At 46.1% G+C, this 144,179-nt stretch overlaps 1 long non-coding RNA gene across 1 annotated transcript; it reads left to right on the top strand.

Moving 5' to 3' along the window:
* The first annotated feature begins 55,546 nt into the window (after positions 1-55,546).
* Positions 55,547-116,831, top strand: LOC144761944 (uncharacterized). Its single transcript, XR_013595968.1, has 4 exons — positions 55,547-56,388; positions 59,812-59,878; positions 100,213-100,331; positions 116,281-116,831. It is a non-coding gene; the product is annotated as an uncharacterized LOC144761944 (long non-coding RNA).
* Positions 116,832-144,179: the final 27,348 nt, after the last annotated feature.

Here is a 144,179-nt window from a genome sequence, read left to right as displayed (position 1 = left end):
CTTGATGGCATTCCCCAGTACCAGCCCAATCCTTGTTTGGCCAACTGGAAGTCTTTGTTCCTTTGAAGGAGACTCTATGGCCTCCAACGTTCCCCTCAAAACCTCCTTACTTCATTTGTGTTGGGCCCCCCCGTGGGCCTGTGTTTCTGTCTGGCAGTGGTGGAAGGAACCAATCTTCCCCGGCACTCGATGCGGTCCTTCGCCCCTCCTCCCCTGCTCAAGTCCGCTCCTTCTCATTGGAGCTTAGGCAGAGAAAGGGGTTTCACAAGCGGAGAAGCGCCAGTGCTCGCTTCCCGCCCGCTTCCTTGGGGATATCCCGTCAGCCGATCCGCGACGTATCCCCCGCAGCGGTACTACCGCGCATGTGCGGGAGACTAGCGGACCAAGACCGGAGTCTGCCCCGGCCGCCTACCGCTGGTAGTGGCTCTCCCGCGGGCCTGCTCGCTCCTAGGCCCCTCCTGACAGGGAGAACTGAATCCGCCTAGGGCATGCGCAAAGGCGCCCGACTTCCGCACAGCCAGTCCCTTTTCCTCAGGTCAGTGGCGCCGCCTCACCAACGCGGCCGGTGCCCCAGGGATCCTGATCACGGCTGAATCGGCGCTGTCACTAGGATTCCGACACCCCTCTCCTTCCTCTGACTCACGAGTGGAAAAGGTGATTCGCCGACTGCACGACCGGTAAGGGACCTCAGGGTCACAAGGGCAGTAACCTACTTTAACCCCCAAGGAGATGGGTAATAGAGATGAATCTCCTCACGTATAAGCTCCCAGTTCTCTATCCTTATCAGGGACCTACTATCTCTCTGTACTGGACAGGGGCTGGTGATAGGGGGGCACTCAGTTCCGTTCTCACAGCAGGGACCTTCGCAGTTCCACAGTCCACTGGCATTAACCCCTTCACCTAACTGTCCAGGGTCAGCAGGACGAAACTAACTCGGCTAGGACAACAGGAATGGGGGGGTTGGTGAACCCAGACAGAGGGCAACCCTTGTAGAGCAGTCCACCCTTCAGGACCCTACCCCTTCCAGACCTCAGCCTTCACTCTAGCTGTTCCTCACTAGCAAGACAAAATGGCTGTCCAGCATTCCGCCTTTTATAGGCTGACCCTCAGAGGTCCAGAAGGGACCAGAAGGTTCTGGAATACCCTATTCTATCCTATGGGACAGGTTCCAGGTATGTCAGTTATGACAGTTGGTAGCCACCATTTTGTGACTCCCAGGAAATTCCTGTAAGGAAAGGCCTCTAGGCCTGAGGTGAAAAATTATGAGGGCGAAAGAGCACCTATCCCCTAGACCAACACCTTGAAAAATGTAGTGGACACAAAAATAAATAAAGGCATAAGGGGCAAAAAGGGGACAAAATAAATAATAAATTGGAGGGACTACGCAAAAAGTCAGACAGGTCTAACAGAAGGTATAACTAGCGCTACTCGGGAGAATGGCAGCAGCTGATCGCAAATGTAAATGGAACGAACTGACGTTCGCGTGCTCGGACGAACAGCTGCTGCCAATCTCCGTGGAGATCAGCTTGCTCGAGCTTCACGGCTGTAGTAATGTAAATGATGATCAGGTCACGTAGGTTCTTGTAGAAAGATGTATTTATTAATTAAGTTGACATGAGGTGGTAGTTCAAGATAGTAAGAGTAATTCCAAGTTAAATCCCCACCAGGAGCTGTCATCAGTCAGCTCAATCCTCATCTCCCAACTGACTCTAGCATCAGAGCATAACATTCCAAACAGTCATCCTGTGTGGTAACATTCCATTTGATGACATAGGTAAAACAACTAGAAAGCCAACACTACATATCTTCCTCTTTTATACATTTTGCAATTGCAACCAAAAGTTAAGATGTGAACAAAAATGTGCTAAATCGGCAGGAATATGAGGAGGAAAGGCCCTTGACAACGTGATGACGAAGTGCCGCCATTGCCAAGGAGCCCTCCTCTAACGCGGTTCGTTACGCGTCTTGAGAGAGACACCGCAGCTCTAACGCGATCCGCGTCTGTTTTTAAGTGTGAGGGGCACCGCAGCTGAAGCGGATAGGAGACCGAAGATCGGGTAAGGAGTCCCGAGCATTCAGGGCAATTCGCGGTGGTAAAAGAAGGTTAGGCAGAATAAAAATAGAATGAGGGCACCTGAAAATAGGCAATAAAGCGAAGTCGCATTGCACAAAGGAAGTCAACAGGGCGATAATAATGTAGACTATGCCTATTGAAGAGAAATAGGAAGGGTTTTAGGAGTTCCGATAGTAAGAAGAGAAGGGGAGGTCAGATCTTAGTAAATTGAAGATCAGGGTGGAAGTAGGGAGAGGGGAAGTGGGGGGGAGTCCACCAACAGTGGAGTAAAAAGATATTGATAAAGTAAGAGAGAGATAATGAGCAAGTAAACAAGGTTGAACTTATCTGCTCTGATCCGCATTTAGAAGAGGCGTATTGTTGATGGCTCATGCCTATTGTATGTTCCTAGTGTTCTATTATGGAGCCCTTTACTTTGTGATGTATGCGGCTGCTTGAAAACTGCATTAAAAGTATTGACCATAATGTAGCTTCCGTTTTTGTAATGAACTCACTTAGAGGCTGTTGACTGTAACACTATGAAATGTTGTACTTACCAGCCGAATGAAGATTATGTGCTTTCACAGGATAGTTTAAAGTAGGTACTTCTTTTCAAGAATCTGTGAAAGCTCTTAACCGTCCACGTCTGGGTAGAAGTGAAGTCAAGTGTCCCTCTTCAACCAGATTCCATTTTTTATACCAAGAAGTAGAGACCAACTGAACTTGTGGTGTTGCTTAACAAGGGTGTTAAATGGGAAAAAGCCAAGTGATTTAATGTTGTCTCCAATTTAACCAAAACCTATTATTCTTCTCTTGGTAATTGGCATGGCTACAATTTGATGCTCATAGACTTATTTTACTACAGGCTCAAGTGCAGCTATTATTAGTCTACTTGAGAAATGTATACTTTTGCGATTGACAGTTATTATAGTGTTAGTGGCCCGGTCAAAATTTCGAAGAAACATCATGTAAGTTGTAGTTGGTGCCATTGACCCTTAGATTTCTAGAAACCACAGTTGAGAGGGAGAATTTTCAAATGGGACTGACTGTGGAGAAACTTCAAGCCCTAGTGTCAAATGATGCTTTGCATATATTTAGGAATATTGACATTAAAGAAGCATGGAAGATGGCATTCCACATCCTATAAACTTTGTTCTAATCTTGCTCTATTGCATCAGCTTAATTTCCACATTAAAAGCCTGGCTCTGATTTTGGATGCCACTAAGGATTTGAATCGCTTGAGTGGAAATATCTCTTTAATATTCTACAATAAATTGGATTCAGTAGCAACTTCATCAGTTAGATAGAATTGTTATACGCCAACCCCACTGCTTGTTTAAGGGAAAATGACCTATTATCAGCCTGCTTCAATATAACTAGAGCAAAAAGACAGGGATGCCCACGTTTACCTATATTCTTTGTGATTGATGTGGAGGCTGTACCTGCTAGACTGCTAGGCAGTATCATGCAGAGAGAGGCCTCAGCTAAATGTCCAGTTGATTGGTCACCTCGCTGTTTGCTTATGAGGTTACTCTGTTAGAGACCCTGCCATAAAGGTAGCATCACTAATTCAGGAATTCATCCACTTTGACTACCTCACTAGCATATTTATAAATTGGTTCAAGTGAATTACAGTCTGACTGACAGGCATCATAACCAAATGTCCCCCCTTTGACTATCCTCCCTTGGTATTCAGTAATCACCCCATTTATATTTTCATAGCAACACATTGCTACTATTTTTGCATTTAAGTCTTCCCCGACAATTATCACTGCACCTTAATAAACCTTTCACATGGAGATCTAATAATATAAATGAATTGATTCACATATATTTTAATACATTCACATATTGTATGGAGGCCGGTCTATCTGATTCAAATTTAATTCAAAACATTTATACTTCAGTACAGTTTTCCCGAACATCGTCATCCCTCCCACATGTCTACCTATGATCCCAGTGGTAGCAAGTATTGAAAAGCCAATAAATTCTTGTTGAGATGGGGCAGGCTTAGACAACAGACCCCCTGGAACATGAAAATACTCTTCTGCAACTCTTCGTCGCTTTGTGTTTGTCACTGTTTAAAACCAAAAATGTTCAAGGAGATAACTGACATCTTACTCACCCGTCAATAACAACTCATGGATTCTTGAACATATTTTGTTTCCTAATCGTGCTGCTAGCCCTTCATTTCATCTAGTTCTTAAGTAGGCATCAATCTGATATAAATATTAATCTAGATTTGCCTTAGTCAATGGGATTACAATCTTTATTAAATCGAACCCACTCTTCAGTGCCAAACTACAAATCAATTTAAAATTCTTACTGGGCAAACTGAAAAAGCTCTCTGCGGGCACTCATGGACTGCTTTATCTCTCAGCCGCTCCCCTGAACTCTGTTATTTTGGTCTCCCGGAGCATTCAACTCGGAATTTCATGCTTCTTTATCGTTGGACAACTGCCTCATGCTTTGTCCTTAAAAATCACAGGAAAACAAGACTCAGTTTATTATGAGAATATTCAACGCTTTATTTAAGATTTCTGGTATCTGAGCAGTCCCGACAACGTAGATTCACCGCCTGGTTGGCCTAGACTCGCCAATCCCAGGCCTATGACTCCACCTAGAGGATGGGTGCACCAATACAAACTCACTCGCTGCTATTCTTAAATGCTTTTTCCTTGGCTTCTTCCATTTATCCTTATTGTTCAGACTCATCCATCAGCTTAATCATCCTGTTTTGATCTCTCACGTTGACAAACTTCTTTTGTTTGGCGTTCCATTTTTCGCCAGGCCCCATGGACTCTTGACACAAATTTACCTTCACGCCCTGAAGAAGGTGATACCCCAGCATGGGGGTGGTAACACCGAAACACGCGTTGGCGTGTTTGTTTGAACTTTCTGGTTCCTTCACATCCGTCTTATTGTTTGATTTATGCAAAACAAATTTATGCTGATGTGATTAACTTCTCCAATTTTCTATATAAATTACATTGTAACATTTGATGCAAATGTTTAGAATTTTTGGATTGTACACCAGCAACCCAATTGCTTTATGAAAGGAAAAAAACTTTTATTTTGCTTCTGCATAGGGACATTGTATCATAACCAGTTGTAACCTTTGATGAATGTTCAGTGTGTTTTTCACAGTATGAATGGGTTTATTTGAGTGTGAGAAAGTATGAATGATTAGTATGAAAGGTAGTCCATGGGAATTTTTCACCATTAAGGGCCAGGGTTATTGTTGTATATATTTTCTGATATACATGTATTTAAATAACAGTAAAACAAAACTAAAATGTTGTTTAAACAATTGACTTATTTTTTCATGTTTGAGCTCATGGTATAGCAGGAGTGGTATATTTATTCAAACTTAAATGCATTCTTTGAAATAGATAGGTAGAGCAGACTGTTTCTTGGTGAACTGAAAAATCCCACTTACTGCATATAAATGCAACATATTTAGGGGCCGATTAGGATGGCGGACGGACTTGCGTCCGTCCGCCACCCTTGAGGAGGAGGGAACGTCCGCAGGGGCTGCGGCGTTCCCTCCGTGCTGATTAGGATGTGACCGCCAGGGTGGCGGTCACATCCTCTATATTTAACATTGCGGCGGGTGCAGCTTCAAGCTGCACCCGCCGCAATGTTAAAAAAGCATGTTTTACATTTACATGCACAAAGCGGCCGGCACCGCACGGTGCCTGCTGCTTTGTGCACGCAAATGCAGGGGGGTACCATAGGTACCCCCCATGTGCACCCCCCACCCCCCATTCACCCAGGGGGCCCGCAACGGGCCCCCAAAGTGAATGTCCGTATGCTTTTCCATGGCGGAAAAGCCGCCGTGGAAAAGCATGTATTCACGAACATCCTAATATGGCGGACGGTGTCTCATAGACACCGCCTGCCATGTTATAGCTTTTCCGCCACGGTCGGAAGCCGACCGCGGCGGAAAAGCGGCGGACGGTATTCCAGACCCACCAGCCATCCTAATTTGGCGGTGGGTCTTTGGAGGCTCCGCAGCGGTTTTCCGCATCCTCCAGGCCGGCGGACACTTCCGCCGGCCCGGAGGATGCGGAAAAACCGCCATCCTAATCGGCCCCTAAATGTCCTTTGTTGCGATGTCTTTCAATTTTATTTATTTATTTATTTTGAAAGTTTTATAGAGCGCAAACAAGACCATTGCGGATATCAGAGCGCTTTACAACAAAATGAGGTTACTTATGCCAAAGTAGATAGTTATCCAATACATACAGTACATCAATCTGGTATATAAAACTGCTTGTGCAAGGCACGCAAAGTAGATGCTAGCGAGTAAGGTCCTGTTGAGTTAAGGCCAAGGCAACTATAATGACTAGGTAGTCGAATGGAGATATCATATGACAGATGTCAAAGGAGGAATAATATAGTGACAAGGTAGTCGAATGGACATTTTTCATAGGGGGAATACTGGTGAGGGTTAGAAAGAACATCAGAGATTCATAAGTCTATGTTCCTGTGAATTTAGCCATGAACGAACAGACCCCCAACTGAACTGGAAGATGATAAAATTCTTGATGCTTTACGAAAAGATACTACTGAGCAAGGCAAAATACGACTTCCCATGATCCACAGACAAAATAATTGTCACATATACGCTTGAAATATAGGAATTATTGTTTGTACGGTCTAGTATACCCTGTATCTAAGCAATTTACTGTCTAGATTTTAATAATACAAATGCACTTTATACCGAGAACAGATGTGATAGCAATTTGTACACTATACATTTATATGAGAAAGTAACACGTTCCATTTTTGTTTGTTTTAAAAGACAACAAATTTGTCCTAAAATAATTTTAAATGTCCTAGGAAATTAATTCTTTTTTGGAATATTATGGTTTATAGTAACATACACAATAAAGTATTTTATCTATGTCATCTGACACCTACTCTTCTGAATTCTTTAACTCCCATACCGAATGAAGATCAGATCTTCTAGTTTTCCTTCTTATGGATGGGGCCTCCTCCTATTCCGCTGACATTCTTGAAATGTCAGTAACCTCCATAATGTCATTCCCTTCAGTTTCTAGTCTTTCTACAATTTTCTTTGTCAGACTTCAGAGTCAGAATCCCCAAAGGAATCTGCAGTTCCTAATCACAGGGGGTCTCAATTGAGGCAGCTGAAATGTAAGAAGAACACAGAAGTACCCTTGGGCAGTAGAAAAAATCAGAACCCTCAGAGGCGCCAATTTCTAAGCTACTCAAGAGTTAACTCTTGCCTCAATGCTTGGAACCAAAGTATTAAACAAAGAAGGGTTGAAATACATCAATTTGATTACCAAACCAGATTGCCTTTAATCCAATTCTATATTAAAATGTGTAGCAATCTAAAGCTGGCCTATGAAAATGGTTTGCTCAAAGAAAGTTAGCTGGGAGCTAGCATTTTCTGCTAGCCTTGGCTGTTTGATGATGAATTATTCTATATTATGTATATTACTGCTCTCTAAAGGTCAGGCTAAGATGAGTTTTATGGAGTTTAAAGGAATCATTTCCTCCAGAAGGCAGGCACCTGTTGCTATTTTTAAGTTGCACTAACTTTCCATGATGTCTGTGAGGAGTATAGTTTATGTGTGCCATTTGCCATTGGAAATAGAAAGGAACCACACGTTTTATTACATTTTTTCAGTGTTAATGAAGGGTGGTAAAAACAGATGGCTAATGTTAGCATTTGCAGTGATCTTTAATGACCAAGATATGGTCATTGTTATTATCTCCTAAATCTATGTTGAAGTCTTTGAATATAATTTAATGTAAGTCCAACTCAAACAAAAGGCATTCAGTGTACAGATTTGTGTCACGTGCATTCACACATACATGGATTAACCAAGCCTACCACAATTTTGTGACCACTCTCACTCCAGATATGTGTGATGATTACTCCAGAAATAGCAAGGAAGTGCAGCTATGCACTCCGCTACATATGAAAAGAACTAAAAGACGACATTACTGACAGACCCCCTATACAATTGTAATTTACAACACAGCACAACTGATGACACGTACTGCCAATGCTATTCATGTAAAACAACAATAAATAACTCATACATCAAAGAACAAGTAAATATTAAACTTTACATGTGAAAACAATGCAAATATCAATTTAAATACAGTATAAACATCTAATTATGTTTTAATTGACTATGGTTTAAGATGACCAACATTTTGTTACAACTGCCACAGGTTTTGGTTTCATATGAAAAGTGCACTTTCCCAACCAAGCACCCTTTTTTGCTGTTCTGTGGTTTACACAAAATAATGCTTCATTTAGGAAAGAATATGCATCCAAGTAATCCAGCGCTGAAGCACAGGATGGCAAACAGGTCCACGGCCACAATGTACTTCCCCAGTGTGGTCAGATATGCTGGGACAAAGGAGATTCACTCACTGACAAACACCAGCATACTGAAGATGATCAGTTTGGCCTTGTTGAAGCTTGCAGGCAGATTCCTTGAGAGTAAGGCCACTGTAAAGCTGACTATGGCCAGGAGGCCCAAGTATCCCAGCATACAGTAGATCCAAATGTCCTTTTCTCCTTATAGGACTTCAGGTTGAGCTCTGGAAATGGAGGCGAATCGACCAGCCAAACAATTTAAATGTTGACCTGAATCACAGAACAGAAGAGAACTATACAGTCAGGCATCTTTGATCCCAGCCACGTCCTGGCAGATCTGTTTGGATTTATTGCCTTGACGGCAATGACAGCATTTATAGTTTTCCCCAAAACTGAGGAGATTCGGATTGCAAAAAGTATCCCAAAGAGAGTCTATCTGAGCATGCAGGTGAGCTTCCCAGGACTGCAGATGAATATAAAGGAGTAGAGGAAGCAAATCATGAGGGAGACGAGCAGCAGGTAACTGAGTCTACGGTTGTGGGCTTTCACAATAGGAGTGTCTTGATAACTGATTAAAAGGAACAGCACACATTTAGGGGTCGATTATGTTGGCGGTGAATCCGCATCCTCCGGGCCGGTGGAAGCCACCGCCGGCCCGGAGGATGCAGATTCACCGCCGCGGACATTGCAAACACCCACCGCGACATTCGGATGCGGTGAGATCAGCGGTGCGCGGCAAGTCCGTCCGCCGCTGATCCGCGGTGTATGCACGCAAATATGGTGGCGGTGTCTGCAAGACACCGACAGCCATATTAGGTTGCAGGCGGAAACATGCTTTTCCACGGCGGCTTTTGTTGGGGGGGTACCTATGGTAGCCCCCTGCTTTGGCATGCACAAGGTGGCAAGCACCACGCGGTGCCTGCCAAGTTGTGCACGCCAAAGTGAAACATGCATATTTTCCATTGAGGCGTGTGCTGCTCAAAGCAGCACCCGCCGCAATGTAAAATATACGGGATGTGACCGCCAGGGTGGCGGTCACATCCTAATTGCTACGGAGGTACCGCCGCTGCCCCTGCGGTCGGTCCCTCCACCTCAAGGGTGGCGGACGGACGCAATTCTGTCCGCCATCCTAATCGACCACATAGTGAGGAAAAACAGGAAGGCACCGCAGGTGGGAAGAATAACACCCATGGGCTCTTCAAGCAAGAGGAACTCAGTCACTTTTTGGGTTCACTGATCATGTTTTATATTAGACCATTGATCATCGGGGCATTTCCTGCAATTATCAGTAACTGAAAAAGAATGGATATGAAGCCATATTTTGTGTTAAACTGTAAATCATAACACACTTCTCTGAAACTAGAAATAATTTAATCCAATCAAGATGAGTTTTGTACCAACAGTTACTTAATAGTCAATCAATTTGTGCCTAATTCGTTTATTTTATGATTTAGGGAGAATTAGGTTTAACATGGGAAACTCATTTTTAACAGTCACAAGGATGTTCTTGATATTAACCCTTTCGGTGCTGATGGCGGCTCCCGGCCATCATGAGTTACTGTGGGCATGTGCTAATGACGGCCGGGAGCCGTCATGACCACGCCCGCGATCGGAATGTGCCGCACAGGCACGGAATTCCGGCCGCGGCCAGGGGGTTAAATATTAAGTTGAAACAGTGAGTAAAGGAGTAGACGTTTGGAGCTAAAATGAGTGAAATATTATTTTTTAAATTCTCAATTGTGCCAGTTAGGAAGGATCCCTCAAATCTGCTTATTGGAAGATTAGGAAGAATGCTCAATTGGGAATGCACCATTCAGACTGAATTTGGCCTTCTTAGTCAATTCCTAGCAAGACAGACCACCTTATTTGGCAAGAACTAGCAAGCGGGCCCTGAGATTTGGTCAATCTCTACTACCTGGAAAAAGGCCTAGACACGTTACAGGGCAGTGAAGCATGGAATCTGCATGTTACCCACAGAGTGCTCAAAAAAGCTTTAACAATCATTGCACAGGAGTTGAGCATATTGGAGGATGTAAACTCAGCAGCAGAAGCCCAGCCCCACCTGAATGGTGATACAAACCTATAATGAGAAAGGAAAACAGCCACATCTGGAATCAAATAGTTCAAAATATTAATCGCAAGTTAATGGCATTCTGGCTTGGGGGCTGCCAATGTTGGATTTTATTCCGAAAGGGCAAAAACAGCAAATCTTGCTCTATTGCATCAGCTAAATTTCCACATTAAAAGCCTGGCTCTGATTTTGGATGCCGCTAAGGATTTGAATCGCTTGAGTGGAAATATCTCTTTAATATTCTACAATAAATTGGATTCAGTAGCAACTTCATCAGATTCGATAGAATTGTTATACGCAAACCCCATTGCTTGTATAAGGGAAAATGACCTATTATCAGCCTGCTTCAATATAACTAGAGCGAAAAGACAGGGATGCCCACTTTTACCTATATTCTTTGTGATTTTAGTGGAGGCTGTACCTGCTAGACTGCTAGGCAGTATCATGCAGAGAGAGCCCTCAGCTAAATGTCCAGTTGATTTGTCACCTCGCTGTTTGCTTACTCTGTTATAGACCCTGGATTAAAGGTAGCATCACTAATTCAGGAATTCATCCACTTTGACTACCTCACTAGCATATTTATAAATTGGTCCAAGTGAATTACAGTCTGACTGACAGGCATCATAACCGAATGTCCCCCCTTTGAATATCCTCCCTTGGTATTCAGTAATCACCTCATTTATATTTTCATAGCAACACATAGCTACTATTTTTGCATTTAAGTGTTCCCCGACAATTATCACTGCACCTTAATAAACCTTTCACATGGAGATCTAATAATATAATGAATTGATTCACATATATTTTAATACATTCACATATTTTATGGAGGCAGGTCTATCTGATTCAAATTTAATTCAAAACATTTATACTTCAGTACAGTTTTCCCGAACATCGTCATCCCTCCCACATGTCTACCTATGATCCCAGGGGTAGCAAGTATTGAAAAGCCAATAAATCCTTGTTGAGATGGGGGAGGCTTAGACAACAGACCCCCTGGAACATGAAAATACTCTTCTGCAACTCTTCGTCTCTTTGTGTTTTCACTGTTTAAAACCAAAAATGTTCAAGGAGATAACTGACATCTTACTCACCCGTCAATAACAACTCGTGAGTTCTTAAACATATTTTGTTTTCTATTCGTGCTGCTAGCCCCTCATTTCATCTAGTTCTTAAGTAGGCATCAATCTGATATAAATATTAATCTAGATTTGCCTTAGTCAATGGGATTACAATCTTTATTAAATCGAACCCACTCTTCAGTGCCAAACTACAAATCAATTTAAAATTCTTACTGGGCAAACTGAAAAAGCACTCTGCGGGCACTCGCGGACTGCCTTACCTGTCAGCCTCTCCCCTGAACTCTGTTACCTTGGTCTCCCGGAGCATTCAACTCGGAATTTCATGCTTTTTTATCGTTGGACAACTGCCTCATGCTTTGTCCTTAAAAATCACAGGAAAACAAGACTCATTTTATTATGAGAATATTCAACGCTTTATTTAAGATTTCTGGCATTTGAGCAGTCCCGACAATGTAGATTCACCGCCTGGTTGGCCTAGACACGCCCATCCCAGGCCTATGACTCCACCTAGTGGATGGGTGCACTAATACAAACTCACTCGCTGCTATTCTTAAATGCTTTTTCCTTGGCTTCTTCCATTTATCCTTATTGTTCAGACTCATCCATCAGCTTAATCATCCTGTTTTGATCTCCCACGTTGACAAACTTCTTTTGTTTGGTTTTCCATTTTTCGCCAGGCCCCATGGACTCTTGACACGAATTTACCTTCACGCCCTGAAGAAGGTGATACCCCGGCATGGGGGTGGTAACACCGAAACGCGTGTTGGCGTGTTTGTTTGAACTTTCTGGTTCCTTCACATGCGTCTTATTGTTTGATTTATGCAGAACAAATTTATGCTAATGTGATTAACTTCTCCAATTTTTTATATAAAGTTACATTGTAACATTTGATGCAAATGTTTATAATTTTTGGATTGTACACCAGCAACCCAATTGCTTTATGAAAGGAAAAAAACTGTTTTATTTTGCTTCTGCATAGGGACATTGTATCATAACCAGTTGTAACCTTTGATGAATGTTCAGTGTGTTTTTCACAGTATGAATGGGTTTATTTGAGTGTGAGAAAGTATGAATGATTTGTATGAAAGGTAGTCCATGGGAATTTTTCACCATTAAGGGCCAGGGTTATTGTTGTATATATTTTCTGATATAAAGACATGATTCATGCACTTTTTTGTTATCTTTAAATAACAGCAAAACAAAAATAAAATGTTGTTTAAATAATTGACTTTCATGTTTGAGCACATGGTATAGCAGGAGTGGTATATTTATTCAACAACTTAAATGCGTTCTTTGAAATAGATAGGTAGAGCAGACTGTTTCTTGATGAACTGAAAAATCCCACTTTCTGCATATAAATGCAACATACTTAATGTCCTTTGTTGCGATGTCTTTCAATTTTATTTATTTATTTATTTTGAAAGTTTTATAAAGCGCAAACAAGACCATTGCGGATATCAGAGCGCTTTACAACAAAGTGAGGTTACTTATTCCAAAGTAGGTAGTTATCCAATACATACAGTACATCAATCTGGTATATAAAACAGCTCGTGCAAGGCGCGCAAAGTAGATGCTAGCGAGTAAGGTCTTGTTGAGTCAAGGCCAAGGCAACTACAATGACTAGGTAGTCGAGTGGAGATGTCATATGACAGATGTCAAAGGAGGAATAATATAGTGACTAGGTAGTCGAATGGACATTTGTCATAGGAGGAATACTGGTGAGGGTAAGAAAGAACATCAGAGATTCATAAGTCTATGTTCCTGTGAATTTAGCCGTGATCGAACAGACCCCCAACTGAACTGTAAGATGATGAAATTCTTGATGCTTAACGAAAAGGTACTACTGAGCAAGGCAAAATACGACTTCCCATGATCCACAGACAAAATAATTGTCACTTATGCGCTTGAACATTATGAATTATTGTTCGTACGGTCTAGTATACCCTGTATCTAAGCAATTTACTGTCTAGATTTTAATTATACTAATGCACTTTATACCGAACAGATGTGATAGCAATTTGTACACTATACATTTATATGAGAAAGTAACACGTACCATTTTTGTTTGTTTTAAAAGACAACAAATTTGTCCTGAAATAATTTTAAATGTCCTAGGAAATTATTTCTTTTTTGGAATATTATTATGGTTTATAGTAACATACACAATAAAGTATTTTATCTATGTCATCTGACTCCTACTCTTCTGAATTCTTTAACTCCCATGCCGAATGAAGATCAGATCTTCTGGTTTTCCTTCTTATAGATGGGGCCTCCTCCCATTCCGCTGACATTCTTGAAATGTCTGTAACCTCCATAATGTCATTTCCTTCAGTTTCTAGTCCTTCTACAATTTTCTTTGTCAGACTTCAGAGTCAGAATCCCCAAAGGAATCTGTAAGGTCTCAATTGAGGCAGCTGAAATGTAAGAAGAACACAGAAGTACCCTTGGGCAGTAGAAAAAATCAGAACCCTCAGAGGCGCCAATTTCTAAGCTACTCAAGAGTTAACTCTTGCCTCAATGCTTGGAACCAAAGTATTAAACAAAGAAGGGTTGAAATACATCAATTTGATTACCAAACCAGATTGCCTTTAATGCAATTCTATTAAAAAATGTGTAGCAATCTAAAGCTGGCCTACGCAAATGGTTTGCTCAACGAAAGTTAGCTGGGAGCTAGCATTTTCTGCTAGCCTTGGCTGTTTGATGATGAATTATTCTATATTGTGTATATTACTGCTCTCTAAAGGTCAGGCTAAGATGAGTTTTATGAAGTTTAAAGGAATCATTTCCGCCAGAAGGCAGGCGCCTGTTGCTATTTTTAAGTTGCACTAACTTTCCATGATGTCTGTGAGGAGTATAGTTTATGTGTGCCATTTGCCATTGGAAATAGAAAGGAACCACAAGTTTTATTATATTTTTCCAGTGTGAATGAAGGGTGGTAATAACAGATGGCTAATGTTAGCATTTGCAGTGATCTTTAATGACCAAGATATGGTCATTGTTATTATCTCCTAAATCTATGTTGAAGTCTTTGAATATAATTTAATGTAAGTCCAACTCAAACAAAAGGCATTCAGTGTACAGATTTGTGTCACGTGCATTCACACATACATGGATTAACCAAGCCTACCACAATTTTGTGACCACTCTCACTCCAGATATGTGTGATGATTACTCCAGAAATAGCAAGGAAGTGCAGCTATGCACTCCGCTACATATGAAAAGAACTAAAAGACGACATTACTGACAGACCCCCTATACAATTGTAATTTACAACACAGCACAACTGATGACACGTACTGCCAATGCTATTCATGTAAAACAACAATAAATAACTCGTACATCAATGAACAAGTAAATATTAAACTTTACATGTGAAAACGATGCAACTATCAATTTAAATACAGTATAAACATCTAATTATGTTTTTAATTGACTATGGTTTAAGATGACCAACATTTTGTTACAACTGCCACAGGTTTTGGTTTCATATGAAAAGTGCACTTTCCCAACCAAGCACTCTTTTTTGCTGTTCTGTGGTTTACACAAAATAATGCTGCATTTAGGAAAGACTATGCATCCAAGTAATCCAGCGCTGAAGCACAGGATGGCAAACACCTCCACGGCCACAATGTACTTCCCCAGTGTGGTCAGATATGCTGGGACAAAGGAGATTCACTCACTGACAAACACCAGCATACTGAAGATGATCAGTTTGGCCTTGTTGAAGCTTGCAGGCAGATTCCTTGAGAGTAAGGCCACTGTAAAGCTGACTATGGCCAGGAGGCCCAAGTATCCCAGCATACAGTAGATCCAAAGGTCCTTTTCTCCTTATAGGACTTCAGGTTGAGCTCTGGAAATGGAGGCGAATCGACCAGCCAAACAATTTAAATGTTGACCTGAATCACAGACAGAAGAGAACTATAAAGTCAGGCATCTTTGAGCCCAGCCACGTCCTGGCAGATCTGTTTGGATTTATTACCTTGACGGCAATGACAGCATTTATAGTTTTCCCCCAAACTGAGGAGATTCGCATTGCCAAAAGTATCCCAAAGAGAGTCTATCTGAGCATGCAGGTGAGCTTCCCAGGACTGCAGATGAATATAAAGGAGTAGAGGAAGCAAATCATGAGGGAGACGAGCAGCAGGTAACTGAGTCTACGGTTGTGGGCTTTCACAATAGGAGTGTCTTGATAACTGATTAAAAGGAACAGCACACATTTAGGGGTCGATTATGTTGGCGGTGAATCCGCATCCTCCGGGCCAGTGGAAGCCACCGTCGGCCCTGAGTATGCAGATTCACCGCCGCGGACTTGGCATGCACAAGGTGGCAGGCACCACGCTGTGCCTGCCAAGTTGTGCATGCCAAAGTGAAACATGCATATTTTCCATTGAGGCGGGTGCTGCTCAAAGCAGCACCCGCCGCAATGTAAAATATACGGGATGTGACCGCCAGGGTGGCGGTTACATCCTAATTGCTACGGAGGGACCGCCGCTGCCCCTGCGGTCGGTCCCTCCACCTCGTGGGTGGCGGACGGACGCAATTCTGTCCGCCATCCTAATCGACCACATAGTGAGGAAAAACAGGAAGGCACCGCAGGTGGGAAGAATAACACCCATGGGCTCTTCAAGCAAGAGGAACTCAGTCACTTTTTGGGTTCACTGATCATGTTTTATATTAGACCATTGATCATAGGGGCATTTCCTGCAATTATCAGTAACTGAAAAAGAATGGATATGAAGCCATATTTTGTGTTAAACTGTAAATCATAACACACTTCTCTGAAACTAGAAATAATTTAATCCAATCAAGATGAGTTTTGTACCAACAGTTACTTAAATAGTCAATCAATTTGTGCCTAATTCGTTTATTTTATGATTTAGGGAGAATTAGGTTTAACATGGGAAACTCATTTTTAACAGTCCCAAGGATGCTCTTGATATTAACCCCTTCGGTGCTGATGACGGCTCCCGGCCATCATGAGTTACGGTGGGCGTGTGCTGATGACGGCCGGGAGCCGTCATGACCACGCCCGCGATCGGAATGTGCCGCACAGGCGCGGAATTCCGGCCGCGGCCAGGGGGTTAAATATTACGTTGAAACAGTGAGTAAAGGAGTAGACGTTTGGAGCTAAAATGAGTGATATAATATTTTGTAAATTCTCAATTGTGCCAGTTATTTTATTTATTTATTTATTTTATATTCTTGTAAAGCGCCAGACTAGACCCCCGAAGGGGTATCTCCGCGCTATTGCTGTAACAAGAAGGGTTCCAAATAAATTGAATGTCCAGCCTAAGGGGAAACTACAGGGCATTATTAGTAGGGTACAGGTAAGTTTTTAAAGTTTTCCGGAAGGTCAAGTGGCTGGAAAGAGATCTTAATTCCGGGGGCAGCGAGTTCCAGAGTATTGGTCCGGCATAAGCTAATGCACGGCCACCTTGTCTAGTCTTTTTTACTCTGGGTACTTGCAGTAGCTGCTGATAACTGGAGCGCAAAAGGCGTCCGGGAACGTAGGGCTGAAAAATAGTGGTCATATGTTTTGGACCCTCCCCTGTCAAGCTCTTATGAATAGTACACAGTGTTTTAAACTGGACTCGCTTCCTCACAGGGAGCCAGTGGAGTCTCATCAGCAGGGGGTGTGAGGGTGTCCTTGGGGGGGCGTTCAGGATAATCCTTGCAGCTGTATTTTGGATTACCTGCAATTTACTGAGTTGTTCTTCGTTTGCTCCAAGGAGCAAACCATTGCAGTAATCAATCCTGCTGATGACAAGAGCCTGTACAAGCGTCTTTCTATGATGATCCGGTATGTAGGGGAAAACACGCCTTAACATACCAATTGCCCGGAAGCAGTTACCAGCGACTTGGTTAACATGGCCCTTGAAAGTGAGCTGCTGATCGAAGAGTACTCCCAGGTTCCTGACTGAACTCTTGGGAGTAGGGACAGGGCCCAGCTCTAGTGGCCACCAATCGGGTGCCCAGTGTGTCGCCGCTTGTCCGAAACACATGACCTCCGTCTTCCCTACATTACACTGCAGGCAGTTAGATGACATCCACTCTGCAATGGCTCTCATGCCATCTGCAAAAGATCTTTTTATTGCAGGTGTAAGATGTTTAAAGGGAAAAAGGAGTTGAGTGTCGTCGGCATACGACACAGGGGTGAAGCCGAAAGATCTTGCTAAGTTGGCTAGGGGGGCCACATACACATTGAAGAGTGTAGGACTCAAGCACGAGCCTTGCGGCACTCCCTTATTGAGCTCCCTAAGGGTGGATTTGTGGGAGCCCAGCCTAACTTCTTGATGACGGTCAGTCAAAAAGCTCTTCATCCATGCCAGAGCCACTCCTTCTACTCCCACCTCGCCTAGGCGGTTGAGGAGCACCGTGTGAGACACCGTATCAAAAGCGGCGGAGAGGTCCAACAGCACCAGAATCATTGAGCTGCCATCATCCAGTGCCATTTTGATGTTGTTGGTCACTGTCTGAAGAGCTGATTCTGTGCTGTGGTTTGGCCTGAACCCTGATTGAGAATGGTCCAGGCCATCCGTCGCCTCAAGATGTTGAGAAAGATAGGTGTTCACGTGCCTCTCCGTAACCTTGCCCAGGTAAGGTAGGAGAGAGATGGGTCGTAAATTGGAGAGGTCTGTCCATGGAGAAGATGCCTTTTTTCTAATCGGGTTCACCACCGCCTTTTTCCAGTCTGCTGGAACCTGACCTTTTGTTAGAGAAATATTCACCAGTTCTAATATGGAGGGACCCATGAGAGAGATCATGGGGCCGATCATCTTGGCGGGAATAAGGTCATTTGGGGACCCTGATTTGATTTGGCCGCAAAGGGAGAGAAGCTCTGTGTTAGAAATTGAGGGAAAGGCTGTTAGAGGTGTTTTATTGTTGTTTGTTGTCGGGGTCAGAGGATTACTATTGATAGTTTTATTCATAGCGCTGTTAGCTGCCACTATTTTTCCATATATGTTATTTATTTTATCCTCAAAAAAAGTCGATACTTCATCACATAAATCTTGTGAGAAGTCCTCTGAGCTCTCACACGCGGTCGGTTTAATAAAATTCTGAAGAATATTAAAAAGTTCCTTAGAACAATTGCCTGCTTGTGATATCTGTTGCGTGATATGCTGTTTTCTGGCAAGTTTAATGTTTTTATAGTACTTTGATTGAGCGTTTAAAAAAGCTGTTCTGTTACTCTCAGTTTTCCTTTTTCTCCACGCTTTCTCAACTCGCCTACAGTTTTGTTTTTCTGCTCTCAGTTCGGAGGTATACCAGCTATCTTGTTTAGATAAAGGATACTGCTTATGCTTTTTCAAGGGGGCTACAATGTCAAGGGCTAGCTTTATAGAGGTGTTGAGTTTAGCTAGAGCCGTATCGGCTGTGTCTGTTATCATAATTTCCGGATCTTTCCAAAGTTCCTGGATTTTATTAATAGTGACTTTGTGCCATTTTCGCCGCCAGATGGAGGGAAGAGAAACGCGCTTTGCAGTACTTGGAGGTGTTACTAATAAAAATTCTAATATTGAGTGGTCTGTCCATGTCATTTCTTTTGCTGGAGAGCAGATAACTTTAGCACAGTTGGTAAAAAGTAAATCCAGCATATGTCCTCCTCTGTGAGTGGGACCTTGGTTTTGTAATTCTAGACCTAAATTAGAAAGGTCGGTAATCAAGTCAGAGGATTCGGAGAGCATGGGCAAGTCTGCATGTACGTTAAAATCACCCAGAAGAAGAAAGTCTTGTTTGGATTTAATATGAGGGGCTAAAATTTCCTGCAGAGTAAGTGCAAATTTAGGGTTCGGTCCCGGAGGTCGATAGACCAGAGCACCTTTCCAGGTGATGTGGTTGGTAAGTGTGAATTTAAAAATCATTGTTTCTAGCTGTGGGTGCATGTGTTGCTCGCTAATAATCACTTTTATACAATCTTTATATATAATAGCCAGACCCCCTCCAGTTTTGATGTCTCTATCTACATGTTTGATTTTATACCCAGAGGGAATCCCCATGGCAATAGCCGTGACAGTGTGGGGTTTTAGCCATGTTTCAACAAGGAAACAAATATCTGGCTGCATAGTGTGAATCAAATCCCAAACCTCGTGCTGATGCTTGGGTAGAGATCGCACATTAAGTAGAAAGCTCTTAAGGCCCGGTACGGGGGATTTAGAGTCTGAGGGAGGAGTGCCCTTTTTAGAGAGATGCCAACATTGTAAGCATGAAAAGGCTCCCTCAACACAATGCCATGGTATTTTGGTGCTACATGGCACCTGTGGTCTGAGGCTTAGTAGCACTTGGCGAGAGTACATAATTCGCCGCAGGTCCTTACCGGTGGAAGATTGTGGCACAGTATCATGGTCCATCGCCCCTCGCCCCGTCCTGTCGCGGACGGGCGCAGACGGGCTTTTCTTCGGCGCTTCTTAGGCGCGCTCGAAGGCGCCCCCTGCGCGCAACCGCTGCGCGCTTCCTGGAAGGGCGTGGCTAAATAGCCCGGAGTGAGGTAGCCACTAGAGCGCTAACCTCTACTCCGGGACTACCGGAAGTGCTGCTGCCTGGCTCTGCCTGTCCGCCCTCCGCTCAACGGCACTGGTTGCCGAGTCGGACCGAGGCGGGCAGGCGATGGTATCGAGCCCAGGTAAAGCGGGGGAGAGAAGCGGGTATTTGGGACAAGTAAGTCTGTCCTATCTAAGTTAAAAATGCTATTATAAAAATTGCGCTAAAAATTATGGTCCGCTGGAAGTTGTAATCCTCGCAGCCCTCGCTAGCACAGCAGTTGATTTAGAACACCCACAGGCACAGCAGCGGGTCTGGGAGACACTGCCACCGTCTCCCTACCGCGCAGGACCGAGGGAGGATCCCTCAAATCTGCTTATTGGATGATTAGGAAGAATGCTCAATTGGGAATGCACCATTCAGACTGAATTTGGCCTTCTTAGTCAATTCCTAGCAAGACAGACCACCTTATCTGGCAAGAACTAGCAAGCGGGCCCTGAGATTTGGTCCATCTCTACTACCTGGAAAAAGGCCTAGACACGTTACAGGGCAGTGAAGCATGGAATCTGCATGTTACCCACAGAGTGCTCAAAAAAGCATTAACAATCAGTGCATAGGAGTTGAGCATATTGGAGGATGTAAACTCAGCAGCAGAAGCCCAGCCCCACCTGAATGGTGATACAAACCTATAATGAGAAAGGAAAACAGCCACATCTGGAAGCAAATAATTCAAAATATTAATCGCAAGTTAATGGTATTTTGGCTTGGGGGCTGCCAATGTTGGATTTTATTCAGAAAGGGCAAAAACAGCCCACAGATCTCACATGCAGTCTATGCAAAAAAGGAAACCGAGCATGTATACACGTTTTATGTCTGTGTACCGGGCTCTTTGAGGCTCGCAGGCAGTTATTATGTAAATCATTAAAAAATGTGAAGTAGTGGATGTGCAGTAAGGCCATGAAAGAGCCCCTGAATTTGGAAAAACACAGCCTTGAACAGTAGACTGGTTATTCTCTATATATTCCTGAATATAAGCTCCGTATATGCCATAGCACTAAGGAAGAAAGAGCTACCTCGCCTAGTTTGGAAAAAATGTACCCCATACCTCATGTATGCACTTTATATATATTTGAATGGTCCCTTCACAAGAATGTGTTACCTGCATGAACTTTAGTGACTATGGCAGTCCCACCTATGCACCCTTTAAACATTGTAGAATGAACTTTACCAATCATTCTTTTTTAAAGCTTTGCAATAATTTCAATAGACTTTTTTGCACTGATTTTAATCATGCAATAATTAAACAAATACATTATTATTATTCAGTGGCATAGATAGACCTACTGCTACCCGGGGCTGTCTCTAACTTTGCCGCCCGGTGCAGGTAAGTAGGGGGGTAAAGGTGGCGGGCACGGACGACTTGTTGCGGGGGAGTTGGGTGGTGGCTGATGGACGACTTGTTCTCAGGGGCGGTGGATGGTGGTAGTCGACAGACACAACTTGCTCACCTCTGCCTCCCCAAAAAGCGTGCCCCCCAGCTATGCCGCTGTTATTATTAAAAGTCATATTCATAGTAGTAGTACCAATAGTAGTAGTATTATAGTATTATCATTATTAATATTATGACATACACCTCAACTATCTCATGCATTGATCACAGTGTACTATACTATACTATACTAAGGTTTGGTAAAGCGCAACAACTGCCCCGGCAAAGAGGCGTCCCGGCGCTGAGAAGAGTCACAGAAACCTACCAAGAGGGGGGAAAGGGGAGAGAAGAACTAACCAGAGGGGAACAAGAGGGTTTTGATAGCTTTCCGGAAGGTAGCAAGGCTTTCTAGGGAACGGATGTTGGGGGGCAGAGCATTCCAAAGCTTAGGTCCTAAGACCCTAAAGGAGCGACCTCCAATGCGGCAAAGCTTTATGCGGGGAACGCTCAAGAGATATTGGTTAGAGGAGCGCCGGTCACGACCAGGGACATAGGGAATGAGGAGATTTTGAAGGAGAGTAGGACTTCCCAGTTTGAAAATTTTGAAGATCATGATGAGGGCTTTGAATTGAATTCTGGAATCAACGGGCAGCCAGTGAAGCTTGCGGATGGTGGCTCTGGCTGAGCATCTGCGGGGAAGGCCGACCAAAGCTCTTGCCGCCGCATTTTGCACGCGTTGGAGTCTAGCAATTTCTCCTTTGTTTGCGCCTAGGAGGAGGACATTCGCGTAGTCCAAGCGAGAAAGGATAGTTGCCTGGACGATCAGCTGGCGGACCTTCGGGTCAAAAAAGCCAAGTATAGAGCTGAGACTTCTTAATAGGCCTATACAAGTGGCAGCCACCTTCTTGGTGTGAGTTTGGTAGCTGGGTGAGGCGTCCATCCAGACTCCTAGATTTTTTACAAGGGACTTAGGGGGGGGAATGGAGCCGAGGGAAGACGGCCACCAGTGCTCATTCCAAAGGCTGGTGTTTTTGCCAAGGAGCAGCACCTCTGTTTTTCCCGCATTCAATTGCAGATAGTTATCCGTCATCCATTGCGCCACTGCTGCCAGGCCGTTTCTAAACCTGGAGGCCGCGATGGAGGGGCTTTCCGTGAGGGTGATGACCCTCTGGGTGTCGTCGGCATACGACACTAGCGTCAGCCCCCATTCTTTGGCCACCGCAGCAAGAGGCTGTACATAAAGGTTGAAGAGGGAAGGGCTCAACACTGAGCCCTGAGGGACTCCCTGTGCGATGGGGCGGGGTCTGGAAAGAAATGGGGGGGCTGACACCCGGAAAGATCTGTCTTCAAGGAAGGAGCGGAACCAGGACAGAGCTAGGCCAGATACTCCGGTCATCTCCAGACGTTTAAGAAGGATGTCGTGGGATACCGTGTCAAAGGCTGCGCTGAGGTCAAGAAGAATCAGCGCAGCACTCTGACCGGAATCTAAGATTGTCCGGAGATATTCCGAGGTGGCCAGTAGGGCAGACTCCATACTGTGGCCTGGTCTGAACCCATTTTGGGATGGGTCCAGGATGCCATTCAGGTCTACATGTTTGGAGAGGACGCCGTTAACGTGGGCCTCTGCAATTTTAGACATCCAAGGGAGCAGGGATATGGGTCGGAAGTTTTCCGGCTTAGATGGATCCAGGGTGGGTTTTTTGATTATGGGTGACCCCATGCCTGTTTCCAGGCTGCCGGAACAATAGCGGAGGAGAAGGAGAGGTTGAGAATGTCAGACATGGGAGGCAGGAAGAAATCAAACGAATCCATAAAATGGATAGGGCTCATAGGGTCCGCAGGGGAGCCTGATTTCACCTTTCTGCAAAGTTTGATTAGATCTTCAGAAGAGATATCAGGGATTTGTGTAAAAGGGGTGAAGTCGGAGGTGGAGTCGGTAGGTTTGATAGGGTAGAGGGGGGGGGTTGAGAGAAAGTTTTGTAGATATTTTGAACTTTCTCTATGAAGTATGTAGCGAGTTCCTCACATTGTTCATTGGATGCAATATTAGGGGAGGGTGACCTGGTACTCTGAAGTACTTGGACTAGTTTGAAGATAGTTTTTGCAGGGTTGGGACTCGCATTGATTCTGTCAGCATAAAAAGCTGCACGAGCCATGCGGATAGCTTTGTGATACGATTTTAGTTTCAATATATAGCTGGTTTTGTCCTTACAGTCAAAGTCTTTTCTCCACAGACGCTCTGCTCTTTTACATTCCTTGCGCATGGTTTTGAGGGTGTCATTGTACCAGGGGTTGGAGGGTGTGGTACGTCCTTTGGTCCATTTCGCTGGAATGAGAGTGTCAAGTCCACCCTTAATCCAGTCATTAAAAGCGTTATAGGTCGTATCAATGTCTTGGTTAGCTCCCCGATGGAATTTCCCTAGGGTGTTGTGGAAGTCAGCAGTGGATAATTTGTGCCATGGTCTTTTAAGGCGGCGGGTAGATTCGATTTTGTGCGCTCGTTCAAAGACCAGGATAGTTAGTTTAATGAGGTAGTGGTCCGTCCATCCCATTGGTATGGGCATCTCTGTAGTGGCCTCTTGAATGTTTGTAAGGACCGGGTCCAGAGTATGCCCGGCTAGATGGGTTGGAGCCTGAATAAGGGAATCGAGTTGTAGGGCAGAGAGATCAGCAAGGAGATTTCTAATAGTAGGGTCATCAAGTAAGTCAAAATGAAGGTTGAGGTCGCCCAAGATGGTAAAATTAGCAGATCTGGTCACAAGAGCGGTTACCATCTCAAGAAGGGCTTCGATAAACCTGGAAGCAGGGCCAGGTGGACGATAGATATAGAGGCCAGACAATGTGAAGTGTGGGCTAGTTGCAATTTTGAATCGGGCACATTCACAATCAGGAAGAACTTCTTTAGTAAATGAGCAAGTGAATTGCTTTTTATAAATTACCGCGATGCCACCGCCTCTCGTATCGCGGTTTATAGTTGACATGTGGTAGTCATCTGGGAGCGTGAGGTTGGGAATGGCGGACGCTCCATCCCGCAGCCAGGTTTCGCAGAGGAAGAGAATGTCAGGGTTCTCATCCAATATGAGGGAGTTAACCCCAAGATGGTGTTTGGTAAGCGACCTGACATTAAGTTGAAGAACCGTGAGGGGGAGGTGGTAGGAGCGTAACGTTTTTCTTGAATGCTACTTGGGCTTGCAGCGTTGAAGTGGCAGGAGTTGCATTGGAGGCTCGTGTGGCCAAAAATGCCTGTCATGTCAACACATCTCTGTCCAGGGTTTAAGGCAAGGAGGAGATCTCTATTGTATCGAAAGGGTACCCGAGGCAAAGTTTGACCAGGGGGACTGGCGAAAGGCGATGTCGTGGCGATGACGGGCGCAGACGGGCTTGCCTTAGGCACGCCCGCTGCGCCCGTCCGCTGCGCGTACGGTACAAGCACATTCTAAATAGGGAGTGCTGATGGCCGGGGGGCGTGGCCTCCGAGTGGGCGTGGCCTCGCGTCTCCCCGGCGGGAAAAGTTTGTTTAGGAAGTGTCCGCGACCAGCGTGAAATCGGCTGTGCGGCGTGCTAAAGGACAGAGTCCTGATGTAAACAAACAAGTAAGTGCTATTAAAATCAGCAGTAAGTGACAGATAATAATTTTTAAAATAGACAAACAGAGAGACTCCCGGCTTCCGCCTCAGGAGGGTTCGTACTTCTAGCTGCAGGCGCAGGGATCGGCGCTTTTAAGCAGAATGAAGGGGGCGTGGCCTCCGAGTGGGCGTGGCCTCGCATCTCCCCGGCGGGAAAAGTTTGTTTAGGCAGTGTCCGCGACCAGCGTGAAATCGGCTGTGCGGCGTGCTAAAGGACAGAGTCCTGATGTAAACAATGTTTCCAATGTGTCCAATGTTTATCTCTAAACCTAACTCATAGGATAACCATTTGGTACTATTTAAGTCTTATTTTTTTTTGCATATAGTTGTTGTACCTACACCCTACCCACAGTAGCCACAGTATTTTATACATTGGCTCGAGAGACGTCAACTCTGCCTTGCACATGGTTACCTGAGTGGGGAGGTCTAAGACCCTCTTCTCCCACCCTCTAATGCCAGTCATTATTACAGTGATCCATCCTTCGCATAAGAATATGTTGGTTTTATTCTCACCTATAAAGTGCATCTGCTAGGTTGTACAAAATGTAATATTTCATTTCATCATTAGGTGTTGAGTTGAGTTACTGTAGCTGTGAGAAGTTAGCCTGGCATATGATGTCCATTATTCTAGTGAGCACCTTGTACTAGTCTAAACGACCCTTATTGATGGTGGTTGTAAAGTCAATTATAGACAAGCTATCCTAGTGGTAGCATGGACCAGCAGTCTTAGGCTAAACTCCAAAGAGCATGTGAAGCTGTTTGTTTTACCAATTATAATCCCCTTGAATACCAAATGAAAGGACACCACACAAGGTATATATCAAATATATATGTATTTATTTCTAACACAACCCCTCTGCCCTCTTTATGAGGTCAGAGATCGAAGGACATCACAAGTTACTCAATTAGCATACTATAAGGTGCACAAATACAGTTTTGCCCTAGGGGCCTCACAAACCATATACTAAGTAAGTGGTATAAGAACCACTTCAGGAATAGTGAATAGGCCTAGAGCCTAGAGAATCGCTGGGGCTACACTAGTCAACCAAGGTTAGGAAGTAGGAGACCCACGGGAGACGTGTGCAGTGTCTAAACAAAGTCGCAAGTTACCATTGACTTAGAATAGAGAACATAAAAGTTACAAAGTTAAAGATTTAGGGAACTTCCGGAAGGACTACGACAAAACCACTTTAGACTAGGACACCTGGATAGTCAATACCCACGGGAGCAACGGAGTACTCGAGTTACCTCACCCAAGGAAGCCGGGTGCATAGGTGTCTTTTGGTGTCTGGTTTCGTCGATGTTTCCTATGGAGATCTGCGAAGAAGTGCTGCTGGCGACCAGGGGAAAAGTGTCCGGGTGGATCCAAGGGTTTATCTAGGAACTGAAGAACCTGAAAGCAGAGGGGACAGATTCTGGGTCACTAGCCAGTGACCAGGAAGGAACCAGGAAGGAACCAGACGATGTCGAGATTTCAGGTGAAGAGGTGAAGCTAGTCTCTGCAGCCACAAGGACCAGAAGGTGTCGGCGACGACCAGGAGCTGGATTCGAGCTGTCCCACGAAGGATCTGGTCGACTGCGGCGTCGGTATCAGGATTGGACCCAACAAGCCTTGGCAACCGCAACCCACGCTGGAAGTGAAGATTGGCTTTGAGTCAGACCAGCAAGGTCTGGGGAGCTTCTCCTTCGGAGGGAAGCTGGAGAAAGCCTGGAGCAACCAGGCCAGTGGTGTAAATTAAAAAAGAAGTCTTCAGAGGGCTAACTGGCCTGCGGGCTAGCAACCGGGAAGACGCGTCGAGCTGAAATGCAGGAGCAGGCCACACGCGGCACTCGTGGAGTGTGGAGGGCTGAGCTTTGGTGCAAATGGCGCTCGGGTCTGGGGCTTCTCATACCCCAATACACAACTGCAAGGGTACCTCGGGAGTCGAGCAGTTAGCAAAATGCAGGAAGTACAGGGTGTCCGGTCCCACGTCTCACGTGTCCGCCACGGGTCTCAGCTTTTCTGTGGATGTGGATCGGAGTCGGAGAAGTCTGGAAATCCAGTTCCTGAGTCGCTGAGTCTTCGGGTTCCGGCAGGAGCGTCGACAAAGCAAACCGGCAAGTTACTGGTGGTGCCTGTTTGCACAGGGTGCTCACTCCTTAACCACAAGGGAGATGTCTTCAGTCTTCTAGTCGATATAGAACGTTGAAGGTCCAAGAGTTCCGTTTCAGAGTTTCAGTCCAAGATAATCTAATGTCTCTAGACACAGCTCCTATCTTTATACTAATCTTAAGGCCTGGATTACCTTCTAGGTCCCTCCTATGGGTGGACCTGGGAAGGGGGTGGTTACACCCCTTTCCCTTTGTCCAGTTTCGCGCCAGAGCGAGGCTGGAGTGCCCAAGCAACTGGTTTGAACCGGGCGATGCATGGAGCACCTTGTGTGCCCCAGGCAGTGTCTGGAAAAGCATCTTTACATTCAACCCACCCTGCCCCAATACACTACAGGCTCCCTCGACAGGAAACCTATTGTCCAAGCCTCCCTTGCTGGAGTTTCCCCCAGCTGCAGGAGGTCAGACTCGTGTCTGTGGCAGCAGCATCCATTTTGTGATGCTGAGGCTCTGTTTAACTTTAACCGGGTAAAGCAATACCTACATGTCTTCTACTTCCTGAAGGTGGAATGCTGCCCCCGCCACCAGAACTGGCGGGGGTGGTATCCCAAAGTGTTTGACACCTTACATGACATGTTTTGATAAAGCCAAGCCAAAGTTAGCATTAACCGCGAGGATTATAATGCACTTAAGGGTATATGGTATGGCTATATCATAGAACAGCTATAAGGAGATAAATCGTAAATAAAATCGTAAATCATACGTTCTTATATAGCGCCTTTTCACCGTAAGGTCTCAAGGCGCTTGCTTTGGGAACCCGTCCTGGCCTTTCCCTGCGAGATTACCCCTACTGGGCATCCCCAAGGTGAAGACCAGGCATCCCATCGCGGTGGGGCCGTAGTGGAGATTAAGCAAGCTATTGCCCAGAGTTGCAGAGTGTGAACCCATGATTCGAGTAGGCACCGAGGTGAGAATTATCGAGTCCGTGGACATTTTGAGCGCAAGACCCTGCCGCGTTGGGGATTGAACCCTGGTCCCGGGTCTGACCTCTGAATCAGGGACTGCCTCCTCTAACCGGTGAGCCACACTTCTCCACAGATGGTTCTGAAAGCTGCAGAAGGGATCAGCTCTTGAAGTGAGTGCCAAACAAGTATGGCCTCAGCTTCTTCAGGGCCCAAACCTCAGCAAAGGTCTCCCTCTCAATAACTGACCAAAGTTTCTCTCTAGGGGTCAGCCTTCTGCTAATAAAAGCTATTGGCTGGTCTTGACCATCTTTATTCAGTTGTGAAAGAACAGCTCCTACTCCCAACTCAGAAGCATCTGTTTGAACAATGAATTTCTTGGAGTAGGCTGGACTTTGCAGAATAGGTGCAGTGCGCATGGCCTGCTTCAGGTCATCAAATGCCTTTTGACAGCTTACTGTCTACTGAACTTTCTTTGGCATTTTCTTTGAGGTCAAGTCATTAAGAGGAGTCACAATGGACCCATAGTTCTTAAAACACCACCTGCAGTACCCAGACCGGCCCAAGAAAGCTCTGACTGTGTCTGGGTGGTGGGAGGAGTCCAGTCCTTTATGGTCTGGATCTTGCTCTCCAATGGTTGAACCTGACCTCCACCTACCAGGTGGCCCAGGTATACAACCTTGCTCTGCCCTATCTGGCACTTAGTAGCCTTGATAGTTAGGCCTGCTTTTTGCAGGGCCTCCAAAACATTCTTCAGGTGGATCAGGTGATCTTCCCAAGTGGAGCTAAAGACAGCAATATCATCAAGATAAGCTGCACAGTAGTCATCCAGACCTGAGAGGACTTGGTTCACCAACCTTTGGAATGTGGCAGGTGCATTCTTCAGACCAAAGGGCATTACCACAAATTGAGAATGCTGTTTTGGCGTTTGCATCATCAGCTAGTCTGATCTGCCAGTAGCCAGCTGTCAAGTCAAATGTACTCAAAAAATTGGCAGAAGCCAATCTGTCAATGAGCTCATCTGCTCTTGGTATTGGGTGGGCATCTGTCCTAGTGACAGCATTGAGGCCTCTGTAATCCACGCAAAACCTCATCTCTCTCTTACCATCTTGGGTGTGAGGTTTAGGCACTAGGACTACAGGACTGGCCCAAGGGCTCTCTGGGGGCTCAATGACTCCCAACGCCAACATCTTTTGGACCTCTGTCCTGATACAGTCCCTGACATGATCAGGTTGCCTGTAGGTTTTACTCTTCACAGGCAGACTGTCACCGGTGTCCACCTCATGGGTGCACCAGCTAGTCTGACTTGGAGTCAGTGAAAACATATGTCTGTAGGTCTGCAGAACTTGTCTGCAGTCCCTCTGCTGCTGATCAGTGAGGCTGTCTGCCAAGACTACACCATCCACTGATCCATTATCAGGGTTCTGAAACACCAAGTCTGGGAGAGGGTCACTCTTTTCCTCCTGTCCTTCATCAGTAGCCATGAGCAAGCCCATGTCATCCCTGTCAACATATGGTTTCAATCTGTTGACAAGAAGCACCCTGTGGGGGCTCCTGGGAGTTCCAAGATCAACCAAATAGGTTACCTCTCCCTTCTGTTCAACAATAGTGTGGGGTCCAGACCATTTGTCTTGGAGTGCTGCTGGGGCCACTGGCTCCAACACCCACACTTTCTGCCCTGGCTGGTAAACAGTCAGCACAGCCTTTTGGTCATGCCAGGCTTTTTGGAGTTCCTGGCTAGCCTCAAGGTTTTTGGATGCCTTTTTCATAGCAAGCCGGGCTGAAGAAGGCTGAAATGCCAGAAACCGGTCCTCGGTCGCTTGTTTCCGGTCCAGGGAAGGCATGGCTTGGCAGTTCGGGCTGGACTGTTCCCATGAGGCACAGGGTCAGACTGATTTGCATATGGCCATGTCTGAACTGGGGTGGCAGAGTGGGCTAAAGAATGGTGATGGATTAAACCCAGATCAGTTGACTGGGGGTGAGTGCTTGTATTGTCAACGCTCCATCCATCATTTCCTTTGGTTTTTCTTCCTTTTTCATATACTCAACCATCCTGGAGCGGAGACCAAGTACATAAGCCACAATGTCTTGTTTAGGCTTTTTGAGAGGTAACTCCCATCCTTCGTTCACCAGACAAAGGGGTCCTCTTACAGGGTGCCGAAACAGAAGTTCAAAAGTGCTGTAGCCAACCCCCTTCTGTGGGACCTCTCTGTAAGCAAACAAAAGGCAGGGCAGAAGGATGTCCCATCTTCGCCTAAACTTTTCAGGTAAACCCTTGATCATGCCCTTTAAGGTCTTGTTAAATCTTTCAACTAGACCATTGCACTGTGGATTGTAGGGCGTGGTGAACTTGTAGTTCACTCCACACTCTTTCCACATAGCAGTCAAGTATCCAGACATAAAGTTTGCACCTCTGTCTGAGACAACCTCCTTCGGAAAACCCACTCTTGAGAAAACATCCAGGAGGGCTCTTGCCAGAACAGGTGCTGTTTTGGTCCTTAGGGTAATAGCTTCTGGGTATCTGGTGGCATGATCCACTACCACCAGAATAAACCTGTGCCCAGATGCTGTTTGGGGATCCATTGGACCAACAATGTCAATCCCAACTTTCTCAAAGGGAACCCCCACCACAGGTAGTGCTATTAGGGGGGCCTTTGTGGTGCCACCTGATTTGCCACTGGCTTGGCAGGTGACAATGGAGGGACAAAACTCCTTGGTATCTTCTGACATGTGGGGCCAGTGAAAGTGAGGGACAAGCCTATCCCAAGTCTTGTTCTGGCCCAGATGTCCTGCTAGGGGAATATCATGGGCTAAGGTAAGAAGGAAGCCCCTGAATGCCAAAGGTATGACCAACCTCCTGGAAGCACCAGGCTTGGGGTCTCTAGCCTCTGAATACAGGAGCCCTTCATCCCAATACATTATATGGGTACCTGTAGCATTCCCAGCAGCCTCAGCAGCAGCTTGCTGTCTGAGGGGTTCAAGAGAAGGGCAGTCCAACTGCGCCTGCCTCAGGTCTGCCCTTGAAGGTCCCCCTGTCCCAAGAAACTCAACCTGATTAAGCTCAAGCTCTTCTAGGATAGTTCCTTCCTGGGTTTCACAATCAGCTTCCTTGGAAGGCTGATCCTCATCCTGTGGCAAGGGGGAGGCACTGCCTTAACTCTACTGCTTCTCCTCCTGGTAGGCAACTGGTCCACATTTGAAGGATCCAGGGCCTGATCAGTGTTGCACTTTTTGGCCTGTGACCTGGTCACAGCAAGGACACGTGCGGATATACCTAACATCTCTGCATGAGCCCTATACTCCACTTCAGACCAGACTGAAGATTCTAGGTCATTGCCAAGCAAACATTCTACAGGGAGGTCTGAACTAACAACAACTCTTTTGAGGCCAGTTACCCCTCCCCAGGAGAAATTAACAATTGCCATACTACGGGTGGTCATGACATTGCTTGCATTGGTCACTAGGTAATTATCACCTAGTATGATCTGTCCAGGGTCCACAAAGCTGGGTGTCAATAGTGTGACACTAGCACATGTGTCCCTGTAGGCCTGAGCCACTTTGCTATTAATTAAAGGAGTCTGTCTGTACTTGCCCAAGTTACTGGGGCTCACAGTAGAGGACATAGTCATGTCCACATCACAGACAAGAACAGCTTGAGTTGGTATTCTGACTAGGCCAGAATTCATCTGAGTTCCCAGGGTTAACCCTACTACACCCTTCTGTTGAGAATCACCACTATTAGCTGGACTAGGGGGGACAGTTGCCTTAGGGGCAATGGTAGTTGGAGCTGCCTTCTTTTTTGGTATAATCACTGGTCCAGTGAGTATTAGCCTTACAAAAATTACACCCTGGTTTCTTTGGACCTTCTTTCTTTTTAGGTTGTTGGGGACCCCCCACCAGTAGAAGCTTTTTGGGGACCTTGAGAAGACTTCTGGTCTTTTGCTTTCTCCCCACCCTTTTGGTCCTGCTTCTTCTGATCACCACCTTGGTTCTGTACCTTATGATTCACCCTGGTTCTGACCCATTTCTCTGCCTTACCCAATCCATGGGGGGAGGTCAGATCAGAGTCAATCAGGTGTTGATGCAATAACTGGTTCTCTCATAATCAAATTATACAATCCTGTGTAATCATTGACCTTACTGCCCAGTAACCAGCCTTCCAGAGCCTTAGTGACACAATCTACAAAGTCAGTCCCGTGATGAGTCTGTGTCTTCTGGGTATCTCTGAACAGCAACCTGTACTGCTCAGTGGTTAAGCTAAACCCATCTATCAGAGCACTCCTCAGGACAGTGTAGTTGTCAGCATCCTTTTCATTAACGGTTAGGAGCTTATCTCTACCTTTGTCTGCAAAGGAGAGCCATAGAATTGCTGCCCACTGACTCTGGGGTACCTGCTGTACTTTGCAGGACCTCTCCAAAGCCGTAATCCACTTGTGGATGTCATCCCCTACCTGATAGGGGGGGCACAATTTTACTCAGGTTTCTATCGTCATGTGACCTTTCCTTATCTCTAGGAATTATGCTGCCACCAATGGACTCTAGTCCACAAAATGTTCTCTCTCTCTCAAGAGCCAGGGTCTCTTTGGCAAGGGCAATTTCTTGCCTCTTGAGCCTAAGCTTGGATTCCCTCATCCTGGCCTTATGCTCTCTTCTCTCAGGGGAAGACATTTTCCCTAGAGCTGAGGCATGGGACCCTATTGAGTCAGCAGAGTGGTTGGGATCACTGGAAAGTGATCTTCTCCTTCTGTGCCCATTGGTAGGCCTGCCTGTGGGTCTGGTTTAGATTCTTCCATTCTCAGTCTTAATCAGTCCTAAGTTAACCTGGTTCAGTTCTCTGACTTGCACCTGGCTAGTATCCACTACAGCATCAGGATCTCCCTGGTTGTCACCAGTGGGATCATCTACTGAGGGATGGTCCTCTTCTACATTACCTGATGGACCTGGGTTGGATGTTTTGTCTACATCATACTAAACTAGTATATCTATCAGGTGCTTAATAGTGGGACTTTGTCCTTGTCTCAGCTTTCTGGCTGTACATAAACTTCTCAACTCATGAAAAGTGAATGTGTCATATTTAGAAGGTGCCCTGGGAGGGTCAACTTCTTGCAGAGGCACACTAGTCTCTACAGTCAAGGACATTTTCTAGTGAGGTGTGGTGTGTGCACCTACTGTAGTAGGTTCTTATATATTTAAGAACATAAATATAAATAAGTTCCAGTAAATCTGCAAAGGTAAATTAATTAATGTAAGTTTATTCCGAAGAGAGGTCCCACGACTGCACAGGTCGAGATCTCAAGCAAGAATACACAACATAGCATGAGTTCCAGAACATCACAAGTCATGTAGAATATTTCAATCATAACATTCTTTAAAGAAAAACTAGTACATATATATACAGTATTTAACTAACATACTACACATCTCCCTTTTTTTAATGAAAAGAGAAGTCCAAAATACCATTAAAATTGAAAAGAAAATAATATAAAACACCATAACACATTAGTGCATAACATAGTCTTGAAAACGGGATGGTGCATGTCTAACTCGACCTGCTCTAGATAAACTGCACCCATCCCCCTTTCCATCGTGAGACATTACAGGTAATGAAGAGGAATGATGAGCAATTTCAGATGAATCACCACCAGCAAAAATAGAATTTGACACCTGTGAAGAATCTTGATGCCCATGAGAATTAGGCACATTAAAATTGTCACAGACACCAAGCCAATCAGAATCTGAAGAATTAGAAATACAAAAATCATGCTTATTCTTACGAATAATATCGGCTTGTTCAGGTGTAACTTTAATAAGAGCATTTTTGTTCCACCAACCTTTGTCTTTAAGGAAGGCAGCAGCACGTGAAACTTTTTGAACTTGCACAGGGTATGAACATTCGATTAAAACCCAATCACCCATAAATATTGGTTTTTCACAAACATGCATACGCTTGTCATAATTCTGTTTGTAATGTTCTTGGTTTTTCTTAACCTGATCAAAAACTTTATTCACATCCATGTGCAATTGAGAACTGTTATCTAATAACCATGCAGCACTAAGTTTAGAGTAGGTGTTCGACCCCTAAGTAAAATAAAAGGTGAAACACCTGTAGTGGTATGAGGTGTACAATTATAATTCCAAACTTTGTGACACAAAAATGCTGGAATATTCAAACCACTGGCACAAGCTGTTTGTACCGCTTCTTTAAGTAAACGATTGGCTCGCTCTACGACACCATTCGAAGATGGACTATACAGGGGAACAAGCGTGTGTTTGACATCGGATTTGTTAAAAAATATATCAACATCTTTAGCAACAAATTGAGACCCATTATCAGTTATAAATTCCTGTGGCGCACCTTCAAAATAGAACAACCTTTGTAAAAATAATATGACAGAAACAGCATCAGGATTCTTAACTAAAGCAAAATAGATCCACTTCGAAAAGTAGTCTATAGCTACAATTATATATTTCTTATCAGAACTGAAAACGGAAAAAGGACCAGCAAAATTAACCCCAACTTTCTTCCAAGCACTGCTAGGCCACTCCACAGGATTAAGAGGTAAATTGGAAGACTTCCAATGTTTGTCTGAACACAGACACTGGGCACACTGGTTGACAAAAGATTTAACCTGACCATCAATCCCTGGCCACCAATAGGTTTGCTTGATCTTATTAACTGTAGCAGTGGTACCAGGATGTCCCTGATGCGCTAATAAAATAATCCGATCCCTGATGCCCCTTGGAGGAACAAATGTATCTTGTCTTACCAAAATGTTATTCCAAAATGACAGTTCAGAAGCCACTTGTGCAAAATTTCTTTCTTCTACGGACAGATTCCTATCCTTGGGCCACCCTGAAACCAAATATTTTTTTACTTTCTGTAAACAATCATCTTGCTCAAAATTACAAATCCAATCTTCTTTAGTAATTTTGAAGTCTTGCACCACATCTTCAATAGCAAATACACATTCAATTTCAGAACTACACACATCATGAACAGGAAGTGGAATGCGTGACAAGCAATCAGCTCTTATATTCTTACCCCCAGGAAGATATTTGATCTCAAAATTAAATTCCTGAAGCCTGGCAAGCAACCTAACTAAGCGAGAGGATGCTTTGTTTGAAGAACTTTCACCCAACATATAAATTAGAGGTTTGTGATCAGTAAACAACTAAAACCTTGTTCCCCAAATATACATACAACATTTTTCAACAGACCAGGTACAGGCCAAAGCTTCACGCTCTATCGTACTGTAATTAGATTCAGCAGGAGACAACGTGCGCGAGGCAAATGCTATGGTACATTCCTCACCTTTGATCATCTGGCTGAGAACAGCTCCCAAACCCTTAGAGCTGGCATCAACGGTTATTATACTTTGAATACCATGAGTAAAGGGTTTATTCGCTGGAGCTGAGACAATCATATTTTTAATAAACTCAAAAGCAGTTTGAGTCTCAGAAGACCATAGAAATTTGACATGTTTTTTTAAGAATATTCCTAAGAGGTTGAACTACAAAAGCATAACCCCTAACAAACTGAGCATAGTACTCGCTTAATCCCAGAAACGCTCTCAACGAATCCTTGTCTGATGGACAAGGAGCATTCTTAATAGCATCCAACAATGAGCTCTTGGGTTTAATACCGACACTAGACAAATTATGACCCAAATAATCAACATTATTAGCTAAGAAGTTACACTTCTTAATATTGACTGTGAGACCCTGAGTCTGTAAGGTGCTTAAAACTTTCTCCACCAAAATATAATATTCGTCTAATGATTCAGAGTGGATCAAAATGTCGTCCTGAAAGGCTTGGATACCAGGACAATTGTCAAAAATGGTATCCATTAGCCTTTGAAAAATACTGGCCACGGAAGCAAGACCAAAGGGAAGTCTTTTGTACATGTATACACCAAGGGCCCGATGTAGGTCGGTCGGTAACGGCCGAAAATCGGTATTTTCGGCCGTTACCGATCGGTATCGAGCCATCGGGATGTAGCAGTCCGAAAACCGCCCAAATCTGTGATAATACCGATTCGGAAAAGTTATCGAATCGTTAGAATACCGATTCGGAAAATACACAGAATCGGTAAATATACCGATTCGTTAACAAACCGAATCGGTAAAAATAGGGATTCGGAAAAATCACCGATTCGGTAGAATACCGAATCGGAAAAAACACAGAATCGGAAAAAAATACCGATTCGTCAACAAACCGATTCGTTAAAAATACCGAATCGGTAAAGTCAGGGATTCGGTAAAATTACCGATTCGGTGTAAATCCGATTCTGTGTGAAAAACTGAAGATTGAGATGTAGGAAAGCTCTGAAATACCGAATTAGCTTCAAATTCGGTATTTAAGAGTCTGTAGTTACCATAGATTGGAATCAGGTGGTAACCAGGTGCAACCTATAAAAATGGACCCAAAATGCAATTCTTCTTGCACCATGGCGGCATTTTATGTCATTGCAAGACGGCTACGGCTACAGCAGGAAGGAGAGAGGGAATGGCTGAGACAGGAGCAGGTGTATAGACAGCGGATCACCCTGTTCATGCTGACAGATGCAGAGATCCTACAGTGGTACAGGCTGGACCCAGAGACCATCTTAGAGCTCATTAGGGACTTCAAACCCCTGTTGCAGCACACCACCCCAAGGGCACACGCAATCCCAGTGCACGTGCAGGTGCTATGCAGCCTACACCTGCTTGCGTCTGGCAGCTATCAAAGTGTAGTTGCTGTAGCAGGAGGGGTGACCCAGAGCTGCCTGTCAAGGTTCTTCCACAAGTTCCTTGACGCCATGATACAAAGGATGGACCAATACATTTCCTTCCCTGCAACCCATGCAGAACTGGTACAGACAAAAGCAGACTTCTACCAGATGGCAAGATTCCCCCACATCATTGGCTGCATAGATGGCACACACATTCCGATTTGCCCCCCTGCTGACACGGAATACGTATACCGCAATCGGAAGTCACGGCACACCATAAATGTGCAGGTGATTTGTAATGCTAAGTGCGTCATCACAGACCTGGTTGCAAAATTCCCAGGGAGTATCCACGACTCCTACGTCTTTCAAAGCAGCGGCATCCATGCACGGCTGACGGCAGGGGAATTTGGTGAAGGATACCTTCTAGGTGAGACACATTGACAGACCCCCATAACAAAAATAGCAGTGTGATGTACATGTATGCATGTGAGTAATGTTACCCCTTTTCCTTCTAGGCGACAGTGCATATGCCCTCCGCTCATTCATTCTCACCCCCTAAGGAGGTATAACCGTGCGCACAAAAGCACAAGGAATGTAGTAGAACGGACCTTCGGCATCTGGAAAAGCAGGTTCAGATGCTTGCACAAGAGCAGAGGTGCAAGGCAATATACCTCCATCACCTGCTGCAAGATGATTGCTGTGTGTGCAATGTTGCACAACCTTGCGGTCAAGAAGGGCACAGAGGTAGAGTTGTCTGACTACGAGGACCCTGACGATGACATTGCTGTGCCACCAACACAACCTGCTGGAGTGTCTACACCAAGTGATGGCAGGTTCAGACGTGAGGAGATAACAGACAACTATTTCTGAGTGAGTACAGATGCACAGACACGTAATGGATGTGAAGAAATGAAACTTTTAAAATGTTGGTACAACGTTACAGCACTGATGTGCAACAAATGAAATGATTAACTACAATGTGGGGACAGGAAATGGGCCGGGTTGCCTCACCCACACTGGCAGTGTCATTTCCTGCTGCGCTTTGCAGACCCACTGGGATGCGGCTCCCCCCCTTCTGCATGTCCGGCTGCCTCTGCGTAGCGCCTGGAGCTCCGGCGCGGCTCGGACACTGCGCTGGCCGGACTGCTGCGGCTGCTGCTGTCCCCAGCCTCGGCCACGTCCAGGGCAGGATTCACCACTGCGTTGGATATAATGAGTGTCTCCATTGCACTGGTGATGCAGGCCATGCCCCATGTCACCTCCGCAGTGTTTTGAGTGAGGCACTGTTCCATATTTGCCCCTCGGCGGCATAGCAGGGCTGTTGCTGCGGCAAGCCGGTTAATTGCCCGGTTTTGTACACGGGCATCCCTGCGCCTTGTGTGCTCATTCAGTTCCATCTTGGCACACAGCTGTGTTATGGCAGTTGTAATGCGACCCATTCCTGTTGCAATTTCCCGGTTACTTGCCACAAACTCAGCAAATCCCTTTGTCATTTCCACCATCTGCAGGTTATGTTCACGCAATTGCCGGTGGCAAGCGAGGATGGACTTGGCCTGCATCCGCTGGATTCGCACCATGCTCCCCTCAAGGCCTTGGAAGACGGTGCCCTCCCGTGATGGAATTGCAATGCTGGAAGTGCGTGGGCGGCGGCAATTGGTGCTGGTCTGCTGGGTGGCCTGCTGTGCCACAGGTGTCACAGGTGTGGGTGCTGGTGCCTGACCCGCAGCTCCCTCCATGATGGTCAATGGGGCCACAATACTCCTCCTGGCTGGAGCTGTGGCAGGTGCTGGCTGGGACCGTGTGGGTGAGTTCTCTGGTGAGAACTGCAATGGTGGGGATTGTGACAATTGGGGGGAGTGGGAAATTAGGAGGGCATGTCCTGAGTCATCCTCATTGGCCATGGCACTGCTGTCCTCCACCTCCTGCGAGTCATCCATGCTGCTTGGCCCTGCCACCGCACTGTCCGCTGTTGCTGGAGCTGACACTTGTGCAGCTGCTGCTCCACTACCTGATGGCGCCCCTAGGAATAAAGTAGCATTTGTCAACTGAGCGGAAATGTCTTACTGTCACTACAATAAATGCATTGCACATGTCATTTTCATTACTCTGATTCTTTCTTAAAGTGCATTGCAGTTTAATGTGCACTGTAAATTGTTCCTACATTAGCTGTCTACATTTCCCATCATGCATTGCTCATGTATTTTGCTAGGAGTACTAGACTGGGGTTTATCTGTACATTGGGGCCAATGGGGAGGTGTCTGGTAGGGTGTGTCATGCTGTGCATGCTTCTTACCTTTAGCTTTAGCTCTGGCTGAGCTGTCCATGTCCCCAACTCCAACCACACTCTCCGTCTCAATCGTTGTGGACACCAGTTCCTCCAGTTCAGTGAGGGGGGGCGCGGGGTTCCTGCCTCCACCGGTCAGTCCTGCCTGCTTGTGGAGCTCCGCCAATTTCCTCTTGGTGAGGCTCCGGATATCATAAAACCTCTTCTTGAGGTCATCCATGCTCCTGGGGGTCACACCAACAGCATTGACCCTCTCACTGATGGCACTCCACAGTTTCCTCTTTGTAGACTCAGGGACTGTGAGGGACAGCCTCCCATACAGCTGCCTGTGGACCCTCACCACCTCCTCCACCAATACTTGCAGCTCCATGCTGCTGAACTTCACCTTGCGCTTTCTCTCAGCCTTCTGGCTCTCAGAGCTGCTTGCCATTTCCACTGTGTTCACAGATCTCCAAACACTCTCTCTGCTGCTCACTCTCACTGCTCAGCTCTGGCTGCCTCTCCAGAATGTTCTGATGAGTTGCACCTGCCTGGGTTGCCACTCCCTGCTAGGGTGGGGGAGGGTGCTTCCACCTCATTGGCTGCTTTCATTAGTTTCACTTTTACTTGTTTGCCGATTCCATGTTTACCGAATCGGTATTTACCGAATCGGTATTTATACCGATTCGGGAAATACCGAATCGGTAAATACCAATTTGGTTTTGCCAATGCATTCCTATGGGCCTTTTGGGCCATACGGTTGTATTGCCATTACCGAATCGGTATCTACCGATTCGGTCAATACCGATTCGGTAAGCGTCGAAACACGATACCGAATGTTACCGAATCGGTATTTTACCGATTTTTTTCTCTACATCTCATTTTCCGATTTCAGAATACCGATTCGGTAAAAATCGGTATTTTAAAATCGGTAAATGACTTTTACCTACATCGGGCCCCAAATGGTGTAACAAAAGTGGTCAAATACTGTGATTTTTTAGCCAAAGGAATCTCGTGATATGCTGCACGTAAATCTATGGTAGAGAAAAATTTACTAGAGACAATATTAGCCAACATATCGTGAATCTTGGTTAATGGATGTGCATCAACAATTATATTGCGATTTAGTACTCTTAAATCTGCACACAAACTAATCTTGCCTGAATGTTTTCGTGCCACAACAGCTGCCGAAACCCATTCAGATGAATCCACAGGACAAATAATATCCTGAGCCACTAATTGTTCAATGTGCTTTTTGAGATCCTGACGTACCGAAAGTGGTACAGCCCTCACTTTCTGAATTACAGGAAAGACCTTATCTCTCAATTTGATTGTGTGCTCAAAATTTTTGACTAACCCAATTTCTTCCCGAAAAACATTTCTGTATTTATCAAAAATTTTAGACAAAATGGTATCTTGCGTGACATTCTCTTGAATAGCCAAAACAGGAAATTCACCTAACACTACTGGCTCGGGATGACCAGGTTTCAACAATATGCCTAAACTAGCCTGATCAATCCAACCCAAAATGTCTTTGCATTAAGAGCAGCATATACTTTAGTATGAATAATTCTGCCTTTAAAATTAATACTGTCCGAAAAATAACCACGCATAATAATGTCATAACCACCAAAAGCTTTGGGATTGATGGCTGTGGGACACAGCTGTGTATTATGCCACAAGCTAAAAAATGTAGTCTAATGCAAAATGGTAATTGGCGATCCTGAATCTGCCAAACTTACATACTAATATTTACAATTAACACATTACAAATAGGACCTTTAACTCTATGATCATCAAGGGCACTTATTTGAACAGATAAAAATGAAACATTAAGAGCCTCACATAACTCATCTTCAGTATATATCATATTAACTTTAGACTTATCCTTAGACGCATGACATACATTAAAGAAATTACCAATCATTTTGCAATTGGTACACCTTTTCGCTTGTGCAGGACATTTTGGATTGTTGCCGACATGAAATCTGGAGCCACATCTATAACAGAAAACGTTAGATTTACGTTCGAATGTTTTTTTATAACGAGAACTAACTGCATTAACATTGCAAGCATTATCACTATCATGTGAAATATTCGCAACAGTAGCAGGAGGTGTAATAAGTGTTGCCTCAGCTAATATTTTTGAAGAAGAAACTGAACATTCAATGCTCTTAGCAATAACCATTACTTCCTCTAAATTAGGATTTTTGCAAGTTAAAATCCGTTCTTGAATCTTTTTGTTGTAGCAATTGAACACAAGTTGATCACGAAGAGCAGTGTCAATATAAGATCCAAATTCGCATTTGGAGGCCAACACACGTAAAGTCACTAAATAATCCTCAATTGATTCTTCCTGTGACTGTTTTCTTTTGAAAAAAACATGACGTTCAACCATAACAGACTTTTCATCTTTATATTGCTTGCCCAAGCGTGCTAAAGCTTAGCTGTAAACATTCCAAGACTCATAATCTGTAGGATTTTTAACTATTGCTTAATGTTGTTGGCCAGCATCACCTAAATGATTGAATAGAATTGCTCTCTTCCTGGATGCTGAGTACTCAAGTGCATCAATTGCCTCTAAATAGTTGGTAAATACATGAAGCCATTTATGCCATGGAGTGGGTGGTTTGCCAGGTATGTTTAAAAATGCCGGTGGAGCAACAATACCATTATTTGAATTAGCCATGAAGTCAACAAAGAAAATAAATAGTCGTTATTTGTTGACACAAGAAATAAATCAAAATAAATAAATCTTACTTGCTGACAAAAACGATAAAATCCCACGACTGCACAGGTCGAGATCTCAAGCAAGAATACACAACATAGCATGAGTTCCAGAACATCACATGTCATGTAGAATATTTCAATCATAACATTCTTTAAAGAAACACTAGTACATATATATACAGTATTTAACTAACATACTACACCCACCTACACTAAAGGATATCTACTAGAACCTCTCTAGAGTTGTAGCCAGGGTGTGCTAAGCCCTTTGCTCTACAACAACTAAGTTCAGTAGAACTTAAAGTATTATAAGACTTGATTTATATGTACCTACTGGTACCTTAATGTGATCTTTTAAATGATATTACAAGATTATATGGTAAAACAAATTCAAGCTCTTATCCGATCTGCTGACTTAGAATGGAGAACGTAAAAGATACAAAGTTAAAGATTTAGGGCACTTCCGGATGGACTACGACAAAGCCACTTTAGACTAGGACACTTGTATAGTCAATACCCACAGGAGCACCGGAGTACTCGAGTTACCTCACCCAGGGAAGCTGGGTGCATAGGTGTCTTTTGGTGTCGGGTTTCGCTGATGTTTCCTATGGAGATCTGCGAAGAAGTGCTGCCAGGTGACCAGGGGAAAAGTGTCCGGGTGGATCCAAGGGTGGATCTAAGAACTGAAGAACCTGAAAGCACAGGGGACAGAGTCTGGGTCACTAGCCAGTGACCAGGAAGGAACCAGTCGATGTCGAGGAGATTTCAGGTGAAGAGGTGAAGCTTGTCTCTGCAGCCACGAGGACCAGGAGGTGTCGACGATAACCAGGAGCTGGATTTGAGCTGTCCTACGAAGGATCTAGTCGACTGCGGAGTCGGTATCCGGATTGGACCCAACAAGCCTTGGCAACCACAACCCAAGCAGGAAGTGAAGATTGACTTCGAGTCAGACCAGCAAGGTCTGGGGAGCTTCTCCTTTGGAGGGAAGCTGGAGCAAGCCTGGAGCAACCAGGCGAGTGGTGTAAATTCAAAAAGAAGTCTTCAGAGGGCTAACTAGCCAGCGGGCTAGCAACCGGGAAGACGCATCGAGCTGAAATGCAGGAGCAGGCCCCACGCGGCACTTGTGGAGTGTGGAGGGCTGAGCTTTGGTGCAAATGGCGCTCGGGTCTGGGGCTTCATATACCCCAATGCACAACTGCAAGGGTACCTCGGGAGTCAAGCAGTTAGCAAAATGCAGGAAGTCCAGGGTGTCCGGTCCCATGTCTCTCGTGTCCGCCACGGGTCTCAGCTTTGTTGTGGATGTGGATCAGAGTCGGAGAAGTCTGGAAGTCCAGTTCCTGAGTCGCTGAGTCTTCGGGTTCCGGCAGGAGCGTCGACAAAGCAAACCGGCAAGTTACTGGTGGTGCCTGTTTGCATAGGGTGGTCTTTCCTTGACCACAAGTGTGATGTCTTCAGTCTTCTAGTCGATATAGAACGTCAAAGGTCCAAGAGTTCCGTTTCAGAGTTTCAGTCCAGGATAATCTAATGTCTCTAGACATAGCTCCTATCTTTATACTAATTTTAGGGGCTGGATTACCTGCTAGGTCCCTCCTATGGGTGGACCTGGGAAGGGGGTGGTTACACCCCTTTCCCTTTGTCCAGTTTCGTGCCAGAGCGGGGTTGGAGTGCCCCAGCAACTGGTTTGAACCGGGCAATGCATGGAGCACCTTGTGTGCCCCAGGCAGTGTCTGGAAAAGCATCTTTCCATTCAACCCACCCTGCCCCAATACACTACAGGCTGTCTGGGGAGGTGCTAGCACCTCCCTCGACAGGAAACCTATTGTCCAAGCCTCCCTTGCTGGAGTTTCCCCCAGCTGCAGGAGGTCAGACTTGTGTCTGTGGCAGCAGCATCCATTTTGTGATGCTGAGGCTCTGTTTAACTTTAACCGGGTAAAGCAGAAACTACATGTCTTCTCCCTCTAGAACGGTGGAATGCTACCCCCGCTGCCAGAACTGGCAGGGGGTAGTATTCCAAAGTGTTTGGCACCTTACACGACATGTTTTGATAAAGCCAAACCAAAGTTAGCATTAACCGCAAGAATTATAGTGCACTTAAGGGTATATGATGTCTATATCATAGAACAGCTATAAGGAGATGGTTCCGAAAGCTGCAGAAGGGCTCAGCTCATGCTAGAGCACCCTCTCACATAAAACCATAGCAGTGGCTTATAGGTATATATGTGTCTATATAAGGGTAGATATAGGTATACTATATCTAAGTAAGGGGGAATTACACCACCTTACCCAAGCTGAGTGATCAGCCTGTGGTGTCAGTTTGGATGGCCAGCCAGGGGTGGCATAATACACACTGCAGCCCCTGGTAGGCTTTGGATGCACCTATGCCCTGGGTACCTAGGGTACACTATACAGGGGCTCCCAAAGGTGACCCAATACCCAATCATGTATGTATCTAAAGTACATGGTATCAATTTAGAGAGAGAACAGCTGAGCTGTGGGTCTGATTAGCAGGCCCACAGCCACACTAAAGTCGAAAAACCAGAGAATCACAGCAAAAAGTGGGGGTGACCATAGGAAGCAGACCCTACTCTCCTACAGTAGCCACTTCTTTAACATGTTTAGGTCTAGATAGATATAGGTCTCTGAAAGAACCCATGTCAAAACAAGAGGCACTATATGATGATATCATACACAGAGGGGTCTGACCAACCCCTGTCAGCTATTTCCTTGGTCAAATGTCCTCCCATAAGCTATTGCACACAATGTGTCAGTCACCCTTTGCATCCTTCTACAGGATTTATAGATGCTTGGCATGAGGGTGTGGTGTGAAAGTAGTTCCTCTCCAAAATTGCATCTCTATCTCACATTCACTTATTATTGCCTAGCAGTAAGGTGAGAAGAAAAATATGCACACATGCACAAACACATGTTAAAAGCATGCCGGCATTCGAGGAGCATGGCTTAACCAACAAGAGCACAGAGCTACTATGGAAATTTGTTCATCATTACATCACTGAAAATGGCGGTGCCAGACGTGCATTTGTGCTTTGTAAGGAGAGCTGAACTCACGCATTCCAGGGGGGCACACTATCCCAGGCAGCATCAAGGTCGGAGGAGGAGCCCTGCAACGATGATCACCTGCAGTTGGTGGCCCCTTAAGCACTATAAAGGCACCTCACGAGTACTGCGGCGCATGACACGTGCTTCGCATCAGGAAGTAACAGGGCAGAACCAACCCACTTGGCTCTTTAAATGATTGAGTGATCGCATTGCGATGTTGCTCCATTTTGTGAACCAGGTACTTTAAAACGTTAGTTGTGTGAACATACAGTGCCTTTTGGGCCTGCCCACACTTCTATCTGCTGATAAGTACTATATGTTTTTTCAAAAAGGGAGACTGAAAGACTTGGATCCGTCCTAGCACAGGTTTGTTTTGCACCAACTGTTAATGCAAAACCCTGTTTTTGCCAAAGTCCCTGCTTTGAGCTGACGGGGAACTACTGAGGAGGTGCTGTTTGTGTGTTTAGCCAATGCAGCCTCTGCCTGAGTGTGGAAGAAAATATTGGGGGTGTTTTTTGTCACGGTTATCATTGTGTACTGGGAGAACTGGATCTCTTTTCTACCACACGTGGTCATTGCAACCCAGTTATTCTCTGCAGTGGCAGACCAAGGCTTCTAAGTGTTCTGTACCCTTTGATTTGGCACAAGGTCCCTGCATACCTGGCGGCATTGATTGCAACTGATGACTTTTTGCATCCGGACATTTTTATTCTCCTTTTTCTTCTCCCCCTCCTCTTCCTCCTCCTTCTTAAAATGGGAAAAGGAAAGGCTGTGAACGGAGCATCAAGGGCTTCAAAACCCCCCAAATCTTTACTTTATCAATTCCAATCCCCATATTTGAGTAGCAAAAGCCCCAATCCCGGTTCAGTTGAGCCAGCAAATCATATTCCTAGAATGTTTGAAAAATCCCCTTCCTGTGTCCGCACTCCTCTTAGAGGGAAATGCCTGAGCTCCCCCTAGTCGTCAGTCCTGAGAAGTCCCCATCCGCTCAGGTTATGGATAAAATTGAGTGCCATAACCTCTATTCTTTCTTCAGAAGATGCCATGATGGAGAGGCACCAAGTTTGAAAGCCCAGTTTATTGATCTCAGATTTTACTAATGTTGCAGAGTTTGATGGGGGAAATTGGGGAGTTGAGGGATCAGGCCAAGCACTCCTTAAGGTAATAGAGAACCTCGATATGAGCATAGCAAGGGGCAGGTGAAGAGTTGATCTGAGGGGGAGGGAGGAATTGTGTGCTGCCTTCTTCCAAAATTGGGGAAGCTATTTCCTTGCATGCTACAGCTATCAGAGCTACTACAAACCAGCCGCTTTTGGTTAACCCTACCCTACCCCCCATGCTCCGCCTGTTCCTTGCCATTGTTCATGTAATAATGCGGGGAGGATGAGTCCTCAAGGCAGTTTTGCTAGGGCGGTTCTTCTGGAAAAGGCTGTAAATGTAGGCCCGGGATGGGGCAGGTGATTACTGGGTTTATGTGATTCCCCCTCATGACTCGAAGAATCTGTCTGCCAAGCTGTGGAGGGACGATCCATAATGGCATCTTTAACCCCAGAAAAGCTGCGGATTCTCTGGCCATTGTTTACCTCATGCAAGTCCCCAAACTGACAGCAGGAAACAGGGAAGACCATGATTTCTTAATTAACAAAGTCATCCAGTGGTTCCAAGAGGTCAGACATTGCTACTCGATTATCATGAGTGAAATAGTGCAGAAAAGGTTACCTCCCCCCATTAAACACATGATGGAGTGAGTGTCTCTTTTTTATATAGGGACCTGGTTGATGGTCTAATGACCACTGATTCCCAAACTATTTCTTGTGCAATTACTGGCATACAGATCAAATATCGCACCCTGAATACATCGCTAAGGCTGAGCAGCTGTGGAAATGTGGAGAAGGTAGGGGTTCCTGGGAGGGGGAATTGCAGGTTTTTCCCTTGCCTGAGCCCCGGGGAACCCTTACACAGTATCAAAGATACAAGTGTTCATGGGGAGACCCTGAATTTACCTGTAACCACATCTCTAGTATTACCTAGTTCCTTTAGAAGGGCCAAGGGTAACTACCCAGGGCCTGATCGTGAATGTTTGTCAACACAGGTGATCCACCAAGTGATCAACTCCCCCAATGTTAGAATAGAGGGGAATCATAATGGTGGTACCAATCAATAAATCTTTAAAGAAGCCAGTCTGCCCCATCTTGGAATGTAGCTGGGATATTCAAGCTGTTATCTGATGTGGGGCCTTTTTATTGAAACATTTGATATTAACTTGTTTCAGGAGATGTGGTGTTTAGCCCCTTTTTACAGGAGTGGGTATACAGCTTTTTGTGTAAATGCGACCAAGTCTGGCAGGGGCAGGCCTGCGGGAGGGCATGAATTTTGGGCTTAGACTGATCCCCAGTATAAAATCAATCTTGTGCCCATTGACCCCCCATATCATTTAGTAGTCAGGTTGGTGCTCCCCTCTGGTCTATCGCTACAGTCTAAAACAGGGCATAGAGCAAGCCCTTTTCGAACACTCATGGAATGACTTACTACTGGTGGAAGGAGATTTTAATTCCACTTTCGAATCATTGGCTGCCACCCCCTTGACTTAACTTATCATTGGGATAGTCAGTGGGGCATTCCGCAAATTGACCCTCCAATTGTGAGCTAATCATCTAAAGCTGCCCAATCATTGACACTAACTTTAAATTTCGATCTTAGAGCCCAAAATGGTAGATCCTCTTCTGATTGCCAGGGCAAGGCCTACAACAGGCACAGCTGCAGTAGTAGAATCAATTTACTTACTGGCTGATATATGTATGTATGTATGTATGTATGTTTGGATTTATATAGCGCTTATAACCCAGGGGTCTCTAAGCGCTTTGCCTTGGGAACCCGTCCTAGCTTTTCCCTGTGAGATAGCCCCTACAGGGCATCCCCAAGGTGAAAGCCAGGCATCCCGCCGCGGGGGGCCGTTGTGGAGATTAAGCAAGCTTAATGCCCAGAGTTGCAGAGTGTGAACCCATGATTAGGTCAGGCACCGAAGCGAGAATTATCGAGTCCGTGGACATTTGAGCTCGAGACCCTGCCGCGTCGGGAATTGAACCCTGGTCCCGGGTCTGACCTCTGCTTCTGCCTGCTCTAACCAGTGAGCCACACTTCTCCACTCCACTCTGGCCTGTTATCTTGTATATGGAAGTGGTGGATCAGGCAGACAGAGATCATAATGCTCTTTGCTTGACACTTCTGGATAAATCAGTCCCCAAACCTGTATGCTAAGGAAATAGGGAGCTTTCACATAAAAACAACTGGAAATGTATGAGGTGGGATTAGGTGGAAGGAAATCTGTAGCCCTAGATGGGGTAAAGCAAAGAGTAAACTTGGAAATTGAATTTTTATCCCAGCTTCCACTCAAGTGTAGGACTGAAGGACTTAAAATGAGTCATGAAATTTTATTTGTCAAGATAAGGTGGCAGTTAGGTAAAGATAGATGCAAGGGTAAGCCAGTGCCATCTCCTGATGCTTGGTTCAATGGAGCCTGCAGGTCAGCTTAAAGGGAGCTCCTTGTAGCAATTAAATCAAAAGTCCCAAACTGATAGCAAGGTGTAGGTCTCGCTGTCAGCGGGTATTGGCCTAGGCAAAAAGGGATTGAGAGTGTTCGATGTGGATGTCCTTGCATGAATCTTTGGCCACAAAAAAATAATAAGACCTTTTAGAGGACAGCTGCGGTCTGTGAGTATGGCCATAAAACTGCACTAGATTAATGTATTCAACCTCCGGAGTGGGTGGCTCATTTCAGCAAATTGTACACCAATAGGTGCGATATGGTTGGGGAAGGAATTGGGCTTTATGCAATTTCAGCACCCTTAAGTTTTCGCTAAATTAAACAGAAACCTAGTATGATTTCCAGAACTAGTAGAAAAGCAACTTTTTGGGAGTGGGTTGCTGTTGACAATGTGCTGCACTGGAAAGGAACGTATCATTAGCTTTCATTGATTTCAAACCATGTGTGTAGTTTGAGTACACAATTGATGAAATTGTTCTTGGCAAGGAAGCTGTATTTGCAATTTAGGTACGGATCTTTACCCATTTAAGCTTTCAGTCCCAAATGCTTAGGGTTGAGTGCTGCTGTCGATCTATGCCCAGTATGCAGAGGGGACTCGGAATCTTTAACCCATGTACTGTTCCTCTGCCCGTTTTTTCAACATCTCCAGACAAAGTGGATTGCCACTTTGCAGAAATGTGGGCACCAAAAAGCACACGGAGGGGCCTATATTACTGCAAACTGATACAAACAGAGTAGGGATCTTCGGCTTGTACATATATCCAATGGGCCTGTGGATAAGACGCACAAAATGTATACAAGGTAGCCACTGCTCTGACAGTTTACCAGTGAGCACTGGGCTCTAGCACTATTATGATGATGATTTCCAAGTACTGAGTATGGATGTGGAGCCTTTTCAAGGGACTTCTTGCATAAATGTATTAGCCATCCCAAACTGGATGTAAGAAGTTGTTCTTCATCGTAGTACTGAATTTTATTGCAAGTTGGTCAAATTATTTGCATTATATTGCATTTCGTCATTTTGATGTATTTAAGCATTGGTCATAGATTACACATATATAGCCTGCGCCCTTGAGTGGCATGCATGATCACTGTTATCGCTGATAGATTTTTACATTGTGCTGCTAATCTTCTTGTATTTTTTTTTTGTTTTCTTGTTCCTACCACATCTGCTGAAACTGTATTTTGATATCTTTTAAGGATTTTGATATCGTATTATCCAATTTGTATGTATTTTAAATGTTCTCTGTGATGTGCTTTTATGATCCTAGTGATCGATAATAAAGTTTTTGATTGATTGGTTTGTAGGATACGGCACTTATTTGGCATCTTACCAATTGCAGGACTCAGTATACATTAGTGATCACAAATAAATTAAATTGTAAACATGTTTATAGCAAATGAGAGCAACCCTTTTTCTAAGTAAACCTACTGACATTTTTAAATAACTATATTAAACAGCTAAATCATGCATGTCAATTTCATGAAAATAGGCAAGGTGGTACACTTTCACAAAAGTTGAATTTGAGGCTATGAAAACAGGTTATAGCCATATGGGACAGTTGTATCAATATCTTTTTTAGTCGCAAACGCTTCGAATCGCTAAAAATCAGCGTTTGCGTCTAAAAAATAGGAAAATGGTATGTATGTAAAAATTTGCATCGCAAAATAAGTAATCGCTATTTTTGCGATTACTTAGTTTGTGAGAATACCTTTTTTTGCGAATAATTTGGCGATTCCTTATTTTGCGTGGTTCTTCACTTGCGAAATTCGCAATCTAGAATTGGCAAAATAAGAAATCGCAAAGACATGTATGAAAAATTCGCAATTTGCGAAAACATGAAAATCGCAATTTAAGAAATCGTAATTAACACCAACTACATGCAGGTGGTAACCAGGTTGAAAGTATAAAAAGGAACCCACAATGCAATGTTAACTTTCAAAATGGCGGGACTTTACCTGATAGCCAGGAGGCTGCGTATCCAAGCCCTTGCACAGAGGAGACAGGAAAGGATGTATGACGTTACAACGCACACTTTTACAACGCATACCTTTACAACGCATTTTTTACACCGCAACATCCATTACAACGCACACCATTACAACGCATACCATTACAACGAATTTTTAAAAAATACCTTTACAACGCATTCCACTACAACGCATACTACATTTACAACGCATACCATTACAACGCATTACATTACATTGCTTATAAGGTAAGTGTTGGATAGTGTAGGGGTTAAAATTACTATTCTAACTCCAGGGGGTGCAACAGGAAGGTAAGTTTTGGATAGTGTAGGGGTTAAAATTACTATTCTAACTCCAGGGGGTGCAACAGTAGGGTAAGTGTTGGATGGTAAGTTTTACGTTGTGATAGTATGCGCTGTAATGACTGCGTTGTAATGGTATGCGTTGTAGTGATGTGCGTTGTAGTGTCATGCGTCATGGACAGACGCGGCGATTCAGGCTGCCAATGTGTTATTTACTCTCCGTGAAATTGACTAGCTGATTACTAGCTTTTAACGCGGCTCCTCCGCATTTACCTCTGTGCATGTTTTTAAAAATACTGTTTCTTTCATAATCGCTACTGGCAATTGTTGTGGTTCATTGTGAGTAATCTCACCTGTTTCCCTTCGCTCCAGACCCCGTTCCGCCCCGGCTGAGTGCCGTTTGCGCGGAGGGTCGATCTCTAGAGCGCCATTCCCCGCCTTCTTTTCTCCACTTCCGCCCTGCCGCACTCAGCGCTGGTTAGCGGTCTAGTGGTTTTGGACCATAGAGTATATATTGGGAGTCAACGCGGGACACAGTTGACAGACGCGGCGATTCAGGCTGCCAATGTGTTATTTACTCTCCGTGAAATTGACTAGCTGATTACTAGCTTTTAACGCGGCTCCTCCGCATTTACCTCTGTGCATGTTTTTAAAAATACTGTTTCTTTCATAATCGCTACTGGCAATTGTTGTGGTTCATTGTGAGTAATCTCACCTGTTTCCCTTCGCTCCAGACCCCGTTCCGCCCCGGCTGAGTGCCGTTTGCGCGGAGGGTCGATCTCTAGAGCGCCATTCCCCGCCTTCTTTTCTCCACTTCCGCCCTGCCGCACTCAGCGCAGGTTAGCGGTCTAGTGGTTTTGGACCATAGAGTATATATTGGGAGTCAACGCGGGACACAGTTGACAGACGCGGCGATTCAGGCTGCCAATGTGTTATTTACTCTCCGTGAAATTGACTAGCTGATTACTAGCTTTTAACGCGGCTCCTCCGCATTTACCTCTGTGCATGTTTTTAAAAATACTGTTTCTTTCATAATCGCTACTGGCAATTGTTGTGGTTCATTGTGAGTAATCTCACCTGTTTCCCTTCGCTCCAGACCCCGTTCCGCCCCGGCTGAGTGCCGTTTGCGCGGAGGGTCGATCTCTAGAGCGCCATTCCCCGCCTTCTTTTCTCCACTTCCGCCCTGCTGCACTCAGCGCAGGTTAGCGGTCTAGTGGTTTTACGTCCCTATCATATATTATGACGTTATGGCGGAAGCGCAGCGGACGAGCGCAGCGGGAGCGCCGTTGTCGCGCCGAAGTCAAGCCAAAGTCCTGCCCGTCTGCGCCCGTCCGCGGCCGACCGCGACCAGCGGCTTTACATTCTGCCCAAACATTCTCGTATTCATCTTCGGACTTATGTTCCTTCTGTCACGATGTTCCCCTGCCGCCTGAGGCTATTAGGAGAGCCCAGGCGTGTGGCATTGTTCGTTCCCCGAGCACGTCCCTTTCCCTTCCGCCCTGCCCTACCTCCCCATCCGTACCCTCCTTCCCCCCCCTTCCCACTCCTGTTTCCTGTACCCTAACCATTCTTTATTTAAATACACGCTCCCTGGTGAGACCCCAATTGGAGATTTACCGCCTATTAGATGACACTGATATAGATATTCTTTTCCTGTCTGAGACCTGGCTAACAGAGGACTCCGTGCCTGATATTCTAGCCGCTATCCCAAACGGCTACTATATCTTACACGTTAACCGTCCTAGGGGGCAAGTCGGTGGCGGAGTTGCAGCTATTATCCGTAAGGAATATGTCTTTTCCATCTTAGACTGCACCCCCATTCCTGACACTCAAACCCTCGTTATACAGCTTCGCTCTGTCACTACTTCCCTTATCTGTGCGCTCATGTACAGACCCCCTTCCTACATGCCTTCTTTCTCTCAGTCAGTTGGGGAGCTGGTCTCCCAGCTTCTTATTAATCACTCCAGGATCCTTATCCTGGGTGATTTTAATTACTGGCCTAATGATCCTCAAGAAAGCCAATTGTCTGAACGGTTTTCAGAAACCCTCACCAGCTTGAACTGCCAGCAATTGATCTCCAATCCCACCCACTGTAAGGGTCACATACTTGATCAGGTTTGGACGGCTAATCTTGACATCGACCCTCCACTGATCACCCCTTGCACCTGGTCAGACCACTACCTTATTTCCTTCTCTGTTGACCTTCCCAGCTTCCACCGCCCCCCGCGTCCGGCAAACATCACAGCCCGTAATTGGAAAAATGCCAACCTGCCAAAACTTCACTCTCTTTTGGCAGCCTCAGTCCCTCCAGATTCTGAATCAGTCTCTCACCAAGCCTCTTCCCTTGAGCACTGGCTGAAGGAAGCAGCCGACACCGTAGCTCCCCTAAAGATCATAAAAGTCCAGCGCCCTCACGATGCCCAGCGCTGGTTCAATGAGCAGCTTAAATCTGACAAACTTGCCCTTCGCCAAGCTGAACGTCGCTGGCGCCACAAGTACGACCCTTTACTTAAGCTAGAGTTTACTACTCTACTGAACAAATATAAATCTTCGATACTTGAGGCAAAAACTTCCTATTTTTCCAGTAAAATCTTGGAGTCGGCTTCAAAAACTAAAGACATTTTTTCAATCGTCAATGAGCTCTCCCTCCCAGATCGTATCACTCTTCCTCTGGTGCCCACCCAGGCTCTGTGTGATGAGCTTAATGCCTTTTTTCAAGATAAAATTTCCATTATCAAAACTAACATCCCTCCACCTTCCCCTTCTAAATCCTTTCCCCTCCCCCCTGTAAACCCTCAGGAATTTTCTACTTTTCCTCCTATTTCTATTTCTGATTTTCACAGCCTTCTTCAAAAAGTCTGTTCTGGTTCTCCTAGGGACTGCTGCCCTCCGCACATTCTTAAAGAAATTTTCATGGCCTGTCCCGGTCCTGCCTTGGCCCTCCTCAACTCCTCTTTAACATCAGGAGTTGTCCCAGAGGCCTTCAAGCAGGCCGTGGTATTACCTATTTTAAAAAAATCCAGCGCAGACCCACTTGTGCTGAGTAACTACAGGCCCATTTCCCTTCTTCCTTTTTTGGGAAAGATCCTAGAAACCTATGTTACCAGGTGCTTGAGCACGTTTGTGGAGACTTCCCTTTTCTTGGATCCCCAACAGGCTGGTTTTCGCCCTCTTTATTCCACAGAGATGGTGATTGCGGCTGTCATGGACACCCTTAGAGCTGGCGCTGACAATAATCTCTCCCAAGCCCTTGTATTGTTGGATCTCTCGGCGGCATTTGACACGGTCGATCATACTATACTGATCGACCGTGTCAGAAACGCCGGCATCCAGGGCATTGCCCTGGATTGGGTTCGATCCTTCCTGCAAGGCCGCTCGCAGGCAGTCCACCTTTCTACCTTCTCTGCTCCCTTCTCCCCCCTCACTTGTGGTGTCCCCCAGGGTTCAGCTTTTTCCCCCCTTCTTTTTAATTTATATATGCAACCACTTATGGTTTCCCTTCGTCACTCCCCTGCCACTATTTATAATTATGCAGATGACCTGCAGTTGGTCTTCCCTTTGGACACTTCACCTTCTTCTCGTTTTAATTTTCAAACCACAATGTTGTTCATCTCTGACTGGATGGCTCCCAGCCAACTTAAGCTGAACCCGTCAAAGACGGAACTTGTTCTGGTGGGTGGCCCTACCAATCCATGGGATGACAATTACTGGCCCCTCTCTCTCGGCACCCCCCCTCGCCCGGTCAGCTCTGTGAAAAGCCTTGGAGTGGTCATCTCTGAGGATCTATCTATGAAACCCCAGATCTCGGCTGTGACATCTTCCTGCTTTTTTCAACTGCGTAGGATCCGTAAGATCTGCCATTTTCTTACCAGAGAGGCACTCATATTAGTCATACTGGCTTTGGTCATCTCCAGGGTTGACTTTGCTAACATCTTGTATGTGGGGATTCCTGCCTATCAGCTCCAAAAACTCCAGCTAATTCAGAATCAGGCGGCCCGCCTGGTGTTTCACCAACCTAGACACCAGCACGTTTCCCCCCTTTTGAGGAGCCTTCACTGGCTCCCAGTGGTCCAACGGTGCTCCTTCAAACTCGGATGCACCATATTCAAATCTCTCCATAACCGTGCCCCTGAATTTATCTCTTCCAAACTAAAGAGATACCTCCCTACCCGTAATCTCAGATCGTCTGCTGATAATCTTCTCTGCATCCCATCTAACCGCCGCAAAAAGCACGGCGGACTGCGTTTTTCTTTTCTAGGCCCCTCCTTTTGGAATTCCCTCCCTTCCTCCTTACGCCACTGCCCCTCCTATGAGTCATTTAGGAAAACCTTGAAAACTTCTCTCTTCAAAGCGGCCTCAGTATGATACCCTTTGCCCTGGCTCGCTATGTCTGTTATGAGCGCCAAGAAACCGTCTCGGTGTACGTGCGCGGTATAACATTTTTAACATAACATGCGTTGTAATGACTGCGTTGTAAATGTATGCGTTGTAATGGATGTTGCGTTGTAAAAGTTTCGTTGTAATGGTAGTGCGTTGTAAAAATTGCGTTGTAAAAGTTGTATACCGACAGGAAAGAATATTTAGACTGCGCATTACGCTGTTCCAGCAGACTGAAGAGGAAATCTATGACAAATACAGACTTCACCCACACACTATTTTGGATCTCATTGATGAATTGAAACCTTTTTTAGAGCATCAAACAGGCAGGACACAATCAATTCCTACTCATGTGCAGGTATTGTGCTCACTGCACCTTTTGGCTTCTGGGTCTTTTCAAAGCGTCATTGCAGAATTTGGTGGGGTATCCCAGTGTGCTCTGTCACGCTTTTTCCATGCCTTTCTGGATGCAATGCTGAACAGGCTTCAACATCACATCTACTTATCAAACACCCAACAAGCCATGCAAGAGACTAAACTGGATTTTTACCAAATTGCATGTTTCCCACATGTGATTGGTTGTATTTATGGCACCCATATTGCCATCACTCCACCAGCAGCCACAGAATATGTGTATAGAAATAGGAAAAGTTACCATTCGCTCAACATTCAAATTGTGTGCAATGCAAAATACATCATAAATGATATTTTGGCAAAGTACCCAGGCAGCACACATGATTCCTTTATTTTTCGACATAGTGGAATTCATAGACGTCTGAGTGCAGGATAGTTTGGAGAGGGATATCTACTAGGTAAATGAACATCAAACATAAGTCATTCACACAACAATTACTCATTGATGTAACACACACTTACTCTTTCTTTTTCATCATGCAGGTGACAGTGCCTACGCAGTACGCGATTTTATTCTGACGCCATATTTGAATCCATCAAATGCAAGTGAAAGAAGATATAATAGGGCACACCGGTCAACCTGTGGCATCATTGAACGCACATTTGGAATTTTAAAAAGCCGTTTTCGTTGCACACACAAAAGTAGAGATGCATTACAATACAATCCAGAAACATGCTGTAAGATTGTAACTAGCTGTGCAATGCTACATAACATGGCTATGAAAAAAGGAACAGAAATTGAAGTGAGTGACTCAGACACATCTGATGATGATGACATACCTCCACCTAGAAGGGCTACAGCAGGAGTAGGAGCTGCGGCTGGCCGTCAAAGAAGGTCTGAGATAACACAAAATTACTTTTAGGTGAGACAAGGTATTTCAAAACATGTATTACCTTTTAAAGTGAATGTTTTTTGTTGCGAAACAATAAGATTGCCATTGTAACATCACTCCGCTGAATACGAGCGGGGACACTTACCTCCCGAGTCGATCTCCACTAGCACAGAGGCCAAGCCGCCTGCTGTGGGCTGACCGCCTAACGGGCTCCCCAGCGGACGCGGGCGCCATCTTGGATCGGGTCGCTAGGCGAGCTAGAGCCTCGCCACACCCCCCTCGTCACCACCCTATTTCAACGGCCCCCATGCGTCAGCGCAGCGGACGAGCGCAGCGGGCGCGACGCAGGCGCGCCGGAGTTGCGCCTGAGTTAAGCCCGTCTGCGCCCGTCCGCGGCCGGCCGGGGCTAGGGGCCACTACCCCTGGTCTTCTCACCCGATACTCTTCAGCTGATCTCACTCTCATACAAGGTCATTGGCCCCTCGACCCCCGCATTATGGATTACCAACTTGGGCTGTTATTCTCCCTGCCTAGCCTGTCCACAAGGCTGCCCTCTTACTACTGCTTCCCCTCTAGCCCCTTATTCAACGTCCACCCCTGATATTCGTTCCCCTCCACTGTCCATCATTCTACTAAACACAAGGTCAGCTATCAGACATCATCAGGAACTATTCATACTTTTAGATACGGATAAACCCGATCTCTTATTCTTAACCGAGACGTGGTTTTGCGAGTCATCTCTCCCGTCTCTACTGGCCGCCCTCCCTTCGACATACTACTCTATCCATGTTGACCGCCCAGCCGGGAAAATGGGCGGAGGCGTTGCTCTGATTGTCCGCACCGATTTTCAGTTTCAGATTCTCCCCTCACCCCCCATGGGAGGAATCGACCACCTTGTGGTTTGTTCCACCTCTTTTTCTCCTCACCTAGCCTGTGTGCTGGTATATCGTCCACCTCAACCCACTCCATCTTTTCTCCCCGCCTTTCAAGATTTACTTGGCACTCTGGCTGTTAACTATGCTTCGGTGTTGGTCCTTGGGGATTTTAACTATTGGCCTTCCGACCCCAAGGAATGCCCCTCATCTAAGGAATTTTCTGAAATCCTTCTGTCACTTAACTTCTCTTCCCTAGTTCACACTCCCACCCACGTTCACGGTCACATTTTAGACCGAGTCTGGTCTCTCAACTGTCCCTTGTCTTCACTCACTGTTTCTCCTTGCACCTGGTCAGATCATTATTTAATCTCCTTCTTTCTTAGCCTCTGTCCGACCAAGATGCCTGCCCACGCTAAAAACTCATGGGCTCGCAATTGGGGCAAGGTCAACCTCTCAGACCTAACCTCTTTTCTCCTGGCCTCCTCTCCTTCCCTGTCGGGCTTGGCTTCTGCAGTCCAAGCTAAGGCTATTGACTCCTGGCTTACGAATGGAAGCGACAGTTTGGCTCCCCTTCGGCGCACCTCGATCAGGCGCCCTAAAGACGCTAACCGGTGGTTCAGCAAAGAACTAAAAGAGCAGAAACTAATGGCTCGACAGGCAGAACGCAGATGGAGACTGGACTACTGTCCCATCTCCAAGTCCCGTTACGTCCTTCTCCTAGGGACTTACAAAAAAAGCATCCTAGAGACCAAGAAAGCTTACTTCTCAGCCAAAATTCTAGCGGCAGAGAATCAACCCAAGGAGATCTTTTCCATCACTCACGACCTGGCCTTCTCCGATAGGACTTCATTGAAGCCTCTTCCCTCTCAAAAACTCTGCGATTCTTTGAACTCATATTTCGTGGAAAAAATTGAGACAATCAAAACTAATATCCCCCCCCCTTCCCCCCTCTTCGTTGATCCCCAGGTACCTCCTGCCCCAGCTTCTCTTAATTCTTTTCCTCTTCTTACTGAGGAAATCTTCCTTTCTCTTCTCCCTAAAATCAAATCTGGCTCCCCAGCAGATGTCTGCCCTGCACATATCTTACGGCAGATCTATTCAGTTTGTACCTCGCCCCCTCTTGGGTTCCTTAATGATTCCTTGGCCCAGGGTGTCGTGACTCCGTCACTGAAATCTGCCTCTATTGTTCCCATTTTAAAAAAACCAGGAGCCGATCCTTGGCTAATTACCGCCCCATTTCCCTGCTACCCTTTTTAGGCAAGGTACTGGAGCGACATGTCACCTCTGCGCTCAGCTCCTTGGTCGAGGAAAATGGGGTGTTGGCCCCTTGCCAGGCGGGGTTCCGGCCTAGGCACTCGACAGAGTCAGTGGTGGTGTCTGTGCTGGTGTCTGTGCTGGACTCCCTCAGAGAGGGTATGGACATTGGTCAACCCCAGGCGCTGGTCCTCCTTGATCTGTCCGCCGCTTTTGACACGGTGGATCATTCCATCCTACTCTCGGCCCTCATCTGGCTCTCATCCTTCCTGAGGGACCGGACCCAGGCGGTTCGTCTTGGGGAGTTCTCAGCTACCCCTTGTCAGGTCCAGTGCGGGGTGCCTCAGGGTTCTTCTCTGTCCCCTTTATTATTTAATCTCTACATCTCTCCCCTTATCTTCGCTCTTCAGCAGCTGGAGGTCACGGTATACAACTATGGCGACGACCTCCAGCTCATCTTCAACCTGTCTTCTTCTTCTGACTCTATCTCTAATTTTCAATCAATCTTATCTTTTATCAGGGACTGGATGAACTTCAACCACCTGAAGCTCAATCCTGATAAGACGGAACTGGTGCTTACGGGTGGTTGCTCCAGTCCCTGGAATTCTCTATTTTGGCCCCCTTCCTTTGGCTCTCCCCCTACCCCAGTTTCCTCTGTCAAGACGTTGGGCATCAAGCTCAACGATAAACTCACCATTCACTCCCAGATAGGTTCGGTGGTCTCTTCCTGCTTTCTTATTCTCCGTACTATCCGATCTATTTCTCGCTTTTTCTCTTTCCCTGCACTCAAACTGATCATGTCCGCACTGGTCCTATCCCGCCTGGACTACGGGAACGTCTTGTTCAACGGCATCCCACAGTACTGCATACGCAAGCTACAACTGGTTCAGAACCAGGCGGCTCGCCTTGCCTTCGGTCTCCCTAAATTCCACCACACCTCTCCCCTATTGAAGACCCTTCACTGGCTTCCTGTCCGGGAACGTGCCTTGTTTAAACTAGGCTGTGTGGCTTTTCAGGCCAGGTCGGGTCTGGCCCCTATCTTTATATCTTCAACCATCAAAACCTACGTTCCCGGCAGAGACCTTCGCTCTTCGGCTCAACATCTTTTAGTAGCCCCTCGTTTCAGGAAAAAAAAACAGGGTGGCTCTAAATTTTCTACTCTTGCCCCTGTGTTTTGGAATTCCCTTCCCTTTCACCTCAGAGCCCTCACCCAGTACTCCCTTTTCCGTAAATCCCTGAAAACCTTTCTGTTTACCCAGGCTTTTATTTCTTTAAATAAAAAAAAAAAAAAAAATAATAATTTTTCTTTTTCCCTCTGTTTCAGTTTATGCCCCAGCGGTTGATTCCGCCACTCAGGCTGTTTGCGATTTTAGCGCCAAGAAACCGTTCAGGTGTGTGTTGCGCTCTACAAATACTTTAAACTTAAACTTAAACTTAATGGTTACATGACACATTACTGCACAGTCATATTTATGTTTACGTAACAACAAAGATACCCCATGAGTGGCAAATGTGTATGTTCTAAATATTTAAATGTAAAATGTCATTTTTGACGCTGGAGGCTTTGCGCAGAGCGCTGATGACATTCCATGCTCTCCATAGTTGCTGCATTTCTACCACTTCTGCGCTGCGTCAGCTGTGAGGTAGGAGTGGGGTTGCTACTACTCCTGCTGGAGGTGTCCTCACTGTCTGCTGCATCCAAAAGTGCGCTGGCGCAAAAGTTTGCTGTTTGTAGTATTTCCACAGCAGATGTGCCCTTGTCCAGGCCTTTGGCTATGTTTTGTGTGCAGTCACTGATTTCTCTTTGCATGTTGATGCTGCGCCGTGTAAAATTACATGTCACAGTACATAATCTGTTAATAGCTTTTGTGTACCCATGCATTCTGCCATGTGCACGGTGAGCTGCCTTGTTGCATGAGGTTTCTGTGCGTTCTAAAGTCAAGCATAGTCTGTCTATTGATGCTGCCATTGCTTTCATTCCATCTCCCACGCTTTCTTGGTTGTGGTTCAATTTTGTCAGCTGCCTATTAATAGAACGGAGGGCCTTGTGTTGCACATGAAGCATATCCTGCTCTAACCCTGCAAAGACTGTTGGAGTTTCCACATGACCACTGCTGCTCCTTGAACTCTCCAAACTATACATACGTGGTCTTCTTTGTGTTTGGGCTTGGTCTTCAGTACCACAAGGGACCACTGTGTCATGACCACTGTCTCTTGTACCACCTTCATTATTGAGATCATCTTCTAAAGGAGGCAGAGGGGCCACGTGTCTGCGCTTTCTTCGCACAATGGGGGTAGAGACAGTCTCATCACTGCTTACGCCTTCTGCAGCCGAAACATCTTGGAGAGGTGATTCATTGCCCTCAGTTTCATCGCTTGAATGCCTTGACTGTGCTGTGGATGTAGAGTGAGACATATGAGTTTGTTGTATGATATTGTTTTTGAAAATAAACTGTTTCTACTTGAAAATGTAACAACATTGGAAGTACATTTTAGTCTTCTTTCAAAAAGCACTATGTGTGTCTGTGTTTATTTGATGACAAAATCAAAATGTGAAAGGTAAACTACAACACCTATGATGCATGGCTCACTGTATGTGAATCTGTGTACCAGGACTTAAACATTCCTATCCACTGTGTACTTGTACTAGACCAATGTACATGCATTACCCACTACTTTTTAAACATGAAATCATGCATCTTACCTTGTGCACTTTGTGTAGGGTCAGAGCTGTCTATTTCAGCCACACCACTCACACTCTCAGGCAAGAGAGTGGCCTCCACCAGTTCCTCGTTCGAAGTTCCACCACCAGTTTTGTTTGCCTCCTTAAGTCTTTCTGCAAGCCTTTCTTTTGACCGCTGGCGCATGTCGTACCATCTTTTGCGCAGTTCCTCAATGGACTCCCACTGAATTGACTTTCTGCTGTATGTCCGGCCAGATTTTTATTTTTCTTGCTTCTGGCACTTTCAATGCTTTTTTACCAAAAAGCAACTCATGGCTGCAAGCCATCTCTTCAATTAATATTTCTTCTTCCTTTTCAGAAAACTTATGTTTTCTCTTTCTTTTTTCTGCAGCCATTCCCTCCTGCGGGTTTTGGGACTCCATATCAGAGCAAGCAGGTCTGTTCAGCCTCCAAACAGTCTTCCAACTGCCACTGGGTGTGGCTCAGGCAAGCAGGTGCAGGTAATCACTCCCACTTCCTGCCTGTGATGTCATCAACCTGCTCCTGCATTGCAGATTCCCTTTTTTGGCGATTTCTTAATTTGCGAATTTCGCAAATTAGGAAATCACAAAAAATTCTGAGAACAATTTGCGATTTTTAAGAAATCGCAAAATAATCGTAAAAACGTTCATACATCGTGTTTTGCGAATCTGCAATTGCGAATCGCTAAATATCGCAATTACTGAATCCCAAAACCCAATCTTGATACATCTTCCCCTTAGTTTCTTGACTTTTGCCAATGTCGTTTTTGCACGCTGTAAGATTGTTTTAAGTTCCCAGCCCTTAATCGTTGTTAATCACATCAGGAGTGTTTCAAGTTTGATACTCCAGTGCTTCTGCAGCAGAAGTGGTTTGAAAATGAGAGCACTGGCTGTGAGGTTGCTGCTGCTGCTTCTTACAGGATGATCCTCCATTCTAAGGCTAGCTGCACCTGTTACACCTCAACTTTGCTACAGAAAGAGGAGTTGTCGCTTTCCTCTCTTGAGTGCTTCAGATGCCTCATAGTCTTTCTGTCTCAGTTCTGGGACAGTGCAGTTGCACAGGGCAACGCCACTAAGGCCCCACTTGCTGCAGGCCTATGCTAATCCTTGCGATGGATCAGCAAATGCCTTGCTTCTCCTTTTAAACTCAAGTGGGAAGCTCAAAGATAGGACTAGAGACTTCCAAATTTTAGAGGTACATCTAGAGAAGTCTGTTGTGGTGTGATTTTTCATGCAAGAGAGTCCAAAGGCTTTGTAATTTAATAAAGAAGAGTTATTGTTCTACATCAGGATGGACATTGTTCTTCTTTACATTAACTTTAATTGATCAAACTATGGAATTTAAAAAAAGTAAGCATGTTGATGAAACCTATGTTTATGGACATTACTATTTAAGTGGTTATTTTGCTTTCTAAACTTTATATGTAACACACTGTTTCTATTGTGTTAAGGGCACACACACCACAGTCATGCTAGCACCCTATCAGCAATGTCTTGTTTGTAACTTTTAAACTATTGCACAAACTCTCAGCCACACATTGCAGACTGGTAGGAATGTCTGATTGGCATGCGCAGTAGGCCATGGGAATGGATAATATGAAGCAGGGTGTGACTGAAAACTAATTCAACATCTAATTTTAAGTATTTTTTACATTATAAACTGATTTACAATAATTTACTAACAGAATACAGAAATTAGTTAATCGATATATTACCAAACTAAGGGCCTGAATAGAGTTTGGCAGTTAGTGTAATCCGTCACAAACATGAAGGATATCCCATCTTCGGTAATACAGGTGCCATAGGCTACAATGCACTAGTAATAAGGTGGACAGGATATTTACACAACCTGATAACGTGTTGTCATACAATTTGGTCCTCAAAATGCCCTCCAACTGATAAAGTGATACATAGAACATGCAAAAAGGTTTTAATTCCCTTGCTTTCAAAGTGCTGACCAAATTTGGCTGTCAACTCAATGTAGGTGTCCATCAATTTCCGTAATCCTGATATTTGTCAGTAGCTAATAATTCATGCATAATGTATCAGCAACAGCATATTTTCTCCAATATCTTAATTTTGCATTCCAGAACTACATTTTTTATTTTGAGGAAAAGTATAATGTGTAATTTCGTAAGATCACATTGTTCAGATATGATTAATAATGTATTACCATAAGCCATTACACAATTTTGCAAAAAATAATAATAATAATGCATAAGTCTACCAACCCAAAACAGCTTTATCGTATTCACAGTTCTATTCTAATTCTAGCTGGTGGAGGATCTGTGTTACATTAAGTAGATTTCCAATTCATGCAGTACCAATCACATCAAACGTATCATTTTGAGAGCCCAAGAAAATGTGATCCATATAGTAATAATGAACAATTCATACTTTCATTATTGATAAAGCTTTACTCACTGCTTCTCAAGCAATGTTTCTATCCTGTCCATATTTACTAGCCCACCTTGATGCAGTAGATTGACATATGATGACCAATTCAGCTTGTCATACATTTTTACCCCTAGGTAAGAGTATTCCTGTGCCTTGTTAATGTTGTCATTGTCAATAAACCATATAAGAGATCTTTTGTCTTGTAAATACCATAATTTCGGTCTTGACAATATAGAGAATTTAGATATACTGAAAATATATTTTGAAATCTACCCTAAACATAAAAATGAGATTGTATGCATAAGCACCCATGCTTTTTCGGTATACATGTCAAATTTTCTCAATGTTCTTTATACAATATAGACCGGACAAATCACCTGTGACAAAATATTCAATGATATGCAAGCCCTCAGCTTCTAGCAGGTTGTGTGTGGCCTGTCACGCCTTGAAGACTAAAACATGTCAATACAACTTTAGGTATAAATGGACATTCCCTTTTTTTCCTTCTGCTTGTTAAACTTAATTTAGAAGCACACTACTTGCACCAGAAACAACACCCCATTATACCCATAAGACATTATAGAAACTGAGGAATCTGGAGTTTGAGGCAATACATTGTAATGTCAAAGCCATCCTACCTGGCTCATGAGACCCTGAAGCTCAGCTTCTCATCAGCTAAAATAAAATCATCTGCTCTGGACGCGATGATAATAGCCAATGCCAAAATATCTAAGCTACTACTATGAGCACACAAAGGCATGATGAAGTGCCAACTCTGTTCTCATTGTAACAATGTGTTAATGGGGCAATCAATCACTCACCCTAGATCTGGCAGAAACATTAGGCTGAATTTTACCGCTAACTGCAACTACACTCATGCCATTTATGTGATGAAATGCCCTGGTGGCATATACTATGTTGGTAAACCTGAGAGGACCGTAAGAATTCGCATTACTGAACATAAATGCAGGATACATACTAAAACATTGAGTTCCTCTTTGCCTAACACTGGGTAGATAATCAACACACCATCGCACAACTCAGATTTAGTGTAATTGAAGTCATCGAACCACTACCTGGTCGAGACTTATTCAAACTGCTTTTACAACTTGAAACAGACTGGATTTGGTTTCCTGAGACTCTTCAGTTCGAATTGTCCTGGTTTTTTTTAGCATTATTACTGCATCATCTTATATTGACTAATTGTCTTTGATCTCCTGGATGCTCTTACTCTGATTGACCTAGTTTTGTAAAGGCAAGCTTTTATTAGTTTTGTATATGCGGGTTGCAGTGTGTGCTGTAACGTTTATTTCATGATTTATTCATTTTCAAGCTCACTGGTTTTGTATAGCAGCACCATTGTTACAGTACTTTGTTTTCACTTCACTTATTTCACTTCACTGATTTTGCTTTATTGTGTATTTTTTATGGTTTACATGCATTTGCTTTTTACTGGATCTATGTGACATTCGCAGTTCTACTGATGCAATATATTAATTTCTTTGAATATTTTACTTCCTTTGAATGTTTAATATTGGAGTTATTATCACTTTCTTCTCTTCTTTACTCATTAGCTCTTTTGCACTTTAGCACTTTAGCTCGTCTCGCTACGAGCGCTTATTGAGTTTACTAATCTGGGCTAGTCCTGTTTCTATTGCCACTATCAGGACGCAATGTACGCACAATCGTGGTTTCACTTATTTACGGGACACTTTGACTGGGTTGAATGCTCTGTCACGCCAGTTACTTCGGCTGTGAGACGCTCGCGGGATGCACTACCTGTGCTTCGGTAAGCTTCTATCTGAGGTTCGGTTGAACGGTTTCACTTATTTCCGGGACACTGTGACTGGGTTGAATGCTCTATCACACCAGTTACTTCGGCTGTGAGACCCTCACGGGATGCACTACCTGTGCTTCGGTAAGCTTCTAGCTGAGGTTCAGTTGAACAATTCACCAGAACAATTAACCTTAACTAATGGCAGTGCGTCGAACTCACTGAAGTTCTCACTTTCGTTTTATAGAAATCTCATACCGTCGGCATTAGAGGTAATCTCTTTCTTTTTTTGATAAACACGAGGGACATTTTGTAACCTATTTCGGCATTTCACCATGTCTTTTATTTATCTATCTGTTTCACAGTTGGCACCGATTCCGTGCCTGTAGTCGGTATCGCGCTGCGTACTTGGTGTCTCCCTAAGGTATTTCCTTTTTTGATTTATTCGAATTTCCTTGCACAGCATTCTGGGTGCACACATTAACACTCCGGGTTGTATTGTTTTCATTCTTTTTTTCACATTCTCCCACGCCTCCACCCAGGTCCATTTATCTTTTACTAGTATGTCTTATTCTAAGCCCTGTTCGCTTGTCTGTATGAGCCCAATTAAATTTAAGCACGATGTATATAGCCTTGAGCATGATTTTCTTGTAATACTTATTGTAATTATTGATGTTCTAGATCCTCCTGACGAAGGGCAGAATAACACCCAAAATGCATTGGGAAAGGGAAAATTCATCTGTCATCTGATTTATCATGCTGAGTAAAGCATCATCGTGTTTCTTTTGAAGAAATTCTGCTATGGACTGAATAAAAAGCAGATTTTGGATAACTTCTTCGTTCGTTATGTTTGGAAGTGTTTTGACAACGCTTGTTCAAGGATAAATTGTTCATTGATTACTTGTTTTGAGATTGTCACAATTATACATTTAAAGTACTCTAATTACCAAATGTACACTTTGGATTAAGTGACATTGTAGTAGTGCACCTTGAGTTCCTGTACACTCATCCGGGCTGATATCGTTTACTTTCGTATTAGGAGGCTGACAGAGCCCCTGCACATATTAATTTAAGAATGTTTGATGAAAAGATCACTTAGTTTAATTTGATTACCTTCAAGTGCATTTTTGATGTATCTCCTTTTTGTTATATAAAATATCTAAGCATGGCATCAGATCAACTGACAAGAATTCAGTGCTCAACTAGACACACTTAAATGGCCAACCAGAACAGATATGGTCACATCAAAGTCTGAAAAGAACAAGCTACAAGAGAGGAAACCAACTACCATGGACATATCGAAGGGTCAAAAAGGCATTCATTTATAAATGCATTATTGAGGCAACCAGCAAAATGGAGGAAATTATCTTTGTTCACAAGTAACCATTCCATTAATTTTAGGCAATGGGAACCTATCTACAATGATGTTATTGTTAAGGTGGCACAAGTCCACACAAAGCCACATTTTTCAGTTGCTATGCCTAGCAATGACCACCAGAGAAATCCAGTCCAAAGCTTCAATGGCTTCAATTGAATTAGAAGTTACTAATTTGTTAAGTTTATTTTCCACTTCACTTCTAATTAACATAGGAACATTCCTGCATTTATGGACTTTGGGAATGGCATTATCTTTAAGGCAAATTAAATGCTCAAAGCCTAAAGAATTACTCAACTTGTTATTAAAAACACTTGGGAACTGTTCTCATGTTCTCTCACCCAAAGTGCTGCTTTCATACACTATTAGTACCTGTTCCTCACTGTTAGGATCTAGTATAATGGGTATTTCCTTTTGGACAAGCCAGCGCAACACAGGTGGACCAGTTTTTGCGACATATAACATCACACTAGTCGGCCTGTTTTTGAATTCGAACGTGAACGATCTATACCCCAAAAGGTCTATCTTTTCTCCACAGTATCCTTCTGGGTGTATATCTTGTTCATTCAAATGATGACGTACCTTTAATACTAATGAGGATTTCCACAAGTCCTCATTAATGATTGTGTAAGGAGATTCTGAATCTGAATACATTTTAAGTTTAACACTTCCTATTTTCATCAAACACTCAGGTTTGTTGCCACTTAATCAATCATTAATGTTGAGTACTAAATTGTTTCATACATTCATAACTAGATTATCAACCGGAATATCATCCTCATAACACTCTTGCAACGTGAAATTTTCATAAGTTTCACCTACAAATTTACCTTTTGTATTCCTTCGTCTGCAAACTTTAGCATAATGACTGATAATTGCTGCATTTCTGTTGTGCTGCAGGATAATTTTTGCTTTTTGCGAGATGATCTAAACTACTGCACCTGTAACATCTTGTTTGTTCCCTGGGTATGGCTCTCCCACAACCTATTTTAGGAGGACCTTGTCTGTCAAACCTTGGTGAACTACATTTTCCAAACTTATCACTGCTGATATTAATTTTGCTAACTACAGCATCTTGTGTGTCATCTTTTAACACTACAGCACTCCTACTAGACATCTCCGCCTTGCAAACTAAAGCTAAAATCTCTTGTAAAGGACCATCACCATTGACCCAAAGTCTATCTTCGATAGAAAGATTGTATGCATGCATGACAACCTTATCTCTTATGAAGTCAGCATGCAGTGTACCAAACTTGCAGTCTAAAGCTAACCTTTTTAGCTCCGAAACATAGTTATCCACAGTTTCAGCTTTACCCTGTTTCCTATGGAAGAATTTAAATCTAGTGATGCCTATACAGACTTTTGGTGAAAAATAATTATTCAAATGTAATAATGCAAGATCAAAAACATTGGTATCACTCGCAACAGCGGGTTTAGTCATATGGTCATAAACTTTCAATCCAGCTGGACCTAAAGAATGTAGAAGTAACCTTTTCTTTTGAACTGCAGCCATCTTTCCTGCTTCATCCACACCATCAATATAGTTCTTGAAATATGATTTCCATTCACACCATTTCATGGGTGGTTCAGATGCACACACCCAAAAAGGTTGAGGAGCACTAATATTGTAATTCTGTGTGGCCATGATGTATGGACTAGTTCAGGGTCTTATCCACTGTACGTACTTCACCACACATGTGAGCCTAAAGTGACAAATTACCCCCAATTAAGTAATCATGCTTGTCAGTGAATGAAAAGGAGAATAGTAATTGAAAAAAAAATCAAAACTCTCCTATAAATACTGTGAGAATTGTAGTAAGACCATACATAAACGAGAGAACCAAATAGAAACTCTTCAAATGCCAGAAGTAGAAGAGTATTTATGAAGTAGAAGAGTATTCATCCCGATCTTGGCGGTAATTCACGGAACACAGAAGTGATATCCAAAATGGCCACTGTTGGGGTCCCGCAGCGTGACCCTTCGTAGTGACGTCACTAGCCCTTATGACTGAAAGAAGGACAGGCTGACAGAGACAATCCAAGCGTACTGTGAATGCAGCAGGAGTTCCAAGCAATGCGTGCACTTACTTGGCAACCAGGTATAAGACGCAAACTCTGAATGAAGACGTCTTGGCAACCAAGGATGCACCACTTGGTAACAGGTATGTTAGAAAACGTTGTAACTGCCGTATATGAACTGAAACACTGAATACCGCTTCATGAAAAACTGCTTCAAAGTTCAACAATCCGTCAGTCTTCCTGTAAATGAGGCTAGCTGCAAAACTTAATCTTCAGTAGTTGACACCGCAATTACCAATCTCACCTAGATTCCTTGAAGTGGGAGTTTGTTCCGTAGTAACAATAATAGCAGAAGGTTCCTTAAAACTTGCACGCGTAGGCTCTCACGCTCCATGGCACTCTTCGCCAGTGTTAAATTACACACTGGATGTAAACTGTAGTAATATCCTTTATTGCCAAGGAGCAACAGAAAGACACCGCCAGTAGCACTGGCATCCTTGCCAATAGCTGATTCTAACCTCCTCCTTACAATTGGGGGATAGAAGAAGAAAGGAAATCAATGATGTGATATATGAATAGAAAGAACGCAGAAGGGTGGGTTGGGGATAAGAAACGAAGAAATTAAAGAAGGGATGAAGGAAGGAGCATGAAAAAAAGAAAGTACGAAATGAATGGAGGAAGAAGGATTAAATGCATCAAGGGAGGAAGGATGGAGAATTAATGAGGGTGTAGGGAAGGTTGAATGGAATGAGGGTGTGAGGAAGCAAGAAACAAGAGGGAAAAGGAGGCATGGCTTGAAGTGCTTCGGGCGAGAAAAAAGGAAATGAAAAAAGATGGGACGAAGGAAAGAAAGGAGGTCAGGAGAACGGATTCAAGTATGAAAGGCACTGGGTCAACGAGGTACAGAGAGAATAATGGCAGTGCAATATTGCAAAGAAATTGAAAAAAAAAGATTGATATACATTTGTGTCCTTAACATACCATGTATGTTTGTAAAGCACATATTCACCAAAGGAAGCCTTGACAATGAATTTAAAATGTTGTGCTCCCAGCTCAACGGCACACATTTTATCGACCACATGAAGATGAAAGACTGAGTTGCCACATCAAAATTTACATTTATGACCCTGAGAACAAGCATTGATTCCTGGAGTGGATATAAAAAAATGTGCAAGAATGAAAAACATAAAAGGGGGAGAAAGGAGGAGAGGTCTGAAGGCAGAGATAGATACGGAAGACAAAGAATGTGAAGAGAAGTGAGGAAAGCAGAGATGGGGAGTGGAAGATTGGAGCGAAACAGGATGAGAATAAAAAAAGGAAAGAGGAGAAAGGGAAGAAGGCCAGACAGCGGGGATGGGTTAAAAGAGAGTGGAAAGGAAAGATGAGAAGGTGAAAAATGAAAAGCAGTCAATGATGGGAGGTGGCGATTAAGAAGAAACGTGGACGTAGGGCAGAAAGTGAAGGAAGAATGGAGCGAAGGGAAGGAGTAGAGTGTGAAGGGTAGGAAGAAAAGCAAATACTGAGGAAAAGAAAGAAAGAGTACACCTCTGCTTTATTAAATATACAGTAATTAATTATGTAAAGTTGAGGGGTGACAGAACTATATCATTCTTGACCTGTCTCATCAATGCATAGCTGTTCTGTCCTAGACACACAATAGCGATTAAGGACACCATATTCCTGAGTGGAAAGCTTGGGCAACACCATTCGTGCATGCACTGCGAAAGCACGTGCCATTGTTAGTTTTAAGGACTCGTTTTTAGGTCTCGCTAGACGTACGCAAAAGCGAAGCTTTTGCGTGCAAAAGCGAAGCTTTTGCGTCTAGCGAGACAACTAATGTCATCACTTTCAGGGGAATGTAGACAGCAGACTGTCACGAGCGTCTCCTGCCGGAGATTCTACCTCGTGAGCGCGCACGTCGCCGTGCCTCATTTTCCCATTCTGAAACCAAGCCACACTCATGCATGCGCACATACACACACTGCATACACACACACACGCACCCCCCCTTAAACAGACACACGCTGCATACACACACGCACCCCCCCTTAAGCAGACACACGCACGCACATACACACTCAGACACACGCGCGTACACCCCCACCCTCAACCCCACTCACCGGGCTCCTCTCCCCTTACGCATGGGAAGGCACTGTGGAGCTCTGTGCAAGAAGGAGCGCTGTTTAAAATCACCGCCGCCTCCCACAGCGGCATTGTAGGGAAATTCTAAGTAAGTTGCCTCAGCGTAAACACCGCCGCAGCTCGGGAAGGTCGGGAGCCTCAGAAATCCCCGAGCGCAGCTCCTCTGACGTCAGACGAGGAGCCGCGCTGGGATTGGTGCCGGTGGAAGTCAAGGTTTCTGATTGGTTGGTTTCTGATAGGTTTCTGATTGGTTTCTGACTGATAGCCAACCAACCAAGAAGCCTTGAAACGGAAGACTCGTCGACGCCAGGCGGGAGGGGCTTCTTCGCTCCTCACCCGGGCAGCGCCTGCTTTTCACGGCGTGTCTATCAGCTTGGTTCACGACAGCACATGTGCATGCGCACGGCTTGTCTTTCAGCTCGCGCCCTCGGACAGCAGATGAGCACGCGCAGGGGCCTCTTAACTTTCAAGCGCTCCCACCCACCACGCGCTCGCCTGGACAGCCCCATCAGCCTGAGTTGTCAGCGGGTCGGCGCTTTGTGCAAGGCTGAGGAGAAGCGCTGTTTGTCATTCAGGAGGGACTCCACTTGCGCTGTCCCTGCCGGCATCATCCCAATGCGCTCGAGGTTGAAGGCGGGAGCCTTCTGCGGCCCCCGTGCCTGCGGCGGTTCTCCGTGTAAGACGTACTTACGAGGCTGTCAGGAACAAGAGGCGCAGACTGGTGTTGGGAGAACACAAGGAGGCGAGATGGAGACCAGGCTGATGCTGGTGGCCGCCCTGTGCTGCAACATGAGACCCAACGGTGAGACGCGCTCTACGGTTCCCTGCGCACTAGGCATTCCGGCGGTTCCTTTTTTTCTTATCTCTGCAACTTGCTGTGTTTATGTCACATCCCCACCCACAGGCTTGTCATTTTAGTATTCTCCACCTTGTTTTTAGTTTGCCTTCTCCCGTTTAGTCATGTAAAATGATGTTTCCTTTCTGTGCGAGACAGACGAAGCGATCATTACTAAATAAAGGTTGTACCGTCAACAGACGATAGGATGTGGCACAGTGGTCAGAACTGTCAACTCGGGAGCTGGGGATCTGGGTTCGAGCCTCGGCGGCACTCTTCCTCCGTGCCTATGGACAGATTCCTGGATAAGCTTCCCTATATAAATCTACGAACTTAGCTTAACCTAACAATATCCCAAACCCCTTATTTTGAGTGCAGAAATAAAAAAAGAACATTTTATTTAACATTAACCAACAACTGATCATGCGGGTCACAGACTTCACTTTGCGGGAGTCTCTCCTCACGCTGGTTTACTGTCGTTATGAAGCATGCCTGCCGCACATCTGAAGGTAGAATTAGTTTTGTGCGCCCCAAAAAGCCTTTGATGTACCAGGATTCTGGCTGTCTCCAAACTTTCGCGACTCCCCAAATTTACCCTGAATGGCTCTGCTTCCGGGGTGAGGGCAGGCGCATGCGGTCTGTGTCGCGTTATTTTCTGCGCATTCGGGTATGTTTGCCGGATGTCGTTCTGTGTAGGGGTTGTCTATTTGTCTGGCCTGCCTGCTTCTGTCTGCCTGTCTGCTGCCACCCTGTCTGGGTGCTCTGCATCTAGAGTCTCTGCCTGACTGCTTTTCTGTCACCCCGTCTTTCTGGGAAACAGATTGTATGTGACCCTGTCTGTAACTCTGTGACCCTTCCACTGCCAGTCTGTGTGTCTGTCTGCGAGTGTTTCCTAGTGTGGGCCTGTGGACCTGTCACTGTGCCTGCTTGCTTGGCAACAAGTCTGTCTGCCTGTAAAGGTGCTTGTGACCCGACCTGCCTCTCTAAGACGCCGTAAATGTGTATGGGTGCTTGCAGTGAGTGTGCCTGACTGCCTCAGTGTTTCGCCGTGAGTCCGCCTCTGTCTGTTTGTGTGTGCGTCTACGCACTGTTTGTATCCGCTTGTGTCTGTCTGTGAGGCTCTCTGCTATAAGCCTGTCTCGGAACAGGCATGTTCACCACCAGTGCTTGTTTGATTCGTGTCCGGGGCACAATCTGTCCGCCTTCGGGTTCCGTGGAAGTACGCCGCCGTGTTCAGCTGTGAGTCTGTGTGTCTTTGGACCCTGGTGTGCCACTCACGCCGAGGTGTGTGTTTATTTAGGGCTGTCTTGTTTGTGTCTGTGCGCGTGTTTACATCCACCCCTGAACATGTATGTGCGTATCATACCTTCCAGTGTGCGTCCTTGCACTGATCCCCATATCTTGCAGTGTTGCTGTCACGCCTAGCAGTATGTGCGTCTGTTTGTGTATGTTTGTGTGTGCATGTGCTTATGTGCACGTGTTCAGATCCCCCTGGCCCGTTAGTTTATGTCATGACTTCCAGTGTGCATGTATTTACACCCCTTAACCGCCGCGTGCGAGTCTGTGCAGATGTGTGTGTGTGTGTGTGCGCCTACAGCAATCCGATGGCGTCATACTCCGCATATCCCATGCCATACAGAGAGAGAGAGAGAGTGTGTGTGCGTGAGTGGGACAATGTGTGTAGCAAGGTGTGCACTGCCCGAAGTGTACACGTACAGCTCTCCCAGGGCCTTGTTTTTCCTTTGTGGTCTTCTAAACGTTGTCTGGCTATTAACTCAAGTAGAGAGAGAAATATGTGTGGAATCTGCAGAGTCTTGGGGACTCCTCGCCCAGGAGTTCGATTCCCAGAGAGCCAATGTGTCCTAACCCCAAGCTGTGCCGCTTTCACCAACAGGTGTCCTTCCCAGCTGTGCCAGTTGTGCACCCTCACTCACTTCTCCTCGGCACTGGCAGTCTCAAACACCAGTGTGCCATTCTTACCCCAGCTCCCAGGGTATCCCCGCTCTCGGGCCTTTCCCTAAGCAGCCTCCCTGCAACTGTCATGCTGATCACCAGCCCTGGCTCTATTGCACCCAGTACCACCGCCCTGAGTCACTCAACTTCTTCACTACTGGACGACACCCCCACCGACCCCCAAACTCCGTCCTGCAAACTCAATGTAACTGTTCCTTTGAAATACCCCTGTGTGGTTTTTTCTCAGCACCACACTTTAATTTTTCACTTCAGAAATACCACCCCGTTTACTCCTGTGCCCCAGCAACACCAGCCCGTTTACTCCTGTGACACAGCAATGCCACCCAGTTTACTTCTGTGCCCCAGCAATACCACCTGTTTACTCCTCTGCCACAGCAATACCACCCGTTTACTCCTGGCCACAGCAATACCACCCAGTTTAGTCCTGTGTCCCAGCAATACCAGCTCTTTTATACTTGTAGCAACACCAGCCCGTTTACTCGTGTAGCAACACCAGCCCGTTTACTCCTGTAGCAACACCATCCCGTTTACTCCTGTGCCCCAGCAACACCAGCCCATTTACTCCTGTGCCTCAGCAACACCAGCACGTTTACTCCTGTACCACGGAAATACTACCCGGTTTACTTCTGTGCCCCAGCAATCCCAGCCCGTTTACTCCTGTACCAACACCAGCCCGTTTACTCCTGTGACACAGCAATGCCACCCAGTTTACTCGGTGCGTAAACAAGCACTTTGTACTTATAGTCCATGCTTATGAGAAGCAAGGCTGGCAGTCTCTTTTACTGCCAGCCTTGCTCATCGTAAGCACGGACTGTACGTGTACCGATTGCAGGTTTTAAAAAAAATGAATAAAAGACATTGTCATTTACAATGCCGATAGCTCAAACTTTAATAATGCGAGACCTATTGCATTGTAAATGCTTGTTTCAGAGTGAATGTGAACATGGCAATCCCACCACCTCCTCAAGCTTGGTGTAGGCACCCCCAAAAGAGATTGTTGCATCAGGCGCCAGGAACGCTAAATCGGGCTCTGCCAACATGTTCACTTAGAAACTCAATAATTCATCCACTCACATTGGCTTGAGTATTTAAAAATACATCGCAAATTAACTCCATGTGAAGATAGAAACAATGTCATATTTTTAAATTACGGCTTCCTTTTACAATTTGTCAACTTCAGGCTTGTTTGCACAGGTCTTCCTGTAGTGTATCCTAAACAGTCTACATTTTCATAAGTGTGCACTGAATCATTTGCACAACATGAATGACTCTATAGTACTCAAGAGGCAACAGTGGTGGAAGACAAAAATGTCATATGACTCTTTCAATTTAGCTCCTAAATGATCAATCTTTTTTCAAAACAGTTAACCCTTTCCAGCTCATAATAAGCCAATTACATAGAGTGTAGTGGGTCAGGGGTGGCATTTTCCCATAAGTGGATTTAATTAAGGAGACCGACAATGGTTTCCGCAGCATATTATTGCTCATTTTGCTTTTGTACACTTTAATCAACCGGCATGTATGTTCGGATCAGTCAGTTTCAGCTGTTGTGTTCATTCATGTAGTAATTGAATTTAATGGAAATGAAATGAAATGACACACTTGCAGAGACAATGCAACAAGTATGTGAAATTCAAACACACAAATACTTTCCTGCTATTAACTAACCTGCTTCAGCCCACTGCCAACCACATTTTAAATCGCAAAGTGCATACATTTGTGATTTTGGATGAGTGTATCGTTTTTAAAAGCTTTCTTTATTTAGGGTTCACGTTAGCCAGTCTTTTTAATTTGGTAAAATCAAAAGCAACTTGTAGATTAGAAACGGCCTTCTTTTCAGGTATCTGTTATATCTTTCGGCTATTTCTTATAACAAATGTGGACTTCTTATATCCTACAGCTGAGCTAGTGCAAACTATCTGTCGCAATTAAAACACTACAAAAAGTCCTCATTTTCAAGGCAAACACACAAATTACAAAATCAGCAATGGCCCTCCCAGCGCCAAAAATGATTTGCTCCACTTTCCTTGTCTTTAAGGGATGATGGGCTAGCCAAATTGTGTTGCATCACCTTGTGCAAAATTAATATACCTTCCTGAGCACTATAGGACAAATACACTTCAAATTACCTTCATTTGGTAATAAGTTCCTATATAAATCCCTAAATGTAGTATATAGGTACAGTCATGTATACACAATGTACAGTACTATAGCCAGTCCTTGTAAATGAAAATGAAAAATCAAAATAAACACGATCCAGTATTGAATTTGTTTTGATAGATCATATTTCCAAAGTTAGACCAAATCCAACAGAAATTCCTATCACAAGTATAAAAATAAAGTGTATATATATATAATGTAGATAAAATGTATATACAGGCTATTATAATATGTATATTGTATATTGTTTAAATTATGTCTGGCTTTGCATATATGAGATAACATTGATCTATCCATGCAGAATTACTGTTACAAAATGGCGCCTATATTCTATGGTCCGTAGGAGCCCATGTATTTCTGTTAGTCCTTCCTCTCTGTTTATTATAAGTGAGCCTTGGCGCCAAACTGCTAATTTAATTGAATGTGCCTCGCTTGCCAAGTATCAGTGAGCAAGGGCACGGACGTGCCCGAAATGCGTCTGATGGCATTTTTTACCCACTTGATGAAATAAAATACAGCAACTTTACATCATCTGCCTCGAAGTGCTGATTTGGTTGTCTGCGTGCCTTTCCGTGCGGCAAGCACGTTTGGGAAAGCTGGATTGTTATATTCAACAGGACGTGGTCGGTTCCTGTATCAACGCGGACCCCATCACATTTAGCAGGCTGACTATTGAATCGGACCGCGAGGAGTTCCTGTTCCACATAGGAGCAACACCGGTCAGCCCCTTGGTTATCCACTAAAAGAAGCACTCTATCACCGAAGCGGGAGTACCGAGTTGAGTGTCGAAGGACGTTCCCCGGGAAGCGGCTGCTACGGTGAGAGACATTGTGATGTTCTAAGGAGTTAAACCAAGTTGTGGAGGTGCACAGAGGCAATTAATAGGGGTTTGACGAACAAAATCCCTGTCATTTTGCGATTAACAAAACCATTAAATAGTGTGGGTAACATGTCAGATGAGCGGGAGCGCGAGGAAGCTTTTGAGGAGCTTTTCCAGAACTTGCCGGTAGTGGGGGCAGAAGGCTAATCTCAGCACAAAAAGACAAAAGATGATAATGAAACTTCGGAGGTCAAAACGCTGCTTAAAACGTTAGAAAAGAACAGCAGAGGAGAGCTCACAAAATGGTGGGAGATTCGATCTTTGGAAAAATACAAAGAAGTTGGGCGGGTCCCGCGTGGTTTACGTATTATGCTGGTGCCCTGTTCTGAAAATCCCAATCCCCTGCTATTGAAATACCCGGGCTGAATACAATTTGGAAGCCTCAATGCGATTGGTGTGTCTATTGGTGGAGTATGCCAAAATTGATCGGCAAGTTAACCTGGATGAAGTAGCACGCATTACCACAGAACTATCTAAAGAAAAGTATAATAAGGACAGAGTATATATAGACAAAACAACAAGTGAAATGAAAGAACGCCTAAAGAAGCAGGAGGGGGTAATAAAAACGCGTAAAGCATTTAAATTTGCCCGTGACCAACAAGATTACCAACAGGGGCGTATATATACATTTGCTCGTAAGTACGATCATTTAATGAGCCAACGCACTGCAACTACACCAATGGCCACGGTTCAGCAGACAGAGGCGGGAGTCAATGACCCCGAAACATCTATTTCTGATGCAAGCCTAGTACCTAGTGAGGAGGATTCTGATGAAGGCACCTCAGGTGCAAAGCGAGGGGATCTAGGGCAACTAACCCTTGGAGAAGAAATGGAATATGTGAGAATGCAACGCAAGTCGACTCTCCGTCCAAGAGTACCAAATGCCAAACAAGGCACAGGAGGAACAAGCGACGGAAACAGCGGCGCCAGTGCGCAGCCTCCAAAAGGAAAGCAACAGAAGAGGTTTTGGCGCAAAAAGAACAAACAGACATAGACGAAAATACGATTATCAATCTCACTGATGTGGAGCTCAGCAAGGCGGAAAAACAGCTACTTGCACTAGGCCTGTCATACTGTCCGGAGAGTCATTTTAACTATGTAAATACCCGGATTGATATTTTCAAGTTCATTCGGAAAATCAAGTTGCAAAAGTACTATGCAGTTAAAACAGGGTTGGAGGTTAAGAAACAATCAAGTAACACATCATTGCCAGTGAGGACTGGAGTACAATCAAGAGATGTTGGTCTTTTACGAGACCTACAAAATCTAAGAGATGATGACAACAGTGACAGCAGTACCCAGGAGGTAGCTAGGGAGGAGGAGATTAATATTAATCAACCAGCAGGAAGTCCATTTAAACCAACATCCACCTTCAACCCTAGCATGCCCAGAGATGCAATTGACGTGTTTTCAGATCGAGTGATAGAGGAAATCAAAAATCTTCAAAGTAAGACCATGAAGTCTCGTACTAAACCCAGTGTAAAACACGACTCTACAACTTGCTCATGAAAAAACTAAAAAATGAAAAAAGTATTGTGATTAACAAATCAGACAAGGGAGGGAATGTAGTTTTATGGGGAAAACAGCAGTACATTAAAGAGGCTTTGAGACAACTGGGGGACACTACGTGTTACTCCAAAATTGACATGACCACCGCTAGAAAAATCAATGACTCTTATCTCTCAGACCTATATAAGTGGAAACGTGAAGGCCTCCTGAGCAAAGATGAGTTCAACTTTTTGCAAAAAGACTCCCCTGTGATGCCTAATATGTACTTAATACCTAAAGTGCACAAACAACAAACACCAGTGCCAGGCAGGCCCATTGTGTCCGCTATCAACAGCATGTTCGAGAACACATCGAAATATATTGATTTCATTTTACAGGAATTTGTGGTCACATTACCGGCCTACATAAAAGATACCACGGAATTTTTGTACCAATTGAGCCAATGCACATGGTCGGATGAATTATTGCTTATCACTATGGACATAGCAACATTGTACACAAGCATATCTCACAATGATGGCCTTCGTGCAATGAAATTCTATCTAGATAAACGCCCTATTGAACTGCATGCACACAGTAAAATGTTGCTGGATATGACAGAGAAATGTTTGCGTAATAATGCTTTCCTGTTTAATAGCGAGGTGTACAGACAAGAGAGAGGCGTCGCCATGGGGTCGTGTTTCTCCCCCAGCTACGCGGGGCTCCACGTAGACTGGTGGGAGGAACACGTCCTCAGGGTTGAGCACAAGGAATTTTGGCATAACAATGTACTTAAGTATTGGCGTTATATAGACGACGTGTGTATTATCTGGAAAGGGACAGAAGAAACTGCTATTAAGTTTGTACAGACGATCAATGTTAATAATTTGAATCTTCAATTTACAGCTAATATCAGTAAATCCAAAATCAGCTTCCTAGATGTAATGATAGAGACCAAGGACAGTAACATTTCCACGAGCCTGTTTAGGAAGGAAACATCAGGCAACTCTATCTTGCACGCGACAAGCTTCCATCCTCAGCGCACAATTAGAAGCATCCCCTATGGGGAGTTCTTGAGAATTCATCGATCATGTAGCAGTCCTGAGCTTAGAGACAAATGTCAACTGGAAGCCAAAAACAGATTGATTAGTCGCGGGTATAAATCTACACTGTTAGAGTCAGCAATGAGGAAAGAAACTCACTGAGCAGGGATGATCTTTTGAACCCAGAACGGGACACAAAGAAACATCTAGATAAAGACAACACCATCAGGCTAATCACCAGTTATAGTCGCCAAGCTAAACAAGTCACCAAAATTGTCAAACAACAGTGGCCCATCATTCTGACAGATCAAGTCCTTAGAGACATTATGCCCAGGGTTCCGACCGTCACCTTTAGGAGAGCCTATGCAATGAGAAATGACCTGGTCAGCAGTAATCCTGAAACCAGTAAGAACAAAGACTGGCTCTGCCCCCGTAAGGGGTTCTTTCGCTGCAGCTCATGTAGAGCCTGTAAATTCGGGGTGAATACCAGAACTTACACAACCCCCTTTGAGGATAACCCTATATCCCTACGAGACCACTACACTTGCCGCACAGAATTAGCTGTTTATGTACTTACCTGTAGCTGCAATTTACAATATGCTGGCAGCACGAAGTTGCCTGTGCACCAGCGCATTTTACAGCATTTGCGCGCCATTGTACATGCCGACCAAAGCTACCCGGTAGCTCGGCATTTTCAAACTGTACACGAGAAAAATTTGACACATTTAACTTACTTTGTCATAGACGCAGTAGTCCCTAGTAAAAGAGGAGGTGACTATGAGAAAAAATTGCGGCAATTGGAGTCACGCTATATAGTGTTGCTCAACAGTAAGAGCCCAGGGGGTCTCAATATGGGAGAAGACCTACACAATTTTCTTTGAGTGTGATTCCAAAGAGGGGTCATAGGTAGGTTCCGGTAGAATACAATGAGAACACCGAGCAGGCAATTATGAGTAACATTTTTTGAACTATGTAAGACGATGTATGCATCTCTTAAAGTCTATTATATGATCAAAGAGTTGGCCTACGAACAATAAGTTTTCCCCACTATCGATTAAGAAAGTCGTATCATACACATGCACTTTAGCACATCTGCACTATATTTTTTCTTTCTCTTTTTCCTTCATTAGCACTATTTTTCACCTCTAAAGCACCCGATTAGGCGACACACATTACTTACAGCAAGGTCAGATTAAAAGAAGAGGATGGACTGGAGGGAGTGTGTATTATTAAATATTGTTGATTAGGTCATTAAGGGGCGGGACGCATTTCATGCATAGGTATATGTGTCTATACTCATTTAGTCAAATGAATTTACAATGGACTGTGGGGAGACAAAAATGATTAAATCCCATTACCCACAGATATATTTGCTGTGCAAAACGTAAAATCCACAAGTAATAATAATCCCATGATTCAGTTGTTTATTTCATTGGCAGCGCAATAATATGTATATGTATATGTATTTGTACAGCTACATGGCCATAGTGTGTAGGCAGTTTATTTTTGCTAGCAATGCTCCTTGTGAGGATAAAAACGTGACCTGTTTCATACTTACATTCTTCTTCTTGGATACCTGGGGCGTAGGCGCTTTTGTTGATGTGAAAAAAGAAGGCCAGATTGTATGTTGACCTACCGGTGACATAACGCATATATACAATTCAGGCATTTGTGCCTTTAAATAATGATTGTAGATAAAATGTATATACAGGCTATTATAATATGTATATTGTATATTGTTTAAATTATGTCTGGCTTTGCATATATGAGATAACATTGATTTATCCATGCAGAATTACTGTTACAAAATGGCGCCCATATTCTATGGTCCATAGGAGCCCATGTATTTCTGTTAGTCCTTCCTCTCTGTTTATTATAAGTGAGCCTTGGCGCCAAACTGCTAATTTAATTGAATGTGCCTCGCTTGCCAAGTATCAGTGAGCAAGGGCACGGACGTGCCCGAAACGCGTCTGATGGCATTTTTTACCCACTTGATGAAATAAAATACAGCAACTTTACATCATCTGCCTCGAAGTGCTGATTTGGTTGTCTGCGTGCCTTTCCGTGCGGCAAGCACGTTTAGGAAAGCTGGATTGTTATATATATATATATATATATATATATATATATATATACCTATATACTAAATTTAGGGATTTATATAGGAACTTATTACCAAATGAAGGTCATTTGAAGTGTATTTGTCCTATAGTGCTCAGAGAGGTATATGCAGTGGGTAGTGTTGGGTTGTTTGGTAACCAACCTCTCTTCCCTTTGCAGCACTGTTCAATTAATTTTTTATTTGTTAACTTTGCCTAATTGAAAGTAGTGCGCCCAAGTCTAAACCTGGTTACCAGGATTGTTTGTTTAGCATCACCTTGTGCAGTCTGGGTTCAGCATGTCCTGCTATGCCTGCTGCCCAGCTGCTCCTCGTAATGCTGCCATGTCCTGTGCCACATAATTACAGTGCTGGCAGTTTCTAAGTGCAGAGCAGCACATGCACATCATAGTTAGTTTTCGGCCTCGAGTACTAAGTTGGAAAGCAGAATTACAGACAGCTGTCCATGTCAGTGCTGATAAAAATGCATGCTACGAGTGTGCACTCTTTTTTAATTTCAGAAAGGCAGTGCAGCAAAATAAATCTACAGAGGATTTCATAGCATACTGCTATCAAACTCAAACTATGTGACTCAAGCGCAGCTTCTGGCAACCATCGGTCAGATTTCACATGGCAATAAATCTGAAGTGCAAGAGCTCGGCATGAAGGAGATAATGTAGACACGAACAGTGTTTGTACCAAAGCCCACTGTCTCTCCGTACTTCATATTGTACTATTTTCAGGAACTGATCACCTGAGGTCTTCCAAACGGTATACAACCTTTACCACGCATTTTTACCACGCAATACCATTACCACGCATCTATTACAACGTAAAGACTTTTACCACGCATACTTTAACCACGCAAGTACCTTTACAATGCATATACTTTTACAACGCATTATATTTATAAGTATGTTAAATGTAAAATAAGGAATTAATTAAACTTTTGTTTTTGGTTTAAAAATAATACTAGAGTATTATTTGTTATTAGTAATTATTTTAGCTAATTTGGTAATTTATTATAATAAAGATATATATTAAATACATTATTACTAGAGTATTATTTGTTATTATTAATTATTTTTGCTAATTTGGTAATTTATTAAAATAAAGATATATATTAAATAAATTATTACTAGCGTATTATTTGTATATTTTTAATAATTTTTGCTAATTTGGTAATTTATTAAAATAAATATATATATTAAATAAATTATTACTAGAGTATTATTTGTATATTTTTAATAATTTTAAAATTATTATTCGTGTACTTTTTTGTTGCAAATTTGTTGCAAAATATTTATTAAAAGTATTAAATTATTGTAGTTATATAAAAATAGAGAATTATGTAATTTATGTATATGTAGTATTATTTTAGAAATATTTTATATTAAATAAATAATAATTAAAAAAACTTAAATGTTAATATTAAATAATATTTTTTTTATAGTAATTAAATATTGTACATTATTGTTTGGTATAACATTTATTTAAAAAAAAAAGGTTATTTAGCATTTAATTAAATTTACAAAAATATTACTTTGAAAAAATAAATATATATACATATACATGTACTAGGATCAAATAAGTAAAAAAAATATCAATACACGTTTTTAAAAATATGATTTTTAAAGAAAAAATTATTGAAAATTTGGTTCCCACGGTTTTACATTGAATCAAATGGCAAACATTGTCCTTCTTTTATTTTCATGATAGATGCTATGGGGTCCATTATGATGTCGGGCGGATTGCCTCCGCCAGGCTGGCGGTAGCCACCGCCGGCCTGGCGGAGGCAATCCGCCCGACATCCATTGCCAAATCCCCCCCCGCCATATTAGGATGGCAGGGGGGACCGCAGCGGTGAAAATCACCGCCCGCCTGTTTTCCGCCCCGGTGGCCTTGCGGCCGGGGCGGAATATGTTTAATATGGTGGCGGTGTCTGTTAGACACCGCCAGCCATATTACAATGCGCATTCTGGCACGCCTTTCCGTGGCGGCAATGCCGCCACGGAAAGGCAGGCGGAGTCCCCCTGCAGGGCCCGTTGCGGGCCCCCAGGGACTCCGTGGGGGTGGGGGGTGCACATGGGGGGTACCTATGGTACCCCCCTGCATTTCAATGCACAACATAACAGGCACCTCACGGTGCCTGTCATGTTGTGCATTGAAATGCACAACGTGCACTTTACACATGGCAGCGGGCGGAGATTTCTGCTCCGCCCGCCGCAATAGCACCCATACAGGATGCGCCCGCCTGTGTGGCGGGCGCATCCTAATGCCCTGGTCGGGACCCCCGCCCTTAAGGCGGGCGGTCCCGAGTCCCGATGTGATGGCGGGCGGACTAAGTCCGCCCGTCATCATAATGGACCCCTATGAGTCCCGCGGTACATAAAAAGGATGATAAAAAGAAGATGAAAGAAGATTGAAAAAAGGGAAAAGGAAATAGAAAACAGGTAAGGAGATAAAAAGATTAATTTAGCATATCAAAAATATGATTAAGAAGTAATGTATGTAAAATTGAATCAAATAAAATAAAGATAACTTTGTAAAAAAATATTTATTTTTCATTATAAATACATTAAAAAATGCTTTAATTTTATATATGTATTACATATTTTTACATATTTTTAATGAAAGGGAAACATTTTCTAATAAATCAAATTAATTTTATTAATTCATAACAAATTAAATAGTCCCTTTTTCATTGTTGCAGCTTTCAATTACGTAATGACGTAAACGTGAACGTAAGCGGCCATTTTGAAGAGTATCCAAGGAGGAAGCAGCTGGAAGCTGATCTGCGTCCAGGTAGGAAACATTTAAAACTTTATTAAAAGTACATAATTAAAAATAAGTATAGATATATTGTAAGGAAAGGATAAGGAGAGGTTGCTTAATACGTAAATGATGTAATGTACGTAAAAAAGTATGTCGCCGATCGTACAGCTAGAGTATGCCTATGTCGGGTCTGGGCGGGAAAAAATAGATTTGTTTATCTTGTTTTCTAATAGTTGTTTTGTAATATGAAAAACAGATAAGATGTGTATGTTTTGTAATTATTTTATCGGTACGGAAGAAATGTAAAAAAAATGCATTTTTTAATTTATCGATTGTTTTTGCATTACTTACGATAGAGGAAAAAGAGGTTAGATAATTGTTAAAAAAAGCTTCGATGAAAGTAAATAGGTGTTTTACAAAGTTTGGTAGATAGGGAAATTAATTTTTTGAAGTGATGTCTTGTAGTTAAACATTCTGATAGATTACGTGGTTTTAAAGTGAATGGTAGGTTTCTTCATGTTATGGTTTGCAAAAAAATAGAGTTGGTATTTGGCGGAACATATTTTGGAGAGTTAACATTTTTGATTTTGGAAGAAAAATTTAAATAAGATTGTTGTTTGTGTTTAAAAAATATACTTTTGACAATATAAAATTGTCGTGGATTTAAGGAAGATGCATAAGGTATTGTGTGTATGAATTAATATCTCAAACCAAATTGTGATGGGTTTTTTCTCTGTTTCTGTTTAAATTTACTTATAACAGAAAATATTTGCTGGAAAATACTAATGGAATGTGAATTATTGATAAACACTAAATAATAACAAAAAAAGTTCCTTTTTGAAAAATGTTATCAATTCAAATAATATGTAGTGTGCTTTTAGAATATGGAAAAAGAGATGGGTGAATTTAAGAAATACCAAACAGAAAAATGATGGGTCCCTTACTTTTTATAAATATATTTTCATTAAAGAAAATATTTTTGTAAAATATTTTTAATGTTTTCAAGAAGCTTTTTTTTTACAATTTAAAGAAAAGAGAAGATAAAAAGTTTTTAATACATTTTCAAAAATGAATTTATTTATAATTTTCAAAATGAAAAAATGAAAGTGGAAGAGTTGAAGAAATTTTAATATAAAGGGAAAGAATAACTAATTAGGAATACTAAAAATTTTGGATTGTTTTGGAAGTAAGGATTTTTAAAACAATCACAATTAACTTTACAAAAAGAAAATTTAAATAAAGGTAAAAAGACCCGACTTTATTTAATTTTATGTATAAATTTAGAAAAATGTAATAGCCAATTTAATTGAGAGAGGAATACATTTTTGAGCAAAGCAGGTAAGTAATGTGAAAAAGATATTTAAAAACTTAAAATGTTAGCTAGATTTTCCAGGTAATCTAGAGCCACACACAACGAAAACTGTTGTAAAAGTGCCAATAGTCTCTCGGACATTTCCTTTGTTTTATGGGTTATTCGTGGGTTTAGACTACCTGTAAGAGTTTGAGAAATTCTCATTTCCTGAAAACTTTACTCCTTCTTCAAAGTTTCCAAAAAAGAGTAGAAATTAGGGTGGGGTTTTCCAATTGTATGGTTGAAGGAGTTATGCCATCCCTCAATGGCATTATTTGTTTTTGCCTCTCCCTGTAAGCAAGTTGAATAACAGTTCCACCGCTCCACATGGAAACGTGGCTTCCTCCTGCGACCCGATCTGCTTAGGTGTCCAATCCATGTGTCTTCCATATAATTTAGAATGGGTGCCAATTTTTCTTCATTTGCTATGTAATAATCAGACTCTGTAATGGCAGTGTAGTACTCGTCTACACTTTCGGGAGGGACAAAACAAAGAGCAGTTCGTTTTTTTAATTCTACCTGTAATTTGCTGTCTGAGGAGTATTCTGTAACCAGGGGTGCTTTTTGTAATTTACGCCAGAATGCCTGGGAAAAATGGAAAAAACACCCCTGAATTTGGGTATCCGTGTACGTTTTAGTGAATACATTAATCCTGCTCAATTCAAAATCAATGATAATTTTTCTAGGGCTTTGGTTTGTGGTTGATTTTATAACTGATAAAAGTTCAGTGTAGGTTGCAGAAGTCTTATCAGGCAGCAAACTATATACTAGGGGAATAACATTATTATTAATTTTTGCATGTATAGTATAAATTTGGGTGAATGGATGGGGTGTACTTTTAAACGTCCCATCCATCATCCAAATTTCACTACTTTCAAGTTTAACAAGGTTTCTGGGTGTACTAAAAATTAATATACGTTTCTGAGGGTTTTCATTATCATGCAGAAGGAAAGGTTCATCAGAAAAAGAAATAGTGAGTTCGTGAGGAATAACTATCTGAAAAGGTATGGGGTGTATTTATTTGTGTATTACTTGCCTGCTTTTGACGTTGAATAATTCTTCTCAAATTATGTATGGTTGGCATATTACTAGCTATATGACTTGGGACATGCTGAGCAACCTCTCGTAAAATGGATCCTGTGGAATCATTGGAGGTGCTTGCAAGTTCCTTCATTTCATTCACAGTTTCTCTGACATCAACCTCCATTGCAGAGGCAGAGTGGTTATGGTCAGTTGTTTTTATAATGATATCATCCACCGTAACCGCTCTGCCGCTGCAACGGGTTGAGAAGTATTGCACGCACCTCCAATGATTTCTTGGGAAACTTATCCTTTCCTTACAATATATGTATCCCATATGATTTAAAAGATTGTTTCCTTTTCTGGATTTAATGTACTTTGCTGTGGGTTGAGTAGACATTATCTGAAAAAGAAAAAAATTGTGATTAGGTTTGTGTTTTTGTATACTTTAAGTTTAAAAAAAAATCAACACTTTTACTAATGCTGTACCTCTCTGCAGTTACATTACTAATTCATTATCCTACACTTTCCAGCACTTTATCTACTGCAGCACTTTCATGGACTTAGAATAGTAATTGAAACCCTTACAGTATCCAGCACTTTTCCTACAGCAGCACTTTAATGGAGATAGAATAGTAATTGATACCTCTATAGTGTTAAGCACTTTATCTACAGCAGCACTTTAATGGACTTAGAATAGTAATTGATACCCTTACAGTATCCAGCACTTTCCCTACTGCAGCACTTTCCTGGAGTTAGAATAGTAATTGATACCCCTACACTATTCAGCACTTTCCCTACTGCAGCACTTACCTGGAGATAGAATAGTAATTGATACCCGTACACTATCCAGCACTTTCCCTACTGCAGCATTTTCCTGGAGTTAGAATAGTAATTGATACCCCTACACTATCCAGCACTTTCCCTACTGCAGCACTTTCCTGGACTTAAAATAGTGATTGATACCCCTACACTATCTAGCACTTTTCCAACTGTTGCACTTTCCCGCAGATAGAATACTAAATCTTATCCCTATGCTTGTACTTTTTATTTGAATTACCTTCTGAGTGTGGTGTGTTATCCTTCTTTGGTTCTCAGATTCTCTTGGATTTTATTTTATTTTGGTATTGCAAGAGTTGTTTGATAATCTGCAAACAAAAAAAATATGATTATGTATTTTTTTGGGTTTAAATGTTTGGTGAAAAGTGGATAATGTATACATTTCAGTTGACAATCTTAATGTTTCTGAAATCGTGCCTTTACACCATCCCACACTTTCCCCACTGCTACACCCACCTGGAGATAGAATAGTAATTAATACCGGTACACTATCCAGCACTTTCCCTACTGCAGCACTTTCTTGGAGTTAGAATAGTAATTGATACCCCTACACTATCCAGCACTTTCCCTACAGCAGCACTTTCCTGGACTTTAAATAGTGATTGATACCCCTACACTATCCAGCACTTTCCCTACTGCAGCACTTACCTGGAGTTAGAATAGTGATTGATACCCCTACACTATCCAGCACTTTCCCTACTGTAGCACTTAACTGGAGTTAGAATAGTAATTGATACCCCTACACTATCCAGCACTTTCCCTACTGCAGCACTTTCCTGGACTTAAAATAGTGATTGATACCCCTACACTATCCAGCACTTTTCCAACTGCTGCACCTTCCTGCAGATAGAATACTAAATCTTATCCCTATGCTTGTACTTTTTATTTGAATTACCTTCTGAGTGTGGTGTGTTATCCTTCTTTGGTTCTCAGATTCTCTTGGATTTTATTTTATTTTGGTATTGCAAGAGTTGTTTGATAATCTGCAAACAAAACAAAATATGATTATGTTTGATGAAAAGTGGAAAATGTATACATTTCAGTTGAAAAGCTTAATATTTCTAAAATTGTGCCTTTACACCATCCCACACTTTCCCTACTGCTACACCTACCTGGAGATAGAATAGTAATTGATACCCGTACACTATCCAGCACTTTCCCTACTGCAGCACTTTCCTGGAGTTAGAATAGTAATTGATACCCCTACACTATCCAGCACTTTCCCTACTGCAGCACTTTCCTGGACTTTAAATAGTGATTGATACCCCTACACTATCCAGCACTTTCCCTACTGCAGCACTTACCTGGAGTTAGAATAGTGATTGATACCCCTACACTATCCAGCACTTTCCCTACTACAGCACTTACCTGGAGTTAGAATAGTGATTGATACCCCTACACTATCCAGCACTTTCCCTACTTCAGCACTTACCTGGAGTTAGAATAGTAATTGATACCCCTACACTATCCAGCACTTTCCCTACTGCAGCACTTACCTGGAGTTAGAATAGTGATTGATACCCCTACACTATCCAGCACTTTACCTACTGCAGCACTTACCTGGAGTTAGAATAGTGATTGATACCCCTACACTATCCAGCACTTTCCCTACTACAGCACTTACCTGGAGTTAGAATAGTGATTGATACCCCTACACTATCCAGCACTTTCCCTACTGTAGCACTTACCTGGAGTAAGATTAGTAATTGATACCCCTACAGTATCCAGCACTTTCCCTAATGCAGCACTTTCCTGGAGTTCGAATAGTAATTGATACCCCTACACTATCCAGCACTTTTCCTACTACTGTAAATTGTTTAAGATATAAGAGTAGTTATGGATATCCATGAAGTAATCTAAATTTCTTTGACACATGGAGTTTTTTTTTTTTTAAACAAATTGTATCTGCAAATGGATTTTATCTTTTGTGATAAGAATATATAGATGTACCCATGGATATTTAAGAAAATTTGATTGTTGCTATGTTTTAAAATAGGTGTGTATTTTTTAAATACCTTTTGATTGAGCTGTTATTTGATTATTTTGGATTGCTGCTTTTTGGAAAGTACTTTATTTTGCTTATTTTCGTTTGTTGATGTTCTTGTTCTTCTCTTTCGTGTGCGATTAGTACTGCTCAGACGTGAGTCCCTTGCTCCCTTGGCCACTGGATTCAAAATAGCCTGGCTGATGATGAGGATTATGAATCCGAAACCGGTCCCAGGATGCTTGTTTCCGGTCCATGGAAGACATGGCTTGGCAGTTCGGGCTGGACTGTTCCCATGAGGCACAGGGTCAGACTGATTTGCATATAGCCATGTCTGAACTGGGGTGGCAGAGTGGGCTAAAGAACAGTGATGGATTAAACCCATATCTGTTGACTGGGTGTGAGTGTTTGATTGGTTCAGAAGCTCCGTCCATCACCACCCCCTTTTGTACCGCTGAGTGGTGAATGCACCACCCCATTTCCTATAAAGAGGGGGGGTAAGACAAGGATGTTTTCTGGCCACTTTTCTTTTTAGTCTCCATATTAATGGTCTGGAAGAGGCGCTGCTCAAGGATAGTTATGACTTTCCTCAAATAGCTTGATGTCCCATACCCGCTCTCCTTTATGCGGATGATGCCGTTTTAATTTCAAACATGCAAGTAGGTTTACAGAGGCTGTTAGATCCCAGTGTGGGGTTGTCCGCATTGTCGCCAGGCTCTAGTTCATTTTCTGGGTGCTTGGGTGGCGCCAAGGATGTTGTGGATTGTGTGCTTGTTGATGCTCGTTGTCTACCCATTATTGCTGTCAGACTGGTAGGAGCTAGGTCAGCTGCGTAGGTGGGCGCTGGGTCAGCCACCAGTCCCACTACTCTGAAGTGCAGTGTGCTTGTCAGAAGAAACGCTGTGGATGTAGTCGTGTAAGCACCCTCCTCGTGCCGTACATCAGGGGCCCCAGGGCCATCGGCTCACCTTGTCTTTGGATGCTGTCAACTGCCTGTAGCACTTGTCTTGGGCCACCCAGCACGGAGTTTGATCCAATCCTGTGTACGACCCGCTTGCTGTACTATCCTGTGCCCTGTTACTGGGACTAGGCTTGACCCGGCCCCCGGTCCCCAGCAACGTACAGCGCACTTCGCGCACCTCACATCAGGGGCCACAGGACCCTCTGTTTCTCTGATCTGTGGTTGCTGTCAGCCTCGAAGCGGCATCTGATACGGGCCACCACCACGGATCTGTGATCAATCGTGCGGAAGGGCAGTGTGGTTCACATGCTGTCACCCTTCACCCACATTGCAGCCAGTTTCACAGCGTTGGCGCTTACTTAGGTAGCTGTTTCTCCGACTCTGGATTCAAATCTGTGGGACACTCCTGCGTAATACCGGTCTCCAATTGTGGAAATAGTTGTTGATGTGAGCGAGATCCGTTGTGGCATAGCATGTCATGAAAATGGCCGCCTCCTCAGCGCCCAGGGCAGATACAGTAGCCTTGTTTGCCCGTACCCTGTCTCTTAAGTGGGGGGTCACATACTCCACACACTGTCCCCCTTCATGGTCTGGGGTGCAGCCAATTTAGATGGCACTTCTGGACCTCACTATTGCCGGCCGTGCCCTAGTCTGGCGCTCTCAGGGTACACACTTCCCTGGGCCTTGGCCTTAGCAGCAGCCTAGTTCGTCCCCCTTTGGCTAGACCTTAGCAGAGCTTTCGCGGTCCCATATGTATGTATTCTCCCATGCTGGGACTAGGCTCGATCCAGCCCCCGGACCCCAGCTATGCAACTCACTCTTCCAGGTAGCATTCCACTGCTGCTCCACGGGGTCAACCGCACATGCCGATACCCACAGGCAGGGCCCGCAACTCACTTTCGTCTATGGCGCTCTGCTCTTACAACTACGGCCTCCATCAACTGGTGGCGGGGGGTCACCTCCGCCCACCGATGCCTCCTCGCCGGGGCCGTCCACAGTCAGCTCCCGTCTTTAGCGCGCCTTGCAGCAGACCCCAGGCCGCCAGCCTCCTCAGCGATACACAGACCGCGCCCTAGCATGCAAGATGTCCGCTAGCCGCAACCCATCCAGAAGCATTTCACCGGCTTGCGGCACCCTTCAGCCCCCAGTCTCAACACCGCAGTGTGCAGCACAGCTTTCTCAGTCCGTGTTGTTTGCAGTAAGATCTGGATGGCACCCGAGACCATTAATTCTTGCCGGATACCCGGGCCTCAGTGCGGAGCTGCCTTAAAGCGCGTCCGCCATCTTGGCCAGCTAGCCAGGCCCCTCTTTGAAAGTTACTGTTAAGTTTTGTTTATTTTGTTGTTGGGGTAACAGGGTTCTCTCCTCATCCTTCTAAAAATGGAATAACCTTGAGGTGCACACACCAGGGTGATCACTGGATGCTCTGGGTAGGCACGAATGAGGCGTGTACCAGGGTGGGGTTGGGTCTGGGTTTACAGTTCTTCCATATGCACTTTGACATCCACTAACATGACTACGGACATTAAAATCATATTACTCAATGTAAAGGGCCTTAATAGCCCAATTAAGCGACAATCTGGGTGCTAGCGTGTATTTTGGCGCGCAGCGCTGTAATTTTTTTAAAAGAAATTTTCGTTTTGCACAAAGCCTCTAATAATAATTGTACTATCTGTATTTTAACTGCCACTAGTTCGCCCACATACCTGCACCTAAATTGTGTCCCCACTGTGCCTTGTTAGTGTAGCTCGAGGCGCCCGGCCGCCATATTGGGACTGCTGTGGATAGTGTGCCACTGGTCAGAGCGCTCTAGTGCTCTGCGTGGACAACAGGTGAGCCTGTATTTAAAGCTCGCTTCTCCCGCGCAGCGGTGACGCGCAGCGGAAGCGCCTGACTCTCGCCTGAGTCGAGCCAGAGTCTGCCCGTCTGCGCCCGTCAGCGTCCCGGAGGCGTACGAGGCGACGGGCAGGACTGGGCAATTGTATTCCTTATATAGCTTGAGCTTGTGAGCATGATGCTTTACTACTCGGGTTCGGAACTTCGTTCCTTGCAACTCATCAATGGCTCCTGCCGTACGGTGTTTCCTGCTCGCCACAAGGGCAAGTACTGCTGCCCTGAGTGTGGCTGGCGCCCGCAGAAATATCTTGGCGGGGCGCCGCAGGAGGTGGTGGTTAGCGCTAAACATCTGGGCTTACTGCTCAATACTAGATCTCTGGGCAGGCATGCTCTGGACATATTTGATCTGCTGGACTCAGAAAAACCTTTGTTTCTGATGCTCACCGAGACGTGGCTCGGTGAGGCGTCCAACCCAGATGTTGCTACTGCTCTCCCGCCCGAGTATAACATCTTCAGGCAGGATAGGCCGAAGGGGCGTGGAGGGGGGGTTGCACTAATAGTAAATAAAATAGCCACCTGTACCATCATCCCCTCGGACGCGATCAAGGATTGCGAATCCCTTGCCTTTGCCATTGTCCTTTCACCGCACCAATCGATGAAGGGTCTTCTAGTCTATCGGCCGCCAGGGCCTATGGGCTCTTTCTTTGAAGAGTTCCAGGCGGTGACTTCTTCCTTATTACTCACGGCAGAGCATTGTATTGTTGCCGGGGATTTTAACGTCCACATGGACGTGGAAACGGATGCCGATGCGATAAAAATGCGGGAGGTCACAGCCCCTCTGGGCCTGGTTCCATATCATATCGGACCGACCCATGAGAAGGGACATACTTTAGATCTGACCTTCTCTACGACCCCTATAGAGATGCTGGCTCCTAGCCAGGTTCTTTGGTCCGACCATAGGTTGGTGAAATTTTACTTCTCGGAAGTTAGGAAGCCCTCCGGCGCCCCCCGGCAGTCTTCCGTGGGATTCAGGGCACTTCACCGGATTACTCCGGAACTGCTAGCACAAGCTTGTGCGGACCACCCTTTCGTGTTAGCAGGAAACTTAGAGGAGGATGTGGAACAACTGCAGGCCTGGTTCTCAGAGAGACTTAATGATCTGGCTCCTCTGAGACCCCTCCGCAAACCTGGAAAAGGTGCCTCTGCCCCTTGGTTTACTGAAGCATTGGCGGCCTCTCGGCGCCAATGCAAGGTAGCGGAAAGAGCATGGCGCGCAAATTACGACGCAGCGGCGAAACTCACCTACAGGTCTGTGGCGAAAGCTTACCATCGGAACATCCTCGCGGAGAAGAAGGCTTATTTCGCAAGAAAAATTGAAGCTGCCTCCAATTCCTGTAAGGAGCTTTTCGCCGTTGTGCGGGAGTTCACAACGTCTCGCGCAGTACCAACCCAGTCTTCCCCTCCTGCGCCTTGGGTCAGGGCGATTGCGGATTTTTTCACCTCTAAGATCCAGCGGATCCAGGACTCCTTCCTTGTGCTGGAGCCTAAGATACCGGGTCGGGTGGAGAAAACCGCTGATACCCGACTCAACGCAGGTGTGGCCTTGGCAGCTTTCCCTCCTCTCTCGCTGACCGCCTCATTTGACCTGATGGCTGGCCTTAAATCAGGTTCCCCTCGGGATGCCTGTCCGGCAAAATTTTTGGCTAAAATGGCAGCTGTCATCAATCCTCTTGTGAACCCCCTGTTGAATTGTTCTCTTGCACAGGGTGTGGTTCCCCAGGCCTGGAAGCAGGCCATGATCATTCCCCTGCTTAAAAAGCCTGGCCTGGATGTGGAGGTGTTGGCGAATTATAGACCTATTTCGCTCCTGCCGGCTTTTGCAAAGGTAATTGAAAAGCATGTCCATAAGGTGCTTGCCGATTACCTGGAGTCACATGACCTACTGCACCCTACCCAGTCGGGTTTCCGCGCCAATCTTAGCACCGAAACAGCCCTCCTAGAAGTCTCAGAGGCGATTAAGGAGGTGCTGGATTCGGGCGGGAGAGCGATGCTGGTGATGCTAGATCTGTCGGCGGCCTTCGACACCGTCCCGCATGAGGGTCTTCTTGCAAGACTCTCAGAGGTTGGTCTCCGAGGGACGGTGCTCCAGTGGTTTCGATCTTTCCTGGCAGGCCGTCGACAAACGGTCTGGGCTTCTGCTTGCTCCGCCGAGATGTCGCCATTGGGTGTCGGAGTTCCTCAGGGCTCTGTCCTGAGTCCAACTCTATTTAACATCTTTATGACCCCTTTGGCGGCATTGGCGGAGTCTTTCGGGGCCCAGATCGTTTCTTATGCCGATGACACCCAGCTCCTCTTCACCTGTGAGAGGGGTGCGGACTTCGATGGAGGTAGGATCCAGGGTTGCCTTGAGGCGGTGTTTCAATGGTTTCATCACAATAGCCTCAAGTGCAACTCGGATAAATCCGAGGTCCTCTTTTTTGGGTGCAGTTCGGATCCGGACTGGAAAGTGTGGTGGCCTGAGAACATGTTTCCACCAGCAAGTTCGTCCCAGGTGGCTAAAACCTTGGGATTAAGATCGATAATGGCCTCACACTACGTTCACAGGTAATCGGTCTCACTGGTACCTGCTTTGGCCTACTCCGGATGCTACGCAAGTTCCTTCCCCTGTTATCGGAGGAACATAGGAAGATCACGGTGCAGGCGATCATAGGCTCGAGAATTGACTATGCCAACGTCCTTTATCTCGGCTTGCCAGAGTATCTGCTCCAACGGCTACAGGTTGTCCAGAATTCGGCAGCACAGGCCATTTTTGGACTATCGCGCCGTGCCAGAGCCTCGGGTCTTCTGGAGGCTCTGCACTGGCTCCCTGTCCGGAAGCGGATAATTTTTAAAACGCTTACTCTGGCGCACAAAGCCTTGCACGCCTCCGGAGCAAAATACCTGCAGAAGAGGCTGGCCTTTTATTTGCCTGCTAGGCCGCTCAGGTCTGAAGCCCTGTCTTTTGCGGCGGTTCCTCGTGTGAAGAGAGCCCGCATCGGAGGCCGCTCTTTTAAACTACTAGCACCTCAGTTATGGAATAAACTTCCTGTGTCCCTGCGCAGCATTCCTAATTTGTTGGCCTTTCGGAAAGGGCTTAAAACCTGGCTCTTTTCCTCTTAGTTTCGGCCCCTTTTAGGTTTCTCTTATTTCTGTCTCTTATTTTCCCTGTTGTGTTATGAGATTAGTGCGCAATCTAAAGCGTCGGGACACTCTTCTGAGTAGCCGTACGCTATACAAAACCCCTGCATAACATAACATAACAATCTGTCCTGTCCTATCTAGAAATCTCAGATGCCCATATATGTCTCCGCCAGGAGACGCATCTCCTGGAAAAAGATACCCACAGGCAGCCAGCCATACAGGGCATTTCCCCATCAGCTGTTTTCAAATCATTCCTCTAAGACGGCAGGGGTGACTATACTTGTCTCCGCTAAGTTCCAGGGCAAAGTTGGCCTTAAACAGGCTGAGATTAAGGGCAGACTCTTAGCGTATACTTTCACTCTGGGACAACACACCTTTACAATACCTTCAGTCTATGTTCCCAACGACGGTCAGGAAAGGTTCCTCAGGGATGTGATTCAGGAACTGGCAGGCTCCCCAGACAGAGCATTACTCTTGGGGGGAGACTTCAATTTGGCTTTTGACAATGATCCGGATAGGTCATGTCAGTGCTCAGACTGGGGCCCTTACGGGGACGGGGAAGCACCTACTGACTGAGGCAGGGCTCAAGGACGTCTGGCGACTACACCACCCACTTTCTAGAGAGTATACGTTCTACTCGCACTCCCGTATGCCAGAATAGACCATATATTGACATCGGACATTCTTACATAACAGGCACAAAAGGTTGAGATTCTCCCAAGCCCCATGTCTGATCACTCAGATGTTCGTATATCCTTGTCTCTATACCACCAGAGACCCCCCGCTTCCTCTGGCATCTCAGGGTGACAATGTTGCAGTGCCCCTCTGTAGTCAAGCAAACCTCCAAAACCATAGCTGATTACCTGGCTACTAATGACACTCCAGATATGTCGATAGCAATTCTATTGGATGCCCTGAATGCGGTGGTCAGAGGAGAGCTCCTAGCTATATCCACAGCTGACAATAAGACTAGGAGATAGAAAAGGGAGCACCTCTCTGATGCATAACCCAAACTAGAGAACATCCACCAAAGAACCGGCACGCCTAGCGTCTGGAAACAACTCAAGACAGTGAGAGCCCAGGTGTCGGGCCTGGACATAGATAGGGCAGAGTTTGCGGCTTTGCGGTTAGGCATGCCTTTTTATGTGGGGGGGAGTAGAAGTGGAAAGCTTTTAGCTAACAGACTATGTGCACAACAACAGTCTTCTCATATTCCCAAGGTGATAGACCAGCTCGAACAGGAGCAGAATACTGATCAAGGCATAGCTGAAACTTTCAGACAGTTCTATGCGGGGCCCAGAAATTACCCGAGGACGACCTAGCTCAATATTTACAGGGGGCGACCACTGCCAAGTTTGCGACGAGTCACGTAGAGGACCTTGAAGCCCCTATTAGGCTGGAGGTGGTCATCTCCGCTATATTCAAATTAAAACTGCATAAATGTCCAGGTCCCAATGGAATCTCCTCCCTTTTTTTCAAAACCTTCTGCACACTGTTGGCCCTGTTGCTGGTGAGGGTGTGCAACTCGATCAGGGCGGATAACCGCCTCCCGCCATCGATGTTGGAGGCCCTGGTTATGGTGATTCCTAAAGCAGGTAAGGACAAACGACAGTGTGCATCCTTCTGTCCCATTTCTCTAAACTTTTTTTACAAGAATCCTGGCACAGAGACTTTCCCCCCCATCTGTCTGGTCTGATAAACCCTGACCAGTCGGGGTTTGTCCCAGGGCGCCAGTGCTCCGACAACACGAAGCACCTCTTGCACTTGGTGGACAAATCTGAACGTTTCTCTGACGAGCGTATCAGATTCTCTGTTGACACTGAGAAAGCTTTCGACAGGGTCCATTGGCCATATCTCAAGGCGACCCTAGCTCACTTCGGCCTCCCTCAGCACAGCATTTTATTGATTCGGTGCTTAGTAGCTATATCAATCCTGTTGCCTCTGTGAGAGTGAATGGGCTTACCTCAAACGCTCCAACAAGGAATGAGACCGGGGTGCCCATTATCACCACTTTTTGTTGCTTTGTATATGGAGCCCATGGCTCAGCTGATTTGGGACGACCCCTTAGTCTCTACACTGACGATGTGGTGGCCACACTAGAGAAGCCTAGGAAGTCCCTCCGAGCTCTACTGGCGGAACTTGAATGTTTTGCGCAAGCGGCAGGCTTCAGGATCAACAAGCATAAGTCACAAGCTGTCAATCTTTTTCACGGCCCTGATACCCTGGTAGCACTTAAACGATTTTACCGTATTCATTGGGCACAAGAGGCGAATCCCTATCTGGGCCTGCACCTCACAGCCAGTATTCAAGAAACCAACTCGTGGAATTACACGATGCTGTTACGAAACGTGAGGGACTGCCTTCGTTAGTGGAACCCTCACTTGCTGTCGTGGCTGGGCCGAATAGCGGCCATAAAAATGACCATTCTTCCTAAAATAATCTATTTATTCCAGGCACTCCCGCTGGTCCCCCCTTCGGGCGCTCTACTCTCACAAAGGGACTTAGAGTGCTTCATATGTGGTGTCCAGGACCCGCGGCTGCATAGGGAGTTAAGCTATAGGGACCCTGCTGAGGGAGGGTTGGGAGCTGCCAACCTGCAAGCTTAGTGGTGGGCAGTTCAGATGAGGCCACTTGTTGAGTGGTCTCGTCCGGAGTCTCAGAAACGCTGGCTGTTCATGGATAGGCCCCTTGCTAGACAGCTGCTATGGGGAGTCCTCTTTCTTACAAAAACTGTCAGACCTCGGAATCTATACCTCTCTAAGGTGATTCACCCCACTCTCCTAGCTTGAAATAGGGTAGCTGGCCCCTGGGGACTCACAGCCTTCCCATCCCCAATCACAGCCATTGCAAACAACCTGGATTTTGCGCCAGGGCTGGACATGTTAAAGTTCACTCACTGGACTAAAGAAGGCCAGCACTCCATTGGGCACCTCTTCGATACGACAGGCCCCCTGCCACTTGCTGACTTCCGTAGGGATCATGATCTCCCAGAGACGGAGAGCTCTCCCTACTACTTACAGATCAGGCATTGGGTGATGCACCCAGGGGTGCGGGAAGGTGCAGAAAGTCAACTTAAACATCCTTCAAAAATTGGCTACTCACGAGGAACACAGAGGCACACTGATGCTCACCTGACCTCAGACCATGTATAAATTCATCAAGAGTGTCCCCGGTACTGGAAAATCTCCTGGCCAGTTGTGCTGGTAAGACATATACTAGAGAGTCCGGCACACAGCACGAAACATGGCAAGTATTGAAACTCCCCCCCCCCCCTACTCCATTAGGGCAACCCTTCATGAAGCCCTCAATGTTGGAGGGCAAGTGGTTCCCTGGCTACCCTCACTCATTTGTTAATGGATTTCCCGCATCTGGTGGATTACGGGAAGCAGATAATTGATGACATTTCCATACCCAGATTCCCCGTTTCCCTGGTTATATTATTTTGGGTCTCCCTAATCTACACAGACTGTAGGGCATTCTTGGGATGTAGAAAATGTCACTATCTCTCATGAATCCAGGTGCCTCCTTTCACGACGTGTGGGAGCCATTCCTAAAACTGTTGACCTCAAAATGTACAGAACTTACATGCCCCAAATACCTGAGACTACTACGATTGGCGGATCCACCCCTTGAGGCAAAAGGAGACAAGCTTGCACAATAATAAATCTATCCCGCTAGACGTGACTGATCATTGAAGAGGCTGGTAGAATATAGAACTGACTTAAGTCTTAGATAGGAGGAGAGGGAGGGGGTGTGTTACTTTCTTGTTCTTTGCTTTTAGTCCTCTTTTATGGCAGCCCTTCTGGTGTGCTATATAAAATATGTACAATTGTTCTTGTTTGTCGTTTCTTTGATTTGAAATCAATAAAAGAAATCTAAACATAAAAAGAAAAGACCAATCTACCCTTTCAAAGGCATTTACGGCATCAATAGAGATCGCGGCTAAGGAATAAGACAAAGAAGATGTATGTTTAAAACATTAAAAAATAGCCGAGAATTATCAGTAGTTAATCTACCTTTGACAAAACCACACTGTTCTGGACCAATTAAATGTGGAAGGAGAGACTCAAGACGTAATGTGTCAAGTCTCCACTCACCTGAAATCCAGGGTCTTCGATTTGAGAGATGAGACGCTTGTTCTCGATGCCCCCAAAAACCTATACATGCCCAAGCGTATGCAAAAACACAGCTTGGCAAAAATAGATCTCTAGGGGAAGGGGGAAAATGGAACAAAATAAAAAAATAACAGAAAGAAAAAAAACACTGCAGGCTTTGGATCTCGGCACAACTGCAATGCTAATTGCGATATCCTTATCACACACTGAATACTGCATGTCTTCTGCGTTCAGCTGTCTACACACAAATAAGAAATTTCAATAAACTCTCATGTATAAAGAACGCTTACTTAAAAATACCATTGTTGCAATTTCCATAAGACTGTACCTTTTGTCTAACGTGTTGCCCAGCATATAGTAAAGATAATGTCTCTCTTTATCATCAAATGAATGGTTTTCACCTAATGTTGATCTCTGCAGTGGAACAAAGTCACGCTTTTCACATTTGAACATAGACTTCAATAAATTAAATTCAATGCCTCTAGAGATTCACTTACTGGAAAGAATAGTTCCTCTTGTGTTCACATTATCATAGTTTACAAATGAATACACACAAAAATAAAGTCTCAGAACTAAATGTGCAATTTCTCCTATTTATAAAAATGAGTCTTTTCCCTTCTTGCTTTTAAGGCTTTTAAAGTCTTTGGCACACTTTTCTCTGCAAGCGCACAAATCGAAATTTCCAACTTTAATTAAAAGGAAACAGTACCTGTCTTTCATGTGCAATCAGCGCAGGAATCGGAAAGGCCTTACTTGAAAAGCACTTCTGTTTCAGGTCGGAGCATTTATCCAGCCGGAATGCAGCTCAGGAAGTGGTTGTGTTGCTCTAGAGACCGAAGATGTTACTGGGAATCGAAGAAGACGAAGACGTGACTGGAAACTGAAGGAAATCAGGTGAGTGGGGATTGTAACAACGAGAGCAAGCACGTCTCATTGTGCTGGAAGTCTATTTATAGTACTCAGCTGGGTGGGGCAGGAAACATGCGGAAACACGTGTCAATGGCCCAACTGTCAAAGAACTCAGCTGGGTGCAGACACGTGTATCTCAACTGCAGACAGCAGACCTCTGTAAAAGCATGTCTGCATGTCGCAACAAAGCCTGCAGACAACACCAAATAGTTTTCAGACCAATTACAAAAATTAAAGAAAACGGCCAGAGTCCTCCATCAGCAACTTACACATGAACAATAAAGCCATATCACATTGAACTGTGAACATAGCACATATGTATAATCAAACTCAATGAACAATGCTAGTGCTGGCCATGTTCAAGACACAACTTCCAACATAATGCCAATAGTTCAGCGACAATTTTATATTCTAAACTAGCAGCCCGTCCCGACGTTGTCCGGGTATAAAATAGAATGTGTGTATTTGGCAAGGGCAATTTATTTTAAAATCTCGCGGTAGACCACATTTTTTATTTCATTAGAATAGGGACGGAGAAGGGCCAGCTGCAGCCCTGGTTGATGTTAGCACGCGCGTGTAATTGGTGTAGTGATCCTCCGCCTGAGCCCGTCTACAGCCCTGGTTGATGTTGGCAGGCGCGTGTAATGTCGTTGAATGAGAGAGTTATCAGCCGTGGGTAAATCCGTTTAATGAGAGAGTTCAGTGACAGCGAGTAGGAGAGGCTGCAGTAATTGTCCCCACAGACACGCTCATTTGCGTGTTCCCCCGCTTGAGGCCCAGATGCAGGCCTGTTTGATGTTAGCAGGCGCATTTTCCCCCGCTTGAGGCCCAGCTGCAGCCCTGGTTGATGTTATCAGGCGCATGTAATTAGTGTACTGATCCGCCGCCTGAGCGCGGCTAGAGCCCTGGTTGATGGTAGCAGACCCATCTAATTTCGTTGAATGAGAGAATTCAGTAACAGCGCGCAGGACAGGCTGCAGTAATGTTATTACCAGGCCTCCAGCTGAACGCGTTTGTCATGCCCCCAGCACACGGCCACAGCAGATGATCTTCTGATTAATGTACCACCCACATGGCATGAAGGGCAGAATGTAGCACACGCCCCCAGCGTTTCTCATGCCCCCAGCGTGACCCTTGATGCACCGCAATTGCGTTTACATGGCATGAAGGCCGGACACACGCCCCAAGCGTTTCGCATGCTCCCGATGCTGCGCAGCAACGCAATTGACGCTTGTATGTATGACTCACATTGCCCCCAATCACGCGCCCACTGCCCACGATGTGATGGCCGTACCACACGCCCCCAGCGTTAGTCATGCCCCCAGCCCACGCCCACAGCACAACGCAGACACGCCCACAAGGGACTACTTTGCTGGCACGGTTCTTTTACCTTTTAAATGTATATGGTGTCCTACGGTACAATTGTATGTCTTGCACTGGATGATTGTGATGAACACCACTGTTTCTTGAAAAGTTAATAAAAACTATTTATAAAAAATAAAAAAAATGTATATGGTGGCCGTCTGCATAGCCTATGTCCTTCTGCTGAAACTGCCCTTTCCAACACTGTATTCGGTGTTGTGATTGGTGCTGTGGTTACTGAGATTACCCGCCTCAAAGGTTTGGGCTCTCTCTTTATAATATTAGTATGGATTTATCATGGATAAAGGGTGGTAATTCTCACAGAATTTGGGATCCTTTCCTTCTTTATGAATACGACATATAGATGCTTCAAAGGAGTCACTTGCTGTACCAGTAGTACAAAAATGTTGGTAAATAAAAAAAAATTGGGAGTAACAGATTTGAGAAATGCAGGTAGAAGTCTACCGAAAACCCATCCGGGCCAGGGTATTTATTTTTCTTTAGGGAGTTGAGGGAGGTAGTAACTTCCTGGATCGAAAGGTCAGTCTCCAGAGAAGTAAAATCAAGATCTGTAGAAGAAGGGGGAGGGATATTGCTAAGGTAAGTGACAATAAAAGAGTCCGATGCAGGTATTTCTGGAGTAAATAAATTCTTATAAAACTTCGTAAATTCATCTAGAATGTCCTGATCTTTAAATAGATGTCCACCATCCATTGACTGGATAGAGTCTATCAGCACCCTTTCCTTTCCAGATTTAAGATAATTAGCTAAGAGTGTACCAACCTTGTTTCGTCCACCATAATACCGGGCAATGCTTTGAAGTAAATATTCTATTAAAGTCCAGCTTAGCACAAATAATCTTCTACAGGGTCGAATCTGATGAGGAAGTATAAAATTGGTGTTCCAAACGTTTGATGTTGGTTATCAGGGCTTTATGTTGATTAAGGCTTATTTTCTTTTTCCTGGAGACAAAATCAATGATAAAGCCTTGAGCAGTGGCCTTAAAACCATCTCACACCACAGCAGGAGAGACTGAAGGATTTGTATTGAGGGAAAAGAATTCCTCAGCAAAGGAAGTGAAGGAGAAGGAAAAAACATGGTCTTGTAAGAAGAAATTATTGAATTTCCATCAAGAGGATTTGGATTGCGAGCGGAACAAATCAAAGTCAGCAATCTCCGGAGCATGGAAAATCAAAATGGGTTCAATCGAAGAAAAGATAAGATTTTGAGTTAAGGGTTTGGAGAGGAAAATATAGTCTAATCTGGTAGGGACTCATGTGGAGGGGAGAAAAAAGAAAATTCTGTCTGATCAGGGTTACATAGTCTCCAGGCATCTACGAGGTGTGTCTGCAAAATTGTACTGTGAAATTGCTTGTGAGTTTTGTGGGGAGTAAAACGTACCTGGGATTTATGGTCAATAAAGGGGTCCATAATCTGGTTACAATCGCCTCCAAGTATAAAGAATTCATCTTTGTGCTGAATACACTTACTTGTAATAGTAGGCAAAAAGGATAGTCTGGTTGAGTTGGGCCATATACATTAAATATCATTAAAGAAATGTTATTAATAAGTAATTTGACCAGAACCATCTACCCTCAGTATCTATGTCTGTACAAAGCATTTAAATCGTTTCTGGCATAATCAATCAATCAATCAAGCATTTGTATAGCGCGCTACTCACCCGGAGGGTCTCAAGGCGCTTGGGGGAGGGGGGTCTGCTACTGCTCGAACAGCCAGGTCTTGAGTTGCTTCCTGAAGGCGAGGTGGTCTTGGGTCACTCGGAGGTGGATGGGGAGGGAGTTCCACGTCTTGGCCGCCATTTAGGAGAAGGATCTTCCTCCCATTGTGGCTCTTCGGATGCAGGGGACGGCGGCGAGGGCGTGGCTGGTCGATCGAAGCTGGCGGGTGGGAGTGTAGTAAGTCAGGCGTTCGTTGAGGTATCTTGGGCCTTGGTTGTGGAGAGCTTTGTGTGCGTGGATGAGGAGTCTGAACGTAATTCTCTTGCTGACGGGGAGCCAGTGCAGGTTTCTCAGGTGTGTGGAGATGTGGCTGAATGTCCAGGATGAGGCGTGATGAGGCGTTCTGAATGCGCTGGAGTCTTTTCTTGAGCTTAGCTGTGGTTCCGGCGTAGAGGGAGTTGCCGTAGTCCAGTCGGCTGGTGACGAGGGCCTGGGTGACCGTCTTCCTGGTTTCGGTGGGGATCCACCGGAAGATCTTACGTAGCATGCGCAGGATGTTGAAGCATGACGAGGAGACGGCGTTGACTTGTCTGGTCATGGAGAGGGAGGAGTCCAGGATGAAGCCCAGGTTGCGTGCGTGGTCTGTTGGTTTGGGTGCGTTGCCCAGGGCAGGGGGCCACCAGGAGTCGTGCCAGGCGGAGGGCGAAGATCCCAGGATGAGGACTTCTGTCTTATCTGAGTTCAGTTTCAGGCGGCTGTTCATCATCCACTCGGCTACGTCTTTCATCCCTTCGTGTAGGTTGGTTCTGGCGGTGGCGGGGTCGTTGGTGAGGGAGAGGATCAGCTGGGTGTCGTCGGCGTAGGAGATGATGTTGAGGTTGTGTTGGCGTGCGATGGCCGCAAGGGGGCTCATGTAGATGTTGAACAGTGTGGGGCTGAGTGATGATCCTTGTGGTACGCCACAGATGACTTCGGTGGCCTCTGATCTGAACGGGGGGAGGCGGACTCTCTGTGTTCTTCCGGCGAGGAAGGAGATGATCCATTCCAGTGCCTTCTCCTGGATTCCGATGTTGTTGAGGCGCTGAACTAGGGTGCGGTGGCAGCCCGTGTCGAACGCCGCGGAGAGGTCCAGGAGGATGAGGGCCGCTGTTTCTCCGTTGTCGAGCAGGGTTCGGATGTCATCGGTGGCTGCGATGAGGGCAGTCTCGGTGCTGTGGTTGGCCCGGAAGCCGGACTGCGAGTGGTCGAGAGATCCATTTGTCTCGAGGAAGGCGGCCAGCTGTTTGTTGACGGTCTTCTCGATGACTTTGGCAGGAAAAGGAAGAAGCGAGATGGGGCGGTAGTTTTTGAGGTCGGTGGGGTCGGCAGATGGTTTCTTCAGTAGGGCGCTGAGTTCAGCGTGCTTCCAGCTCTCTGGGAAGGTGGCGGTGTCGAAGGAGGCGTTGATGATGTCCCGTAGGTGGGGTGCAATGACGGAGTCGGACTTGTTGAAGACGTGGTGAGGGCAGGGGTCTGTTGGAGATCCGGAGTGGATGGAGTTCATCGTTCTGATGGTGTCTTCGGTGTTGATCAGGGTCCAGGCGAGGAGGGTGGTGGTGGGGGGCGTTGGTGCGGCCGTAGGGTGCGTCGGCTGTGTGCTGAAGCTGTTGTGTATGTCTGCGATCTTGCTGTGGAAGAACGAGGCGAGCGAGTTGCAGAGGTCTTGCGAGGGAGTGATGTCGTTGTTTCCGGCGCTAGGGTTCGAGAGCTCTTTGACGATGTTGAAGAGTTCCTTGCTGTTGTGGGGGTTGTTGTCCAGTCGGTCCTTGAATGTGGTTTTCTTGGTGGCGTGGATCAGTTAGTGATGTTTTCGGGTGGCGAGCTTGAGGGTGGTCATGTTGTCTGTAGTAGGGTCTCTGCGCCAGGCTTTCTCGAGGGCTCTGCAGTTCTTCTTGGAGCTCTTGAGTTCGTCGGTGAACCAGGATGCTTTCTTGGAGCCGGGTCTGGCGGGGGGGGTTTTCAGCGGAGCGAGGTTGTCTGCGCAGTTGCTGATCCACCTCGTGAGGTTGTTGGCGGCTTGGTTGGGGTTCGCTGAGCTGGCGGGGGGGTTCTGGCTCAGGGATGTGGCGAGCTGGTCGGCTGTGATCTTGTTCCAGCTTCTGCGGGGGGCCTGTTGCGGGTGGTGGTGGAGCGTGGTCCTTCTGAAGCTGAAGTGGACGCAGCTGTGGTCTGTCCAGTGGAGTCCCGTGGAGTGGCTGAAGGAGATGTCCTTGCTGGAGGAGAAGACGGGGTCAAGCGTGTGGCCGGCGTAGTGGGTGGTGGTGGTCACCAGTTGCTTGAGTCCGAGGTTGGCGAGGTTGTCCAGCAGGGTGGTGGTGTTGCGGTCGTTGTTGTTCTCCAGGTGAAAGTTGAGGTCCCCGAGGAGGATGTAGTCAGCGGATGGGAGGGCGTGCGGGCTGATGAAGTCGGCGATGTCTTCGCTGAATTGTGTGCGTGGTCCCGGGGGTCTGTAGATGAGGGTACCTCTGAGGGTGGTCTTGGGGTCGGTGTGTATCTGGAAGTGGAGGTGTTCGGCGGCGGTGAAGGTGTCGTCGGAGTTGGTCGTGATGCGGATGGTGTTCTTGTGGACGATGGCGATGCCTCCTCCAGTCTGGTTGACGCGGTCCCTCCGGGTGATCTTGTATCCGTCCGGAACGGCGATGGCGATGTCGGGCGCTGAGGAGGCGTTCATCCAGGTTTCCGTGAGGAAGGTGACGTCTGGAGATGTGGTGTCGAGCAGGTTCCAGAGTTCTACGGCATGTCTGTGGACGGAGCGGGTGTTGAGCAGGATGCACTTCAGGTGGTTGCTGCTGGCGTTCGGCTTGGCGGGTGCGGTGCAGGAGAAGTTGCAGGATCGGCAGCAGAAGGGTCCGTGGGTGCGTCGCGGGGTGGCTCGGTAGCATCCAGGGGTTCGCCCGGTGTTGAGTGCGTTGAGTGTGGCGGCGTCGTATGTCCGGCGGGTGGGCTGGCCTCTGCGGGGGCCAGGGGTCCTGGCGCTGGGCGCGGTCCAGGCGCGGAAGGGTGCAGACGGGCTTACCTTTTGCGCGCCTTCGGGGCACAATCGGCGCGCCCGCTGCGCGTGAACGCTGCGCGTGCGTTGGGGCTACATAAAAAGGTAGCCGGGATGGAGGGTCAGCTCGGTGGCGGGAGCGGGTCGCCCAATGGGCTGGCGGGGGGCGGGCCGCAGGGAGGCAGCGGCGGGAAATTCTGGTGCGGGCGGGCGGCTCAGCGGCGGCTGGGTCGCCCTAGGCGAGTGCTGGGGCACAGGAGCAAGGAGGCAGGCAGCAGGAGGAGCGAGGGGGCGACCAGGCCTAAGCAAGGCTCAGTGGTCGCCCCCTCATAACATAATGACACCATTTTCTTTGTATTTGTGGGGGAAACAAGAACTGAACCAACCCAATTACTTCAATCTTAACAGACTTAGTCTCCGTCAAATGGGTCTCTTGTAATAAGACTAAATCTGGATTTTAGCAGGCTAAATGGGAAATAATGATCTGCCTTTTGATAGGATTAATAAAACCCTTTACATTCCATGTAACAACTCTGAATGGAAGAAAATAACATCATATATGCAACAATAAAGTTAACAATAATATAGAAGTATAAGGAAATGAATAGGCAAAGGAAGGATAGAGATGGATGATAAAAGAGCCATAGGAAACAAATTATAGAAAAGGCATAAACAGTAAGAGAGAAAAATAAAATAGGACAAAATTGCAATATCATAAGGAAAAGAAAAGGGAGAACATCACTGAGAGGAAAAAGAAAAAGGAGAGAGAAAAGAAGAAACAAGAAGAGACAGTACATGTCAGAATTCTGACAACTGCAATGCATACCTTTACAGGGGGACATAAGGTAAAATGAGGAGTGCCAACGGCCAAAACAAAGACAGCACACCCAACAGGGAGGGCAACTCATCACATCTGGACACCGTATTTAACATAAATAGGAGCAGGAACATAAGACGGGTATACACTGAATTCCATTGATTCTGCAAAAAAAACAATAACAAAAATACAACAGTGAGAAAACAAAATGAATCGAAAAGACTATTAATCAAAGAAACATGCTTCAATGGAAACAAGAAGGATCAAATACAACAGAAAAAATATTAAAGTTCAAGTTTGAGATGAAGGACCAGCAATCTCCATCGAGGATGAGGAGGGAGAGTTGATGAATTTCCTGTGATCGGCTGGGTTCTTAAAAGAAGAAGTCTTGTTCAAGAAGGTGATCCTACAGGAGCTACGAGAGCGTCCAAAATGGCCACTTGAGTCCCGGGCTCCCGAGACCCCCGCCGCCCCGGGGTATATCCTGCATGTAATCCTGTCATCAGACCTTAAAAATAGGTCGCCGGAGGGAAGCGGTGCTGGGCGCTGCATCCCGCGTCCTGATCGGCCCCTGAGAACTGGAGCAAACGGCACTTTAAAGATCGCGGCCTGTGGGCCCAGAAGCCGGGGCCTCAGGTTGTTAGCAGGCCCCGGCAAGAGTGCATCAACATCGGGGCCGAGACCGGAAGTCCCCCGATCCGGCCCTGTGAAAGTTCCAACCGCGCTCCTGGCGCTTGCTTGACTGCTTCTCCCCCCCCTTGCTGCCTCCCGCAATGCATCACTGATGTGCACACAGGCGGGGGCACGCGAGCTGTGGGGGTGTATGGATTAGCGCATCCCGCATCGGAAGCCCAGAGGTAATACGTCGAGACTGCAGGCTCTATGAACCAAGCTGCATTGGGGGCGTGAGGCTGGTGGTAAACCCGGGGGCCTGAGATTATAATTCAGTAGAGCCATTGGCAATCAAGAAGACCCCAACATGAAATGGGCGAGTCATACGCAGTAGCTGTGGCGCAACATGCGGGATGCATAGAACTGCTGTGGTTGGTGCCGGAAGAGCGGCGCATACCCCACGTTGAAGACCATGGCCGCACAGTGCAATGCCATCATGGCGAGAGGGCGCCCTGTGGAGTAGCCATCACCTAAGACACTACAGGTTGATGCGGTGTACTTGTGCTTGATGATTAATGCGACTGGGTTGATCACCGGCCCTCCCACCCCCCTGAAGAGCGGAGTTGAGCCCGCGGGTGAAGGTCTGCGCTGACTAGCAGGAGTGCATATAAGGTGGTCGGTGTGGCGTGAACAGTATCTGACGCATCGTTGTGGGATCTCTACAGCTCCTTGTTTGACTCCCCTCTGTCCTCAAAATGGCGTCAAAACCTGAAACGGAAAAACTAATCCAGGACGGCGAGAGGAGCTAGGTACACCCAATCTAACAAATTAGATCGTTACACGCAACCCAGAGGGTCGCCTACTGGGTTTGGGAAATCGCAGGATGGAACAGCGGGGGACTTGGCCACTACAGCAGAGCCTGCTCTACAAGATGTGATGGCCGCAATCAACAGGGTGAAAACCTCCCTCGGCAAGAAGATGGAATTCCTAGATCATAAGCTTGATGCGGTCACAATAGAAGTTAATTTAATCCGAGCGGACCTCACGAAGACCAGTGAAAAAGTAAAATCACTAGACATCAAAACTTCCAGTCTTACAGATGATGTGGCACTGTTACAACTGGAAGTCCGAGATCTTAAAACCTCCAGTGAAGTCGCAAGTTGGATGATTATGAAGGGAGGGCCCGTAGAACCAACGTGCGTATTATTGGAGTGCCTGAAAAGGCTGAAGGGCAAGCCGCTGACCTTTTTGTTGAAGACATCATTCTCAATTGTTTAAAACCCAAAGGCCTGGGGAATTTCTTTACAATTGAAAGAGCGCACAGGATACCGGGAGGGAGACCGCAACCTGGGGCACCGCCCAGGCCGATGATTGCGAGGGTGCTCAACTTCAGGGACAGAGGCGCTATCCTGCAAGCCTCCAGGACCGGGGGCCCTCTGCAGTATGAGAACTCCACCCTAAGTTTTTTTATGGACTTTACGCAGGCGGTGCAGAAACAACGGCAAACCTTCATAGATGTAAAAAAAAAACTTCGAGATAAAGGACTGAAGTACGCCATGATGTACCCCGCCAAGTTGAGAGTTGAACATGCGGGCAGGGCAATGTTCTTTGACAATCCTGAAATTGCTTCGGACTGGTTGGAGGCCATCTCCTCTCAGAATGATCAGCGGCGAAGGAGCTGAGACGAAGAGGATAGCGCGCAGGAGCAAGAATAAGAACTAACGTTATTGCAGGTGGTGGTTGACCAAGTAGAGGGGTAGAGACTGACTGAAAATAATACGCAGACAAGTCAGCTGTAGAAATTGTTTTACCAGGTCTGAAGACCTGGTTGGGGTCTGGCGGGGAATCGGGGGTCGCACTCCTCCTCAGGGTTACTTTTCGATAGTTTAGTAGTTAGAGTATGGGGCGACAGGCACACTGCGAGTTGAGGGCGGATGAACACCGTGAGCAGGGGTGTGGGGAGGGGGGTGGTGAATGGGGTTTGTTTGGGGGTGGCAGTTTTTGTTATTTTTTTGTATTGTTTGTTGTAGACATGGCATTTCAAGGCTTCATTCAGAATAGTGGCATGTTTAAGGTGCAGGAATTGAAGAGGAGACTGACCCATTTCATGTTTTACGATGGGGGGTAGGGAGCTGAAGGTGTTAAGTTGGAATGTAAATGGGTTGGGGAACAAAATTAAACGCAGTGTGGTTCTTCAGTTTCTTAAACGTCATGCCCCTGATGTAGTCCTGCTTCAAGAGACGCCTTTAGTGGGGAACTCATGCAAGGCAATGCACAGAATGGGGTACCGATTGGTGGCGCATGCAGGATTCACCTCAGGGTCCAGGGGGGTGGGGGTTCTGATTAGGAAGACGCTCCTGATGGTGATTGACTCCGTTATTGAGGATGATAGGGGCAGATATATAGGGGTGTTGGGTCGTTGGGAAGGGCACGCCCTCTCCTTGCTGTCAATTTACGTCCCCCCAGGTATGCAGGCAACCACATTTGTTGATTTAGGGAAAGTCCTTCTGGACCTCCCGAGGGGTCTTCTGATTTTGGGAGATGACTTTAATGCCGTGGTCTCTGGCACTTTGGATAGGCATCCCCCTAGAGATACGGGGCGGGCGCAAAGATGGCTTCCTGAGTTTATGGATGCATTGGGTTTGGTCGATAGTTGGAGATTGCTTCACCCGGACCAACGACAGTTCACCTTCCACTCGGGTGCCCATGGTAGTCTCTCACGTATCGATCACTTTTTAGTGCCGGCGGCCCAAGCGTATTACATCACAGAGGCTATGCACCTTGCTAGAGGCATATCGGATCATTCGCCACTCTGGCTCAGATTTGATATAACTTCGGGATCGGGTGGTAGGGTAGCCCCCATTAATCCCTGGTACATGCACAATCCTAAAATCTGTAAGGCTTTAGAACATTATTTTCAGGAAAATGAGGGATCGGTGTCGTCTCCGCTTTCGCTGTGGGAGGCTTTTCAAGCAGTCATAAGGGGCCAGGCGTTATCACTGATTGCAGGAGCAAAGAAGGATCGGAACGAAGAAATTGTAAAAATAGAATCTGAGATTACTCGTATTGAGGCGGACTTGGAACAGGAGGTGACCTGGACTAAACTGCATGTCCTGAGTGTCAAGCAGCTTGAGTATAGAGCATTAGTCACTGAAAGTGCCAGAGCCCCGAGTAGAGAGCAGCAGGGCCGGTTATATGATGTCGGAGATAAGGCCGGGAAGCTTATCGCCTGGTTAGATGAAAAGGACAGGGCTGATCGTGTTGTTCCAGAACTTGAGACGGCAGAGGGAGAGCGAATAACAGACCCCCAGGGTATAGTGGACAGTTTTGCAGAACATTTTTGAATAGTGTACACCTCGGTCACGGGGCGACCAGAGATGGACTCTCACTTGTTATTGCGAGATATCCAACTTCCATGCCTGGCTGAGGAAGACCGTGATTTCATGGACAGTGCCCTCACTGTTGCTAAAGTAGCCCTGGCAGTGCGCTACTTGAACTCTGGTAAGGCACTAGGCCCTAACGGAATCCAGATTGAGTTGTACAAGCTTAGGCCCGATGGGATTGCCCCTTATCTTAGAGGTATGTTTGTGGCAGCGCGAGAACAGGGAGTATTACAGTATGATCAGAGAGTGGCGTCTATCGTAGTTATCCATAAGGAAGGGAAACCAAAAAACAACTGTGCCTCTTATAGGCCTATCTCTTTATTGAACGTGGAACCTAAGATACTGGCTAAACTATTGTCCAACAGGCTTGCTAAGGTTATTAGTGGTCTGTAACATGCTGATCAATCAGGTTTTATTCCCCATAGAAATTCGGTTTTAAATCTTCGCAGATTGCACGGAGTATTGGCAAGAGCTCATACCCTGAGGGAACAGGCTATAATAGCGTCACTTGACGCAACAATGGCCTTTGACACGGTAGAATGGCCGTGTTTGTGGACAGTCTTGGCTAAGTTTGGATTTGGGCCGGAGTTTATTAGTTGGGTGCGTCTGTTATATACTGAACTTCTTGCGCAGGTGGTAGTAAACAACCCAGTTTCAGCTACAATTTGTCTGGGGCGAGGCACACAACAGGGATGTCCACTCTCTCCCCTTTTATTTTCACTGGCACTTGAACCTTTGGCAGCCTGGATCCGCTGGGAGCCTTCAATTCGAGGTATTCGATGGTCCCCTCAGGTAGAGGACCGGATCGCTTTATACGCGGACAACATTCTGCTCTATTTGACCTCACCCAGAAAGTTCCTAATTGTCGTTTGTGATGTTTTGGCCTCCTACGGTAGGAATTCGGGGCTTATTATAAATTAGGGGAAATCCTATTTGTTTGTTCTGAGTGGTGACACCACGATTCCCCCACAAAATTGCCCGATTCAAATCGCTACTGATGGGTTTAAGTACTTGGGGATCTTTATTTCAATGGACCCCACAGTTTGATACGAGAGAAACCTCCTTCCTCCTTTAATTAGATTAAAAAGCGATGCAAACAGCTGGAGGAAGCTACCTCTCCCTGTTGGGAAGGGTGGCCCTCTTTAAGATGATATCCCTACCTCGTTTTCTGTATGCCCTCCAGAATACATTGGATATAGTTCCGGCCAGTTATTTCCGAGAGGTGGAGGGGTGCAGCGTAGTCTATTATGGGAGGGTAGACCTCGTATTGCTTTGGCTAAATTGATGTTACCGTGGTACGACAGTGGTATTGCCCTCCCTGACATCAGGAGATACTATTGGGCCTCTCAATTGGCAGCCATAAACCAGGGTACGTATGGACCTAATTCGGACCCCGGGTATGCAATGGATAGGTGGCTGCTCCCGGGTGGAAATTATAGTAGAGCTTTATATGCCAAGTCGGCAGAGAAAAGTTTGACTGGACCGATGAAGGTAGCTGTTCGGATATGGCACAACTCCACTAGCTCTTTGGGAGGGAGAGGCCGCCTTAACCTGGCCACTCCACTATTTGGCTCGGACAGACTGGGCAAGCTTTGGAACACAAAGGGTTTCGATAAGTGGGACTTGATAGGGATTGCTATAATTGGCGATATTTGGGTCAAGGGCAGGATTAAGAAGTATGCTGAATTACAATCCGAATTTGAGTTGAATGGAGCGGAGTATTTCCGCTATGCGCAAGTTCGACATGCCCTACAATCGGCGGTTCCGGCAGAAGAGGAGATACCCGAGGCCTCGCCATTGGAGGATAGAATATTGGATGGGCATTTGCCGGATAGAACTATTTCCCTCATTTATAGGAAATTGATTAACCACAGAGCAGACCTCTGTCGAGTTGAGAGATAAATGGACGAGGGACGGTATTGAACTAGATGATGAAGATTGGCAATGGGCCGTGTCCTCCCCGAAGGAGGTTGCGATTCCAGTGCGATTGAGGCTAGTTCAGTTGAAAATATTACATAGGGTGTATGTCACAGGTCCACGCTTGGTCCGGATGGGGCTATCTGAAGATGGTTTGTGCAGCCAGGTTGTGGGCAGATGGGCACGTTCCTCCATATCCTCTGGGAATGTCCTTATATGGTTGAGTATTGGAGTTCGTATCATGATGTTATGCGAGAGGTATTAGGGGTGACGATGTTACCAGAGGCGAGGAGATGTCTCCTTAATATTTGGGAACCTACAGATTTAAACACAGCACAGACCGGGTGGGCCACTCTCGGGGCAATGATAGCGAAACGAAATATAGCACAGCAGTGGGGATCCAAGCGACCGCCCACGATTGAGGAATGGAAAGAGAGCATGGACTGGTGTGGATGTTCCAAGAAAAGACCGTCTATCTGGCCAGAGGCCGACCTCGAAAATGGGTGACTGTGTGGGGATTATGGAATTGATACAGGGGGGAGATTTGTGTACCACCGGTTGACTCTATTTTGGATATACCTACATCCCCGTGACCCTTGCATGTTAAAGTATTTCGCCCCCCCCTTTCTTTTCCCATCCCCCCAAGTATTATTGATATGTTGTAATGCTATGTGGTAATGTTTAACCTCTCTTCTATGCACTCTGTTGAATGCCTTGTATTAATAAAAAGAAATATAAAAAAAAAGAAGGTGATCCTAAACAGGCAAGGGTGAAATAATCCATAGCGTGCACCACGAGAATGAAGAGCAGGACTAGGAATTCCTTTCTAAGTTTAACAGTGGATATGAAACATCTTGAGAGATGAACAGTCTTGTACCAGACCAAGAGAGTTGCTTCTTAAGTTTGGCTGCATTCAAGACTTTTAAAAGGTCGGTGAATTCCAAAAGTAGAAGAATTACTCCACGAGGTTTGGAAGGAGCAGAGGCGGAAGATAGGCGCAGACCTAATCGATGTGCGCGTTGAATGTTTAATTTGGTCGACGTGGAAAGGTCTAGAAGTTGTGGTAGGAAAGTGAGGAAGAAAGCAACAGGGTCATCGCCTTCAAGACCTTCAGGAAGACCTTATAAACGGAGGTTATTGCGTTGGTTTCTATTTTCAAGATCTTCAGATGATTTTTTAAATTGCAGCACCTCTTTCTCCAAGCAGGTAATTCTGGCCGATGAGTCCTGTACTTCACTCATCTGTTGCTCCACAGAGGATAAACGAGAATCCATATCTGACCATTTGTTATCCAAAGTCTGTAAGCAGAAATTTGTATCTTCAATAAAAGGTTGCAATGCACGCATCTCCTCCAAAGCAGTGTCCAATGAAACAGGGGATATAGATTTAGGTGGGGAAGGTGGATCCTGTTTGATTCTTTTGTTAGTATATGAGGGCAATTGTGCCTTAGAAGCATTAGTAGGCGAAGTCGTAGTGCTAGAGGACACCGACTGTGCCATTTTCTCAAACGACTGTGAGGAATTGTGTGTGGATTTAATCCGAGTAGAGCAGGTGGCTGATTTGTTGGAAGAGTGACCTTTGACAGAACGTAACAATCCCTTGCTTCTTCCCACGGACCAGCACAACAAGCTGTCAGAAATTCCTTATACAGTAATGGAAATCAATCTGCGTAAAGCACTACGTCAGAAACAAAATCCCCACAGGCAAACGTTCCTTTCAATATAAAAACACCATTCATTTGCAAAAAATGAGGAGAACGTTAATAAAAATAGAGAAAAATAACATTCCTGAATAATGTAGGCCATATTCTGAGGAGAAATATGCAGGTAGAAAATACTAAATGTCAGCTGCTGGATAGCCGGAGGATTCACCTGCAATATTTAATTGCCTAACAGGAGCAAATGACCAAATGGAGACATCATCCTGAACAGTGGGTGTTCTAATGCCTGAAACATCTTGAGACCGCCGGAAATATTGCTGGAATCAACGGAATTACACCGGCTGAACCGATGTGGAGCCCCGTAGCTAGGAGGCCATCTTGGGTCACGTGGCACGCGTTCCCTCCTACATTAAAGCCTTCTAAATGAATGCCACTACTAAAGTGCTAGTTGACAGCAAATTGGCAACATGCTGCTCTAGAAACATCTTGCAGTGTGTCCACTTCCATGCAGGCAGCCAGCCATGTCTTGCGCACACACACATCAGTATCGCCTTTGTGACCTTATAGGTGTTTGGTTATGCAGCATATTATCCTGGGTGCTAAGAAACGTAAGAAAGCCAAATTTCTTTTTGAGCACATGATGAAACTGTTCAAACAAGGTGAGCACATGGTTGATACTGGGCAAATCAATTAGTCTCCCTGTGCCTACCAAATAATGAATGTGTCCTTGTGTAATGTAACTGGTTCTTTACAGCAAAGCTGAAAATAATTAATGGAATAGAACATATTTATTCACAATGGCAACCCAGGCATCGGACTGGGTACAGAGAAATGGGCAGAGGTCTGAAGTCAACAGAGCATTGGGAATTGACATGTTACCAAACAATGATGTGGATATGATAGATAGAAAACTTCGAAGAATGGGGGAGCACATTAAAGGAAGTGGATGTGGATAAGCAAGTGGAGGGGTGGCAGGCAGGTCAGACCATGGCTCATAAACGTTTGTAAGCATATAAAGAAAGGAATGTCCCCCCCTCCCTCAAAGGCCAAATGACTCAACCCAACAGAGCCTCAGCAAATGCTATATTACAACATGTCTGCAGCAAGAACGCTGGAAGTGTGCTGGATCAGCGGAAGCATTGGTATGCTAAACAGATAAAAGAGTGTTTCATTTGTATGCTTTTGGTAGAAGCTCACAACTATTTTGACAGCATAAGGAAAGTTTGACCTACTAAGTGGGGAAATGAAGCTTATTCTTGTTTGGGCTTGATATGAAAAGCCAACGTATAGTTATGTTTAACTGTTTATAATTAGATGCCAATTAGTATACAGGTACAATGTAAAGATGGAAAGGGACACAGTAAAGATAGGTGGGAAAGCGACAGCTGAAGGTCTAAATGCAAAACACAATAGACATGCAGACATGTAATGTCAGACGTTGTTTTTTTTTTACTCCTTTTATTTATTTATTTTCAGCACAAAACTCTGAACACAGTGGAATATACAGTAAGGCATTGTTTTATCACAAGAATAAAGATGAAGATTATGAAAACGCCGTTGCCTGCCCGGCGTCCTAAATGGGCGCTCGCAGAAGGAGGGCTTTTTGACAATGTTGGCTGTGCCAAAAGTAAAGCAGCTGATGCCCACATGCGCAACAGTTCCAAGGTGCACACCATCAGGAATATATGTGTAAATATAAGCCATTTAGATCCAGTTATGTCAGTATTTTTCTTGTTTCTCTTGTTTATAAATCTTCTTCAAGGTTTACTTCAAACATTGTGATTTTAATATACATATGCTTGCAAATTGCCATCCAGGCCTTATACTGCAGCACGTCGACATGCACTCAAACGTTGAGTATTTACAGTGTTGTTCAAACAATGCATTTTGGGAACATACCTTTCCTCAGGGGTCACTGTTGTATAAATAGAGCATTACAGATTTTTAATTTGTACATTTGAACATCCTTAATTTTCAAAAAAGCATTTTGTTAAGTAAAGTAAAAAAAATAAATGATAATAAACAGATTAAACCCCACACTTTGACTCTGTCTAGGGATCTCTTGACCCACAAATCTTGCCAAAAAAGTACCAGCATGCATGTCACCACCAACTGAAATGTGAAAAACAAATGTTTACTAACTCTACCTGCAAAAATTGAACTTTTGTGTGCAGAATACCATTTAAATGTGCTATACAGCCGAGACACTCAATTAATCTATGTTTTGGTTCTAACCTGTATTCCTCCTGTAACATAATTATCGTGTTCCAAACTCTTCAGTGGACCATATGGGCAGCTCCGAACTGAAACTCCTCGCAGAGATTAAACGAATCCCCTTACTTTAGAACGTGCAATGTAATTGGCCCCCACTGCGTGCTCACAACCAACGCGCAAAGGTGAAGACAAAAGAAAGACCTCAGTAGTATACAATACCAACAACAAAAAATCAACAACTGCATTATTGACACAACCTGTAAAAATCCACCAATACAATAGTGTACATTGTAAATGAATTTAAATTTCACCAGCTTTTAAATCATTGTTAGTACGATGTGATCTTTAACGATGTCCTTCTGTGGTAAACATCTATCTTTTATCATTTTAAACTTTTATCTTTTTAATCAATGGGGTGCAACCTGACTCAAGGGACAGATAAATACAACTTATCATGAGCAAACTTGACCAGTTTGCTCATGATAAGTTAATTTGGGCCGTGCCAAAAGAACACGCTCAGTGATTGCAAGCCCTGTTTCATAGAATAAACATCGGGCAATGAACGACATCACGGACCCATGGGGGGTAAAAGGTCGCTTTTATTTCAGCAACAAACAATTCAATACAATAATGCAATCAATGAACTTGAAATGTAACCACACCCACCATCAATGAACTTGAAATGTAACCACACCCACCATCCCTACTTGAGCCCCATATTGATCCCCCATTATTTTTTTCCCCATATTGATCCCCCATGAATTTTTCCCCATATTGATCCCCCATGAGTTTTTCCCCACCTTGAACCTCGACCCCAACCCCTTACTCTGTCCCCCTTCCTACCTCCTGCCTCATTTCCCTGTCCTCTGTTTTCTCTCTGTCCTGAGCTATTCTGCCTGCCCCAACCTTCCCTGTCTGCCTCAATCCTGTCCAAATCTGCCTACAAGAAAAGGAAGCCTCCGTAGTACCCCAGGAAACTAACCTAAACAGTAGGACAACTAAATCCAAATAAAGGGAGGGTGGGAGGGGCATGAAAACGGCCGTGCAGCCGCCTACCTTGCCTCAGGACCCCCAACTGACAACTAATTAGAACACGGTGTTTGAATCCGCCACGTTCTAATGCAGGCCCCTGGCCTGCGCGCAATCGCTCTGGGCAATTCCATGCACGAACCTGCCAGGGGGTGGACATTCTTCGAATGCCAGTCCCCCATCGGGTAATGAACAACATCACAGACCGATGGGGGTGAAAGGTCGCTTTTATTTCAGCAACAAACAATTCAATACAATAATGCAATCTATGAACTTGAAATGTAACCCCACCCGCCTACTCTTCTTGATCTCCCATCAAATATCCCCATATCGATCCCCCATGACTTCTTGCCCATTTCGATCCCCTTGACATTTTCCCAATATTAATCCCCCATGAAATTTTACCCATATTGATCCCCCATGAATTTTTCCCCACCTTGATCCTTGACTCCAACCCCTTAGTTTGTCCCCCTTCCTGCCTCATTCCTCTGTCCTCTGTTTTCCCTCTGTCCAAAGCTATTCTGCCTGCCTCAACCCTGCCTGCCTGCCTCAATCCCGTCCAAATCTGCCTCCAGGAAAAAACTAAGCCTCACTGAAGCCTGCAAAAACCTAACCCAAACATAAATATCTGAACTGGAGGGAGGGGGGGTGGGCACACGAAAAGTGAAGCGCTGCTGCCTATCTGCCTCAGGGGACCCCCAACTGACTAACGATTAGAACGCAGCATTTGAAAATGTTACATTCCAAAGCAGACGCCTTGCCTGCACGCGCTCGCTCTGGGCCATTCCATCAGCCCGAAGCAGCCCGGGGGTGGACATTCATTAAATGCCACCCCCAGGCTCCCCATCGGTCAATGAATTACATCACAGGCCGAATTGGGGTAAAAGGTCGTTTTATTAGCAACAACCAATTCAATTACAATAATGCAAGCAAGGTTAACACAACTCAAATGTAACCCCCCGCCACCCCTACTTGAGCCCCCACACATTTTTCCCCATATTGACCCTCCATGAATTTTTCTCCATACTGATCCTCCACAAATTTTTTCCCATATTGAACCTCGTCCCCCACCCCTTAGTTTGTCCCCTTCCTACCTCCTGCCTCATTCCTCTGTCATCTGTTTTCCCTCTGTCCTAAGCTATTCTGCCTGCCCCAACCCTTCCTGCCTGCCTCAATTCCGTCCAAATCTGCCACCATGAAAAAACCCTGAACAGGTGTTTTTCCTGTCCACTCCCCCCCCCCCAAGTATTTGAATTGTGCAAAGTTCCCCATTTGAGTCAAATTGAAGTCAGCATTTCAAACCAATTCCGTAATTAAATAGATGTAAAGACCATGCCAGAAACATAAAAACGCATTGACCTCAATGTTGCTCCAACAGCGGAAAAACGACCTGACAAGTAAGAGACTGCCTCCAATACAGCCTTTAACCCCAAGATCTCAATAAGTAGACTCAGGCCCGAAAGTTGCACCAAGTCGTTTTCCCTCAAATGAATAAGTAGTACATTAGGGCATGTCTTAGAAGAAAATAACCCATTTAACAACGGCAACAATTGACCCCAACGCATGCCACTTTTTTCCCACCAATCAATCTTAATGTCCTCAAAGCTAAAACCAGGTTAGGTCCATAATGGTTTTGTTCAGCCTGCTTGGCTGCACACTTAATAAAGGATTGTCCGACGATCTAGACTTTTGCCATGGATTCAGGTTGGGTCAACAGGGTACCTAAAAAGAAAAAGATGTTAAGAAGGCCAAAACAGATCTATAACTTGGCTAAATCTCTAACATACTTTAAACAGCAGTTAGATGACCAACGGCCTAAACATTTCAGCTGTTGCAGCGCAAAAAACCCTCTAACAGCTTCTGAAGCCGCGCCTGTTCTAAATGAATGGTTACCAAATTCCATAGGGTTGAGACCTAAGATACGTAAAGCTTTCCGTAAGACTGCTAAGATTTGTGATGCTGTTATAACAGAACCATCCTAGTGCTGAAAAACAAATTCTTGTGAATAGGCGTTCACTGCTCTAAATTTGAACCAAGCTGAAAATGGGCAAAGTGGGTGGCTGAGCTTCCGCAATAGCACAATAGCCCCTTTACCTTTTTGATCCGTTTTTGAGGATTCCAATAAAATACGTAGAGACTGCTTTGTGGTTGAAACATTAGAGGCTTTTAGCCCCTGAGAGGTTGACTTACTCAATAACTCAGAGATCCTAAAGGCCCCACAAATAACCATAACATGCAAAGCTTGAATAACAAAAATTCAAAATGGGAATAGCAAATTTTTTTCTAAAATTGTTATGATGATGCCCAGTAATGCAAGAGATATATGTTATGTTAAGGGGATTTTGTATAGCGCACTGTCACCGGAGGTATCATGGCGCTGAAAGGGTGCTGAGGAAACAGAGGGGATTTAGCAGGATTGTGGGAAGAGCCAGGTTTTTAGTGATTTGCGAAATTGGATGAGAGTGCCAGAGGTCCTAACTGGGAGAGGGAGAGAGTTCCAAAGTTTGGGGCCGAGGAAGGCGAATCTTCGACCCCCAGATCTACAGAGTTTAAAGGAGGGGACCACCAAAAGATGTAAGTGAAGTGATCTAAGGTTACGTGAAGGACAGTAGGGTCGGATAAGGGATTTCAGAAAAGCGGGGCAAGAACCAGAGAGAGACTTAAAGATAAGACAGCCAACCTTAAAGGCGGCCCTTAGGCTGACCGGGAGCCAATGTAGTTTGACAAGGAGGGGTTTGGCGGACTGCCACTTCGGAATCCCGAGGGCCAGTCTCGCCGCCTGGTTTTGAATGATTTGCAGCCTGTTGATGGAACATTTGGGCAAACCATAATAGATGGAATTTGAAAAATCCAGGCGGGAGAGAACAAGGGCCATGAATAGGCTTTCTCAATACAGTAGAGCGCTTTTTTATTTTAAACCAACCTTGTAAAATTCTCCTACCCAGTTCTCCTAAAGATGGGTCACACCCCCAAAAACACTTACCATAGAAAGAAACGCCTGAAAGTTTTCCAGCAATTGTAAAGGCTGATATATTCCTATTAATATTGTCCAAAACGAACTGTAAAATATCATTGCTACGCTTTATACAACCTATTTTGTCATTGCTGCGACAAGCAGCACCTAGATGTAGGAATTCAGCCCAAGTTCTTCTGTAGACTAAACGTGTACTGTGATGATGAGAGTGTTCAACTAAGTGCTGTATCTTTAATCTGCTAGCTCCCATACCGCTTAAGGAATCTGAGTTTTCACTGGGTACCAAACCACGGAATCTCTGCCACTGGGAATGACATAACGCATCTGCTATATTATTATTCAAACTTGGGACATGCTCAACACTAAACACTACATTGAACATCAGGCAACCAAGCATGAATCTCTATAATAACTATAGCAGACGTCTATCTTAGGCCTTTTGACCATTGACCAGGCCAACCGCAGTTTTGTTGTGAACATGAAAAATAATGGTTTTGTTTGCTAACCATGGGCCCCAAACGGCCAATGTTACAATCAGAGGAAAGAATGAAAAAAAATGCTATACTACGCTTTTCTGTAATACACTTCTCTGGCCAGGTTTAAGCACACTACTTGCCATCCCCAAAGAGCCCAAAGCCATTGGCTCCTGATGCATCAGACAAAATCTGAATCAACTATAAAAAAAACTTTCATCTAAAGACCAAATGGTGACTCCATTGAGACCTTAAGAAACATAATCCATAATAATTGACATAGAAAAATCTAACCGTCGACAAAAGGACCAGCCAGCTTTTAACACATTGCAAGTAAATTTCAAATGACCCAATAATTGTTGCATCTCAAACAAGGTGAGCTTTTGAGTCAACCTAGCATGTTCCAAGAAATCCAAAATCTCTTTTACTTTTGCTAATGGCAATCTGACCTCCATTTTTATTGTGTCAATTTCAATGCACAGAAAAACTAGACATGTTGCAGGGCCCTCTGTTTTCTCTTCAGCCAGAGGCATGCCTAATTCCTTGGTTAGAGCCTGGTAAAACTGAAGCGCTCAGCTACACTGTTGAGTCTTTGTTGGCACCAGCATACAGAAAGTCATCCAGATAATGTGACAATTGAACATGACCTGATCTAAAAGAGAAAGCCATTGAAGAAATGAGCTAAAAGCCTCAAAAAGTTGACAAGAAACTGCACAACCCATAGGCATAAACTTTATCGACAAAATACTGTCCTTCAATATGGATACCGAGCAATGCAAAATCCCGTGGGTGTACAGGGAGTAATCTAAATTCTGATCTAATGTCGCATTTTGCCAACTCCTCATGTGAGACGACTTTCCGCACCAGTTCAAGAGCCACATCTACTGAAGCAAACTTTACCATAGTATCTTCTTTAGCTATGAAATCAGTCACTGACAAACCTTGTGGCCATGACAAATGCTGTATCATGCGAAATTCGTGATGTGTCTTTTTTGGAACTACTCCCAAGCGAGAAATGATAATGTTAGGAAGAAGCCAAGTAGAAAAAGGACCAGCCATTCTGCCCTCAGCAATTTCTGAATGCAATTTCTGAGCAATAATGTGTGAGAATTGATTAGCAGATTTCAAATTTTGAGCAAACCTGTGCCATCTAGGACCTTGGTAACCCAGACGGAAACCTTTTTTGAAGCCCTATTGCAATTATAAAGCTTTGTCCTGCAGGAGGATAGAACTGAAGCCAATAACATAGCTTGGGAATATCAATTGGGGTAACTGCCCTTGTAGTTATGCTGGAATATTGCACCCCGCCCTCCACCCTGACCAACAGTATACCCTTGGGCTTGTTCGCTGAAACACTGCAAAATGGCGTGCTTACCACCTCATTTTGAACACGCATGTCTGTATTTACAGGGATTCTTTTAGCAATACCCTTGATTAAAATTCCAGCACCCTCCCGGAGTGAGTGATTGAGGTTTGGCCCAAGTACCATCCCTCCCAAGGTGGGTCTGTTAAGAAAAGTCCAGTGAGTAATAGCAAGTCCGCTAGCAGTATGCATAGTAGGAGGAGGCCTCTGTGGATACATCCACTGAACCCATAATTCGTTGTCAACCTCCAGCCACGGTTTATCGGGAACAAGGACTAGCCAGGCTCTAAATTTCTCATCATAATGAAGCCAAGCAAAACCTCCAAATTCGGACCGAGCCTTTCTGATTGTATCCAAGTATTTAAAAATAAATACTGATCGATCTGGAAATTTCTCGCAAAAAACACTTGCGAAAATCAGAAATGCTGAGGTATGGGGGCGTGGCCAGCTGCATGGCCGGATAGACGTGCCTTACTGCAGCTCCGGCCGAGCTGCATCAAAATCCGACTTTTAACTTGCCCCTGGAGCCAGAAACGAAACCGGAGGACAGACGGAACACGCTGGCAGCGGAAGGGAGAGCTGCAGTGGCGGTGGCGCTCGAAATTGTCAGGGAACACAAGTGTGCAAACCGACCAGGCGATTCCCTGGGAAACCAAGATGGCGATCGCAAAACTGGACGGGCTGCGGAGACCCTAGGGGCCCGCTCACGGCTCGCAGAAGCGGTTTCAGCCAGCGGAGACGTCGGGACCCACCCCCCGGTCAGGAGGTACTGTGTGGCAGCGGCTGGGGCACTGGTGGAGAGATCGGGACATAGCCGGTGTCCGCCCGCCTTTACTAAGATGGCGGCCGGCGGAGCCGGTCGAGAACAGTGACGAGAGGCCGCCTCTACGGTCTTCCCCGCATTACTGTGGGACCAGGTGTCGGCAGGAGGGGGTGCGGCGCTGTGTGGAGGCAGTGAAAAGCGGAGCCCGAGTAACGCGGGCAGCCGGGACGTCTGCAGTACCGCACCGCGCTTCACCATTGTGGCGGCGGGAGGCCGGGGACGCCCAGTAAAACTGACGACATCAGACCCGGCCTGGAATGTGCAACGCTGGGGTCTGGATAGCGGAGGAACGGCCCCGCGGTGATGTGGACACTTGCAGTGGTAATTACTGGACCGCTCACACCACACTTTGGTAGGGCATCGCATCACCTGCTGTGTAGGGCGCCGGCCCCCCTCTAAACAAGGAGTTGACTGAGGAGGCGAGAGCCAGAAGCAGGAGGGTGACGAGGAGCCCCTCGGAGGAGCGCAAGGGAAAATACTACCCAGAGCCTCTGCATAGGGTGACCAGAATTTCAAACCCCAAAACCGGGACATTGCACAAAAGAGAGGAAGGACTACAATTTTACCTCAAGCGATGACAGCGCTCCTTCGCAGAGAATTACAGAACAGGCAGTGAGAACATACATACATTGTAACTTTTAAACCCTGTAGCTTCCCTGTTAGTTCAACTGCGTTCTTGGGACAACTGCTGGCTCTCCCTGCTTTGTATATCATAAACAACACCCCCCACCGTTTTTCAGTCAACCCTCTCTACAACCGGTACAAGAGCAATATTTCTTGAAATTTGCTGAGACAGCTGATTAAAACAAGGACCGTCCTGGCAAAAGGGGGACGCCTGGCCACCCTACCTCTGCACCTGACCACAGAACACGCTTGCCTGCCCCACTGCCGCGGAGAACGGTGAACCTCCAGTACGAGAGACAAGCAGACATGGGAAAAAGGGACCCGGTGCCCAGATCTGCAAAGCAGGGTCCTATGGACAACTTCGAGGCACCGCGACAGGTGGCTGAGCAGCAGTCCGTGCCGCCAGGATCAAGGACGGATATGGCTATGCTAATGGAGGCCATCCAGGCGTCCAGGACGGACATACAGGCATCGCGAACAGCCCTAGAGATGAAAATTGGAGAGGTGGGCTCTGAGGTAACGTTGCTGCGGTAGGATTTTCGGAACCTAGCAGAAAGAGTGACGGCGACGGAGACTAGAATAACAGACAATGAGGAATCGATCTCGTCGCTGAAGAAAGACATGGCGGAACTGCAGGCGTCCCACCAGCAGCTGCTCTGGAAGGTAGACGACGCGGAAAATAGATCAAAGCGCAACAACCTTCGCTTTGTGGGTTTTAGGGAAGGAATTGAGGGAAAGAACATGTCTGCCTTCCTCCTCACCTGGCTGAAAACTGCCTTCCCAGCGGCGCAGTTCTCCTCGTGCTTCATCATCGAGAGGGCTCACAGGGCCCTTCTGGCCAAACCACCGGAGGGAGCAAGACCGAGACCGGTTATAGCACGCTTCTTAAACTTCGCAGACAGAGACTTGACATTGCGAGAAGCCAGGAAAATGGGGGAGATCCGCCTGGAGAATTCCACCATTATGATTTTCCCGGACTACAGCCAGGAAGTATCGAAGCAGCGCAGCTCGTTCGACTCCGTGAAGGCAAAACTGAGGTCCTTGAACATAACGTACATGCTCCTTTTTCCCGCTAAACTCAAGGTGATATACAAGGACAAATCCTTCTTCTTCACACACCCCGAGGATGCTTGGCTGTGGCTTGAGGAACGCCCCATCTTAAATAGTAGAGAGGCGGCGGGTCGAGCAGCACTAGACAGAACAATAAGGGACAGGCCGCGCTGGGAGTGGCCGAAACCACAGCGGCGGAAAACTCGGAGAGTGACACAGAAAACCCCGACGACACCATACCGAACCCGAGGCACGGAGGACAGGAGAGGAGGCAGATCGGCCTCCCCTGGCACCGATTCAGTGGCAGGCTCTAGGTACAGCTGCCTGCGCAATGGAATCCGCTCGGAGGGTGAAGAAGTGGGGGACTCAGAGGGCCGCGCGTCCGGAGGAGAGGAGGAGGTCGAAATGGGCGAGTCGATTCACCCACTGGTCAGGGAGATCCAGCAGCTGGAACAGGGCTCCTCGGAGCAGGAGCCGACCATGGAAACACAGGACTCGCACTCCTGAACATTGGTGGACAGGGCTCGGGGAAAGTGCAGCTCGGCAACACGGAGCACGCAAGTTGACACACCCCCTACTGTTAATTGAGTTTTTCTTTTTGAGTTTCTTCGAACTAGTTATTGTTTAGTGTGGGGAGGGATGTGTGGGAGGGCGACAGACCTGCTCTCGTCGATAGTTTGGTCCCAGGTTGGGACGCAGCTGGGTGGGGAGGGGGGTACGGGGGGGAGTTGGTTCTGGTATTACCTCATGTTGGGGTTCCAGGGAGTTGTAGGGGGGAGAGGGGAGTTGGGGGGGGGGGATCAAGTTGAGAAACAGCGACTACATGCCACTACGCACCTTATACCACATCACCTCGGGAGCCCTGCCTGGAAATATGAAGGGAACACACAATGGCGGATCCACTAGATGACACTCCCGCGGGTGACTCAGGCGTCACAATATTATCTTGGAATGTGAATGGCCTTGGGTCAAAGATCAAACGGGGCCTAGTCAATGCATATCTAAAAAGGCTAGCGCTGGACATTATATTACTCCAGGAAACCCACCTAAGAGGCACTCAGTGCGCCTTTATAGCAAGAGGCAGGCACGTGGTGCTTGCGCACTCCGGCTACACGGCGGACTCCAGGGGGGCTGCAATCCTAGTTAAAAAATCTACACCGTTCACCGTCGCTCGTACATGGTTGGACCCTCAGGGGACGTATGCAGGGGTGCAGGGAACATGGAAGAGGCGCAGGTACACAATCGTCTCAGTTTATGCCCCCCCAAAACTCCAGGCACGCACCCTCACGGCAGTTACTGCTATCCTTCTAGACACGGCAGATACGATCCAGATAGTGGGGGGGGACTTCAATGATGTAATGTGCGCCACCAGGGACAGATCGGGGACCACACGTAAAGCGGGGCACAACACGGCACTGGCTCGACAGAAGCACACTTTGGGCCTAACAGATGTCTGGAGATGGCTCCACCCCACACAGGAGGCCTACTCCTTCTACTCCGGGGCACACAGGGTCTTTTCCAGGCTGGATTATATCTTTACCTCCAGGCAGGAAATTACGGTCAATGACTTAGCGGAATATAAAGCACGGGGAATCTCGGACCACTCCCCCCTGTCTGTACACTTGGGACGAGGGAGGAGGGAGAAGGCTGTGGAATGGCACCTTGCGGCATGGGACCTGCAAACACCAGATCTATTGAAGGGAATTAGAGCAGACATAAAGGTGTATGTGGCTGAGAATGAGGGATCAGTAGAATCAGGGATCACACTCTGGGAAGCACTTAAGCCAGTCCTTAGGGATCGTATAAACAGCAGACGGGGGGCGGCCAGGAGGGAGTTACAACAGACGGTTACGACTGAGGAGGTCTCGATCTTAGCCCTCGAAGCAGAATATCACCATGGAAAGGAAGAAAAAATACTTAGGAAATTGCTAGACACACAAAGACACTATAGAGAACTTGTCACTGGGGAAGCACGCACACAGGCACTGGCGACACTCCACCGCCTATACGACGTGGGTGATAAATCTGGTAAACTTCTGGCGTGGCTGAGCAAGAGGGAAAGGGCGGCACGATGGGTAGATAGGGTTGAAGTGCCGGGGACCGGGTCAGCCTGTACGGATGAGACTATAGCAGAGGCCTTTGCTACGTATTATGAAGACTTTTACAGAGCTAGAGACTTGGGGGACGAGGTTGATGCCAGCCACTATCTGGGCGACATGGAGGTCCCGACGCTGTCCCTGGAGGACGCCACGGACCTGGAAGCAGAGATTACACTGGAGGAAATAACAGAAGCAATAGCGTCCCTGAAGCCGGGGAAGACGCCGGGACCCAACGGTTTCCCAGCGGAATTCTTCAAACGTACGGCGGACCTGTTGCAACGCCATATTAAAAAGCTCTTCGTTGAGGCACTCCAAACGGCGAGCCTGCCACCGGATCTGGCCACGGCCACTATTGTCCCTATACACAAGGAGGGTAAACCCAGAGACATATGTGCCTCCTACCGCCCGATCTCTCTCCTCAATATGGAGACGAAGATTCTGGCTACTGTCCTTGCTAGGCGCCTACGGAGGGTAATTTCTGATTTAGTGCATGCGGATCAGTCCGGGTTCCTTCCGGACAGGGCAACCAAATTAAACCTCCGCCGCACACATAACTGGCTGCAGGAAGTCCGAGAGAGGAGCGAGCCCCATTGGTTCCTCTCATTAGATGCAGAAAAGGCCTTCGATGCAGTTCACTGGCCCTTCCTGTTTGAGACGCTACGGAGGCTCGGCTTTGGCCCTAAGTTCTTACAATGGATAAGACTCCTGTACTCTGCCCCAAAGGCACGAGTGAGGGTGAATGGAAGACTGTCACGCGAATTCCACATTCACAGAGGAACGCGCCAGGGGTGCCCACTGTCCCCCCTTCTGTTCACACTGACGATAGAAATACTAGCAATCCGGATCCGACAGAATCAGGGTATTAGGGGGTTCACTTGGGGAGACTCGGAGGCTACCCAGGAAAAAATTTCACTATATGCAGACGATGTCCTGCTGTTTGTGACGGAACCGGATGCCACGAACCCGGTCCTGTTCAAGGAGTTGGATGACTTCGGAGCGAGAGCTGGCCATACTATTAATTGGCATAAATCGATTCTATATGACCCGCAGGGCCGAGAGCGGAGGGATTGCCTACCGGATCTCCTCATTCACACCACAGAGGGATTCCAGTACCTGGGGGTATTCATAACACTAGACGAGACACTTTCCCTTACTAAAAATGTGACCCGCATCATGGCTAGTGCGAAATTAGAAATGGACCGGTGGAGGCAGCTCCCGCTCACCCTATTGGGGCGCGCAGCGCTATATAAAATGGTTTTGCTGCCAAAATTCCTCTATGCACTCCAAAATGAATATTACCCGCTCCCTCCTACAACATTGCCTAAAATCCACGCGGACCTGCGAGCTTTCTTATGGCTGGGGAAACACCCGAGAATAGCCTTAGCCACACTACAACGCCACCAGTACAGTGGTGGGATCTCCCTTCCCAACCTGGAGGCATACTATTGGGCGGAACACCTTACCCCGATAAATGAATGGTTGCATGCGGCAATAGATCACCCTACTTATGCGCTAGAAAGAACAAAATGGTCTCACACAAACATCTTGCACTACCTATACGGAGCTCCAAGGGGGAACCACCTTCTGCCGGCTACTAGGATCACGTTGACTGCATGGAATAGGGCGACCAAACGCATGGGCTGGGACAAACGGCCCACCCGACAGACGCCACTATGGCACTGTAAGTGGCTGGATGAACTTAGCAAACTGACAGGCTTTAGGCAGTGGGATGACATCGGCATTTCGACCATAGGGGACGTAATTGCTAGGGGAGAACTGAAAACATTCCACGCATTACATGGGGAATTTGGCCTACATAACACTCAGTATTACAGATACACACGGCTAAGGCACGCCTGGAGGGCGCAGAACATCATTCTGGCAGGCATCCCTGAGTACGCCCCGTTGGAGGGTAGGTTACTGCAGGAGCAAGTAGGGAGGGGGGCGGTGTCCCTCACGTACAGAACACTGACCAACAATACATTGGGTACCCTACAGGATCTGAGAAACAAATGGGAAGCAGACACGGGGGAGATGGAAGACCTGGACTGGGAGATGGTTCTTATGCACCCTCGTGAGGTAGCGATTAAGTCCAGACTCCGTCTCATACAGCTGAAGGTGTTGCACAGAGCCTACTACGACAGGGTGCGACTGTACAAAATGGGGAAGGTCATGGATACGGCATGCCTTAGGTGCCATCAACCAGAGGGGAATTTCTACCACATACTTTGGGGCTGTGAAATCATACAGGAATACTGGGCGAACATATTTGGGGAATTGGATGAGGTCCTGGGAACTCCTCTACCACGTGACCCAAAACTAGCTCTGTTGGGGTTGACAACTGAAGTCGACTTGGCCCGCCCCTTGATCATATTCCTGGTGCTGGCATTGGTGGTGGCCAAGAGAGACATTGCCAGGCGATGGGGAGCGGCCAAACCGCCAGACTTGGAGGAATGGAGGAGAGGGCTTGACCTCTATATGGCGGCTGAGAGAGTGACATATAAAGCCAGGGGTTGCCCAAAAAAGTTCCGGAGAGTATGGACTAAGTGGAGGCAATATCACGGACTAGAGTGAATTCACAGGGGCTCTGAAGGGGACTTTTGTCATACATGAGGTTTGGTACACACCTAAAGGTGGAGACGGAGAATGGTCCGGTTAAATGTCTTACTGTAGAACCCGGTTCTCGTCCGGTGGAGGTAACTTTATCGACAAAGGGTAGACGGACTTCAGGGTGGGGGAGGTGGGCGGGCATGGGTAGCAACTGTTTTTAGGGGTTGTTTTTCTCGTTTTTTTGCATTTGTAACCAGCCTTGGTTAAACTGTACTGTTATTCTTGATATGTGATTAAGCCTAATGAGCAAATGAAAAGTTGCGGAACTGACGGATACTGGCTGAATGTTGAAGCCAGCCCGTGTCCTTATATATTTTCAGATGATACGCCCAGAGCAACAATAACAATTTATTTGGGAAAAAAAAGAAATGCTGAGGTACAAGAATCTATATTGGTAGGAACTCTAGGTCTCTTAGCTAATTCACAAGCTTCTTCCCTGGAACCCTCTTTAGATTGGATTTCTCTGTGAAGCAACTTAAAGACATCAACAAACTCACCTTTCCAAATGTTCTCCTTGGTATTCCTGTTTAAATGAGAACCAAGGGGCATTGATAGACCCATGTAAGGAAGCCTTTTTAAACCTGCCACTTTTTCTTTATCCTCTTGTTCTTTAGATGCTGCATCATTCTGAGAAAGTTTGTCTGACCCCGGTAGTTCGCCTTTGTTATTACCAGTACTAGGGGGCAACTGTTGTAAGTCCGATGGTGTCTCACAATGACTGTAACCCTTAGCATCTGTATTTTTACCTTTAACTAAAATATCGTCTGCTTTGCGTTTTCTAATATTGGCATTACTGCAAGGATGACTAAATTGCATCTCAACTGGCTTAAAGGGCTTGTGCAGCGCTGAATAGTGCCTTCATGCAGGCACTTTCACTGCCACCGGTATGTCGTTGGAAGTCCTCCAGCTCCGTTCTGACTCAGTCTTCTGCAAAATATGAGCTTTGAACATCTTATTAGTGATCCCCTCACCTTTTCTGGACTGGAAAAAACTGGTAACGACGTCCTCATCCCCGGCCCGAATTTCACCCTCTTCCAGCTCAGAAAATGAATCAGCCCCATTATCATAAACCCCTTGAAAAGCCCCACTACAGGATGGCTGCCCCCCATCCCCTACCCCACCTTCAAAATGTCTCCGGTTCAGCGCTTTTTTGTACTGCGCACTTTTGTGATTAGCCAAAGGTGTTGGGAAAATCGCCTAGAGATTTTCCATTTGTTGCTGAGGAAAAGAACAGGACGCTTTAGACCTGTTGAACAGTGTATCACTGCACCTGATGCCCTTTTGCAACCTTTCCCATGGTTGGCCTGCAAGAACTTACAGACATAGGAGGCTCCAAAAGCAGCTCCGATGAAGTAGTGTTTCTTTTAGCCTCATCACTAACTCACACCCATTGACCTTGCCCTTTTGGCGCACTTTTATCCCTAACTGAAAAATCACTGACACTGCCAACCTTAAGGCCTGAAAGGAGAACATCTGTACTCTGTTTAGAAGGAAAAACCTGACTGTTCATGGCTGATTTTATACCAAAATAGATTTTTACACAAACCCTGGAAACGTCCCCAGTGGACAAAACCGCACTGCTTAAAGCCGACTCACCACTTTCACGAGAAATCACCGGTGAGAGAGACTTCTCACAAGACTCAGAACTCACACTATTTGACAAATGATATTTGTTACCAAATATAGGAATCTCACGTTTAGCAATTGTACCTAGGCAAGCAGTATTGTGATTAACATAAAAAATTAGTCATTTGTAAATCCCCTCTAGGTGGCGCCATCACCTCACTTGTAACCAAAAGCACATCATCTGTGCTGCCACGGTCCCCTTTAAGAGAGGTTGCTTTCTTGAGAAATCTGCCTCTGACTGAGCGTGTGGGAGACCTGCCACTCCTTCTCCCCAAACTTGAGGAAGCAGGCTGCTGACAAGAGGCGAGAGAAGAATCCCCTTTCAAAACCTTACCATTACCACTGCTCAATTTAACAGAAACAGTCTCAGTCTCAGTGTCAGATAAAGAACAAGCTAAAATAGCAGCAGAAACCCTATCAGAAGAAGCCCTTCTTTTATTAGATAAACCAGTCCAGGCTTGACCTAGCACCCCTGGGGCCAATAAATCCTCCCTCCCTGCCTGGCAAAGCATTCTCAGGGCTTCCCTAACCTCAGCGGCGGACTCGGCCATCATTTAAATAATAATTAAGCCAAGAGCTGAGTCCAAAAACACCATAAACAGCACGGAAAGTGAAGCCCTGCTGCCTACCTGCCTCAGGGGACCCCCAACTGACTAGCGATTAGAACGCACCATTGGGGCCCATCGGGAGACGGGGAGGGGAAGAACCGACCGGACACAGGTATAAGGTGTGTTAAAGGCCGCTTTTATTGGAAACAGGTGCATCCTGAACATACCCCAACCTTGGCCTTTGCCGCACAAAACTAGGCCTAACTAAATATGCACATATCTGCCAATCCCCCCACCCCCACCCCTAAACAGTTCCCCAACAACATCATAAGCCTCCTTATCATTTACACAAACGCTTGGCTCAATGTTTTTAACCTCTGCCCTATGTACACTCCCTCCCTTTCAACCAGTAAAGCTCCTTCCTCCTATCCTACCCCCCCATTATAACTAGGAAAAAGCGCCAACCCACAGAAAACCACCCCAGCACCTGCTCCTAGCGACACACTTGTCAACCCTACCACAGAAAGCACCTGCAACCAACAAAAACCCTCGATCTCTCCCCCCCCCAACCCTAGCTAGCATAAAAAACAGGGAGGGCAGGTGGGACAAAAAACCCCTTCACCTCCCCGGCTGCTGGGTCACTGTCCCATCAAATGGTGCCCAGTGACCCAAAATGGCCGTTTATGTACCCTCCCAGCCCAAAAGGAGCCCAAAAACCGCCGCCAAGCCCAACCAGCCCAAAGTCCCTTCCTGTGTCCTCTTTATTTTGTTCCCCTCCCCTTCCTCCCGGAGCCCCAAAATCCCCGGGGGGGCGAGCCTCCCTCCGGTCGGCCACCCCCCGCAAAGCCCCATTGGGGCCCATCGGGAGACGGGGAGGGGAAGAACCGACCGGACACAGGTATAAGGTGTGTTAAAGGCCGCTTTTATTGGAAACAGGTGCATCCTGAACATACCCCAACCTTGGCCTTTGCCGCACAAAACTAGGCCTAACTAAATATGCACATATCTGCCAATCCCCCCACCCCCACCCCTAAACAGTTCCCCAACAACATCATAAGCCTCCTTATCATTTACACAAACGCCTGGCTCAATGTTTTTAACCTCTGCCCTATGTACACTCCCTCCCTTTCAACCAGTAAAGCTCCTTCCTCCTATCCTACCCCCCCCATTATAACTAGGAAAAAGCGCCACTCGAAAGCCTTTACCGCTTTCGACCCCCCCCCTAGGACCTCTGTACCTTCGGATACCGTTTCACCCCTATCACCCTGTCTAACGCCTCCTTCAACTGTACCACATAAAGTTCCATCCCGTATCTGGACAAATGTACCCCATCCTCCAAGAAAAAATATATCGCTCCATACGTTAGCTCCGGGTGCTCCAGTCTGCCCACCCCTTCTTTATCACAAAAGGTCCTCATCTCCCTGTTGATCTTCCTCCTAGTTCTGTCAATCGCCCCTGGCCTCACTGCCCCCCTCCAGCATCTCCTCGGAATAAACTCAGACCAGATAATGTGACACCCTGCCCACTGCCTCTTGATCTCCAATAAATCCCTCCGCATCTGCTTCACCAGGGCCAATCCCTTACATTGCACCAGGTCGTTTTCACCCAGATGAACCACCAAAACATCCGGGCACACCCCTCCCCGAACAACGTTATTCAAAACCGGCACCAATTCGTGCCAACGCATACCCCCTTTGCCTCTCCAATGGCACTGAAACAACTGTTCATCTAATTCCAGGTTAAGGTTCTTGCATTTGTCCCATTCGGCCTTTTCTGCTCTTTTAACAAAAGAATTTCCCACCACATAAATGGACACCGCTGCCGCCGTAGGCCCCGCCACCGCACCTGAAAAGAGACATAGGTAAGCAGCAAGTCCACACACCCACTCAGTCCACCTCTACCCCTCGCAGCCTGACGTATGTCTTATAACAATCCGATTTCCAGCGCCCCAACCGCTTTATGTCCTCCTTCCCCCAACCCCGTCGCGCTGCCTCCGTCGCCGCCCCGATGCGGAATGAATGCGTCCCGAAGTCTTTTGGATCCTCACCCATAGACCGCAGGGCGTGCCGCAGGACCCATAACAACTGCGCGGCCGTCACACGTCCCGCCTCTCCCCTGTCAAAAACCTCCGCACCAGCCCGCGCTCCTCCGGCCGCCAACCGCCTCCCCCACTCCACCGGACACACCGCCTCCTTGTCCCCCGGACCCAGTAACACCCACGTGCCCCTCTCCCGCTGATCGGTCTTGGAACGTCGGAGCCGCACGGCGACCTCCCTTCCCCGAAACTCCACGTCCCCCCACGTCAACCCCGCCTGCCCTTTCAAACCCACCAGCTCTGACACCCGAAAGGCCCCAAAATACAACCACGACATCAATGTGGAAAACCGCACCCCCTCTTCCTGATCTCTACACACCACCGGCAACCGACTCAACAACCCCTCCAACATCGCCTCCGTAATGGGCCGTCTCTGTCGCACCCGGGCCCCCTTCTCTCTCTCCCAACCCTCCAGAAGACGCCCACCCAATTCCCCCGCCGAGGGAGCATAGCCCCACCAAAGCTTGCCCATAGACGCCACACCCGCCAGTTTACCCGCAATGGTCACTCTCGCCAGACCTCTGTCCATTAACCCCAGCATGAATTGCACCACCTGCTCCTCCCGACGCCACTTGTCCCGCTGCCTTACCGCTCCAAAACGCAGAAACTCCAGCCAGGCCTGTTCGTAACTCTTCCACGTGGACACTGCCATGGACGACCTCACCAATCGAACGACCCGCGCTCTCCCACTAACCACATCTCCTCCGGCACCTCCGTCTTGACCGCCGCCGCCTCCGTGGCTAGCCCATGGAATCTCTGCCACTGTTGACGAGACAAAGCATCCGCAATGTCATTGTCCACTCCCGGCACATGCTGCGCCCGAAACAAGATATTGTTATCCAGGCACCTCAACACGAACACGCGCATCAGCTTTAGCACCTGAGGCTCCCTCGCAGACTGCCGGTTCACCACCTGCACCACCGACATATTGTCCACCTTGAACAACACGCGCCTGTGCGCCAACTCACGCGCCCACACTGTCACAGCCACCACCAGCGGGAACAACTCCAAGAAAGCAATGCTTCTCCCCCCCGCCTGCCACTGCTCCGGCCACTGCTCCGCGCACCACCGGCCCGCCCAGTAGAGTCCGAAACCGCCGACTCCCGCCGCATCCGACGACATCGTCACGTCCCACTCCCACTCCTCCGGCGGCGCCATGGGAACACCGTTGAATCGCTCCAAGAAGGCCAACCACATGCACAGATCTTCTCTCGCGCCCGCCGGCAGTCGTACGTGATGATGAGGCATCGACAAACCAGACAAAGCCATTCCCAACCGTCGACAAAAAGTCCGGCCCGCCCGCACCACGCGGCACGCGAAATTCAAGTGCCCCAGCAACACTTGTACCTCACGCACCAACACCTTCCGCTTGGCCAACATGTCCCTCACCAAAACCACCATCGCCGACCTCTTGTCTTCCGGCAGGCGTGCTTCCATGGCCGCTGAGTCGAGCTCTATCCCGAGGAACGACAGCACCGTGCTGGGCCCCTGTGTCTTCTCTGGCGCCAAAGGCACCCCCAGGTAATTCATCAGGTCCATAAAACTACTCAGCTGTTGCTGGCAGTCCGTTGAACCGGGGCTGCCCACCAGGAAGAAGTCGTCCATATAATGCGTAATCGCCTCAGAGCCTGTGCGCCAGGAAAAAGCCCACTGCAAGAAAGAACTGAAACGCTCCATCAAGGCACACGACACTGAGCACCCCATCGGAAGCGCTCTGTCAACAAAAATTAACCCGTCCAGCTGTATTCCCAGCAACTGATGATCATCCGGGTGAACCGGCAGCAACCTGAATGCCGACTTTACATTGCATTTTGTCATGAGCGCCCCCCGTCCCGCCGTCATCACCAATTTTCTCGCGACGTCCACGGACGAGTAAGACACCGACGCCAATTCTGCTGATATAAAATCGTTCACCGACGTGCCCTCCGGCCACGAGAGATGTTGAATCAGGCGAAATTGACCTTGCTCTTTCTTTGGGACCACTCCAATGGGTGAAATGATCAGATCCTCCAATGGCGCTACCTCGAAAGGTCCCACCATCCTCCCCTCTTTCACGTCCTTGAGAAGCTTCTCCCGTACGATGCCCTTGTGTGCGTTCACAGACTTCAGGTTCTCCGCCCAACGAGCAATCCGCGGACCCTCGTACCCCAACCGGAAACCCTCCCTGAAACCCCGACGCAGCACCGACGCATCATCCGCCCGCGGATAAACCTCCAAGAGGGGTTCCAACCGGTCCAGCCTAACCGGTGTACGAGCCTTTTCCCAAGGTACTCGCACCCCCCCTTCCCCCCCTCTCCCCCTGCCGGGCACGGGAGCCGGGTATTGGCCCTGCGTGGGGCCGCCCCAAAGCCCCCAGCAACGAGATTCTGGATGGCGTTTTCCACAAGAGGAGCACTTGTGCCTAAATTTGCACGTCTGCCGGAGACAGGAACCCCTGTTGAAATCCCAGCAGGCCCCCCCGCTCTGGTAGCTCCCGGCCCCCCCCGGTCCCACCCCCCCACGGGTGGGGCGAGCCGAAAAGGGTGGGGGAGCCAGTGGCAAACCACTGGCCGTGTAGATAGTGCGGCCAAATTTCGCGCCACTCATTGTCTGCTGATAAAGGTCCACATCCAACTCCCCCCACTTAGCCTCCGGGTCCGACGCCATGCGCGCCCTAAACTCCTCGTCGTAATGCGACCACGCATTGCCACCGTAAGTCACTTGCGCCCTCCGCACCACGTCCATGTACTTGAACAACGCGACCGCCCTGTCAGGATACTTCTCACAGTATACGCTCGCAAAGATTAAGAATGCCGCCGACCAATTCTCAATAGTAACCGGCACTCTCGGCCGCCGCGCCAATTCCTGCTCCTCTTCCTTCGACCCCTCCTTAGCCATCAATTCCCGGTGCAGCAACTTCAAGATCTCAACATACTCCCCCTTCCATATTTTCTCCCTGGTCGCCATCGACAAATGCGACCCCAACGGCTTCGCCACCCCCATGTACGGCAGCTTTTAACCGGTACGTCGCAGCTCTCCTTTGCCCCGGCACTCCCAGCAGCCCCCACCGCTGCGCTCCCGACCGATCCCTCGCCGTTCCCCTTCGCTCCGGGGCCCGTCGCCACTAACTCACTAGAGGCCACGCTTGACACTGCACTCCCCGACGCCCCGCAGACCGCTTCCGTACACACACCGGCATCCATCACATACCTACCCTTCACCAGTCTCACTGCATCCCCTCCCGCCGCATCTGTCCCCACCGACACGTGGTGACCTCCAACACCACTTCCTCCCGCCTTGCCTCCCTGAGGCGTGCCCAAGCCACTCCCAGACCCCGTACTGGTCTTACCTGGCGTCAAGGCTGGCGTCCTCACCGGATCCCGCTGCCTAACCAGATTTGCTGGGGGGGCCGTCACTCGCGGCAACACTTGCCGGGGGCATTCCTGTAAAACACTTTCAACAACATTACAAACGTCCCCGGCCTCCCGCAGCTCCCCTTCTTCCTCCGACTCCGGCTCGACACTCCCTGCCCCTTCCACTACAATCCCACTAGTGGATACTCTGCTCAACCCCGCTCTGGCCCTACACTCCGTCATCAATGCACCTAAGTCCACACTCACTCTCCGTCTACCCTCCTGTTGGTAAGCAGAAGAAACCGCTGCCTCGTTGCTCCATCCCCGTCCCCCGGCGGCCGGATCGACCCATCGGGAGGGGGGCGCTGGAGAGCTACTTTCCGTCCATCTTCTTTCGGACCACCCCAGGTCCCTCGTCGGAGCGCGACCGCCCGTACTAGGCAGAGCCGGCCCATCCACTCGGCGGGGTGGAGCCGCATGCTGCTCACCCGAGCCCCTACCCCACTGCTCCTGCCAAGAGATAAACGGGGAAGTCCAGCAAGCCGGGGCAAAACTATCTCCACTACCTCCCCAACCGCCTCTCCCCCCTGCTGCAGAATGTCCTCCCCGCCACGCCGGACGACCCCCCCAACCGCTCTCCCCCCACCCCCAGCTCCCCACCCCGCCCGAACCGCCCCACGCGCCCCCTCTCATACCCCCCCCACCCACCCCAACCACTCGCCTCACCCCCGCTACTCCCCCCCGCACCCTCAAAACCGCACTCTCCCCCGCTGGGTCCCCCCAAAAACCTCGCCCCTCCTCCGTCCGCCCCCACCCCCGGCGCATCCCCCATCCCCCCGCCTGCTCCCGTCTGCCCCCTTTCGCACCCCCTCCCCCCTGCACCCCCTGCCCCCCGCCCCGCGTGGAAACCCTACTGCCGGGCGGAATGGTATGTTCATCCTCAGACTCCTCCACCTCCTGCCCGCTCTCGCCTCCCACCCCCTCCTCATCATCCCCCTCCGTGTCCTCAATCAGTAATGGGGATTCCCCTCCTGCCCCCTCCAACCCTCCCAGCACCTCCCCCCCTGGTCTCCCACTCGCTCCATCCAAATTCCCCTCTCCCCCCTCTCCCTCCAGGCCCCCCCCCACCGCTTCTTCTGCCTGTCCCTGCCCCCCGGCCCCTCCCCCCTCGTGTCTTTCCCCCACCCCCTCACTCGCGTCCCCGGGCAGCGTCGCACCTCCCTCCCCGACCATGCCCGATCCTCCTGGGCCATTCTCTCCTGCCCCCCCGCCATCCCGAGTCTCCCCCAGCCCCTCGGTATCGCCTACAAACACCAAAGGCGCCTTCTTCCCTGCTCCGCGCTTCCTCCCCGGGCCTTTCCGTCTCTTCGGCGCACCAGCCGCCTGCAGGCCGCCACCGCGCGCCGCCCTCTTTACTGCTCCCGCCCCCTCCCCCTTCCGCGCACGTGACCTCGGCGGGTCACACGCTGCAACAGCCGCCGCGGCGCCATCAGCAGCGCGCCGCGGTGGCCTTACTTACCCGCACATCGCTGCGGAGGAGATCGGTCCTGCCAGCCTCCCCAAGAAGGCGCAGCGCTTCCTGTACGCGGGGATCCGCTAAGCCATCCGCCGCCATCTTCTCTGCTCTTCGCGTCGTTCGCGCGCCACCGCCTGACATCTCTCGCCTCCACCGACCAGCAAGCCGACCAACAAGTAAGGAAACACAATCTCCTACCACGCACTAATCGCGCTAACGCCCTCAGACTACCTACTGCTCACTACAACACAAAAAACCCCTTCACCTCCCCGGCTGCTGGGTCACTGTCCCATCAAATGGTGCCCAGTGACCCAAAATGGCCGTTTATGTACCCCCCCAGCCCAAAAGGAGCCCAAAAACCGCCGCCAAGCCCAACCAGCCCAAAGTCCCTTCCTGTGTCCTCTTTATTTTGTTCCCCTCCCCTTCCTCCCGGAGCCCCAAAATCCCCGGGGGGGCGAGCCTCCCTCCGGTCGGCCACCCCCCGCAAAGCCCCATTCCAAAGCAGGCGCCTTGCCTGCACGTGCTCGCTCTGGGCCATTCCATCGGCTTGGCATTATTTGAATGCCACCCCAAGCCCCCCATTCAAGAAATATAGCACGTCTAAATGCGCGGATTTGATGTGTAAATAGCAGTTACCCAGGTCTTTCAGGAAGGTAAAAAGTAAACATTACAAGCGCGTACGGCTAATAGCACCTGCACAAAGGCGTGGGATAGGTGGAAAGGAAAAGAAGTAAATAAGTTTAAGAAAGTGAGCAGAGAGAGTGGAATGCTGGAAACCTTATCAATACCTAGAAGATAACTGAGCAGACACTGTAAGCACAGATGTCAAACACTGAATTTACCAAGGGAAAGCAATCACAGGGTGTTTGTTCGCTTGTGCAATGTGCAGTGATAGCTGCTGAGAGCTGCGATTAAAGGCAAATACAGGGAATGTCTGCCTGCGGCAGCCGTATTCTCAGTCAAGTGGAACATGATTACGTGCTTACTACTGGCTGCAAAAAACCTTGTTCTGTGGCAGGAAACTCAAACAGGTTTCACCTGAGCAGGATGAAACAGTGGGTTCTTAGTAGATTTTTTGAAGATTAGATTAGATATGACCCCGTTGTGAATATTTTCCACCAGAACATGTTTTAGTGCTTCGAAGCCAGCAAGGAGCTTTGGCGCTATGATGCTAACAAAAAAAAGCGGAAACTGTTTGGTCTAAGCTGGCATCGCATTTCAGGCGGTCGGGTCTTCCTGCAGTAACATTAGAAAAACGGCAAATTTTGTTTTATTTGTGTTTTATAAAGTTACAATCCGAATTAAGATCAAGCTAGGTTTACAAATTATTTCCAGTTGCCAATGCAGTATCTGTTATAGTACGTGCTTTGAAACCTTCACATATTTATAATTTATTTGATTTAATAAACTGCTTATTCTAGTTTATTCGAAGTTTGCTAACACACATACAATAACTATTTAAAAATTAAATCATCCACGTAAGAATGCGTTTTTAAAACTCTACCAGAATGTCCAAACTAATACAATAATACACGTTATCCACATTCATGAGCCTCAAATGTATTAGTTTTCCTCAAGGTTGTCCAACATTGCGAGAATGGCTCATCCATTGCAGCACATGTGTATGTCTGTTCGGTGTCAGTTTGTCTTCTCAATGCCGCTGTGACACTAGGGTTGCACTGGGCCAGCTGCCAGCAATTTCTGACGGGCTCACAAGGTCTAGGTGCAGCCTCGGTTGGGAACAAGATTTATTTGTGAATTAGCAGTAGTCCGTCCATCGTTGACCCGCACTGCTCATTTAGCTCTTGGAATAAATGATACCCGCAGTGCGTTCACTCACCTGCTCAGGTTAGAGTGCCACGTCACTTTCAGCGTGTCAGTCAGTGCCGGACACCCTGCGGCTACAAGGTCACATCCAGCCTTGGAGCTTTCATTGGGCTGGGTAGATGCAAAAATCCCAGGGGTGTATCTTTAGGGGGGGATGTTTGTTGTGGAACACCTCTGGATCATTTTCAGTCAGGCACCACATGCCTCACCGTAATTTCACTGATGGGAGTCAGCTTTGGCAGGGGGAGTGTCCAGTCCCACTCGGTCTGATTCTGGTCTAAAATTGGACGACCAACGTGTTTGAGCAGGCGCTGCTTGGTAGGTGGTGGACATTGAAAGAAACACTACTCAGGAAGCAGCAATTTGAAGTTCTGGTTGGACTGTTGCAGGTTTCTGTCAACAGTGGCCAAGCTGGCAAAAAACAAACATGGCCGGAGCGATCGCCTGTGACTGAGATTACAAGCATTCCATCCATCCATCGCCTTGTTTTTTCTGGCAATATGCAAAATAACCAGGCAAGGTAGGGTTAAAAGAAGGCTTTATTTAGACAGGTATGCATTAAAAAAATTTTTTTAAATTATCAACAGGGTCTCACTAATACAAAGTCAATATCCTAACACCCCCCCCACCCGTAAGCCATTCCCCATAGTACAAACTTCCCAAAACATTCTACTAAACCCATCCTCACCAACACCTTTCTTTCATCCCCTGCCTTCCTCCTGCCTCATGCTCCCCTGTGTTCCCTCTGCCCGAACCTACTCTGAATGCCCCCAACTCTTCCTGCCTGTCTCGATCTCCTGTGATGTATTCCTATAGGTTCTGTATCGATCCCCCTATTCCTGACCCTATTCTGGTTAACAAGTTAACTAGCAGCCATCCCATGATGCAGAAAACCCCCATGATGCAGAAACCGTTATCTGATTAAGCCACACTACGGCACAGGAACGTGTTATCTGATTAGGTCATAACGCTTGCCATCTAATTAGACAAGCGATATTCCTCCAGCCCCTGATAAGGCATACGGAGTTCTCAAAACAAATCAAACCTATGACAACCTGGGAAAAACCCTGCGGCCATTGTTTTGATTTCACCGAGAACTTCAGCAAAAGAATGTGCTAACGACCAGGTCGTATGACATCCTTATTGACGTATCTATGTCCATCCTTACGTCAATCTCGGCACCTTAAAGGTATAAATATTACCGATATTGCCCTATGCAAACACACGCGGTGGTGACGAGATCGGAGCAGCCAGACTTGCCGAAGCCCAGAGCAGAGCAGACCCCGCTGGCGCAGCCCCGCCTTCCTGACGCGCTGAGAACGAGACGCTGCTTTCTCCTGCCGAGAAATCCAGCTCCGGCGCTTCCGGGCAGCCCTTGCAGGCAGCCTGGAATATCGAGACCAGAGACGAGAGATACCATCCCTCATTCATCCTAAATTCCAGGTACAGAACTGAATAACCCCTCGCAGAGAATTCTTGAGTCAGTCACTTGGCAAAACAAACTTAACTTAAACTGCTACTTTCTATTCCCGCCCACGTATTAGGCTTAGGTCAGGTACATTGGGGTAGGCGTAGTTAGAAGCACCAGTTGAGTACGATTAGTCAAATGTATATGTGTATGTATCTATTTTATTCATTTTAAACCACTATATGGCTTAGAAACCATATAAATGTTTTTACAGTATTATTTTATACTTCTGCTTTTAATGTATGCACTTTACTTAACCATAATTATTGCAATAATATCGATCCATTTCTCTTGTATGAGAAAAGAGACTGATCAATAAATAACATCTTTTATTGAACACGCCCGTCTCTTCCTTTTCTCTACAATCTGGTGAGACTAAGAATGCACGTACTGACTGAGTAAAATAAGTCGTCTTTTGTTTTCACACGACTCTAGAGATACACTCTTGATTAGGGGAGAGCAAAGTTGTTATGTTCTATGGTTGTCAGAAACTAAATCCCTTCTTGTCTATCCAGGGAGGTTCAACTCCTCCTTGCCTATTCGAGAAAGTTTCTAGTGAACTCTGAGCTAGCTGGCAAACCCAAAACTTTAAGTCTAATATCGACAGTAGTAGACCTAGTTAACGTCTGGTCTAGGCCTATACTATTGAAGGTATTATTCCAATGCGCAGAGCCTATTGGGATAATAGGAACTACACTACATGGCGCCCAACTCGTTTGGATAGGCGATAAAACTAACGCAAGACATTTAGAGTAACTCGGTCGTGCTTTTTCACTCAGACCCCTTTTTTCCCATAATACTCCAAAGACGTCTGGAGTGGGTGAAAGGAAATATCCGCCAGACCTCGCAGGAGGAAACTCCTATGTATGGTTCTTGGTTTAGTCAACGTTGAAGGATACACTGTTCCAAAATATTGTGCATCTAATCTTTGTTTCCCTAAGAAACCTGATCTGCAAACAAAAGAAATAACCTTCCTGTCGGTAAAATGGTAGACAGTGATGAAGAAAGAGAGACAGCTAGAATAGCAGCTGAACTCGTAGCAGCTGATACTGCTATGCAAGACGCAGACCCGGGTATAATAATCATCCCGGTCAACATAAGAAAATCTATAACTTTAAAACTTATAGAAAATGGACTGACACCTAGAGGTGGCACAGTCATATTCGTAATTGAGGCACACGAATATCGGCAGACAGAGGTATTCTACACATGGATAAACTTTCCAGCAGCTAACGCTGTAACAAAGGTCTTCCACTATTACAAAACAGAGGAACCTCCTGAAGAGTACACTCCTTTCGAAGAGGTGGAAGTACCACTTAAATTTCAAGAGCACCTGCTCTTATTTAATGGCGCCCTAAAACATAATAATCACATCACCAGGCTCGGTCCCTTAGGGAGACCAGGAGAAACGTGGCCGGTCCTAGCCGGATACACACCACATCCAGACATTGAAAGAATGCCTGCACCAGAGCTTTTAACACAGCTAAAACAATTAATAAAAGTACACAGACAATTAGTCCAATATGTGATGCGGACTTCAACAATTCAACCAGCAATTAAAATTCCACAGCTGACCCCTCACCAGGGGAACACAAATAAAATTACACCACAGAACATACAGTCCTGCCTAGGTAAAGTACCGGCTAAACGGGAACAAATACCATTCTGGCTAGCACAAGAAATCACCAAAATAGAGGCGGTGTT

This window comes from Lissotriton helveticus, chromosome 6 (assembly GCF_964261635.1).
Source record: "Lissotriton helveticus chromosome 6, aLisHel1.1, whole genome shotgun sequence".
Taxonomy (NCBI): domain Eukaryota; kingdom Metazoa; phylum Chordata; class Amphibia; order Caudata; family Salamandridae; genus Lissotriton; species Lissotriton helveticus.
This window is presented reverse-complemented; position numbering and strand designations above follow the sequence as displayed.